Source organism: Ostrinia furnacalis, unplaced genomic scaffold (assembly GCF_004193835.3).
Source record: "Ostrinia furnacalis isolate ACB-3 unplaced genomic scaffold, ASM419383v2 OfSCF7056, whole genome shotgun sequence".
NCBI lineage: Eukaryota > Metazoa > Arthropoda > Insecta > Lepidoptera > Crambidae > Ostrinia > Ostrinia furnacalis.
The window spans coordinates 403148-547326 of record NW_021137295.1 but is presented as its reverse complement, the minus strand read 5'-3'; the positions used below and the strand labels follow the sequence as shown (position 1 = coordinate 547326).

At 37.5% G+C, this 144179-nt stretch overlaps 9 protein-coding genes across 15 annotated transcripts in view; 6 read left to right on the top strand and 3 right to left on the bottom strand.

The window, feature by feature from the left end:
- Positions 1-490, top strand: part of Archease (protein archease) — a 935-nt gene extending 445 nt beyond the window's left edge. The window contains exon 3 of the mRNA XM_028318976.1: positions 11-490. Within this exon, the coding sequence (XP_028174777.1) occupies positions 11-401 (391 nt within the window). The 3' untranslated portion in view covers positions 402-490. The remainder of the gene's footprint in view (positions 1-10) is intronic.
- Positions 491-3090: 2600 nt separating this feature from the next.
- On the top strand, positions 3091-25986 carry E2f1 (E2F transcription factor 1). Of its 5 annotated transcripts, none has more exons than XM_028319009.1 (11): positions 3091-3522; positions 3881-4086; positions 9992-10155; positions 10574-10785; positions 11347-11560; positions 11721-11769; positions 13001-13106; positions 13824-13935; positions 15406-15566; positions 19808-19918; positions 25444-25986. In XM_028319009.1, the coding sequence occupies exons 2-11, from the start codon at positions 3883-3885 to the stop codon at positions 25557-25559; spliced, it is 1449 nt and encodes a 482-aa protein (XP_028174810.1). In that variant the 5' UTR covers positions 3091-3522; positions 3881-3882; the 3' UTR covers positions 25560-25986. The 5 variants fall into 5 exon arrangements, with proteins under 5 accessions (XP_028174810.1, XP_028174811.1, XP_028174812.1 ...); XM_028319011.1 differs by having other exon boundaries at positions 3096-3522; positions 10589-10785; XM_028319010.1 differs by lacking the exon at positions 11721-11769 and having other exon boundaries at positions 3093-3522; positions 11347-11609.
- Positions 25987-35395: 9409 nt separating this feature from the next.
- Jhbp16 (Juvenile hormone binding protein 16) lies at positions 35396-43468 on the bottom strand. The gene is made up of 6 exons (XM_028319015.1): positions 43212-43468; positions 39156-39248; positions 38783-38930; positions 38325-38403; positions 36245-36425; positions 35396-35817 (listed from the first exon to the last, which is right to left on the bottom strand). Exons 1-6 carry the CDS (start codon positions 43300-43302, stop codon positions 35666-35668), a joined length of 744 nt encoding a protein of 247 aa, XP_028174816.1. The 5' UTR covers positions 43303-43468; the 3' UTR covers positions 35396-35665.
- A 1755-nt stretch (positions 43469-45223) lies between these two features.
- brP-1649 (juvenile hormone binding protein brP-1649) lies at positions 45224-62537 on the bottom strand. Of its 3 annotated transcripts, none has more exons than XM_028318983.1 (6): positions 62299-62537; positions 51090-51208; positions 50632-50753; positions 49018-49151; positions 46269-46418; positions 45224-45612 (listed from the first exon to the last, which is right to left on the bottom strand). In XM_028318983.1, the coding sequence occupies exons 1-6, from the start codon at positions 62357-62359 to the stop codon at positions 45461-45463; spliced, it is 738 nt and encodes a 245-aa protein (XP_028174784.1). In that variant the 5' UTR covers positions 62360-62537; the 3' UTR covers positions 45224-45460. The 3 variants fall into 3 exon arrangements, with proteins under 3 accessions (XP_028174784.1, XP_028174783.1, XP_028174782.1); XM_028318982.1 differs by lacking the exon at positions 62299-62537 and adding an exon at positions 57917-58599; XM_028318981.1 differs by lacking the exons at positions 45224-45612; positions 46269-46418; positions 49018-49151; positions 50632-50753; positions 51090-51208 and adding exons at positions 59088-59276; positions 60037-61243; positions 61529-61782 and having other exon boundaries at positions 62299-62455.
- Positions 62538-69521: 6984 nt separating this feature from the next.
- On the top strand, positions 69522-75715 carry LOC114363303 (circadian clock-controlled protein). The gene is made up of 6 exons (XM_028318986.1): positions 69522-69752; positions 71858-72000; positions 73027-73121; positions 73795-73928; positions 74687-74836; positions 75433-75715. The coding sequence occupies exons 1-6, from the start codon at positions 69683-69685 to the stop codon at positions 75585-75587; spliced, it is 747 nt and encodes a 248-aa protein (XP_028174787.1). The 5' UTR covers positions 69522-69682; the 3' UTR covers positions 75588-75715.
- Positions 75716-85243: 9528 nt separating this feature from the next.
- On the top strand, positions 85244-102659 carry LOC114363304 (protein takeout). Its single transcript, XM_028318987.1, has 5 exons — positions 85244-85409; positions 91332-91423; positions 97978-98126; positions 99547-99680; positions 101485-102659. The coding sequence occupies exons 1-5, from the start codon at positions 85355-85357 to the stop codon at positions 101781-101783; spliced, it is 729 nt and encodes a 242-aa protein (XP_028174788.1). The 5' UTR covers positions 85244-85354; the 3' UTR covers positions 101784-102659.
- Positions 102660-107246: 4587 nt separating this feature from the next.
- LOC114363317 (uncharacterized) lies at positions 107247-124296 on the top strand. The gene is made up of 15 exons (XM_028319007.1): positions 107247-107387; positions 110502-110742; positions 111688-111827; positions 112515-112658; positions 114726-114875; positions 116702-116948; positions 117251-117384; positions 118358-118486; positions 118903-119039; positions 119323-119341; positions 121182-121271; positions 122079-122226; positions 122627-122760; positions 123355-123507; positions 124094-124296. The coding sequence occupies exons 1-15, from the start codon at positions 107327-107329 to the stop codon at positions 124243-124245; spliced, it is 2079 nt and encodes a 692-aa protein (XP_028174808.1). The 5' UTR covers positions 107247-107326; the 3' UTR covers positions 124246-124296.
- Positions 116140-119405, top strand: LOC114363301 (uncharacterized). The gene is made up of 5 exons (XM_028318985.1): positions 116140-116283; positions 116702-116948; positions 117251-117384; positions 118346-118486; positions 118903-119405. Exons 1-5 carry the CDS (start codon positions 116190-116192, stop codon positions 119052-119054), a joined length of 768 nt encoding a protein of 255 aa, XP_028174786.1. The 5' UTR covers positions 116140-116189; the 3' UTR covers positions 119055-119405.
- A 1360-nt stretch (positions 124297-125656) lies between the features above and the next one.
- LOC114363300 (protein takeout) lies at positions 125657-143892 on the bottom strand. Its single transcript, XM_028318984.1, has 5 exons — positions 143541-143892; positions 129489-129729; positions 128168-128301; positions 127482-127631; positions 125657-126649 (listed from the first exon to the last, which is right to left on the bottom strand). Exons 1-5 carry the CDS (start codon positions 143638-143640, stop codon positions 126498-126500), a joined length of 777 nt encoding a protein of 258 aa, XP_028174785.1. The 5' UTR covers positions 143641-143892; the 3' UTR covers positions 125657-126497.
- Positions 143893-144179: the final 287 nt, after the last annotated feature.

Here is a 144179-nt window from a genome sequence, read left to right as displayed (position 1 = left end):
TAATTTTCAGGTTACATGCTTGGGGTGACAGTTTAAAAGAAGCCTTCGAACAATGCGGAATGGCAATGTTTGGCTACATGACTGAACTCAACTATGTGCAGATAAAGGAGGTGCACTCAATCGAGGCCACAGCTGATGACATGATGGGCCTTTTATACCACTTCCTGGATGAATTACTATTCCTGTTTTCTGTCGAACCTTTCTTGATATGTAAAAAGCTAGTAATAACAGAATTCAACACAGAAGAGTTCAGAATAGTTTGTAAATGCTATGGAGAAGAATTCCAGATTGGTAGACATCCTCAAGGCACCGAAGTCAAGGCAATTACATATTCAGCGATGCAAATCATTGATGAGCCCAAAGATAACAAGTTTGAAGTGTTTGTTATAATTGATATTTGAATTATGTACTAAGTACACACATTGTTTTCTATGCATTCAATTAATAATCAATTATTGTTAAGAAATAAATTATTTTTATATTCTGCTTACTAACTGCAGTTTCAATAATAATTATCAGTCTCAAAAAAGTCTAAATCCTTTCTTATATTTTAATAACATAGAATACAAGTACTAGTGCACCTAAACCTAACATGCACATTTTAATTTTGATATATTGCATAGTTTGCATCCATTGTATAATAAATAACCAATTATTCTTTTTTAAGCATTAAAAGATAGTGAATCGGTATATTTCTTTCTTTACACAATATCCCAGAATAAAATTACAGTCAGTTTTGGTCTGGACAAAAATATCAATTTTCTAACAACTTGTATGAAGATGTGACCTCTCATTTGATGACTGGCCATGACCATAATAATGTCAAACTCCCCGCCAAAAGTAGTTTGATTTGGGAAACTAGTAGACCAAGCCACCAAGGCCCTTAGCTTAGCCTATTATGTAAGACAGCCTAATCAACTTTATAACATTGACATTCGCTGCGAATAAACTAAGATGCTGCATTGAATTTCTTTTTTTACCATTAATTTGTATGTTTGTCCCATAGTTTGTTCGTAGACTAAAGCTTTCGGTAGTGGCATCGGTAGCTGGTAACGCATTTTTAAATGGCTTAGACATAGTTGGAAGATGGTTTATGTTTCACATCAATTTGAGTAAATAAACATCAATTATAAAAATCAATACATAAAGTGCGCGCTGGATCTTTCATTCACGCATAGACAAGACAATTTTGTCTATGCGTGAATGAAGGAACAAAAGGAGTTCCGTTGTCTATGATTTTTGGAACATCCTGTTCGCGCTTTCATTCACATCCGGTTCCTGATGCTAGCACGAAAATCGATATTTACAAGCAATTAAAATAAAAAAAAATCTAATTTCGTGAGTGATTCTACAAGGATTTTATAACATAATGACAAACATTTTATTTTAATTCAAACAAGTTTAAATACTTTTAGATATTAGCTACCCCTACCTACTAGCTACCCCTCGGAGATATTGCGAGTAACTATTAATTATTAGATTAGATAAGACTTGTAGAAATCAAGACTCGGTAACCTTCTTGCTTTACTTATTTATAAACGAAAGGTAAGGCTATTATGTCCTGCATGCGCGTATTAGCGAGGGGGCCGGGAGGGCTGTGCCCTCCCCAGAATGGTCTGGTGCACCTGAAAGTTGGTCTTCGAAGATTTAACATAACTAACTCTGGGGGACCAATCTTCGGCCATGGCAAGTCAAGCCCCTCTGGAAAATTACCCTAGATATACCTACCAATAATGATGTCATGTCTACTGATCACTGCAGCTAGGGCAAAAGGAAAATTCTGACCCCAACGTTTTAAAAGTATAGGGTCGTATTCTTTACGAACTAACTACATATACCTACTCAACTAATAAATTTAATCTAGACGCATAACTTTAGAGCGTTCGTCGCCTTGTGGAATAATACATTTTATAATTTTATAGTGTCGTTTCAATAACAGTAGGTACCTACTACATTTAAATACCTTAGTAATACCTCTCTTGCCTTACCTAATCTTGTGTCAGTCTCATTAAAATATCCATCTTTAAAACACCATGTCCTAACCATATCCTAGCTTACTTATTGCCTGTCTTAAATCCAAGTAGGTACGAGGAGGAGTCTAAGCTGTTTAGTACTACCTACCTATTTATAGGTCCTGTCCGAGGTTGGTACTTTGTTAGTTTATATTCTCCAGAAAAATACATAAAACGTTCGTCATAACAACATAAGAAAGAACGTTTGCTTCTAATACGAGTTGAAGAACCGCAGCTCACCATGGCGATGGCGTCGGCGATCGCAGAACACAAATTTTCCTTAGTTGATGGTTTCAGTGTAGCCGGGGAGCAAGCTTGGTGCATTGAAAAAACTCATGTTTAGTAGTGAATTGGAGCTAGCTGATGATTATCCATTGCTGTTTCCGATTATGATTGGATTAAATAGTAAATAGTACGATGCGGTAAAGATATTTTAATATGAACTTTGACTAAGTACGTTGAAGACTCTGTACGTTGATAATGAAGAATTCGTACCTGCCTTTCCTGGATAATTTAATGAGATTATGCTCTTAAAAAATAAATAGTCCCCATAATTCTAACCATGGAATAACCGATAAATTATGGTCCTTCGAATATTTGGAAATACATAAGTACCTACTTAGGTAGGCTACCTTGACTGATCTTGATTGAGACCTCGTCATAGAGGAATAGCACGCTTCCTACTTAGCATGGATTCTATTTTTAAATTAAGTAGGTACCTACATCGGAGTAAATAAAATAACTTTCTATGCCTACATACACTAAAAAATAAATAAAATAGGCAGTTTACTGGTGGTAGGACGTTAGGTAAGTAAATGCAACTTAGATGTATTATATTCGAAATTATTATGATTAAAAAACAATACCAGGAAGCCCAGCCTTTCCTTAATTAATAATTAATTGAGCACTTAATTAATTAAAGTACATAAAAATGTATAGAATTTGAAAAGAATGCGCGCTATTACTTTTATCTAAGCCGCTTGAAAAAGCAATGACGCCAAGAGGTTCTTATGCCCAAACCCAAACCGGTCGGCCAACGAAAATTCAAAAATTCGTTATATTTTTTATGGCTTCTTGAACGAGGGGCGGATTTGGATAGCGGCAGGCGGCAGGCGTCCGCTAGGGGTTGAACGCTGGGCCGCCGCTTCGCGCTTGCGCACGTAGTTCGCGCCACAGCTACGTCGCTTGCAAGCCAGATGTTCTGAAAAGCTTCCTGTCGCCGTTCCAATGCTCTGCATTTTATCTAATTAGTTATTGTAAAATGTGCACTAGGACAGTCTTATTATTTTCTTTAACTAGTGAAACATTTAGTGAATAAATTAACATGTGTATTGTATAAACTGTGTGTTGTAACTAAAATTTATCGAGCGTCTCAATGTCCACGAGTTCATTCGGGACCAACAAAGCGGCGGACATTTTATTTTGAGTACTCGATAATGTAGCGTTTGCGTCGAAAACATTAATGTCGTTTTATGGTTATAAATTCGCATATCGTTCGCTTACACCTTTCGTAAGTATTATATTCCTGTAACATTTATTTTATGCAGAATTTTTGTGTGTAAAAGATAGCTTGTGAAGCGGTTATGTCGTCGAGTTACCGCTAGATTGTGGATATTTTTGGGGAAAATGTCGTTGAAAAAGTGACGTAAGCATAGCTGGACAGCTGCAGGTTACGTTAGGGACCTTTATAATTGCATAAAGTTTATAATACGTGTTATCGACCCACACTGTTACGAAGGCTTTCCAACAGCGATTTCCGCGCGCACGGCGCCCCTAACCTCTTCACTAATTAAATTGTGATTCTAATGGTCACTGCTGTTCAAAAGGAATTGATTTTACTATTTCATGTTATTCGTATTGGTTATCAGCGATGCCGAGGGGGGTGAAGCGAGGGCCGGCGGAGGGCGAGGCAGAGGTGGTGGTGCGTGCTGGGGCGTCTCCATCGCATACCACGCTACTGGATGACAGCCCCAGTCAGCCTATCAGCTATCACCTGCTCGACCACGGCTATGGCGCCACTCCACAGCATCAGATCAGGCGTGAGGCGCCTTCCGCACCGCCGAAGACATCAGAGGTAAGTTTACATCACTATCTTAACAATTTTCCCTCGAGTAGAAGAGAATTTTAACAGCTGTCATCGAAGCACGTCAAATACAGTTCACATGAAGGGCTTCAGACTACCTGTATTTGTCTGTGATTTCTGGAAGCAACACACTAATAAAATTCATTGGAAACAAGTTTCCAAGATTAAAAACATTGACGGGGAGAGTATGGGTATGTTAAACTTTTAATACAGCTTCATCCGAGATGTATTTGCAATCCCTTTAAAATATTTTTAATGTAGAGTTTAGCTACTTAATAAATAAAAAAGTTTGTTTAAATTGGGAAACAGATTGGTGGAATCAATCATCTTTTAAAACAGTTTTAGTATGTTCCCGTTCTAATGGTTGTGATCATCATCTTACATGTGATAAATCAATGCTCAATGCTGTAAATAAATGCATTAATTATCATTTTACTTGATTTTGCTGTAGGTAGGTACCTACTAGGCCTTTTCTGTCTTATTATACTATTTTAAAATAAAATTTACTCGGATAAACCTGTAATAGTTATCACAATGCATTTTCCTGATGCAGAAAAAAGGGTGATTTTGAAAATATAACTATCCATGTAAAATATTGTCTTTACAATTACAACATAACATGAAATGTTCCATAAATGAGATGAGCTAACTATTCCTAAAAGTAACAAATGATGAGCAGGAACTAGCAAGTCACCATCTAATATAAATTCCAACTAAAAAATAACTAAAAGCAGACTTGAGATATGGGATAGCTTAGCTGGTTTTAAAATTCATAAACTGGTTAGTCAGTTACCATATAAGGGCACCTATTTACAACATAATGGTTTTCACAAACCTTCCTTTATGAAATTTTGCCATGAATCCTATTAGGCAGGTTATGATTCAGTAATGTAATAATTATGTGTTTTGTAACCTGTATTTTATGGGAAAAAAATCAGGCTAAAAATTCATAGGGTTTGTTAGGGTCAATAACCTTTGCAGAAGTCATTGAACTTAACATTATTAAATGATGTCATGATTCCTCACATAATTTGGAGGATCAACATGTATTTTTTTATAGAACTTGTTACAATTTTGCAGATAAGTGTGTGTATGCCTGATAAAGATAAAATTAATTGTTAAATTCATTAATGAAAATGGGTTTTTTGATAGATAAGTAATATTCTTGCTGTGGTACTGAAAAGTATACAAAAGATTATTTTCTTTCATTTATCAGTGGCATAAACGAGTTCGTTATAACGTTGCAATGGGGTCTCTAAGTGCGTAGCAGAAGCCGCGTGTTCGGCACACGCCCCTCCGTTTTCGCGAAGGGTGGTGCGTGAGTGTTGGGGTCCCTTCTCCGAAATGTGCTAAAATCGATAAAATTCTGATTTCGCTGCCACGGCGTGACCATAGATGGCGTGCAAACTATAATCTTTCTGTTCTGTGTTCTCATTCAATATTATGAAATATCCAATAATATTGATTATTTCACTGAATATTTTCCTTGCTAATGCTATGTATAAATAATCGTAGGTACGGCCGTGAACTCGATATGATTTACTCTTGTGATAATTGAATACTGAATTAATATTATTGTATTTCAATTTATCTAATTGAGACTAGCATTGCCTTCAGTTCCGCTCGCCTTAATTCCAGTTCTTGATCAAATTCGCGGGTGTATTAATTCAGCTTTTATTTTCGAATGGTTATTCGCATTTTATTTGTAATCAAATGATTAGGAATCTGACCGCAAATCAATGCACTTCATGACAATAATCGTCCACAAAGAATAAAACATCTCTCCCTTACTTTATTTAAACTATAGTTTTTAATAAGATAGCTCTTTTTATTTGATTGTCATGCTACAAGCTAGCTACATACAGGAGCGATAATGTAATCTGATTTTTCCTTATGCACTAAACATTGTAGCATTTTATTGAATCGTGACATTGTTGTAGTTAGGTCTTAAATACAGGTAGATTCGTGATTTGGTGGCAGTTTTAGTCATCAATATGATGATGATCATGATTCTGCCGGATGGTCGTAAGAAAAGTAAAAAATGGTATCACAGTCGTGTCTATTAAAACATCACCTGTTTTACTTGCCGACTAGATTTTGGTCTACTCCGGTTTTCGTGGAATGTAGGTTTTCTGGAACACATGCAGGAATTTACAAGTGTTCTTGCTAGCATAAAATAACCGACAAGCAACCACATATCTACATGTGCTTGTAGTTTGTCGAGTGGCGTTCACCCGGCTGCGGGTGGCGACATGTGGCTGGCTTCCACACCGTGGGGTCACGTGGCCAGGTACATTTCCTGTCCACACACTTGCATTGCACATTTTTCTCCCATTGTCCTACAGCTAAAGACGGTTAGCAAAACCCTAATAATACCCATTAAAAAGCCAAGACTCGTCCTAATCTACGGTTGATTTAATTTGCATCATGAATAGGATCGAAAAAATAACCCATTGTACCATTTACTCTTGTTATTCTATACCTACGATCCCTTCGATCACACGCAGGGCCAGATTGATTATGTTAATGTCGCCTTGCAGTTTGTTGGCGTAAGGGATATCTGCGATGTTTTATCAACTTGTGTGTCAAATTTAAAGGAACATCTGCTCTGTTTTACTCAACGCCCGGGGTTACACATGCGCACAAAGACGCGCGGGTCCCACAACCCGGCAAATTAACAATAGTGAGGTAGTTCACTATTAATAATAATAACAGAATTTGAGATAAGAAATTGCCATTCTTTTGCCAAAGGTCCCTTCCGAGAGTGCGGCTGCTTTTGTGTTGATTCTAATTTATGTCATGTATTGTTGGTACCGGGTACCCTCCCCACACACTTCCTTTGGGGGGCTTTGCCCCGCGTTGGATGTCGAAATTGAATTTGTTGCATCGGCTTATTGAAAATGCCTCGTGCATCTCTCTCTCGTGCTCCAGATCGATTTTAAAATATAGTTTTCTGGTCCAGTGTTTTTATTGTTTTTCCATGTTATTGTCGGAGTGTTTGTGGTGCCATGGGTTAACAAATTTTGTGATTTCACCGCGGGTGCAGCAGAGGAGCCATGACTTTCCTTGTGTTGAGAGTGAGTGGTTAATTTTATCGCACACCACAGTGGGTACATTGCAGCTGATAGAACTATTTTAAAAACACCTCCTCGTGTGTTATTTTTGTCATTTACGTGGAAACAGGTGATAAGCTAATGTCATGTTGTTCCTATATTTTTTAGAAGCTCATTCATTTCGTATGAGAGAAAATAGGCGCATAATTAATTAAATTGCGTCACTAAAGTGGACTATCAAATGCGTTAATTGGGTACCTATCTACTAGTCACATTATATTCTGTGATAAATTATCTGAAATATTTTGTGTTGTGCTATCCGCCCTATGCTGATAGTTAAGTGATCCATTATTGATAGATAGTGTAGGTAATACCTATTTTTAATTATTGTTACATCACGTAAAATTACACCGTCATCTGTTCTCGTAGATTCCAGTTTTGGTCAAAAGTCCAAGATCTATAAGAAGGAATGATTGTTATGTTTGAATCAGGGTTTTTTTGTACATAAGGATGCCAAGGCATCCGTTTATGTCGGTCCAACCCCGAACAGGTAAACAACCCTATCAATTTCGTTTCATAGAATTTCATTCTGTGGCTACCTGGTCCAGATATTTCGGCCTGTCGATTCAAATAGCCTTTTGTTTTTATCATCACGTATTTGATTATTATAGCACTCCATCCGATTGTCTTGTCTTTCACATTAGTTCTAAATTAATGAATACATTAATTAATTTATAACGTTGGGAAATGTAGACGTTAATAATATATTTATAATTGGTAGTTTAATTGAGCAGACATTACGAAAGCACCATGACGTTCGTGTGTACACTTATTTATGATTCATTCAAATGGTGATGGCTACATAATATCCATTACCACGCATAACCGAACACAGGGATAATTTTACAGGGTTTGCCACATAAGCCCTTTATCTTATTTTTTTAATTCAATTATAAAATCTAATAAGTATCCAACTTCATGCTTTGACGATCGTATAAACCATATGCCCTCAAACTTTTGGTGCCGTGAACATGAACTACCGTGCCTTTCGGTTTGGGATTAAATTAATTACATTGCCGATACTGCAGGTCATGTTCCTAATTAAAAGAGGCGAGATAATTTAATGTTAACGTATTCATGGACTCCACAAATATTTTTCGCGTTAATATTGAGTAAGATCCTTGTAAGATCGATATAGACCACTTTGAGAATCACCCGGTTCTTAGCCAAGGCATATCGGTTGTTAAGGATTTAACTTTAATTGGCAATTTATCAGATAGTAATTAAGAAGGTGAGCAATAACTCAGGTTAATATTTAACATAGATTTCTCTTGCTCTTGACTACCTAATGGCACCGAAGGGACCAGTGGAGCGGGAAATGGCGGTCATCACGTAGAAATGTGTGCGCTAGCTTTGTCGCTGTGTTCACAGTTGATCGTCTTTGTTTGCGTGTGTGATAATTTTTTTAAATGTGTTTTTATGGGACAGTGAATGCGCTCGTTCGTCGTAAAATCAATGTTAGGAGTAAACACAAAACTACGCAGTTAACTTAAAACGTAATATGGTGTGACTGGAACTGCAATATGAAATAGAACAATCAAAATCAGGAAAGTTTGAGACGTCGCTATATTTTTTTGTAGTTTTCTGATACATGCGTAAAACGTTATTGTAAAAGCCAAGCCGACAGGCCACGCCTATTTCCTGTTCTATCTGACATTAATAGGAATGATACGAAGTTCTCTCCAAATATGTAGCTGGTTTTGGGTTACAGTTGGTTTTTCTTTACATTTGTATCCAAGATCTAAGAAATTTATCGGAAACTAAAAAGACTTCGAATTCTGAGCGCTTTTGTGACTTAACCGAAAGGTTTATTTGACTTCTATTGAATATAAAGCATCATTATGCTGACTGTTGCCGTCCTCGCCGCTGTAATCCTTAGTTACAGAGACAGTATTACAAAATCCACTTTGTGGTTTGTACCGCAGCTAAAAGGTTTTGACTGGTTTAATGCGTCGATATACATGCTATAATGACATGTAGTCTTAAGCTGACAGGTTTATTTCATCAATTTGTAATCAAAACTTTAAGTAATATTTTGAACTGACCTGGGCTTAGGTTTCTTGAACCAGACACAAAGCCAATTAGGAATTCTCTCTCCCCAAAAATTAACGATTCAAAATCAAAATCAAAATTTTCTTTATTTGTTTAGACTAATTAAATTAGTTCTTGCAAATCGTCAAATGCTCTTAAGGAGCCTATATGTCTCATTCTTTTTTTGCCCTACCAGCGCTTCGAGACAAACATTTGGCAAGTGCTGAGAAGAAGCGCCGCAACAAACTCAGTCACCACTGTCTGCCGGTTTAAAAATATAAAAAAGTAGGAAGTTACAATACATACAGAAGCAAGTTACTTATACTTTTAAGCAGAGTGCTGTAGCTCGTTCGTGGAGGTACCAGGGCGGTTTAATATCATCTTACTGTAAAACAGTTACCCCTTATTGATAAAAGTTACACCCTAGTTGAACTCTGGCTTAAATTGTCATTTAGTATGGAAATGTCATACCCTAGGTGTAATTTTTTATTAATAAGGGGGTTATTAAGATATAGCCTGTGCCTAACTTATAGGTATTCTACTATAGGCATCCTAAATTCAGAAAATATCTATGTGGCAAACATTGCGTCGGGTTGTTATTTAAATCCCCAACGACTTACTTAGCAGTAGCCCTTTTGGCACAGTTTTATCTTTTTTCATGTACTTGTTTGTGCCAAATATCATTAATGAGACGTATGGCGCGATTGTGTAATTAAATTTAATGTTTTATAGGTATTTTTTGGTTTGTCCAGGCGGTGAAAAGAAGACTGAACCTGAGCGAGAGTAGTTCAGGCAGCCAGGGCCACGTGGTGCCCATGAAGGCGGACTTCAAGACGCCCAAACAGAAACGCGTCAAAGTGCTCACCCCCTACAGCCGACCGTCCAGTTCTATGAAAAAGTACACCGAACGTTCCAGGTACATTTCTTGAAAACAAGGTAATTTTTTAAGCCATTGTCTTCTTGAGTTGTTTGAAACGAAAAAGTTATTGTTTGATCCCCTGTCTGGTTATGTCTGGCCGAAGTATGTTTGGAGCCGAAAGTCGTTGATAACTGGTTGGGTTGTAAATACAGACTTGCAGACTACGGGAATAGTACGGGCTGAGTGTCGCTTTCACTGCAAACCTTTGTGCGTCGCCTGCTTATCTTTGTTGCCCTATTTATTCATAAGTGGCACTGATACGAGTTACCGAAAAAGACCAACCGTTACTTTTTTACATTTGACGTCTACTTGAGAAATCGATCGGTAGCCGCATGACCTCATCTTGAGATACAGAATCAAACTTATTTGAACAAATACATATTGTTACGGACTTTGTCGTTTTATCTCAACTCAGAATTCCTTGTTCCAGGTTTGACACATCATTAGGTTTACTCACGAAAAAATTCGTCGCTCTTCTGAAGTCGTCACCCAACGGGGTTCTCGATTTGAACGTAGCGGCGGAACGCTTATCGGTCCAAAAACGTCGTATTTACGATATCACTAATGTTTTAGAGGGTATAGGTATATTAGAGAAGAGATCAAAAAACAACATACAATGGAAATATGGTGAGTGTCATTGATATTACGTTAATTATCTTTTATCTTTGATGATGTAATCATCTTTTATTTGATTTGTTTTTGTTTACAATTTATGTTTGTGGATGGTTTTTGTTTGAATTCTTGTCTAACGAACAACTCGACTCTGAGAACTGATAATGATGATGAAGTTTTATAGCAAACATAGTTAAGCTTACATACTTAAATCTAATGACTTTCCCCTGGGACAAACTTGGCCTTTATGGGTTCTTATTGGCGGTCAAACTGTGGATCCTACACAAGAGTGACTACAAAACGTGATGGCCGGCGCCACAGATTTGGTATAGTGGCTCCAAGTTAGTCTTTTAAATAGTCTTGGCCAGATATTGGACATAAACGCAACAATGTGTCCAACACTTTATTGTACCAATTGTTTGTTGTACATGAAAAAAAGCAAGAGGAGTGAAGAGGTTAGTTATTGGGGTCAATGTGTGGCCGCATACCTTGGCCATTAAATTCGTAGCTAAGTTTGTACCCAAGTCATTAGCCAATGTGTGGCGCCGGCATGAAGTATACGGGGTGTTGTATCAGGTGTGGGCGGCGGTTCCGCGGCGGGCGCGGGCGTGGAGGCCGACGAGTCGCGTGCGAGGCGACTCCGACGCGAGGTCCGCACGCTCGCCGCGCGGGAAGCGCGCGTCACGCGAGCGGTGCAGCTCGCCGAGACTGCGCTCAGCTGCCTTTCGGGCGAGCACGGAGCCCTAGCTTACATCACGTACGCGGATCTGCGCTCGATACGGGACTTCAGGAACCAAACCGTGATACCCATCAAGGCTCCCCCAGATACCAGGCTCAGTGTGAGTACAGTCTTGTTCGCACTAGTCGAGTAACTTAGACACTTATTCGAGTGTAGGCGAGTACGGAGCCTACATCACGTACACGGATCTGCGCTCAATACGGGATTTCAGGAACCAAACCGTGATACCCATCAAGGCCCCCCCAGATACCAGGCTCAGTGTGAGTAGTCTTGTTCGCACTAGTCGAGTAATTTAGTCCAGTTTACATTATTTACGCAGTCCTGCACTCAATACGGGCCTTCAGGAACCAAACCATGATACCCATCAAGGCCCCCCCAGATACCGGCTCAGTGTGAGTCGTCTTCTTCGCACTACTCGAGTGTAAGTGAGCACGGCGTGCTCGTCTACATAGCATACGTGGGCTGCGGTCTATACGGGACTTCAGGAACCAAACCGTGATACCCATCAAGGCTCCCCCAGATACCAGGCTCCCCCAGATACCAGGCTCAGTGTGAGTCTTCTTCCCACTAGTCGAGTGTAAGTGAGCACGGCGCGCTCGCCTACATAGCATACGCGTGACATACACTAAGCAGGCCTCCCACTCGGCGGACCAACGATCTGGTGAAGGTACAGGTTTCCCCAATCCGTGGAAGAGGTCTTTGTCCAGCATTGGACTGAATTCGCTTGAAATTAACGAACTTTGAGTAAGCCCATGACCACCGGTTGCGTTTCCCGGCCAGTCCCTATTTTGTGCGGGCTCACCTCAATTACTAATAAACTTCATGATTATCCGATATTAGCCAAATCGGGTTCTTCTGCCTGGGATTGCACTGGGAATATTATGAACTTGAAAGAATATCAAGAAAAAATACTTTCGATAAGAACATTGTGGCTTTTATTGGGATACTTTACGAAGTCTACTGTTTAGCGAAATGCGCTGACGGGACCAGAAACGTATGCGTTGGGTATTAACTGTTTTGGGATTTTATTTTTGTACATGAATACATTAAATAATTATCCGCATGGGCACTGGTTCGTTTTGGGTACTGACGCTATCGCTGTACGCATGCGCTCGCCACCACGCTACCTGTTTACACGTTCGGTTGTAATGATTCGTAGTTTGTTTTCAATCGGCGTAGATAAGTTTTGGTTTCTCACTTTCGAGTAATGAAAGATTGTCAAAGTGCTAAAATATGGTCAACACTGACTAAATATTTTTGAATTTGATTTAACAATTTAAAAATTGTTTGTGGGACTTTATTGGGAATAGAAACACTTGACCAAAGTACGTCCACTGCTGGCTAAGAACCCCCCCAGGGATTTCCATAACGATTGGTCTTGGCTTCTTCAGGTGCTTCCCGCGACCTTATAGTCGGCCCACCGAAGGGTCCGTCATAAATTCGCTATAAAAAATATAGCAGATTGATAACTGTATGTTTGTTTGTCCTCAGGTACCTCACCCAGATGAGAAAGGCTACATGATCCACCTGAAGTCGATGTCGGGTGAGATCGAAGTGTTCCTCTGCCCCAAGGAGCGGCCAGCGTCGCCTTCGCCTTGTGAGTGTGTTATCTTGATCCATTATTTTTTTTCTTGTGGCTTGGCCAAGTGTCTCAAGTGACTTGGTCCACGGTCCAAGTCGCTGCATGAATTTTTAAATATTCTTTCTGGGCCCACTCTAAGGTTCTAAGATCTTTTGTTCTAAGATATCATTAATCACAATAACGATAGTATTTAATGAATACATTCAGTGTTTTCCAATTCTTGTGCTAGATCTCTCATCTAACTTGGCCATTAGACTAAAGTGGGCCAATGCGATGATAATAATATTCATAACCCACTGCAATTAATAACTTTGAAACATGTTCAGAGCTGTTTTGAAACTTTAGCGTGCCAACTAAAATAGAGAAAACACGGGTCTCAAAGCGACATTTTTATATGAGTTACATAATGTAGTCACGGCTTGACGTTTCGGCTGCTATGTTGCAGCCGTGGTCACAAGCAGACTGCTTGTGCTTGTGTACATAATAATATGTAACTTATGTGAAAGACCCCTGTTTTATCTATTTTATGTTCTGAGCTGATTTTGCATGTTAATCAACATACTTAAACATTTTTGGTACTTGTAAAAGTACAATATTTTTCGATAATATAAAACGTCAAAATTTCACTTTGAGGGCGTAGTAGATAAAATAGGTCAGCAGATATCGTGTTAGTGCACGATAACATTGTGTAGTATTCGCGTAGGTAATTATAACTGTAAGTTTATATTTCAGCGTCCGGGCTGCTACCATCGGACCCCTTACTCGAGGACAATAAAGCGCTGCTGGCGCCTCTTATAGCGCATCTACAGTCGCTGCCTAACAACACAGTTACCGCTAGCTTTACGTAAGTACTTCTTATTTGTTTTTTTTTTCTGTACCTTTCCCTATTTTATTTGGAGTCGACTCTCTTCGTTCTAAGGCGCCAAGGCTGAGTAACACTGACATGATGAGATCTTTTTCCCAACAAGTCAGTGTTACATGTTACGGTGTGACTGGTTGGGAACAAGCTAATGTACTGTTTTTGATTTGGTTAAAATCTTTATACCCACCATTCCACTAATCCGCATTAGGCCCAATCCACTTCATTGATGGGGTGTGGCTTTATAGTGGGACATGGTCAGACTTTATCTATCTACCTTCTACTGATGAACATTCTAATATTTGCTTTTTAAAATTAGTTTCGTTTCGAGTTCCTATCATCATTCGTTCATTTAAGACGCAACTATATCTTGGCTTTACAAGAGCTGCACTGCAGCGACCGTTATGTCTTCCACAAAACCTCACCTGAATTTTGCGTTCGTTTACACATAAAGTTAGTCATTCATTTATTGGACTCATTCCGAAAGCACACAACCCAGTGTTAAATTAGGATCCAATGTATTACGTACCTATGTACGAGCACAGATGATCAGGCGCTCATGAATGACAACATCTACCGAAATAATGCTGCAGTTACTGAACGGCACTCATTAGCCACAATAGTGGCTTTTTCTCTTTCGGAGAGTTCTTCTGCTTTCCTGTCTAGTCATTCTCGCTAAGTTTCTACTGAAGCTGAGGGGGGAAGAAACGTATTATAAACTAAATGCTATTGGATATTGCCTATAACATTTCTCCTCTCATCTCGTTTCCGCCTTGGTGGAAAACGAGCTCTCATTAGAGAGGGAATTTTATCGTATTGATTGGGCTATCGCAGGGGTCGGCAACCTTTTGAGTCGGAAGAGCCAAAAATTACTATTTACAAAATTTCAAGTTTTTAAAGAGCCACAATTTTTTTTCTTGCCAACAATAAATTGCCTCTATACTTTCATAAAGTTTGTTTATAAAAAAAAGTAAACTATTTATTCATAAGAAAAATATCTATTTATTCATATATACGAGTAAGTAGTGTTTTTCACAACAAATAATCACATGATAATGAATAAGATAAAAAAGAAAACAAACATTTACTTACTTACAACACTTAACTTGTAGGAACTTCAACAATAAACAATTGAGCAAACTGCTGCGGTGAAAAGCGAGTATAAGTAGCTGAGAGATAGAAGTAATGCCTAAACCTCGTTAATCGTTTCAGAACATTTTTTTTTATAAAATAAATAATGTTTGCGAATGGAACTAAAGAGCCGCAGGTTGCCGACCCCTGGGCTATCGTATTTGCCCTCACCAGTTGGCACCACTGTAGAGGTCCTATCACTTGTCACTGATGCACAAAATCGATAGCCCTCATTGTATTTGTTTCTTCTTATTCGTTTCGCTCTTGGCAGAGCGGTCGTGGTCACATGTGAGGCGTTATTTATTGTTATATGTTTGTTTACAGGACACCAATAAAGCGCGAGCCGCCGGACGAGGAGGCCAGCGGGCCGTCGCGGCTGTCGACGCCGTGCGTCACCGACCCCACGCTGTCGCTGCTGCCGCGCACGCCTGCCCGCACGCCGCCGCCGCTGCACGCGCTGCACACGCCGCTCACCACGCCCGACAGTGAGTAACGCAATATAGCACCTGACCTACTTGACTTAAGGTCCTATTTCCTCTAGATGGGGCAGAGGGCGTCCACAACAGTTCGGTCTTGGGCTTCACGTTTGATCTCGCTCCAAGTCTTGCCGATTTTCTTCGCCTCGTCTGCTACAGAGTGTAGCCGATCCAATTCCACTTGCGGCGCTTGGTCTGCTGGTTGATCGGAATTTCGTGGCAGCGTTCCAATAGCTCGTCGCGCACGTCCGCGCGCACGCCGCTCACCACGCCCGACAGTGAGTAACGCAATATAGCACCTGACCTACTTGACTTAAGGTCCTATGTCCTCTAGATGGAGCAGAGGGCGTCCACAACAGTCCTCCATCGCGTTCGGTCTTGAGCTTCGCGTTTAATCTCTTTTGATTTTCTTCGCCTCGTCTGCTACAGTGCGCCGCCAAGTTCGCTTGGGTGACCACGTTTGCGTTTTCTTCGAAGATCTGCAGCTGGTGAGAGATAATCTTGGTGACCTTTCACGTTTCACACCCATAGAGCAGAACGGATTTAACGTTGGGCCCGAAAATTTTGATCTTGCTTTGGGCCTGTTTTCGTGACTGCCATACGGGGCGAAGTTGCGCGAAGGTAGCGTGGCCTTGGCAATGCGCCAAGTGTTGTCCTCTTCGGTACCTCCAGTCTGACACGACGCTCCCGAGTTAGGGAATAAATAAAGCGCGAGCCGCCGGACGAGGAGGCCAGCGGGCCGTCGCGGCTGTCGACGCCGTGCGTCACCGACCCCATGCTGTCGCTGCTGCCGCGCACGCCGGCGCGCACGCCGCCGCCGCTGCACACGCTGCATACGCCGCTCACCACGCCCGACAGTGAGTAACGTTACAATACAGGGTGGAATTTTGTAATGCCACCTGGAGGAAAAGTACTCTTAATACTCTAGATAGAAAATTTTACTGAAAGAAAACATTCCTTTATTTTTGAAAAGAAAGAGAACTGCATTCAAAGATTTCCGATATTTTTTCGAAAATTCTCTACCATACCATACAATTTCCTGTACATAATTAAAATAATTTAAGATTTCATGGTTTTCCTTTCATTTGATTTATCAAGTTTGTTAGAGAGATTTCATCCTGATACTTAACCCTAACGATCGATGCAATAAAAATACAGGGTGTAATTTTTAACAGATTTTAGTTGCTTCGAATCCTGGGTGTCTTAAGCAATTTTTTGGAAATCTTTGAATGCAGTTCTATTTCTTTTCAAAAATAAAGGAATGTTTTCTTTCAGTAAAATTTTCTATCTACAATATTGAGAGTACTTTCCCTCCAGGTGGCATTACAAAATTCCACCCTGTATATCACCTGACTTACTTGACTTAAGGTCCTATGTCTCCTAGATGGAGCAGAGGGCGTCCCCAACAGTCCTCCATCGCGTTCGGTCTTGAGCTTCGCGTTTGATCTCGCTCCAAGTCTTGCCGATTTTCTTCGCCTCGTCTGCTACAGTGCGCCGCCAAGTTTGCTTGGGTGACCACGTTTGCGTTTTCCTTGGAGTTTCCAATCCAGATGTGACCGGGAACCCTTCGGAGAGTGTGGCCGATCCAATTCCACTTGCGGCGCTTGATCTGCTGGTCGATCGGAATTTCGTGGCAGCGTTTCAATAGCTCGTCGTTGGAGATTTTTCTCGGGCCAGTATGTGCCGCGAATTCGGCGAAGGCAGCGGTTGACGAAGATCTGCAGCTGGTGCGAGATAATCTTGGTGTGCTTTCACGTTTCACACCCATAGAGCAGAACGGATTTAACGTTGGACCTGAAAATTTTGATCTTGACCCTTCGGGTCTGTTTACGTGACTGCCATACGGGGCGAAGGTAGCGTGGCCTTGGCAATGCGCCAAGCGTTGTCCTCTTCGGTACCTCCAGTCTGACACGACGCTCCCGAGTTAGGGAATAAATAAAGCGCGAGCCGCCGTGCGTCACCGACCCCACGCTGTCGCTGTTGCCGCGCACGCCCGCGCGCACGCCGCCGCCGCTGCACGCGCTGCACACGCCGCTCACCACGCCCGACAGTGAGTAACGCAATATAGCACCTGACTTACTTGACTTAAGGTCCTATGTCCTCTAGATGGGGCAGAGGGCGTCCACAACAGTTCGGTCTTGAGCTTCGCGTTTGATCTCGCTCCAAGTCTTGCCGATTTTCTTCGCCTCGTCAGCTACAGAGTGTGGCCGATCCAATTCCACTTGCGGCGCTTGGTCTGCTGGTTGATCGGAATTTCGTGGCAGCGTTCAATAGCTCGTCGCGCACGTCCGCGCGCACGCCGCTCACCACGCCCGACATGAGTAACGCAATATAGCACCCGACCTACTTGACTTAAGGTCCTATGTTCTCTAGATGGGGCAGAAGGCGTCCACAACAGTTCGGTCTTGGGCTTCGCGTTTGATCTCGCTCCAAGTCTTGCCAATCTTCTTCGCCTCGTCTGCTACAGTGCGCCGCCAAGTTTGCTTGGGTGACCACATTTGCGTTTTTCCTTGGGGTTTCCAATCCAGATGTGGCCGATTCAATTCCACTTGCGGCGCTTGATCTGCTGGTCGATCGGGATTTCGTGGCAGCGTTTCAGTAGCTCGTCGTTGGAGATTTTTCTCGGGCCAGTATATGCCGAGAATTCGGCGAATGCAGCGGTTGACGGAGACCTGCAGCTGGTGCGCGATAATCTTGGTGTGCTTCCACGTTTCACACCCATAGAGCAGAACGGATTTAACGTTGGACCTGAAAATTTTGATCTTGACCCTTCGGGTCTGTTTACGTGACTGCCATACGGGGCGAAGGTAGCGTGGCCTTGGCAATGCGCCAAGCGTTGTCCTCTTCGGTACCTCCAGTCTGACACGACGCTCCCGAGGTAGGGAGTAAATAAAGCGCGAGCCGCCGTGCGTCACCGACCCCACGCTGTCGCTGCTGCCGCCGCTGCACACGCCGCTCACCACGCCCGACAGTGAGTAACGTTGCAATATAGCACCTGACCTACTTGACTTAAGGTCCTATGTCCCCTAGATGGAGTAGAGGGCGTCCACAACAGTCCTCCATCGCGTTCGGTCTTGAGCTGCGCGTTTGATGTCTTTTGATTTTCTTCGCCTCGTCTGCTACAGCGCGCCGCCAAGTTCGCTTGAGTGACCAGGTTTGCGTTTTCTTTGGGGGTTCCAATCCAGAGTTTGCTTGGGGATGTGACCGGGATCCCTTCGGAGAGTGTGGCCGATCCAATTCCACTTGCGGCGCTTGATCTGCTGGTCGATCGGAATTTCGTGGCAGCGTTCCAATAGCTCTTCGCGCACGCCGGCGCGCACGCCGCCGCCACTGCACGCGCTGCATACGCCGCTCACCACGCCCGACAGTGAGTAACGCGATATAGCACCTGACCTACTTGACTTAAGGTCCTAAGTGTGTTCACGCGCACCGTTAGCGAAGAACAGGGGAGGTACTTCTCCCCTGAAGCCAGTCGTCGCTTGCTCCAACAGAACGAGCCACGGTCTGGGGCGGAGCCGCGAAAGAATGTCTAGGCCGTCTAGCTCGGACAATAACTCGCAGTTCCGTCCCAAAGACTTTGGGAGGACACCGTCAGGTTTTAGTGAGCAGGCCCTGTCCATCTGGCAGGGAGAGCCTCACATAACCTACTGGTTCCCCCGGGCCAGTGGGTATGCAATTTCATGCATTTCCTGACGAAAAAAAAATGTCCTATGTCCCCTAGATGGGGCAGAGGGTCGACGTCACAAGATTTTTTTTAACCACAACAAGGAAGCTCTTGGCCTGTATCTCACCTGATGGTAAGTAAGTAAGAAGTAAATACGAATTCGAAACAACACGACGCTATAGCGCGGCTGTGAAACGCAACGCTCCGGAGCTTACCCACTAAAACCCGACAATGCCACCGGAGCCCAATGAAACGGAGCCGCGCGTTATTGTTCTAACTTGACGCGGCTCCGCCTCATTCTATAGTCTCGAGAGCGGGTTACGGTCTGCTCTATGCCGCTGCTTTGTCAGCTCTTCTGATCGAAGAACTACCGAGACCGGCATTCCATGTCCTCAACCCAGAGATGTGGTGCAAAACTGCACCATACTATGACGTGTTCGTTACCATATTTCTGTTTCTGTGAATACACTACAATAACTCAACATCTACAGCCAGAAGTGAAACTATTTTTACCCGACTGCGCCAGAAAGAGGGCTATGTTTTTTGCGATTGTATTGTAGCTTATTCTTTATTTTGTTGCCAACAGACGGCACGGCGAGAGGTCGGCTGCGGAACGCGTTGATAGCGGACAGCGACGACTTCGCGCCCATCATGGGCGGCGGCCGCTTCCAACTGCAGACCGAAGATCAGGAATCAGGTACTAGACCACACTACTTTGTTATCATTAGGGTTTGACGCAGACCGTCTCATTCGAATTTCGTCACGAATTCAAAAACGGTCATTTGGATTCGAATGCGAATGGGACCATTTTTGAATTTACGGAGACGGTCTACGTCAAAACTATCAATATTAATTTATCACAGGGGTTATTTATAGACAAAGTCGAGCTTTTTTAGCATTAGCGATTAGAGAGACATAATATACTACACGTCACCAAAATAATTTCAACTTTCCATTCAACTTAACACTTAAGCCTCTCAGTGGAGCAGATAAGCTTCTGATATGCACCAATCGCTGATCGCCAATGCCAAAATCAGCACAGTTGTTATTTCCTATTGCCATTTCACTAATTAGATATTTATAAAAATAATATCTAAGCTGTAGAAACGGAACTTTTGCGCCAAGTAAAATGTACATATTTGGTTACAAACATGAGTCATCACGTTAACTCCAGTCGTGCGCGGGCGCCTTCCGTTCCGTCCATGTTGCGGTTCATTTAATAATTTTGCCACCATATTAAAATTAAACGTATGTGTACAAGTAAGGCCCAGAACAGACGGTGAAACGCAACTGCAACTGCTAGTTACTTTTGAGTTGCATCTAAGTTTCTGCCATAGCGTCCGTTGAGAGACCACACATGACGCGACCAGTTTGAAACTTTCAGTTTCATTCATTAGAATTATCCCAAAGTTGCAGTTTCGTTGCAGTTGCGTTTCACCGTCTGTTCTGGGCCTAACGTATTGATATTGTGTCAATTGTTTGTTGTGATCACANTTTTTGCGATTCTATTGTAGCTTATTCTTTATTTTGTTGCCAACAGACGGCACGGCGAGAGGTCGGCTGCGGAACGCGTTGATAGCGGACAGCGACGACTTCGCGCCCATCATGGGCGGCGGCCGCTTCCAACTGCAGACCGAAGATCAGGAATCAGGTACTAAACCACACTACTTTGTTATGACTAGGTTTGACGTAGACCGTCTCATTCGAATTTCGTCACGAATTCGAAAATCGCCTCATTCGCATTCGGATTCGAATTCGTGACGAAATGCGAATAGGACGGTCTGTGTTAAACCCATCAATACAACTTGTCACAGGGGCTCTTGCTTTTTTTTAGCATTGGCGATTAGAGATATTGCATCGACAACGTGCCCAAAATAGTCAAATTAAGCCTCATAAGAGCAGATTCTTTCGATACTTCAGAAGCTTCCGATAAGCACCAATTCGCTGATCACCAATGCAAAGCAGCACAGTTGTTATTTCATATTGCCATTTTCAAATTAGATATTTATAAAAATAATATCTAAGCTGTAGAAACGGAACTTTTGCGCCAGGCAAGTAATATGTATTTGGTTACAAACATGAGTCATCACGTTAACTCCAGTCATGCGCGGGCGCCTTCCGTTCCGTTCATGTTGCGGTTCATTTAATAATTTTGCCACCATTTAAAATTAAATGTGTACAAGTAAGGCCCAGAACAGACGGTGAAACGCAACTGCAACGAAACTGCAACTGCTAGTTACTTTTGAGTTGCATCTAAGTTTCTGCCATAGCGTCCGTTGAGAGACCACACATGACGCGACCAGTTTCATTCATCAGAATCATCACAAAGTTGCAGTTTCGTTGCAGTTGCGTTTCACCGTCCGTTCTGGGCCTAACGTATTGATAAGTGTCAAATGTTGAAAAATGAAGTGATATTTTTTATTTTTGGATTATCATGTCAGAATTATGCAAGTTGGTATTGGAAGAGGAAGATGGAGGATTGCGCGTTTCGTAGCTAGCACTCAGCCTGTGACTTGTGTTGGAATCACATCACAGTCAGAGTTCTAGCTGCGCGACGCGACGGGATCGGCGACAGAAGATTCAGCAAGTCTTGACATTTTGTATATTGTGTACATTATTCTAATTTCTATTATACGAGGCGCGTTCTGAAGATATAGCGTAGAATGTGCACATTTGACTGTTGAAAACATGGATTGAACGAAATCAATCTCGCATTATTTTGATAGTTCTATCTAATGTAAAACAACAGCCAAATTCATGAAATGTGTTTGACTTGAAGTATGAAAACATTGAAAATTGTTTTAAATAGGTATTTCAGAACACGTCGCGTATCAATTGAATTTATTCGCATGCTTTTGTCTGTCACTATCACTTAGCACCGTCATCTCATTTTCATGAAATAGCTTTATGACTGACTACCACTAACATGTCTGTGATTTTCAGTGTGTCTGTAAGGGTGGACGCACACCGAGAGTTGTAACGCGAATACTTGGCATATTTATTTTCCAAATTACATAGTTACCAAATTAGCAACTTTTATTAGGATGCGTCCCAACACTCGGTGTGCGTTTGTTCTCACAAGTGTCTAACGGGATAAATGTTACGCCCATCATTCACATCTGGTGATATTTTAATATTGCACAAAACTTCCCTTGTACATAAATTCTTATAATTAATATATCATGAAATATAAGTTATGTCAAATGTCTAATTTCATGAGGGTTATGGACACATAAGTTGAAAAACAAGTTTAACGCACACTCATAAGTGCCTTTTTTCTGTGATGCGGATTTCGACACGCGTGCGGATCTGCGAGTATTATCGCATCTATCAGATCGCAGCGGTCATCCGCGATGCACGTAAGTGACATTATAGGGACGGCATGCCAAGGGATTTTTAGGTGACGAATAATCATGTAACTTGTAGTTTTAACGCTACTGTTGAAATTGCAATGTAGGCTGCCGCTTCGGTATTCCTAAGCATACCGTGGCTTGTCAAACCCATTAACATCAATTTCAACCGTAGCGTCGAAACTGTAAGGTAAATTATTATTCGTCACCTAAAAATCCCTTGCCGTTCCGTCCCGCTATTGTGCGCAGTCCCTTAAGCCTGCGTTTCCACCAGAAATGTGCCACCAGCGAGGGATTTGATTGTAATCCCTCGCTACCCATCGCACATCTGGTGGAGACGCAGCCTAATAAAACCAACCTTAAGAGTAGGCGCACACCGTTGATTTTTAGTTGGCCGATAGTTGTGCCCGATTTTAATTTGTACGAAGAATCGGCCAAATCGAATCGGCGTAGTGTGCGCACTCCCATACTGATCAACTGCCCGACTAAGCTATCGGCCGACGAAAAATCAACGGTGTGCCTACTCTAAGTCCTTGACCTCACGGTGCACTTTCATCAACTCGTGGGCGGCGGCGGCGGATCACTGGTGTGGGCGGGCGGGCGCCGCGAGCTGGGCCCCGTGCGGCTCCAGTGCCTCGTGTAGCACCATGGGATTCAGCTCACGGCGGCCGCCATTAACAGCAAACCATCTACTAATACACGTAACGGCGCGGCTCTCATCTCTAACTCGCGTGCAACTAACTGTCAGTGTCAGTGCTGTATCCATCAGACTAATTGTAGCGTAAGATTTGAGGGGTTGCCGACTTATTTGTGCATGGGAGAAGTTATTACATAGGCTGAGTAGCACCATCTTACTTTAACTTTGACAAACGTCAAAAATCTGTCAAACTCCATACAAAAAGCTCCGGCTATTGTTACTCTTACGGTTAAAATATGGTGGTGCAACTCAGCCTTACGATTTCTTTCATCATTTATTTTGTAAGAGATTCGTTTTAGTACAGTCAGCGTCAAATTGTTCGTGACATCCAGAGACCAAAAAATTGATAATACAACCTTATTCCTACTGTAACAAAGACGTGTTGCGAACTTTTTGACTACTTTTACTATTTGACGCTGACTGCACATCACGTGCATTTCACAGATAAGTTGGCAATTCTGTAACACCCTGTTATTGTCCCCCATCGCGGCAGTTTTGATGTGTGAATAAGAATTGTGACCTTTCCTGTAAATATTTACATTTTCTATTAAAATTAAGTCACCACAAGGGAAGTAACATAGCTTTGAGTGTCGTTTTATTAATTCAGTGTATCTTAAAAAATGATATGCTTGAGAAGATTTTCTCCTTACGTCAGACTACGTAAAACGTGAAGTACTAACGAATCCCACTAAAACATAACTGTAAATAATGGGTCAAGGCAGCTACCAAACACGGGGGTATTTGGGTTCGCCTGTTAAAGAATTTTATTGTTATCCTAAAGTGTTGGATGTTTTTCCCGTTTTTGCCAGGATGTACTAATTTTTACGAACTTTTGGATGCCCAGTTTGAATACCTAAGTCACTTGAGTAGTTTTTACAGCTGTTTCAAAAAAAAAAAATCCTATTTATCCTGGCAGAAGCGAATTTACATAATACCTCATCATATCTAAATTTTCGCTAGTAGCACACCTTCGCCCTGTAAAACAGCGCAACCCTTTCAAAATACGTACGTATACGTATGTGTTATTTCTCCTCGTTGCTAATTACGTGAATGCGAAAACCATGATGTGGGTGTTAATTCCTTTCCCAGTCATGGTTTCACTTGGAGCTGTGCTACCGCGCGGCGTAACTGTATCAAAATCTTGTGATGTTCTACAATGTAAACAGTAATGTTCCAGTTATTCAGTGTATATGTACTACATTTTTGGCCATTGTTTCTATGACCAGAGATTTTAATTATACTTTTAGATAAAATTACAGAGTAAAGTGTTAAGTCGTCTGTACCTGCGACAGTTATTTACAGAATAGCATCTATTATAATCACCTAAGATGTCACAGTATTTAGCTTGATGGGCTGTCTTCTGTCAATAAACTGAAGAAGTCTCGTTTAGAAGGCTGTCTAAAAACACTCAGTATATGACCGACCTTTTGAATATCTGACTTCATTAATAAACCCTTGTACGTTTTATATGATGTATTTTATGACTTGAACTAAATTTGTTGTGATATATTGTGACGTCTTTTGCCTTCGCTTTGCCTGTAAAAACTCGCATACTCAAAAGTCTCGCATTATCTGTTTGTATAGTAAAATTTCAGTGTTGTACAGATTTGGCTAGTATTTGTCGGTGGGGGACGTCATTCTCATTATTGTAAGTGGAATTAGGCACTGACAGCTAATACAGGAGTGACAGTTGACTGCGCGTGAGCAGACATATTGATGACACTTGTGTTGATTTTCATTTCGCTGCTGTCAGTGTGTAANGTGTGTAGTAACACAAGTGAAAGTTGTTATTGTAATTTTTAAGTGAATTAAATGTTATAGGACTCCCAAACTATGTGAGAACTGTCTGTTGCTATAGTATTAATTTCAAGGGCTTGTTATGCCAAGATAGTGTTGTAAAAATACGATATTTGACTGTCGATCGTATCGATTAGTATCTAACCAATCTAACCATCCATTGTTATTAGTTCTATCGATAGTATGATTTGATACTATCAGTAGACAATAAATTTTAGTTATGCCCAATGAATATAGCTTTAGCCTGAGTTGCACCACCTCATTTTAACCGGTATTTTTTGTACGGAGACAGACTTGACGTTTGTCAAAGTTAAGCTAAGATGGTGCAACCCAGCCTTAGACACTCGAGTGATTTTGACGGTGACTGTCGCTTTCCAGAAGCGCTGGAGCTTGAGCCGTTCCTCGCGCTGGAGCCGCCAATGTCGGCCACCGACTACGGCTTCTGCCTCGACCACGACGAGGGCCTGTCGGAGCTGTTCGACTTCCAGTTCTAGGCCACGCCCACCCCACGACGGTGCGACTGTTTTGTTACTCTGCCGCCGGAATACTGACAGACTCGTTACAATCGATATCGATAAAAAATCAAGAACATCTCTATCAGTTCCAAACTGTTAGTGGACCTTATTGGGTTAGGTTTTATGAAGTTGCACATAACGAAGCCCTGACAATATTCCGGCGGCGACTCGTTGTTGTCGGCTGTTGAAAGAGTTCCTTCACCCAAACTACCGATGAAACATTTGAAATAATTGTTAAACGTTTACGTTACAATGTTGAACGCTGACTTATCTCGTTGAAAATTCAAGAGTGAAGTTTTTGATACTGGTTGATGGTTGAAGCAATTTATCAACCGCGCAAGCCGTTGGCGGCCTTAAATTTTTATGTTGTGCCTGGCATGTCCCTTGTCCACGATATCGATAAAAAATTTAGAACATCTCTATCAGTTCCAAACTGTTAGTGGACCTTATTGGGTTAGGTTTTATGAAGTTGCACATAAAGAAGCCCTGACAATATTCCGGCGGCGACTCGTTGTTGTCGGCTGTTGAAAGAGTTCCTTCACCCAAACTACCGATTAAACATTTGAAATAATTGTTAAACGTTTACGTTACAATGTTGAACGCTGACTTATCTCGTTGAAAATTCAAGAGTGAAGTTTTTGATACTGGTTGATGGTTGAAGCAATTTATCAACCGCGCAAGCCGTTGGCGGCCTGAAATTTTATGTTGTGCCTGGCATGTCCACAAGATTTGTGATTTGTACCCATTAATATTAGTAACCGATTAACCTCTTTGTTTAGTGTGAGTATTCGTCCGTGAGTCTCTAGGATGCTGTCCGAATCCTCTGTTAGCCTAGGTGCGCACGGGTGACTGTCACCGTGACAGTATGTGTTTCTTTTTCTCTTCATAAAGGTGGAAAAGGGACAGCTATACTGTCACGGCGACAAAAATCACCCGTGCGTGTCTAGCCTAAGTTTCAATAGACCCTTTATGTCAGTAATAGTAAGTTTCATTAGTGGGTGAATATGGTCGAGCCTACTCCTTAACGCCATTTTAGTGTTTTCTATTCCACAAATCTAACTTTGACGGCTCCTAGTGCACAGTAATACAAATAGGGTACTTTGCATGACGGAATTGTGACCACATCAAAGATAATCGTCTCTTTCACAGTGAGGTAGGAATTTGTGGTGATGGTTCATAGAAGTTACATTACTTACTTTTACCTATTGACGTCCGTTACACAGATTTGGTGGGTCAATAGCATTGACAGATTCTACTTACTGATAAAAAATAATCAATAGTAAGATAGTAGAAAAGTAGAATTTGTCAAATGTTGACCAAATTATAATGAATTTTTACCCATTGACTTACTATCTCTGCAATCAAATCAAAAGCAATATTTATTTCACTGATTTGTACTTACTGTAAAAATATTTAAAAACTGAGGTTGAAAGCAAGGATAACGACGTTTTTTGTAATGTAATTGATTGTACATATTTTGAATATTGCGGTCATTACAAAGTGTAAAATGTACCTTATTGAAACTATTGATGTCGTATTTTCAGTATTGGCATTGAGGGCACATGCTAAAACTTGGTTGGCCTCAAATAGTTAAGTTTAAAAAATAACATTGGTATTCTGTTTTGTTCAGGCACAAACTAAAAAGTATGCGGTACTAAGTATATTTATTTATTATTGACACTGACGATTTATTTCAAGTTTCACGTTCTCCGATCGTAGCTAAAGTGATAAGTTTTAAAAGTTGATTTCGCCTGCACATAAACTTCCCAGCATAGGTTGTAATAAGTTCCTCGTGTTATGTAATTATCACGGGGTATTCACGTTTTATGTCACGTAGTCACGTGTCACGTGACGACACTTATTTATATTTCATGACTGAGAATCGAAAGCAAGTGAAAATACTGATGTACAGGTTACAGTTTCAGTCTTCCTTGGTTGATAGTAGAATAAATTGAGGCCCGTGATAATAGTAGAGTGATATGAAGCGTGAATTCTCTGTGACACTGTTGAGATGAAGTTGTGAAGTGTTGTGGTGGCGCATAGTGGTAGTTGTATGGACGATGGTGGGAGCGGCGCCCCCGTTGTACATAGTCTCGCTCAAATCGTGGGGGGCGCCGCGTCTGTACATATTAACACATAATGAACGGTGATATCTTAGCGGCCTTCGATTTTACTTGTAAAGCTAGCTCTAGTGTACCGTTGTCATACATTCGTGCCGTTTTGAGGGCTATCGTTTGCGATTATAACGTTCTGTTTGTCACACTTGTTTGCCAAATATTTAGTCGATACCTGAATTTGACATATTTAAGTTTCATTACGGGATCGTTTAGTTGAACAATGTAAATAGCTCCGGGCCGAACGGGGTCGCGGCGAACGCCCGTATATTTTATTTCGGTATGATTTGATCGCGTAAGTACAAAATGGCAGGGAACCGACTACATTGCAGTGTCTCCAGATCATACAAATGACGTCCATTTAAACTCGTATGTACAAAATATGCGTACGGGAGAATTTCGTGCTTCATATAAGAGCGAAAAAATGTCGCTTGGCGAGCCAATATTTTGTAGTTATTCCCGTTTTACTTAGTAGGTACGATATACAATAAATAATCGATTCATCTGGATTCACTGCCATATTGTATAATAAGTACATCCGTCGACGTTCGCGCTTCTCCGTTCCGCCGCATCGTATAGTGTACAGCACAAACGTCATTGTAAAAACCTATAAATAAGTGCATATCAGATAATTTTAAATGTTAGTGTTAATTTGGAGGGTTCGGGAGCGGCTATGAGGGCGGGCGTTCTATGGAATCTAACTGCACTCGTTTTGTATCGTACCTGTACCTATCCGATCCCGAGCGTGGTCTACTGTGTATTTAGATTTAGGAACAAAGTTACTAATTCCGGGGATTTTATGAGGGAAGTTTTTTATATGTTGCCTTAACTGAAAATATTTTTTGTAGCTAAGTGTAATACAGCTTCCATAGAACAACCCTTGTTTGCAATAAATCCTTAATGTAGATAACATAATTTTATTTTCAAATTGAGATGTTAAAAGTATTGGAAGATTCTGCAAGCAGAGTGATACACGCACAGACTAAATTGCAAAGCATTGTAAAATATACAGTAGGAAATACTTTGTTGAATTGTGTTGCTCGTGAACGTAAGGACGCTACGTTATCGCGAAACTTTCCGCCAGACCTCCCAATATAATGTGCGTTCCCTTCGAGAGGCCACTGTGGAAAACGAAGGTTTCGTATACATAAAGATTTAGCAGGACCTCTAAAACAAATGTAGCCAGAATGATAAATTTGTAGGTGTTGTAAGTTGGACGCTACAACCTGCCGAATGTGGCCCCTCAGATGAACTATGTCAAATACGNAATATCAGATTATATCTTGCAATTAAAAATGTTTGCATATATTAAGGTATAATTGAGAAAAAAAATCAAAAACAAAAATCACTAAAATCATTTTTCCTAATTGACTGAATGCGTTTACGAAGCACTTAATACGCTTATTACGTGTAGTTTTAAGAGCTCTATGAAGTATTATAACAATTCCGAATTAAATGTTTTAGTTAACGAGTGAGAATATTTTTGCATAATTTTGAAGTAAAAAAATAGGTAACTTTGAATTTTTATACCGCGAAAACTACACTCGCGTGCAAAAGTATGGAATCACTTACATGAAGTTGTTTCCACGCGATCTTGTGTAGGNCGAAAGATGTAACGCGAATACTTGGCATATTTATTTTTCAAATTACATAGTTGCCAAATTAGCAACTTTTATGAGGATGCGTCCCAACACTCGGTGTGTGTTCGCTCTGACAAGTGTCTAACGGGATAAATGTTACGCCCATCATTCACATCTGGTGATATTTTAATATTGCACAAAACTTCCCTTGTACATAAATTCTTATAATTAATATATCATGAAATATAAGTTATATCAAATGTCTAATTTCATGAGGGTTATGGACACATACGTTGAAAAACAAGTTTAACGCACAGTCATAAGTGCCTTTTTTTCTGTGATGCGGATTTCGACACGCGTGAGGATCTGCGAGTATTATCGCATAGCATCGCACGTAAGTGACATTATCGGGACGGCATATCAAGGGAGTTTTAGGTGACGAATAATGATGTGACTTGAAGTTTTAACGCTACTAGTGAAATTGGAATGTAGGCTGCCGCTTCGGTATTCCTAAGCATACCGTGGCTTGTCAAACCGTATTTCAACCATAGCTCGACGCTAAGGTAAATTATTATTCGTCACCTAAAAATCCCTTGCCGTTCCGTCCATATAATGTGCGCAGTCTCTTAAGCCTGCGTTTCCACCAGAAATGTGCCACCAGCGAGGGTTTTGATTGTAATCCCTCGCTACCCATCGCACATCTGGTGGAGACGCAGCCTAATCAAATCAACCTTAAGAGTAGGCGCACACCATTGATTTTTAGTCGGCCGATAGTTGTGCCCGATTTTAATTTGTATGAAGAATCGGCCAAATCGAGTCGGCGTAGTGTGCGCACTCCCATACTGATCAACTGCCCGACTAAACTATCGGCCGACGAAAAATCAACGGTGTGCGCCTACTCTAAGTCCTTGACCTCACGGTGCACTTTCATCAACTCGTGGGCGGCGGCGGCGGATCACTGGTGTGGGCGGGCGGGCGCCGCGAGCTGGGCCCCGTGCGGCTCCAGTGCCTCGTGTAGCACCATGGGATTCAGCTCACGGCGGCCGCCATTAACAGCAAACCATCTACTAATACACGGCGCGGCTCTCATCTCTAACTCGCGTGCAACTAACTGTCAGTGTCAGTGCTGTATCCATCAGACTAATTGTAGCGTAAGATTTGAGGGATTGCCGACTTATCTGTGCATGGGAGAAGTTATTACTTAAGATTTCTTTCATCATTTATTTTATAAGATTCTTTTTAGTACAGTCAGCGTCAAATTGTTCGTGACACCCAGAGACCGTACAAACAAATACGACTGTAACAAATACGTGTTGCGAACTTTTTGGATACTTTTACTATTTGACGCTGACTGGACATCACGTGCATTTCACAGATAAGTTGGCAATTCTGTAACACCCTGTTATTGTCCCCCATCGCAGTTTTGAAGTGTGAATAAGAATTGTGACCTTTCCTGTAAATATTTACATTTTCTATTAAAATTAAGTCGCCACAACGGAAGTAACAGCTTTGAGTGTCGTTTTATTAATTCAGTCTACCTTAAAAATGATATGCTTGAGAAGATTTTTTCCTTTACGTCAGACTAAGTAATATTGACGTGAAGTACTAACGAATCCCACTAAAACATAACTGTAAATAATGGGTCAAGGCAGCTACCAAACACGGGGGTATTTGGGTTCGCCTGTTAAAGAATTTTATTGTTATCCTAAAGTGTTGGATGTTTGTCCCGTTTCTGCCAGGATGTACTATTCTTTTACGAATTTTTGGATGCCCAGTTTGAATACCTAAGTCACTTGAGTTTGAGTAGTTTTTACAGCTGTTTCCCGAACAATTCCTATTTATCCTGGCAGAAGCGAATTAACATAATACCTCATATCTAAATTTGATATACTTTCGGCTAGTAGCACACCATCGCCCCGTAAAACAGCGCAACCCTTCAATATATGTACGTTTAAGTGGTATAAGGCGAAATATCGCCTCGTTGCTAACTATATGAATGCCAAAACCATGATGTGGGTGATAATTCGTTTCCCAGTCATGGTTTCACTTGGAGCTGTGCTACCGGCGTAATTGTATCAAAATCTTGTGATGGTCTATAATGTAAACAGTATGTTTCAGTTATTCAGTGTATTCTACATTTTTGGCCATTGTTTCTGTTGTTTCTATGACCAGAGATTTTAAATACAGACGATGGCACATTATTTAATATTTTTGTGTAAAAGTACAGAGTAAAGTGTTAATTCGTCTATACCTGCGACAGTTATTTACAAAATAGCATCTATTACAATCACCTATGATGTCACAGTATTTAGCTTGATGGGCTGTCGTCTGTAAATAAACTGAAGAAGTCTCGTTTAGAAGGCTGTCTAAAACACTCAGTATATGACCGACCTTTTGAATATCTGACTTCATTAATAAACCCTTGTACGTTTTATATGATGTATACTCAACATCAAATAAACCGCACCTTCCGCGACGCGAACTTTAAAGATTTTCTTCTGACACAATCATGGTACCCCAACAATATTGGTGTTATTTGAAAGCCCAATAAATATCCTTAAAGAAAAATACATTTCATTTCTAAATAAATGATTAATATTTACCATAAATGGGACTTGAAAATAGACCTCACTTTGGGCTCACCTCTGGTATCAATTGGACCAATTTTTATGGTTATAAAACCAAGTAAAGATCTCACGTGTCCTCTTTAACAGATGGATAGCGATTAATCCCAACTTATCAGTTTTATAGTCATAAAAAATGGCTATAGCGTAACTACCTATTTTGTGAAGAAGTGACTCTGGATCCTTGTAAAGACACATTTTTGGGGTAAAAACCTTTCCTTTAATGAAATGAACTTTAGAACTAGGCTTTCAAATGGTACCAATGTTGGTGGGAAGTGGAGATGCATACGTTTGATAACTGCTTGTCGCGGGAGGTGCGATTTATTTGATGCCGAGTGTATTTTATGACTTGAACTAAATTTGTTGTGATATATTGTGACGTCTTTTGCCTTCGCTTTGCCTGTACAAATTCTCGCATACTAAAAAGTCGTGCATTATTTGTTTGTATAGTAAAACTTCAGTGTTGTACAGATTTGGCTAGTATTTGTCGGTGGGGGACGTCATTCTCATTAATGTAAGGCACTGACAGCTAATACAGGAGTGCCAGTTGACTGCGCGTGAGCAGACATATTGATGACACTTGTGTTGATTTTCATTTCGCTGCTTTCAGTGTGTAGNTTCCTAAAAAAATCGACAATGTGGTTAACATACACAAAATCATTACGGAGAATTTAAGAAGCAAGATATTTCTTTAAATACTTTATATAGCAATAATATATGAATACAATTTTAAACTGCAAATTTTGTACATAAAAATGCTGTAAACTATTTTTATTAAACAATGAGTTGGGCGAGATATTTCTCATGGAATTGTTTTTTGGCGTGTGTTCCGAGGGCTCACTTTACAAGAGCTTTTATTCTGTACTAGTAAAATATATAAACCCTGTACTCTCAGGGTAGCATTGTGACTACTTCTGCTAAAATTAGAACCTTACCAAAGAAACTTAGTCTTAAGTTCCAATTTGTAGCATTAAAGTAAAATTTGTGCACTGAAGAACTGAGGGCCCATCGTCTGATTGGATTTTCTTTATTTGCAGTAACTATCCAGAGCTCTTATTTTCGTATGTAGCCCTACGATTTACCTCCTAAATATCACCATTCATCAAAATCATCTTATTTGGTCAGATTCAGTAATTTCGTATTTGACATAGTTCATCTGAGGGGCCACATTCGGCAGGTTGTAGCGTCCAACTTACAACACCTACAAATTTATCATTCTGGCTACATTTGTTTTAGAGGTCCTGCTAAATCTTTATGTATACGAAACCTTCGTTTTCCACAGTGGCCTCTCGAAGGGAACGCACATCCAATATAGTATTAATTTATCTTTATTTATTTAAACCTACTGCATTTTATTTAGGTTGGTCCTGTGAGATCGTGCTCCTCCGGGGAACATGTTATGCACAGTGCATGTTTTAGCTGATACTATTGAATGAAATTAAATCTGTAAATGAATTTATGGACGCATTTTTGTTTCGATGTCGTTAACGATTAAGTTTTATTCTTGAGTTTGATAGTATTTTATATTTTTTTCGTTTTAGTTCTACAGAAGCTTGAGCTGTTTTGTGGAATGTTTGGAGCAAAACTGTGCAGGTTTTTGTGGTGGTTTATTTGTCAAAAACAATTTAGATACCTGATGATGACAGATGCTAAGAGTGCGGGCACTGTTGTGCGCGCGCGGCTCTGGTCGCGCCCGCGGCGTGGGACGCCTCGCGGTGTGGCGACGTTTTGTTTAGTTGTATACAAAATTGTTTGTGACACAAATTCTGGGGCCAAACGTACGAGAAAAGGAAGTACAAATTAACAAGAGTTTTCTCGTAATTTAGTTTAAGGTTTTACGCTACTTCCATTGTTGACATCGATCGATACTTTGTTTGTAACATGGTAAAGATTTTGTAACTCCTGATAATGAGACTGTAAAATGTACCCCTACATTGGCACACTGTATATGATTTTCTTTTAATGTATTATTGTCTTTGTGAACGATTTGTCGTAAATCATAGCTGGTTCTGATCCATCTACTAGGTGAAGTAATAAAACAGGGGTATGCTTATCACTATTTTTACATTTTTAAACATAATCTGGAAATGGACAATCAAAATTTGTGAAATGTACAAAAATACACTAATATAGTTTGGAACATTGTACACAGAAATAGATATCATAAAAGTTTGTCATGGAATTGTACATTTGGACGTGGCATATACTGTAATAATAATACATAGGGTGTTAAAATTTGATTTGTTATCATAGCATTTTTGCAGAAATTCAATATGCAATAAAACATGCTGATGACTGGTTAGTTATAACATTTGAAAAAACTATTGTTTACTGTCAATTATCGTTTGATAAAGGTAACCGCACATTTACATTTTTGTCTGAGCTTCGTCGCATTGGCTGGGTAATTGCCGTATTAAATGATATCAAATGTGCATGTGCTGTTGAAACGCCTATACTATATCAAACCAACGCCTATGTAATATTGTTTGGCAAAAAATACCTACTTCCTAAGCGGACTTTAAAAATTTTAATGATTGTTGTAATGTTTTTGTAAACTCTGTAACTGATGTAGTGTGTTTGTATTGGCGAGACCCTCATGTTACGCTTGCATAAGTCATACCAGCCAGTATTGTGTTCATGTCAGGTCGCTCTGATGTGAACGAAGCCCGCAAAACCTGCCATTAGCATAACTGTCATCAAGGAGTTTTGCATTCGCCTCCAATACGGTCCAGGTTTAACATTCTACTCGGACTAGTAATAATCAAATGTTACAACGATTGTAGTCCGTATAAAAGTTGTTGCGTCATTATGACGGTCCACAGGGTCCTAAAGTAGTATTCTGACAATATTTGTTGTTCCCCTCGTGTTGTTGTGTTGCCGTGCGATGACACGGATCTCACAGAATTACGCTTCGTACCAGATGGACTCTCGGTTTGACTAATCTATGTACTTATGTATATTTTGTTGTGTAGAGTACACGTTGCTTCTTGGCATAGACTTAAGAAAGCATTGTCAATGAATGGGTTGTATTCGAAGTTTTATATGTTACTAAACGGAACACAGTGCTATAAATGAAAAATAAGACTTTTTGATGGCATGTTTTTGTGTAATACTATTTCTGGGTTATAATATGAAAAATTGAAGGTGCAATGTTATAATATATGTATGTATTTATGGAGTGAGGCTCGAGGGACGCAGTTGTTGTTGCGAGTCTGTTGGCTTGGGTTCATTTGTGTTGGAAGACTGAGGTTGAATATTCCAGTTTCGACGAACGTGCGAGTTATTTGTTGATTGAATTTAAATATAAAGTCATATATATAGTTAGGTTATATTTTTTAATAAATATAATATTGAGATATGTAATATACATACGGTCTTTCTTTTTACCCCCTCCAATGCGAAGCGCTTGCCAAAGTCATTGACTAGAAGGTAATTATTTTATACAGATGTTTACTTACATAAACAAAGCTTATTCTAAATTAGGTACACAATACACATACAACATAACTGCAATCACAATTGTTTAAACCTATTACTGGCACGATTTTGCTATGGCTTTATCATCATACAAGCTGAAGGATTTTCCTTTCTGTTTTCCTTTGTTGGTCCTATTATACACTTTCACTAAGAAATGAAAAGCCTGGTACCGACATACTTAGTGCAGCTTCTTACGTAGGTAATGCGTAAAAATTAAACTCTAGAAAACTGTCTAAGTTTATCGAGGCTATTGCAGATGTATCACAGTCTATAATTGTTCTTTAGTTCACTCAATCTTTGATGAACTGGTCCAAGGGGAAGTTCTTGAAGGAGTGCGACCAGATGTCCGTGAAGGCGGTGCTGACGAGGTCGTTGATGAGCGGCCGGATCACCGCAAACCCTGGCTTCCACGTCGCGTTGATCACTCGGTCCAGCATTCGCTCTGGAAATCATAATAGTGTAAAGGTGGATTTATATTTGTCTGATGTGCAGTGTCGTGACGCATCAGAAACGTATCGGTTTTTTATTTTTAGTTTACGACGTCAGAAGCTATCACGATACGGCACAACAGTTACACTAGTATAAACTACCTTACGAAATCTAGGAAACCGATTCTGTTCTGATGCGTCAAGGTAACACATCAGACAAATATAAATTCCGCAATAGGCTTTTTGGTTCTAATCTAGGAATCTAGAACCTGGAACTTTAGTAGTGACATTATTGAAACACCTACATTCAATTTAAAAAAATTGAGTTCCCGTGGATCTTGCATTCAAAAGTATATTGGGCCATTATCAGTGGAGTAACAGACGCGGATCCAGCACTCAAAAAGGTTGTGATCACATTTAGTTAGGAGCTACTTAACATACCCAAAATGCCGTTGCCCCTCAACAAGTTGCCGACGTGTATCTCCATATCGCCAATGTGGTCGACCTCCACGTGCACGTCGACTCCTGCGCCGCTGCGCTTGATTCGCGTCGTCTGGGAGTAGTCGCGCAATGTCAGGTTCCATCGTCCGGTCCGTATCACGCCGAGGCCGAAAGCGTCGCCCTGAGGTATAAAGAAGGAACATTAGGAAAAAGATGCTCAGTCCGAACACTTCCAAACGCTAGGGTTGCCATTCTCTAAAATTTGGCAACCAGGACAAGACGCGTGAAAACCCCGGATTTTAGAGCCCAGAAGAATCTCAACAGATTTTATAAAAACTTATAGTTGCACCGCTCGGCATTGGCCTAAGACTAAAAATTTTAAACCCGGACTACAAAAGTCCGGAAACCCAGCCCAAAATTTTATGAAACCCTGGCCGGACGCACCCCAGACGCCCTAACTAGGACAAAGCTGGGGAAACCCGGACGGATGGCAACCCTACCAAACGCTTACATGGGTTGTCTTCTATCAAGACGTAACGTATAGTTCCAAAATACTGGACTGTCCTGTCGATGACATTGACAGTGGGGCGCCACCGTCAATACCGGATCGCTGGTTCAGATTTTTGCCATGTTGGAAACCATATAGTTGAACGATGGTAGCGCCCCCCTGTCATTGAGTTTGGCGGGACAGTTCAGCGTGGGTCATCTATAGCACAGTGTGTTATGGGTCTGTATAATCGGACATTCTCATTGATTTGATGAAACGTATAGAGCTCAGTTATATACCTAAACATGATAGTAAAACTCCCGTTTGAAAATTCCACGTAGTTTTCGCGGTATAAAAATTCAAAGTTACCTATTTTTTTACTTCAAAATTATGCAAAAATATTCTCACTCGTTAACTAATAACATTTAATTCAGAATTGTTATAATACTTCATAGAGCTCTTAAAACTACACGTAATAAGCGTATTAAGTGCTTCGTGAACGCATTCAGTTAATTAGGAAAAATTATTTTAGTGATTTTCGTTTTTATTTTTTTTCTCAATTATACCTTAATATATGCAAACATTTTNCAGCCCGCTGGCTGAGCCTTTCTTGCAATAGTGCAACGATTTGTGCTGCTTCTGAAGGTGTAGAATCCCAGGTAAAGTGTCAAAAGAAGCGGAGATGTGTATGAATCAACGTATGAAAGCAAAAATCTAAAAACGCGTGCTTTTATAGGGGGTAAATAGGCCGCAACTCGCGACGTATCAAACAGTTCATACATGTCTTTTTCGTTACTTCTTCACATCAGCCGGGATATCTTTTTAAATACTGGTGTGATTTAAATGAATTTGGTATCAATTTAAAGATAAAAGTTTAATCTTTAAAATGGTGCCACTTTTTTTGTTACTAACAAATTCGTTAGTACACAAGTTCGCGTGGAAACAGCTTCATGTAAGTGATTCCATAGTTTTGCTCGCGAGTGTACTTGGAATTTTCAAACGGGAGTTTTACTATCATGTTTGTATAACTGAGCTCTATACGGTTCATCAAATAAATGAGAATGTCAGATTATACAGTCTCATAACATACTGTGCGTAGGTTTAAGCCGTTTAAGTAGGACATAGTAATTTCTGATTGTGAAACAGCATCTTCATAACAAGAAATTTTCAGCAGAGTTAAGGATTTTTGAATACTTTCTGTTAAGACAAGTTCCTGAAAAGCCTGTCCGGGTGTCCGGGCATTTATTTTGAGTGAGCATGTTGAGATACCCTTATCCTATTCTTTTGTAGGTACAGCCTAATATTTTGTTGAATACTTAACACCTGTTACAACTACATTACATTCATTTCGTGAGCTTGCAGTAGACACACAATAAAATGGCGACATCTCCAAGACACACTGGTACCTAAGTTACACTACATTTACCTATGCAGTTATGCCACAGTGTTTAACTTAATATGTCATCATCTACGAGTATACTTACATTTAAGGGATCTTTAATTTGTTATTGTTTCGAACGTTAACGAGCAGTGATAGAAAGTGTGTCACAGGCACCAGCACTGATATGACATGGAAAGTCCCTTGGTACTTACTTTGAATTCGTAGTCACCATTTAACCATTTTTCAGGGAAATATTGTGAGTAAATAATGCGCTCGTTATCCCAGTCAGTCCTGTAACAATAAGACATAGATTTAAAACGTCTTTTATTTAGTAACTCGTATTATTAAGTTTTGGTCAATCAAATCTGATAAATCTATAAATCCTCCCTTGGTAAAAGTTGTTGTTTTACTATTAGTACCTATCTAAGTATGCATCTGTGAAGGCTGACTGAAGGACTGATTCGTGTAATGGTAGTTACTTTCACACTGGAACTTATTTCTCCACGCAGTTTCAATGGTTTAAAGTTCGAATGTTGTCGAAACCATAGTACCTACCTTCAAAGTAGATCTCTGGTACTTAAGTATTTTCATTAAGTTAGTTGTATTGCGAGTGTTCTGATCGGGGATCTTACTAATCCGGGCTATTGTAGTAGGTATTGTTGAGTCTTACTTGTATTTGGTGACGGTAGAAGTGATCCAGCCTTTCTCGTACACGTCGCGAAGGGTGAGCGTGAACCCCATTCCAGAGATGGTTCTGGTCTGCTTCACCTCCCGCGCGAAATGGGGGTCGAAAGGCGCTACGCCCATTTCAGGGATGCCTGAAGTGTAAATTGCAAATAATACCTAATGGAGGTTTGTATGGCGACGAAAACATAGTTCGCTTTCTTGAAATTTCTATTTACTTCATTGTAAGAATGAAATTTAAGCCTCATAAAGATAAGTGAATGAGATGAGGCCCTCCCTCATATTTAATAACACTAAAGAAGCAAGATTTCATTTTGTTTTTCCACTTCAATTTGCATTTCATTTGATTTGCAACTCACCTACTTTGAAGTACGGTCGAAGTTTGTTGAAGGCTCTTTTCATGCAGACATCGAATTCTGGGGTTTTCTTCTTGCATGCCGAAAATATTCTTTCTGAAAGTAATAACACAAAATAATTAAAAACGCGGTTCTCATATGCATTTTCTTGCAAAATGAATTTTAGAGAAGTCCTGTTCCAGCTGAAGTTTAAACTCAAGAAATTAACCCCATCAACTTTTACCAAAATCAGAGTAAAGGAAAATGTTTGGTTTGTAATTTCAATAACAGATACCTACGAATCAGCATTCGACTCGTCTTTAGAGGTATTCCGTAATCTATGCCTATTGTAAGTTCAATTGACCTTAAAAACAAAGCCAGTGCCCTTGCGTTCTAAGTTCTACCACGTACGTAATGCATCCCAAATACATACAGGGTGTCCCAAAAAGTAGTGTCAAGCCGAAGCCCAGAGGTAGAGTATCGCTAGGGCTACCCGAATCACCGCGACTTTTTGATTGTTTTCGAGATAAGATTTACAACATTTACAACATACAGGATTTTTAACTATTTTAGTTTACATTCGTTCGTGTTGTGGATGTAAATAGTGAATCAGCTAGGCCTAATATTCATCTAACAATAATAAAAAATCAGGCATGCACCTTATCGTTTCAGCTTGATACTACTTTTTGGGACACTCTGTATAAGACGCAAGACCTTTGTATTGCGTTGTCCTTGTAAGAGCAGCTTGTAACTTTGCAACAAAACTGTATACTCGCTGCATTTAACTATACATGAGTGCTTAGTACTTTGTTGTTACAGTGTGGGGTGGGGTTGCAACCCAATCTGAAATCTATGGTGTAATGGACGTAAGAGTGCATGTATGGGTGCATGATCATGCGCTTTTACATGTTTTCAACATCTTAAGTTGCTCTTACTAAGTAAATGTACTGATTTTGTTTGAAAACAGTCTAACTTTGAAGTTTATTTTATTGTAGGTTTATAAATACGTTAATGTTGGTAGAATGTCGAACTAACTTATTTTGAGCCGTTTTTCAAACTCGCCAAATCTATTAATAGTTTTAATAAAATCTTTATCCGGTTTCTAAGATCTCCATTCTAGAGGTTATATTTGGGTAATACATTTGCGGTTTTGCACGTCTAATTATAGCACTGTCATAATATGCATCATTGGGCTTACCTAATATTTAATACCTACCAGTTTATTTTTATTCCTAGACTAGCGGTGTGCCCCGGCTTCGCACGGTTGCAATGGAATTTCCCGGCTTTTATCTTCTACAGGGTGTTAGGTAAATGGGTAGGTATATGAGCCGACACTAGCTTATGTTAACATGGGCATATAAATGGTATGGTGAAGTCAGAAAATTGATATCTTCCTAGTTGTACCACAGAATAATAATAAGTAGTTGTACCTTGTGTGTTCCTTTTCTTTCTGTTCTTATCTTTGGTTCACTTTATTGCATAAGTGTATTTATTATTATTATTATTATCTTCATTTAAATTATTTTAATTTTCATATAAATCGAATTTTATAAAATTTATTTTGTATGAAAATTAAAAAAATATAAAATGATGATATCAAATTTCTGACTTCAAAAATGTACCATTTATATGCCCATGTTAACATGGGCTAGTGTCGGCTCATATACCCATTTACCAAACACCTTGTATAATATGCATGTGTTTTTTCAAAATCCGTTGTGTAGTTCTAAAGATATAAGCATACTTATGGGACAGACAGCGGAAAGCAACTTTGTTTTATATTTACTATGTAGTGAAGATAAGTGAAAATGGCAAAGGTGCGTGCGTTTGATTTCCGATGTAAAAATATATTTTTTTTTAAATATAATTTGTGTTGAGATAACGATCGATGATTCTAAGAATACGAGTAGCTTAAGACTGTGTTATGTAGCAATAAATTTACATTATGTTGCTCTACATAATGACTGTTTCAATTTATATAATGTTATTTAATTTATTAATTTACACTGTCAACGTGCTATTTGTTGTGCAATTTGTTATGTTTTTATAAAAGGTTGCTCGTGAAATCGTGATCGTAAACATTTATTCATAAAATTTTATGAAAAATCAAGTTACACTTGTGGTTTTGATAATAATGTGTCATTTGTTTACTTGTAGATAGATCCTTGAATTGTTTGCCTTAAGTTGGTAGGGTAATACCTACTTATTTAATTTTTTTTCTTCTATAGTGTGGGACGTGGGTATTACCAACCGACGTGAAAAACTGCTCTGATATTTAAATTGTATCTAATGCTTTCAAGTTATCTTATTATTAACAGGCAGAAGATTAGGCTGGGTGTTATATCTTAAATAAGCAAAGGTATCCGTAGTTATAAAGTTCAAAAACTTTGCAGAATACCGTAGGAAGATGTAGGTTCTTTATAGGAAGATAAAAAGATAAGTTCTATAGAGATAAAGCCTAGCTAGGCTTTTAAGTTTTTGCCATTAAAGTAAGCTGACTTAAATGGCAAAAAATTGTGTGTGAATTAAGTATTGAATGTATAAAACAGCCGTAAGGCTGTTTTTTTTTTTCGATGAATTTATTTTACGATTTCTGACACATCATTGACCTTTGTGTTAGCAATTCGCGCCGGTGGGTGATGGCTCGCCTCTTATCTTGGCTTACTCAATGCGTCCGCTGTTTTTGCGCAAACGCACATTTTGGAGGCCTTATGTTTGTTAAAAAGCAACATCACCACACGGCGTGTTTCGCGAAAGCTCTTACAGTGTGAAATAAAAATCAAAAGTACCTACATACTTACTACGTAATGTAGAGCTTCACTGGCTGAATTGCACCATCTTACTTTAACAAACGTCAAAAATCTATCAAACTCTATACAAATAACACCGGTTATCGTTAAAGTTACGGTCAAACTATGTAGGCGCAACTCAGCCTAAGTTTTTACAAAGCACAAAGCTTAAGTTACCTGCCGAAGCAAGATTTTGAGCTTTTCGAGAGTTTGCGACTTCCAAAATCCATAACTAAGTTAAATGAGTTTATCAAATTGAAAACTTCAATACCCTCCATAAAATCTAACTCTAAAGATGAGAAAAATAATGTGACCTTATCTAAGTTTATTAAAAAAAGCTTCAAAAAGCCGTCAAGTTAACTTTAAAGATGGAAATAACACCTGAAACATTACTCCCGCATTCACAAACGATACTTGCTTAGGTGAAGCAGCAAATCGAACGCACAGCGTTGAATAGAGCTCTGTGATTGGTTCGCGTGTCACCCTATGCGTCCACTCGCACTGTGAGACCTCATAGTATTGTTTGTGAATACGGGCGTAAGTGTAGACCTGTCTGAAAAAAAAACTCGGCAGTACAGTCAGCGTCAAATAGTTTGTTACATTATAACAAAGACGTGTTGCGCACTTTTTGGCTACTTTGGGTGTCACAAAGTATACGATGCTGACAGTACATGGCTGCAAAACATTGATTTAACAATAGAACAACGTGTGTATTTTGACTTGACGTCGAGGAAAGAGATGGAATTGCATAAGAACGTATTATTTTGGCCAAGTTGATTCTTGGTAAAAGATTTCTTAACATGTTGGTAATATCATATGCAACATCGAGGTAACGGGGTCGCGTATTTTTGGTTCTCAGTAATTGATATAATTAACTAATTTATTCTACGAGTAGGTAGGCAGTTGTAGATTATAAGCTGTTCAATTTTATATCAACACCTTGGTACCTAATATTAAAGATACTTAATTATAGACTTCATAATATAATCTTGAAAATAGAGGGCGAGAGACATTATTTTTGTTTCATTCAAAAAGCTTTCCTACATGTAAGCAACCGATGCAGCGATGGTTTTAATAGAACAAAAATATCTAATACTGCTCTACATCACACTGAATACTGACTTAAGTTCATCTAAAATGTAGGTACACAAATATCGATTTAATTTAAATTGTAGGTACGTACCTAGGTAGTGGCAAGTTCGTGCTTAACTGTGCAGAATAAATTATTTAATAACTTAAAGCTAGCTTTATTAATACTTCCTAGATGCAGTTAAATGAGCTAGTAACTCACCAATAGCAGCGGCTTCGTTTTCCGTCCACGAAGTTTGTAAACCACACAGAAGTAACACACTCACACTGAACGCGTATTTTTTTAGATGCATACTTATTTATTCCTTTGACTGTTTCCAATTTTGGTGTCTTTAAAAAAGATAGAGCGTTCCAAGTTTGAAACTTTTAAGTTTAAATTTAAATTTTCGAGGTCCAGTAGGTCGGTTCGGAGTCAGACAAACGCGTCGGTCAAGCGCGCTATGCGAAGGTCTGCGAAAGCCTTCCCCTCCCAAGATGGTTGCAACAGAACACTTAAGTGCGAAATGATAATGGTATCTCGACATTCGCTACAGGACTTGTGCTGACCATAGATGATTTGCGTCAGATGCAAAAACTAGTAATGTGCTTTACCTTCTTGACAAAACAATTTTGGAGTTATTCGTGCTTGATCACTTTAAAATGTGTGGGTGTGTTTGTTAATATTAGACTTGCTGTGCTAATATTAGACATTTATATACATAAACCCGTGATTTTGATAGGCCTTAAAAGACGAGTGTCTTAGGCGAGCGCTTAATAAATAGTACCTTTGATGAAACTAAGAGGCTCGTTTAAGGGATATAATCACGATTTCTGTAAATTAAGCTCAGTCAAGCCGACGCTTGGTTTGACGCATAAAGGTTTAACGTCGATATACCAATGGAACGTTGATCATTTTATGTTTTAAATTGGGACCGAAAATATTGTAATATTTCTTTAGTATGCATTTTTTGAATACGAAAGATTGAGATTGATTGATTGAGAGTATAATATAGTTCAAGGCACAAAACACTCGAGAAAATTCTAGAAGACATTTTCTGGGTAAACTTGCTCTAAGACCACTTCTGCCTGCGCCTTCGAATGATATCTACTACTCGTAACTGTGAGCAAAAGCAAACCCATTCAATATAAACATACAGACATTTATCAAATATCAACACTTTGCTTTGTTTACAAATTATTATTTGCAATTAAACATTTGTCTATGGATTTTATAGTTCTTCCGCCTTTATAAGGCCTTGTGATGCAACCTTAGTTTTGATGTACACATGTAGTAATGCGTTGATGGTTGCCCATCGATTTGTAGTCGCCGTTATATAAACAAAGTATCGCAACGTTGCAGTTGTGCAATGGGCTGCATCTCGACTCGGGGAATCAGGCTAAGAGTATTATGGCTGGTGAAATTGTCATTGTTCTTAGTTGTAACGTTGAGATAATTAGTTCCTTGTAAATTTTAATTTAGAATTATTTGAAATCTCTATCCTTCATAGAAATCCCAACCTACCATTTTATGCCATCTGTGCCAGAACCTAGCCCTTCCAAATTGTTACTGGTATTGTAAGCATCCAAGGAGCATCTTACTATTAAGGTCATAGCAGACTTACGAGTATCAACTCCGAAAGGGATCAACACCGTAGTTTTTTACGAGTTTTCATCGCCTTTAACGCGCGTGTGCGCGTTGCAATATGGAGTTTCATACAAAGAATACTGACCGCCTCGAGTTGATACGGTTACGATCCCTTTCCAGGTTGATAAGTGTGCAACCTACGGCCTTTACACTTACCTACGTCCCCATAAAGTCATTAAGACATGACTTCTTCTAAGCAGTCGTTTCAGGCTGTCGTCTTAAGGCTTTGAGGGATTTGTTACGCGAAGACTTGACCAAATTGCTTTAATATCCATTCTATATCAAGCTAGAAAATACCACGTCCTAAAAATAACAATAAAACGTACTCGTATGTAGAAATTTTTATTTATTACATATTTTCTAGTGTCTTACCATTACAAAATTTTAACCTAGTTAGTGTACGTAGGTACATTGCCTTACCCTGGTCATGAAAGAACCAAGTCGGTCAATGTTCTGTCAATCTTAAAACTAAGTTTGTCTAAATAAATAACTTAATTGCTACTTAATTTACTTTTGGAAGTAAAAAAATAAGACATACTTGCTCGTAAGTACTCGTACCTTAGTTATTACAGTTTAGTTACAACATTTAAATTAGATCTATCAGTAACTTTGCAACAGCTAGAAAATCAGATTTTAACATTACGTATTATGAAAAGATTGGTTTATTGCTCATCATTGATGTGTGATATGAACACTAATTGGCATCACGTCTGTAGTGCGTTGCATGCGACTAACGCGCGTTAGTAGCTATCCTAAAAAGTCGCCGTGGGCGAGTGCTCTAAGCCTTGAAGTTTGTTCTTTCTTAGACTACGCTTGTTGGAACAGTTCTAGTCGACTATCCAGTCGTCGTAGGGGATGTGGTCAAGAATCCGCTCGAGGAAGCGCGACATCTTGTCGGCGAGGTCCCGCTTGAGCTCCGGCTTCATCTCCTTGAGGAGTTCCTGCGCGTTCGTGTTGATGAACAGGTTTAGGGCTGCCTCTGTTAAAGTCAATCAAAATGTCTTTATTTGCATAGACTATTAATTATAGTGCTTACAAATCGTCAAATATTTAAATAAATAAAAAAGACTTATGATAAAAAATAAAAAATTTTGCTCTTAAGGAGCCTTTTATCATCATCATCGTCTCAGCCATAGAGTATTATATTATCTGTGGCCATAGGACGTCCACTGCTGAACGTAGGCCTCTCCCAATGCTTTCCATGTTGCCCGGTTGGTAGCGGCCTGCGTCCAGGGCCTTTACATGTCTCATAATCTTTTACCTCTACCATAATGCAATATAGATTTATTAGCCAGTAGTAACCAGTTGTCCCCTTTGGTATGAATCAGAGGGCTGAGTGTGAGTTTATATTAAACGCCCTCACTAGTGAGCGCGTAAAAAAAGTCATTAAATGGATGACGGATTGTACAAGCGCCCCAAGCGGAAACTTTCCAGAACTAAAATTTTCATATAATTTTAAAGTCACCAGTGAGCGCGTTTGATGTAAACTCACACCAAGCCCTCAGAAGTGAACGATATTGGGAAGATATGTCACCGGGGTGACAACTGGGAAGATGATTCATCAGTTATCATCCCTGTAGACAACCTTAGAGGGGACTGGGAATGGGAATATTCGGTGGATCCATCAATACTTACGCAGAACTGCGTTGCTGTTGTGCAAGTTCTCGACGCCCATCTGGATGTCTCTCACGCTGAAGTCCAGTTTCAGCTGCTGAAGCTTCAGGTACGTGCGGCCATCACGCGAGTACGGCGTACCACGGAAATACACTTTCGCCTTTACACCGTCTGGAATAGAGTATATTTACATAAATGATTGTGTACCTATACTCATGCAGAAAACAAGGAAAACAATCCGTGCTTTTAAGTAAAAATATATTATTGGCAGGTAGCTAATACTTCACAAGATAGGTGTGCGTAGTGTATATCTTTTCTTAAAGGTTAGCCTTTGTTTTTGTAACCTATCATCTGCTTTGCACTGGAAGGATGTGGAATCTTAACTTAGAACTCCAATGATCTTCTGATTAATTTCGTTGCGGGTCCAAAGTCAGTTTAACTTTCCCCCAGGACAAACTTGGCTTTCTTTTGGGTTTTATTGGCGGTCAAGCTGTAGATCCTGACTACACTGGAGTTGCAGTGGTGGGAAAGAGAGGTGGGTATAGTCCCGTTTTTGTGTTGGGTTTTTATTAAACGGTCGAGCTGTAGATCCTGGCTTAGGAGTCTAACGGCTATATTTCACCGGGACACCATGGCGGCGCAACCAGTCGCCGGCTACCAACAAAATGTATACAGCTCTATTAGTCCAGTCNTGATGGAAACATGTAAGACAAAAATAAAATTTCCAATATTACTGACCTTCTAGAGCAGATGCCGCGAAAACTATACAATTTATAGAAAAACTTGTCTATTTCACCTGTAGCAAATTGAATATGCTTTTTTTGGTTCAAAGTGGTCATGTCACTAGGACGCATAGTTTCCGAGGATTAAGCGAAAAACCGAAAAGTGGCACCTTTAAACCCCCCTCTCCCCGCCGGCTCAAGGGTTAAGGGCGGGGACTTTTGCTATGTTCACCTCCTAACTAGTCTAAATAAAGTCCTGAAGTCAGAAATTGTGTTCTACAGTTTTCCATCTATAATGCTTTATTGACTGGACTATATAGAGAGTTACTCATAGGGCATGCATTATTCGTTCGATATTGGTATCCGAATATTTCGAATACTAAAATTTATGGTATTCGAATACTTCGGATAAAACGATTTTTTCGAATACTGCTTTTTTCAATATAATGTAAATTAAAATAAACTCTTTTTTGTTTATAATCACTTTAATAAGGATAAATTTTTGCTTATTACAATCATCTAACTTTAAAAACTACTTGAAAAAAAAAATGAAAAAAAATACTTTCTTGTGTCTAGAAAATAGGAACGTAAGAAACTGAGAGCATCCTAACGTATCATAATCATTCATTGAACATCTCAAATGATTACTAAAGAACCTCATCATTATCATCTCAGCCATAGGACGTTCACTGCTGAACATAGGTCTCCCCCAATGCTTTCCATGTTACCCGGTTGGTAGCGGTCTGCGTCCAGCGCCTTCCTGACCTTTATGATGTTGTCGGTCCACCTTGTAGGTGGACGTCCCACGCTGCGTTTTCCGGTACGCGGCCTCCACTCCAGAATCTTACTGCCCCATCGGCCGTCAGTTCTGCGTACTATGTGCCCTGCCCATTGCCACTTCAGCTTGCTAATCCGTCGGGTTAATCAGTCAGTTAATATAAATCAGAAGACTGAGGAGTATAACTTGCCACTAAGCTTGGCGTTCGTGGACTATGAGAAGACCTTCGATTCGATCGAGACTTGGGCAGTGCTACAGTTTCTCCAGCGGTGCCGTATTGACTATCGGTATATCGAGGTGCTGAAGTGCTTGTACAAAAACGCCACCATGTCGGTCCGAGTAGGTACAGGACCAGAGCACGAGGGCGATTCCTCTGCAGCGAGGCGTTAGGCAGGGAGATGTTATATCTCCGAAACTGTTCATCATAAAAGATCCTGTTTTTTCAGCTAATAGGTTCTTTTATGGTGACACTCGTAGGAGGAATTATAAGTAGAAAATCATAATCTCGCTGTAGGTGAATGCTTTTTGGACCGCCTTGATCTCCACCCTAACAGACGTTTCCAAGTCATCGTTATCGCCCTTTGGTTGACTTGATACCTCAGCAGCACCTTGCAAAGATTTATTAATTAACTGTTCCTTAAACGTCTTCTGTGCTCTTTCATCTTCAAAGCGCTGTCTTTGTATTTCTCCCAAAGTAAAATTTAAAAAAAAACTCTCCTGACACATCTGCAGCGGTTCTGCATACTCAAAACAAGGGTGTCAATATCCTGTTGTGGGATACTGTCCCAAGTCCTGCTAAGATGCAAGAAAAGCTGGTTTTCATGCACCATATCTTCAGGGAAATTCCTAAGAGCTCTTCTCTGAAGCATATGCTTGGCATGCTCAATAGGATTTATGTCAGGGGATTGTGCGGGCCAGGTAAACGCACTCATAAACACGTTTTCTTCTTTTATTTTACATAATTAACTTTGCTTAAGTAGTTTGAGGTCAGATATTTTTACAAGTTTTTAATAGGAAAGGCGTATTCGTATTGTTCGAAAAAACCGAATAATCATATAGATGCTATTCGAATAATAAATTTGGCGAATATCCGAATAATATGGATATCCGGATATCCGAATTGCATGCCCTAGTTACTCACCTGCAGGTGTCCGTTTGGTTGCGCAAAGCTGTATACATTTTGTTGGTAGCGGCGACTGGTTGCCCCGCCATGGTGTCCCAGTGAAATATAGCCCTTAGGGGTGGGAACGAGAGGTGGGAATACACTTACCATATTCTCCCCAGTAGTCGCCACCGCCAGAGGCTCGCACGAGAAGCAAGACGCCGGAGGAGCGGTAGCGTGCGCGCGCGCTTATGTGCGGCCCGAACAATGTCAGCTGGAACTGGTGCGTTTCGAGGTCTGACCTGCAGTGCAATTAGCAAGAAAATATATATTTAATTTTTTGGTTCATCAGAACATACCTAGATAGAACCATTCGAATAAGTTCAAAATCAAGTCATTTCTATATGTTTAAAATAGTTTAAAATATAATATACAACATATATTTACTTTATTTATTATTATATTTAATGACTTTTTATTCTATTTGCAAAAAAAACTACGTAAGCTACTTGCTGTTTCTGTAAAAAGAAGTATATTTTGAGTTGTGCTACTTTTTATGCAGGTGCCTGATATAGATACATGAATATGAATAAAAATAAAGGTTAACAGCATCTCTCTCAGGAATAGACAGAAAAAATAGTTTATAATCCAGTTTATAGTATTTCAGGGTTATCTTAATTTCAAGGTCTGAGAGCCCTAGTAAGACGATACTACAATTTCTGTGTAAAAAGATACTAGCTAGTTAGTTTTTACCAAATATAGTGTAAAGTGTAGTAAGCCTCGTTCCACTTTGTTATAAATTGGACATCTCGGTCACATGGCTTGTTAAAATATTCAAATCAAATAACAGTAGTAAGGTAAATAGAGTTACGTTTTTATTTAAACGGAATAAATCGGACTTTACTAAAATATTTATTATTCGAGATGGGCAGTGATTGTAACAAAATACAATTGTATTATTTATAGGAGTTACCTACCTAAGCTCTACATTTTGCAACAAATACCTACCTGAATTTCACTGCCTTTATTTCATGATTTATACGTTAAGTAGTTTATATTTATTATTTATAATAATAAATTGTTATAAAATATAATTAAATGAGTAATATTTATACTCAGTGGTCCCATTTTTTAATTATTTACAGCACCTCAAAGGGTAAAGCATTTGCAATCCTTTGTATGAAATTCTGTTATTTATTTGAATGTTTTACGTTTTATTACTCATTGGTCATTAACATATGTCAATGCCATGACATGTGGTCATCATGCGATGTCCTTTGACCCTGCACACACGTGGGAACAAAGGACTCGTCAGCGGAACGTGTGCGGAATGCATTAGCGAAAAAACCTTTCTTTTGTGAGTTGGACACATCATAACTCCTTTGAAGTCATGTGATGACTTATGCATATTGAAATATTGTATGTTAATATTTCTTTAGCGTTTATGGTTAGGTAAGTATGTGTGTTTTGAGTCAGGATTTGACAGGCTGGCAGAAAATTATGTGTCTTTACTGAGGTATAAATGGGCTTAACTAAAATCACATCGTTTACGTTTTAAGAGGGGAAATTTCTTTGAGTTTTGAGAAACTTATTATATCTCACTAAAATCCCATTGTCATGTAAAATTGTAAAGACGAGACCGTTGTTTTTATAAAGATATATCACATATTAATAGAGTCAGGCTTTTAACTCTACAAGCCCTAACTATACAAAAACTCTACACCTCAGTCAAAATGTGTGGCAACCAAACCTTGATTGGACTTAACAAAAATCAAGTATTACCTGACATTTGTGATGGTCATATTAGAAGCACCAGTCGCATGGATGTCCTTGAACGTAGCGCGGTATCCATCAGGCCCTCCGCCTAGCGCGATTGACAGCTCATCGATTACTATTGGCTCTGACTGGAAACAATTAAAAAGTGGGGATAGTTAGATTTTTTTAAAGTTTCAGGATTAGATTAAAAGAATCGAGAAGAAAATAATTTTAAATTACTCCAAAGAAGGAGTCACGAGGAGAAAACCTCTATAAAAACAACTGGAAGACTCTTCGAAGTCTGAGACGGAGCCGTGGACGAATGTCCAAGGTAGGACAATACTCGTGGCTCCGTTTCATTGGGCTCCGCGGTGGACACTGTCGGGTTTTAGTAGTTATGTAGGAAAGTTGGAGAAACTTCCAAAAAAAATTGAGATAGCTCCATAATCATATCCAACTAACAAGATTGTTATGTGCTAACTTACCTCTTCGATGTCAAACTCCGGCGCACCTCCCTTCAAGTACTCCAGAAGAGAGTTGAAACTCTGCAGCAAGCATGCATCAACATTTGGGTCCCTTTTCGAACATCTGCCTCCAAATACACCTGCAATCAAAATTACGGGAATTTACATTTTGGGGCTTCCTAGTTCCTATGGCTGCTTTTTTTTGTATGGAGTTTTGACGGATTCTATTTTCGATTCGATCAAGAAGTAAGTATTCCATCCTACTCTTTTTTTCGATTCCTAACTTACAAATAAATATTATAAGGATAATGGTATTAAATATTATTAGTCAAGTATTACCAAAGTAAACCGCTGTAGGTATCTTAAGTTAAAATAAACCATCACACAAAAAATATTTAACTGATTGTTAAAGAGCGTGTTTGAAGGTGTCACTGAGAGCAAAGCAAACTGACTCAGCGATTTCCTAGAGTACATTAAATTGGCAAAGCAAATATTATATTAGTCAGCTGATTTGACGATAGCTAACATTGCTTTCTTCCCGTCTCATTGGTATGCGCCGGAGTCGGGCTAACGGTTACCGGTGACATTGACACTCGGCGAAAACAATGGCCGTCCACACGTCAAACAATAGAACCCTGCGTGGAATCATCTGTGATAAAACCTTTGTTTGTAGTGGGAATTATGCCCAATCGATTGGTGGACTTATTTTTTGACAATCAGCATGCATGCATGCATGGCTAATTTGGGAACCTGCAACAGTTCATGCGTCGCGGGTTGCATGAAATTGTGTACGTCAGACACAAATATCTGAATAAGTGATAAAACAACTATTTTTAAGTTATCGAAGTTTTCAAAAAACATTATTAGAACTTTCAAATCTATTCGTAACCGTTTAACAAGGTTTGGCAAGTTTTAAAAAGGCGACTCTACATTTATTTTTATGTTGAGATGCATCAAAGATGTTTGTTGAAATGTCCAGTTCATGAGATTGATTAGATAGACATAAATGAAGTCAGTTGTTGCCTACTTGCCATGAACTGTGCTGAGAGAGATAGTAGACCAGTGCACTCGACTAGGAGAAAGTGCCGTCTGGTAGGCGGTCAACACTTAACGCTGCTAAGGTGTTAGTTATTGGGCTCATATTGCTCTTACACCTATTGGCTATAGCTAACATATTTGTTATGTTTTGTTTCTCAGTATATTAAAAAGACATGTTTTTTTTACAAAATTGCATTCAATATTGTTCTTTGATAGGTATCGTATTTAAGTTCATTACTAATCATTTCCATTTTTTTTTATTTATTTCTATTTGTACTGTACTACAGTTTATTAATTTTGTCAAGAAATAGACAATAAATAAACTGTTCAAAACAATCGTCAATCACATTATAGTAAATATGACTTGTATAAATATTAGGTTCTTCGATGTTTATTGACATGAGATTTTTTAACCGACTTCAAGGAAAGGACCTCCTCCTTCTTGTTTGAGATTTTGTCTTTACGTCATTGACCAGTGTGTTTATTTATTTTGAAGCTTTTAAAAACCAATATCAAACAACATGACTCGCAAAATAATGACTGCGAATAAATAAAGAATATTTTTTATACTAAACCATAACATCGGTATTTCCAAGAGCTTATACGTAACCAACCGCAGTTAACGCGTAACAAATAAAAAACTTTCCTGATAAAATGTCGTGGAATGTTGTAGAGGCAGTTACCTCACATTTACCATAAAGGTATAAATAAAAAACCGCTAATAGCAGTATAATCCTGGGTTTAAGACGAGTAAAACGATAGTGAGCTGTGCATTAAACTAACCGTTAGGTGATTCCATTATTTTTGATTGGAATTTGATGAAAATATACAAAATACTAGACTAAGGGTGTTTTTTGTATAGAGTTTGAGAGATATTTGTCGTTTGTTAAAGTCAAAGTAAGATGGTGCAACCCAGCCTAAATAAAAATATCAGTTTTCGGATATTTTGATCGAATATTATCTGCATATCATAATAATTAGATGTTTATTATTGTGTCTGCTAATTTTGATCTTTAATCATAATGACCACATAGGTGGTTATTGGTTCAATTCTGCACTGACGGAAACTGAATATGAACGAATATGAAGGTGTTAAAAATCTCTACTTTAGTTAACAAGAAAAAGTTTAGTAAAAGTTCTGCAAACTTGCCTTTCCACTTTTTAATAAAACTTTATTTGTGTCTTGATAGTGAGAGCTCGAAATTGCTCTATGTGAGTCTCCCAGTGACTTGGCCCACTTTTAGCTTGGTCCACGGGCCAAGTCGCTGGATTGGATTTTAAATATTTTTTCTTTCAGCAATTGACCCACTCTAAGATTCTACTCCACTATAGTATTTAATTTATTAATAAAAAAACATTAAAGGCCAGTTACTGGAAAAAAAATATTTATTCAATCTAGCGACTTGGCCCGCGGGCCAGTGTAAAGTGGGGCAAGACTCCTTTATGTGTGTGTCTATTTTCGTCAATTACTGTTTTTAACCGACTTAAAAAAGGAGTATGTCATTTGCTGCTATGGTCGCATTATGTAAGGTGCACCTGTCGGTCGTCGACCCCACGGACCTTGTCCGAGAAACTCGATCTGGCTCGCAAAAAGCGTTTACGGTTAATATTGTGGTAGGTACAGTTAACATGCGAATTAAAACTTTAGGTTTATTTTTATCGTCGATGCGAAATGATATACAATCTAGAAGATTCCAGAATAGTTCTAGGATAAAAAGTAGCAGTGGCGGCGTAGCATGAGTTGGCACCCGGGGCGATCACCCCCGTCATCAGTCCTTAGGCACCCCCTGGTACCCCCCAGGATTTCGGGGTTACCTAACGATTCGAAGATTGAAAGAAATCGCACCCGGACATAGACCGCAGATTTGCTATGCAAGTGCGCCAGTGAGTACTAATCTGCGCGACTTTGTCACCCCCTGATGCTTGGCACCCGGGGCGGACCGATTGAAATACTAAAAAGTAGTCCAATGTTTCACACATGACCTCTTGAAATACCATTGTTTCTTATGGTCACAGTTCATATTATGTCTATTGAGAAATATTTTTAATGCAGAAATATAGGTAGGTACATACTATTATAATAAGTAACATTAAAAATAAGTTAAAAATTCAAATAATTAGTTTTAAATTCGACCTACATACAATCTGCAATTAGCTATGTTTTCAATGCAATAAATTAAAAAATACTGCGTGCAGTTAAATAATACATATAACTATAATAGTTTAAAGTGAATCATACGTTTAAGAAAATAACTAGATTATAAATAATCTTGACCTAAATTCTGTGAAAACAGTAGAATTATGTCATTGCGTGTTTGCTATCGTATACCTATCGATTTTAGTTAGTAGGGAAAATTCTAGGTTTACTAGTCTTTGCATATTGATTAGAACTGATTAGCAACTGTGGACAATAATTTATCCTCGGACTCGATATGGTCATGGTCAAATATCTATTATAATTAAGGCTTTTTTTTATAAGCATCAGTTGATCTACGTCTAGATTTTAAAGGATCTTCATCGTTCACATCATTCATGCACGAATGCAACATCAAACTAATTGTCTCTACATACAATACAAAGTGGCCTGTCTGTACTTTTCGATCTTTTAAAATACGCTATAGATTTTAATGCAATTGTCATATAAAGATAGAGTAGGTAATTCAAGAAGGAAAGTTTCGATGTGTGTTCTATTAAGAATTATTAGGTACTAGGTACATAATAAAAGTGACATTATTTCTTCTTATAGTCGGTGTAAATAGCAAATTAAAATTGTTCATGAACCGTTATTAAGATAATTCTGTTTTCACGTAAGAATAAAATTACACTACTAAAAGACATAAAGGTACTTTACCACATTTTTATTAAACTTTCTTGAAAAATGGAGGTACACTTAACTATTATAGTAAGGTTTTTTATCTAAAGATAACAATGACCTTATGTCGTCGTTAAATAGAACGAGGTAATCGAAAACAACCTGAATGGGTAATGGACTAAATTGTTACAGGAAAAACACTACTTATATTATTTTATGCAAGGCCCAGTTATTAGTTATTTTACTCCTTGAGGGAATAAACGGAATCACTACATTAAATCTCTAATAAAATTCAATTAAACGTAGTAACATTTTCATCATACTATTGAAAATTGAACACCGACGAAAATTCATAACTGCTGATTTTCTAAGCGCTGAAAAACGCCATCTCTAGGTACCCACTTACTCACTTAACTCGTCAATTTCAGGCCTAATTTGTTTATTCTAAATTCGTAAAATATACTGCTAATACTACGCTACGTACAAATATATTGCTTTAGTTTCTTCTGCTTCTTCTCACGTTCGTTTATTGTCCCGAAGCAGGGTTAAAGTAATACTGGGACTTATAAAAGCGCTTTTTAAAATTTTATTTTCAGAAAACAATCATAATATTTGTCTCTTTGAAAATAATTCCGTTCATTCGTCTGATGTAGAGACGAGAGGAGCACCATCATCATCGGTTACCCAACGCTTGTATTGCACATTTATGCTTTCTTCACGCTTCCGCACCGGCGACGCTTTATGTAACAAACTACATATTTACAGCGTGTATGTATTTTTATCTACGGATATCTGTAGATGAAAATACCTATTCATAGTCTGATTAAAACATAAGCCAAATATTGGCTTATTCCACTATTCCCCGTTGACGGGGATTAGTGAACTTTTTGTTCACTATTCATAGGTATGTTTACAAATAACGTAGTAGTAACGCACTAGTAAGTCTTGATCATTGTTTGATCACGTTTACCCAAATATTTTGGCTTATTCCACTATTCCCCGTTGACAATCCCCGTCAACGGGGATAAGGGAACTTTTTGTTCACTTTTCCTTGTTAACGCCAATTGAGTTTATAATGGGGAATAATTTTGCATGTAATTACAGATCAATACAATAATTGAGTTTTTATCCAATAATAAATAGAAGGTACCTTCTTACATTAGTATTTTATTTTAAACGTAATGGGGATTAATGAACTTTTTAATGAACTTTTTAGTTCATTATTCCCCAGTTCACTTATCCCCGTTGACGGGGATTGTCAACGGGGAATAGTGGAATAAGCCAAAATATTTGGGTAAACGTGATCAAACAATGATCAAGACTTACTAGTGCGTTACTACTACGTTATTTGTAAACATACCTATGAAATATCGCTCTGCTGCATATGGTGAAGGAGTCATTTTCATAAACAAGACTTAGGCCACAATTATTTTATGAACTTAATTTTCAGATTACAGATTCACATAGTTTTATTAGATACTGCCTTTTACTCGTTTGTAGTTAAGGCCTTTCAAAAATAATGTAAAGGACCAAACATTATTTTATTAACAAAAACGTGTGTTTTTTATCACTAACATAAGAAATTATGGGTTCCATACAAACTTTCATTCCATTTCGCCTCTTTAGACGATTTTTGTGAAAAATCTAGCAAGAAGACGTTACTGGATCACTTTTCGTGAAACTAATAAAATAGTGAAGGAGTAACTAAGGAAAACGTATTTAATCTCATGTACCTACACCATTTGAGTGAAGTATATTTTTTAAGAAATATAAACTTAAACCAACATAAAAGTTGTGGTTACAGAGGAAAGTGAAAATGCAAACTTTCAGATTGTTTTATCATAATATTTCTCAATGGTAAACAAGCTATAAGAAATTGAACTTAATTAGTAATATTACAAACACTTTCATTTCTCAGAAATAAAAATCCATAAAACTTTAACAGCATGCTTTAATTTGCTTTAAGCGAGTTGTTTATGTCATAATTATAGAATTAATTAGGTATTTTGGTTATCTAATTGTTTGTCCGTTTACTTTATTACAAATTACCAGATTTTAAATATGCAATATGTACTTGAAAATATTGTCGAAAATGCAAAATTCGTGGCATTTTTGTTAATGTTTCGAAAAATAACCATGATTTGCCAAAGAAAGATATTAAAAACAGTAAAATTGTTGTACTGGTTAGGTGAGTTTGGCTATCACAGGATTTGCCGGTGTCACATAGTTAACTGTTATTTTATAGTCCATAAAATAAAATTGCTAAAAAGTATTTATAAAGATCGTAATAACCATAAGCACTTACAAAACTAGTATTATGCTATTTGGGCCTTTAGATGTGCATGCGCAGGTGTACACACAGGACCTCAACAAGTTTAGCAGGTTTAGTTTTATTAGAGATGCACTATTTATATAGGATGGCAGAAAAAAAATCTTTAGTTCACTTGATACAAACATGTTTATTATATGATGATAATTGAGAAATAAATCTTCCTTATGGAATTTGTTTACCACCTTTCGACAGATAAATAAATGACAGACAGAAAGAGTTAAAACAAAATCTTTAAAAGTATTTTCAAAAACATACTTATAAAGTATGAAATTATAATATCCTACCTACTGCGATTTTAAGCATGAGAAGTTTGACAAAATAAGCTTGTAATGCATATTAAAATTAAAATTTAATAATTAAATAGAAGCAAATCTCCACATTTTTAATTAATTTGCTCTACATTAATTGAATTAGCAAAGATTATTCATATTTTACTTATTCATTTATAGTTTTCATGCTAATTTTAGAAAGGCTGGACCTCACAAAAATATAATATGAATGGTAGAATTCAAGCGATAGAGATTTACCAATTAGGTAGAATATTGTGTACAATTTTTTAACGTAATCTTTTAATGCAAATATAAATAAATATACATATTCCCACTGACCCAGTAAAAAGTCACCGGCAGACAAGTGCGTCGACTTTCTTTTAAGTTGGTCACTTACTTGTGTTGGAGCTGCTCGACGCTATCACAGCGGCAAAAATTACAAAAACCACTTGGAATTTCTCCATTGTTTTGACTAAAAACTATTTGGTGTTTCGCGCGTTTTTTCCTTAACTTTTTAAACTTTTTCTTTTTTACCGCACAGGCGACTGCCGCGTGCGGCCAGTACCAGGGCAATGGAGCTTCACAACCTCGATGGAAGAGTTTTAGCCCTCTCCTTTCAATTAGACGTTATGACCGCAAAACGTTGTTAAGGTTGTATTTATCGAGGATGAAGATAGGTACATTTAGTTGAACTTTAGACGCATAAATTCAAATTCTTTGTTTATTACCTACATGTCACAATTTATTGATAGTTGAATAATTTATCTCTGTCGTTGGAAGTTGTGTATTGATGAAGTGTTATTTTTGTCTTCCTGTTAGTATGAAGCTTATTAACGCTTTGTCACATTGTTCTTATTGGTCTCCTGTCATTGTTACTTTAATGAAAGGATATAATCCTACTAATATTATAAATGCGAAAGTTTGTATGGTTTTTATGTTTTTTATGTTTGGTGTTATGTTTAATCGTATGGAAAAATTGTAATTTATCTACCTCCATCCTAAGATTCAGCCATTCATCTATCCTTATTATCTTTCACATTAATAAATAAATAAGGAAGGAATCTTCATACCAATAATGGTATGAATGGTATACCAATAAACGATATATTTTATCAGATTGGATTGGAGATGTTTAAAAAAACAACGACAGTGTGGTAGACATTGTTCTACCACACTGTCGTTGTTTTTTTAAACATCTCCAATCCAATCTGATAAAATATATCGTTTATATCGGGTTTTATTTCCGATATAATGAACTGATCGAAATACCGTTAGTACCGGTTTGGATGCAGTTCGATTTATAACAAGGCTTCTGGGTCACTCAATTAATTATTTTTTTTAAACAGCCGTAGAGTTCAACAAGAAAAATACGATACTATTTTGTTATCATTTACTTACTTTTCTTTATCTTAACTCGTATATGTATTAAAAAGTAATACTTAAGTAAAACATTGTAAACCGTATAATCTAGGTATTAAAGTTTGGTAAGTATGTGGTCTAATTTTTTTTTTAACATTGATTAACTAATTATAGAAGCGTGCGTATTATAGTAAAAATATAATTTATTAAAAATTTACATTTTAAAAACGATGCACACATTTTAAACTCTTAAGGTACGAGTACCTAATAAAGTTATTACTTATTTAAAAGTTACATAATATTATGATGAGCCTCTGATAACGATAGATGGATCCTTGGAACTTAGTTTTATACGTTAATTTATCACGAATCATATAATTTTAAGAATTTATGAATATACTAGCGGCCGCCCGCGACTTCGTACGCGTGGAACCCGTTTTACCCCCTTCATCTATCTTACGCGGTTTAGATTTTTTCATACTAATGTTTTTTCCTGCTAACTCCCGTTCCCGTTGGAATTTCGCAATATCCTGTTGTAACTAAGCTTTAAGTTTACTAAGGTACCTGCATGCCAAATTTCAAGCGTCTATCTTAAGTGGCTTAGATTTTTTCATACAAATGTTTTTTCCCGCTAACTCCCGTTCCCGTAGGAATTTTGCAATATCCTGTTATAACTAAGCTTTAAGTTTACTAAGGTACCTGCTTGCTAAATTTCAAGCGTCTAACTTAAGCGGTTTAGATTTTTCATACAAAAGGATTTTCCCTCTTGTTCCCGTTTCCGTGAGAATTTCGGGAATTCCTTGTTGTAACTAAGCTCTAAGTTTAATAAGGTACCTACATGCCAAATTTCAAGCGTCTAACTTAAGCGGTTTAGATTTTTTATACAAAAGGATTTTCCCGCTAATGCCCGTTCCCGTGGGAATTTTTAAGTATCCTATAACCTGCCCAGGAGTATAAAGAATAATTGTACCAAGTTTCGTTAAAATCCGTCAAGTAGTTTTTGTTTCTATAAGGAACATACAGACAGACAGACAGACAAAAATTTTACTGATTGCATTTTTGGCATCAGTATCGATCACTTATCACCCCCTGATAGTTATTTTGAAAATATATTTCATGTACAGAATTGACCTCTCTACAGATTTATTATAAGTATAGATTTTAATTGTTTAAAATTCGAGAACAAGATTACTTATATTGTAATTAGAATTTAAAAAAAAAATGCAGTAAGCTGCAAGGCCTTTGGATGTACTTGGTACATATCTAAAATATTGTTAATAGTTTAATTAAACTAACCTAAGATATTATTTTAGAAGTTAAAGAACTCGTCTTGATCATAAGGCTCATCGACAACTTCTGCGGTCTTGAGCGACGAGAGTTTGAACCCCTGTTGTTCCATTTGGTCCAGTTTGGGCAGCTCCTGCTTTATGGTCTCCTCCACGTTGATCTTGTTCAGCTCCTGCTGTATCTTCTCCTGCAGCGGCCCTTCCAACGCGTCCATGATCTGGTACCTCAACAAGTTAGGAAGAACATTCACAGCTAACTCAATAACGTAGTCCAATGTTCCCGCTCCGTCGCACCGAACCTGGATATTCCCAACTTCCAAATCCAAGTCCCGAAATACCGGAGTTTTTCTGGTATCAAGAGGCTGCGCTAGTACCAATCGCCCGCTTATGTACTCCACCGAAAAGGAAGCAGTGCCTGCCCTAGACATCAAGCCACTCACGGCAACTAGCTCCCACTGAGTTCGGCCTTCCAGTTTCTGGGTCCCAATTTCAAAGTCGGCAACAAGAGTGTTCTCCTCCATCTTAAGGGTGATGTTGCCGACGCGCTGGAAAGACGATATGCCGGTTACCCACGTGTGCGTGAGGTGAACAGTGAACACGCTCACTGTTGCGTTGTAGTCCTTAATTTTGTACGGGTCCATGCTCATCCCGCGCACTTTCTTCCTGGCGTCCGCGATGACCATGTCGAGGGGTGAAATTGAATTAGGGAACTGCATATCACCGGCCACTTCGTCCAATTTGGTGTTTATTTCGGCTCTGACCTTGGTGTAGGCTTCCTTCAGGATGTAAGGCTTTATGGTGTCAAAGACGAAAGTGCCGACGGAGTTGATCATTCCCTGGAACATGCTCCCGAAGAAGCCTAAGTTTTCGAAGTTGACGTTGATGGTGCTGAATCCGATGTCAATGTTGATGTGTTGTGCCCTCAGCTTGCCGTCTCGCTCCACGCCCAGATTGGCGCGCGCCTTGATTATGAGGCCCGTGACATCGACGGTGAAGGGTCCCTGTGCCCTGTTGAGCCACGTGGACATGGTGTAGTTCCCGCGAGCTTGTAGCTTGTCAATGGTCATGACCGCTTGAACCTGCAAGGATAAGTAAAGTCATGATGTCAGAAATGTATACTTATCTTACTTTACTTTAAGCTTTTAAGGTTTTCCTTATTAGGTAATGAAGGTTAATATAATGTTTGTCCATGATTTTTGATGACATCGATTTTCGTACTACATGAGAGCACATAGAATTTTAACTAGATACCTAAATGACATTTACGAAATCACGAATAGTCTGGCATATTTTAAGCTAACAGTGTGTCAAGTGTTTCTTTTCCTTACAACAATTCTTTAGTAATGTAAAACAAAGAAACATACCTCCATGGCTCCAATTTCAGCATTGATGTACTTTATTCTGAATTTGCTGATGCCATAAACCGCTGTGTTTTTGAAATTCAGTGTAGTGCCAAAGGTGAGAGTCTGCTTCATGTCTGGGACCCCGTACGGGTCAGGAATACTGGCCCCGGGGACCCCAATGGGGTCCGGTTGTTTAAAGTGTTCCAACACTTCAAGAATGTTGTCACTGAGCTTTTTTTCTCCGTCCGCAAGCCTTGTATTTTCCTCTGATACATCTAAAATGAGAGTATAAAACTTTCAATAATTGTATTGTACATTACAGATTCCATTTAAAGTGTTAATTTTGTTGACGACTTTGTTTAATGGTACCTATTTATGATTTTTAATCAACTCGTTTTTACGTGCGCTCTTCTGAAGAATAGTTAAATAATATAAATTTGATACATTTCTACTCTGGTTTTAACCACAATTTGATAATTATTTATTAAAAAGGCTCGGTTCTGACGGAATAAACGACTTCATTTTTAGGTCAGCAAATACACTTTAAAGGTTAAGCAGAGTACCTACTCGCATGCGTTCATAATTTACTTTAATTATTGCATCAAATCGACTAACATATTTCAGTATTTTGTACACGTTTTGTTGTTCTCAATAAAGTCAATCATAATTCGTAAACACGACGAGAGGGATGTGTGGACACGAAACACAGTTACGTTGTGTTTGTTCAACAGTATCAGCATATCCTCGTTTGATCAACGAGTCGGGCACTTCCTTACAGTCTTGGCACTCACCTTGATCTTGGCCGAAGCACAGGCAGCTCAGAAGCACCACACACACGCTTTGGATCAACATCCTTCCCCTTGCACACACTATCAGAGACTGATACCATTCCCGACCATATAGTAGGAACACTAGGGTCACAGTTTATCGGCTCGGAAACGTCACTTAACGCTAATTTGTTATCGTTCATTTATGACACACGCATATCTACATACTTAGAACATTTGATATTTGATACAAAGGAATGCGAAACGAATAATTAAGCTTTTGTAAACAAAGTAATTTGATAACGATTTGTTAATAATTTTGTTTCTTAACAATAGTTAATCCTAATCCAAAGTCATTTTAAAATAGATCTATTAATACAATATTGATCTTCGTCCGTTCCGTATTTGTTTTAGGGATAACCTTGGAAGCCTACGGTTAAAATGGTTGGCCTTGTTATTGACATTGGTGAAGAGTTTTACATATTTTTGAAAAACATTGAATGATAAATAAGTCATGTGAAACAGGAAGAATATTGTCAGTTTTATTTTCTGAACCTGTACTTTGAATTTATGAATAGGTAGGTAGTTGTACAAGAGATTGTGGTACTTAACTTCCACTCTTCACTCCACTTGGAGTGGAGACTATTATGTGTTGGAATTCGATAGGTGGAACCTTCTTGGTTCTATATTGGCTCACATAAAATTCTAAATCCTATTCTTTGTCTTACTACCGATTTGTGTTCATAATAATCTCTCTTCATAATTTTATTTTTCATACTTTTTTTATTCATACATTTTTATTACTACCATCGGAGCTCATAACAATTACTAATCATAATTTTTTTATCAATACTGTTACTACCAAGAACTATTTAAAATACATAATTTTTATTTTCAGATCTTTTTTCTTCATAACATTCATTGATCAATTGTTTTAATTAATAATGTTGTTACTAAGAACATACTTCANATGCAGCATGCATTGGTATCTCCTCGTCTCCGGCGCTGCGGGATGTGCAGCCCTTCCGCCCTTGCGTAACGAGGCTCAGGCACCCACGCTTGCTTCCGCAGCTTCGGCAGCAGCTCGTTACAGCGGGCGAGGGCTGCCCTCTCTCCGCGCCTCCGGCTTTTAAATTACACTCTAGGGGTAGGGCAGACAACACTACGTGGAGTCGGTTTTGCAGCGATTCGTTTCTGTCACGTTAGATTTCAAATTAATTTAATGTTAAAATACGATTTAATACGAATATAGACATCATGATTTTCAATAATATGGATAAATACACTTATGAGTAATAAATTTATGAAAACAAATATTAGGATACATCACATTTATGAATATTATAGTTATTTATTCGAATGATTATGAGTTTCGATCATTAGTATAGAAAAATATATGAAAACAAATATTAGTAAAAACTACTTAAGTGTATGATTAGTGATATTATGAATATCAATGATTATGTTTTTAAATATGTAGGTTTTAAATTTTTTATGAAGAATGATCATTATGGTATCAAATTGTATGAGAAATATTTTCGGATCTCCAATGATAGGAATTGAAAAGTTATGTAAGAAAATGCGCTATCAACCTTCTTGTGTGGTTGTCTATGTTGTTTATACTTTTTTATATCTTTTGTTATCTTTAGGACATCTAAAGGTAGCAAGGAAGCGCTTGACGCAGGCCGCTACCAATCATTGAGGGATGCCTATGTTCAGCCGTGGTCGTCCTATGGATGAAATGACGATGATGATCTTTTGTTTTCAAGTGTTTTTGATATCTATCAGGGTAGTTATGAGCAAATAAAGTTCCTTTGATCTTGACCAAAGCTTTGTTTTCCGCCCGCCCTAGCAGCTGCCGTTTACATGACGAGATTATGATGATGTGGATTGGTTATTGGTTATTGTCCTCATTATTAATAATTTTTGGTTAAAGTAGGTATTTTTAAATAGCGCCATACTGTGAGTGATCCAGGTACTACTTAATCTTAACGATCGCCTTCTTGTATAAGCATTAACAGTCTTAAACGATTGATTAGTAACATGTGTTACGGTAAGTTGCCAGTAGATGGAGCTGACTGTGCTAGAAGTCAAGTATAGCGACAGCACATTAAACTATACATTTTTCTTGGAAAAACGCACTTATATTGTACGTAATACAGTTGTATAAGATAACACAATGTTTAGTTTGATGTGGTATCGTCTGTACAAGAATTAGTGGCTTCTTCAATAGAGGTTGGAGTTGCGATTGTGTTTGATGTACAGCTTAGGAACAGAAACTTAAACGTTTATCATCTTTTAAATAACTTTTGTAAATTAATTAATTAATTTAAAAATAGGCACACAAACAGGTCACTGTCCTTTACACAGGCAGCCATAAAATTAAAACAATAATAAATAAAAAAATAAAATCTATTTACACATTAACCTACTCTTAACTATGTAATGCTTATTAGACATTACAAACATCCTATTACAATCGAGATTCTTGTAAGATAATTATAATAATGCGAATCGTGAATCCTATCACTATCGCTAGAACTGACTCCCATATTTATCAAGATTTGCAGCAATTATTTCTTTCCCAATCGTTAGTTGACTCTGTTTAAACAATTATGGATGGAGATACTAATGAGAAGTTTTTTCAGTGAGATTGTGACGACACCATAATCCGCCGTTGTTGGGCATTCTGTTAGAGTAGGTATGCATCCTTTACCTGTGATGCAAATTTCAGCATGCATGCGTTTTAAATCCGGGCTGCCCACATTGCATTATTTCATACGTTTTTCCTATTACCTACGCGGACTGGCCGCCGGCACACAATACGAAATCTTTGTCCTGCGTGCAACCAGCAGCGTGATTTTACACGCACGCGGACCAGATCCGCACGCGCACGCGCACGCAGGCGTGCCGAAATCCGTATCACAGAAAAAAATCACTTACTATACAGGATGGAAACGATAAGTGATCTCACTCGATTATTTCTAAACTATACAAGATATCGAAAAACTGGTTACTGATTCTGAAAGTGCTTCACAAGCTCTTTCAAACGGTACCAATAAATAGGTTACACAATAAACTGGAACTATCCGAAAATTCTAAGTTTCCAGCTTCCATACTAAATGTATGCCAACCACACAATATTAGAAGTGTAATTTATTTTTTGTTAAATAATAAACTTAAATAGTCGGTTAAATAAACTCGTAACTTGCAAGTCATTTAAAATTGTTTGTGGAAAACATTAGTTTTAGGCTTTACTTGCTTTAATATTATCAAGAGATGAGTGCCATGACTGTGTTAGTACTAAATGTATGGAAGATGAAAACATTGAATTTTTTAATAGATCCCATTTATTCTGTAAGCTATTGTTGGATAAAGCTAGTGAAGCACTTTTAGGATCAGTAACTAGTTCTGCGATATCTTGTGTAGTTTTTAATATTATGTAACTTTACCAAATGTATGGAAGCTGGAAACATGTATGGAAGCTGGAATTTTCGGATAGTTCCAGTTTATTCTGTAACCTATTTATTGATACCGTTTGAAAGAGCTCGTGAAGCACTTTCAGGATGAGTAACCAGTTTTTCGATATCTTGTATAGCTTAGAAATAATCGAGTGAGATCACTTACTGTTTCCACCCTGTTTGACTTGACAGATGTCATCCACAGCTTAAATAAATAAATTCCCAAAAGATTCATTCGGATTTAATCTCATGGCACTTCCGCAGAAGATTCTTCCAATCTTCAAGAACGACTGGGTTGTTCCTGGCTAGAATATAATGAACACACAAGAGACACGATGAGAGAACGACAGACGAAAACTTATTTTTATCGCCCTGAACATCTTTGGTGAACAGCCCTCAAAGTACAAAAGTGGAAGTAGGTATGTTAATGATTTCATTTAATTAGTAACATAGTTTTCTGTGGTTAACTACATTGAAACTCATTAAGACCGTAATTGCTTGAGACCATCTTCGCAGGATTAATAGCAATTTACAGGAATTCATTTATAAATTCTTTCGCATGAAGTTACACTAAATACAAACATAACATTAGGTACGTTAATTATATTTTTGATATTGAACCTATTCAAACTTATCTTGAATTCATATCACACTTTTTATAATCTATGACGCTGCACAGAGCGCGAAATCTACATATCTGCGCGCCATTTTTTTACAATTTTTTTCTTACAGGTTGCTACTACTTGATTTTAATTAATATTAAATTCACAAATTCTTTCAAAAGAGCCTCGTGGCCTCCAATCCCCATTGTCGTATGTAAATATGAAATGTTGGCAGATTGAGCAATAGTCTGGGAAATAATTACCGATCCTACCGAGGACTCTGATAAAAGCATTCTGTCACAGGCACTGGTTGACCATGCCAGGAAAGGCCTGATGTTATCGCTCACAGTATTATCCTTCTAAATATAATAGATTTGCAAAGTCACCGAGAGCCGTATTCTTAAACGCTATTAATATCATAACTTAATTATAAATTAATAATGTAGGTTATAATTTATCACCGAATTTAATTATTATTTTCAACCGAAAGAAGTCCAAACATCTGTCCATCGAGTGAACTTGGCTTTTATGCCTATTTTTGTATAGTAGATTCATATTACTTTTCTAGAACTTAAACATACCTACATAATCAGGTTATTGGTATGTTATTAAATTTAGACAGGTCATGATGATAAATATAATTTAAATTGACCACATGTTGCTAAAATATTTGGCTATTTTATTACAATAGTCATTAAGCTAATGTCATTAAATATTAAAGACCCCTTGGTGTAAATTACTAGCTTGATTTATTATTATTGTACCTTAGTTTTTCTCGGCCTGAGTGGGACGAGTGAACTTTTTGTAAGCCTAAGTAAATAAAAATCTTTTAGTGGAGTATTGTTTTAAACTTTCATGGTCACTAACATAATATATTATTTACGGGATTTCTTTTAGTGGAGGTCTAAAATTGCAATCCTGCAGCACTAGAGTTAGAAAAGAAGATGTGTTTTTTGCACAACACCATCTCAAAGAGCAAATAATTCATTATTTCATTTCGTAATTTTCTCCATTTACTTAGCTTCAATGTGGATATTATCTTATTAGTTATTCTATTCTATTATAACTCCTCTCCTTAACCGGGCCTTATCCCCGAACCCATACTGAAAAAAAATTTTGGTTACTTTTGCACAAAAAAAGTAACTCGCGAACTGAGAACCAGGTTTAGCTCACTACAAAATAGTTTGACTAATTAATTTATACACTTTTTGTTGATCATAACCAAAGTTAGTAGTAACCTTCAGTTCGCAAGTCTATTTTTTATGTAAGCAGTAGGTACTTCTACAAATATTATTTTACAGTGCGGTCAGTTCTATATTCAGCTATTTAAACTTTAGGTAAAAATTCCGTCACATAACAGCAAATATGTATACCTTTTAATATACTTAACTCAATGTGGTTAAATGCGCACAGATCATTAGGATTCTTATGTGGTTGTAAGGTCCGTAGCAGGGATGTTATGGATATGAAGTTTCGGTTATGGATACGGTTACGGACATTAGAATAATATTATACCGGTTTCGGTTACGGTTACGGATATGAAATAATTTCGGATTTCGGTTACAGATATTAGAATTTTAAAAATGTAAAATTCATAGGTATAACTAGATGCTGGGCGATCCATATAGCCACTTTATGTACTATGACAGCACCTATGATATTGATAATGGTAGAACGCGGGGATATCAGATTGTGCCAGGGAATGCCAGACAAGTAAAAACTCCGCCTTTATCCGAAACTATCCGAAACTTTTCAATCGGTGTCGGTTACGGATACGGATAATTTTTTATTTCGGATATCCTTAAGTACCATCCCTGGTCAGTAGGTACATCAAGGTAAACTCTGTGGTATCTTATGTTATTGCAATAAGAGCGATATTATAACAGAAGTGTATTATAGTCTGATGTGTGTTGTACATACAAAACATAATATTAGTAACCACTTTGTTTATTATTTTTGTTTAGATCCGCGTTTGTTAGGATGACGCACGAAGGTACTGCTATGGTTGAATAACTAGTTTTTACCAGTGCAACAAAGGGTAATTTTAACTGTGAACTCATATGACAGAATAGGTACATTAGTTATAAATAAATAAAACAACAAAGTCCCCCGCTGTGCTAAGCTTTTAACTCTACACGCCCTTGTAAAGACAAGCTCGCCTATCCCATGCCCTTATGAGCATGTTAAGATAAATTAGCGCAGTAGCTCACTCAATTTCTTTTTTTCTTTTCGTGTAGTGTTATTTCGTGTAGTGGTGAAGGTCGCGGGAGGTACCTGGATGCAAGCGGCGCAGGACCGGTCTTTGTGGAAATCCTTGGGGGAGGCCTTTGTCCAGCAGTGGACGTCTTTCGGCTGAAACGAACGAACGAACGAACGTAGTGTTGTTATTGTTTATAAATTGTGCTTACTGCGATCAATAAAGTCCATTCTATTCTATCCTACAATCCTAACATCACAAACTCTACACCTTAGAAGTTAGAAGCTTGGCTCTACATGAGATTTGAAAACTTTTTCACAATGCAAGCTATATGGTCTTACCAACATTTTAATTGAAAATATTTTTGGTGAAATACTCCTTTTCTGATACGATTACAAGTGGCATATCAGAATCTAATATTTTTATATTTAAAAGAAATATATTTCATTTTATTTTTCAATCTTAGCAAACGGCCTCCTATTTAATTAAATGTCAAGTGATTGAGATGATTTTTTCAAAATTCTTTGTCTTCTTATCGTGTCGACAACAAACCCAACAAATCGTTGCCAGCATTAATTAAATCTTCCAGCTGGCAGTTGTTTGGGCACGCAGGGCATGACATGTGCTTCATCAACTGGGGAACAAAACCATAACTGCACTCCAGGTTTAAGCCATCCAAAACTTGAAGAAGGTGCGAAGTAATGTACTCTGCTAGTACTAGCACTTATTCTGTGCTATAGGTCAAAGACTTTGGTATAAAGAAACATAAATAATAAACTAGCTAACGTTAGCTTAATTTACAACGATGACTAATGATGACGGCATAAAGTTAAATAATGTGTATCTTATGCAAATTGTATTACTTGCGATTTTACAACAAGCTGATTTTCCTTACATCAATGCTGACTTGCAAAAACGACTAACTTTATTTTAATTGTTCTTGTCTGACCTTAGATGTGTTGGTTATTATGATTTCTTTTGTCCACTTTTCGCTAGATGTGATCAACGCTGCCTTGATTTGATATCATTACCTACATGACGTTATCATCGGCGTATATATGAGTATTGGAGTGCAAAAACAGATTAGTGGTGGTCTGGACAGTAAACAAGACACATTGCACAATAGTCCATTGAATTAGTTCGCGAATATGTTAAACAAAATTGGTGTTTTGTTTTTGCTTTGTTGTTTCAGTGGGTGTCTGCCTAAGAAACAGTTACGTAAGTGTTTTTTTGTTAATATTTATGAGAACTTTAATTTCGGGACAGTTAAAAATCCGGTATAATTGTATAATTGCACCTAAATTAATATGTCATTAAGTTCGCCTAATGCACCAATTTTATATGGCATTAGCTTTCCGCCGACTTCGTCCGGGGTTTTCTCGGAAATTATTCGAATTTTTCTCGCCGTAAAAACGTAAAGTTTTTCTTTCACAATGCGATTGCGGTTACTTTTGAAGAAACAACAAGAGTGCTTTATTTTTATTGTTTGAGTAGGTACGTCCTTACGTCCCGCCTAGTCGTGGAAATAATAATATGTATTTTTATTAGCCAGATTATAATTTTTCAAATTATTTCTAGAAGCCTCTAAAATACGACTCAATGTCAAAGTCTAGGCTATGTTTTTTGCCATATTGGATACATTTTGCATAATTTAAATAGATATTACAAACTAGACTAGCTGACCTTTCTGTTTCTATAATAGCCTAGGAAATAGTAGGCGTACGTTTTGTTTGTGTACAAACTAATAATATTCAAAGTTAGTTCTCAGGCCGAACGCTAGGAAAACATTGAGTCTTCCAGTGACTTGGCCCACATTTAGCTTGGTCCACGGGCCAAGTCAATGGTTTGTATTTTTAAATAGTTTTTCTTCCAGTGACTGGGCCCACCTCTAAGATTATAGAGTAGATTTGACTGACTGACTGACTGACATAGTGATCTCGCACAGCCCAAGTTGTGGCCCAAGCCACTGGACGGATCGGGCTGAAATTTGGCATGCAGCGTTTACTACTCGTAATATCTTAGCTCGTAATACTTATTCTGAGATTAAGTATACCTACAAAGAGGGTAAATCAGATTTGTAAGTTTGCTTATGAATGCAGGTATAATTGCAGATTAAATACACGACTAATATACTCTAATTAAAATCTAAGTATTTAGCGAAAACATTACACTTACTAAGTGTATAAATCATCATTAATGTATCTGGTAGCTAATTAACAAATAATTAAATGGCGTCAATTAATGGGTTGTATTGTTAGTATTGTAAGTTGTAACCTCAAAAGTAATTAGTCACACGTCAAACAAAAATAATTAAAACCATAATGGCAATGTTTTTAAAACGTGCCTAGTTCTTAAAAATGTTACAACCACATTTTTCCACCTCTATATTCTACGTCCAATTAGTTGCACAGTTAGCACGAATATAGATGAACTTTTGAAATCAGTAGAGCACGTGTTTGTCAAAATATTGTCTAGCTGTGCCCGCGACTTCCTCATCGCGTAGAAATAGTTTGAATAATATTTCCCGTTTTTGCAACATTTTTCTTTAATGCTCTGCCCCTATTGACTTTAAGGTGATGTTATACTCGTACATAGCCTAAAGCCTTCCTCGATTAATCGAACCAGTAGTTCCTGAGATGAGCGCGTTCAAGCAAACTAAAGAAACAAACTCATCAGCTTTATAATATTAGTAGTTATAGTTATTTATAAGACGTTAAACATTCAATATACCTAAATTGTTTAATTCTTTATTCTGACATCGTCATGTGAAGGTGCCTTTGAACGTGTTAAATCAAGTTTATTTTATTTCGATATAGCCAGTCTTTTTGTGCGGACTAACTAATTATACATAGTACCTGTATTATCCCCAGGTTATGTAATTAGTCATTATGGTTTGAGGATGGGTAATGCTAGCGAATGACTTAATCATTGTTTAAGACTGAAATCTGCGGCCTATTATTAGATACGTAATAGCAGACTTATGATACTCGCATCTACCTTACCTTCTAAAGAACCGAGGCTTCTATTTATCTAGCATTCCCTTATACTCGTGTATCTTCATTATTGGTAGAGAATAAATAAATAAACAAAAGACAAATTAAAATCAATTAAACAAAATTTTAAACGTCCTAATAAGAACCTAAAATACAAACAATAGAGTAGCATATCTCGTGGTTATACTGAAAAACCGTAATAATACCTATGAAGTTTTCATTTTCAGGTGGATTTTATAATTTTATTTGATGGAAAACAAATCATTCATGGTTTACTTTATACATACATATGATATTGTGTTATTGAAAGTATACGTCATTTAATTTCAGCAAGCTACATCCAAATATGCAAGAGGGACCAGAACACCATCAATGACTGCGCGCGCCGGTCGATAGAGGCGTTGCGGCCGCGGCTCATCGAAGGCCTACCAGAACTGGATGTGCCGGCCATCGAGCCTTTCTACATCCCAGAGGTTAGTCCCTCAGAGAAGTGTGTTAGGGTCCTAATGAATATTGATGGAAGAAAGAAAACAAATTTTCTAAGATACCTACGCACTAATCATGCGTCGACAGTGTCCCAAGGCGAGTGTGCGAGCCGAGCGCTGCCGATGATGATGCTGTGGGTCCCTCAGTGACGTTAGTCATCGTTCGCCGCCTGCACATCTCCTCCCGCGCGTTGTTGGTTTCCACAACACACTTTAACACTTAGTGATAACCTTTTTTATATCCATAACGGGGAAGCTTTTGGCCTGCATCTTCTGAAAGTGATGATCAGGCCGAACTTGATACCGAATTTCATCCGGAATCCTCAACCACAGAGGAACTGGCTGTCTTATCTGCATCTGCCAGTACACAATGATGTTTTTAACATTGTTAAGGCGAAAGACTTACGTAAGATGGTGCTAGCAAGCAGTGGCGGCGTAGCATAGGTTGGCACCCGGGGCGGCACCCCCCCCCCGTCATAATATAAATTATAGCCTAAGGCACCCCAGAATGGCACCCCCCCTGTCATGACATCACGACCGTCCTTGCCATGCAGATGCGTCAGTGAGTACTAATCTGCGCGACTTTGTCACCCCCTGATGCTTGGCACCCGGGGCGGACCGCCCCCACCGCCCCCCCCTTACGCCGCTACTGCTAGCAAGCCAGGCAGACTTAGAACAAGCCCTTACTCAATAATTATTATCTTTATTGCTCCTATAAAAGGTACTGTAGTACATAAGTACATGTTACAGTGTGTTACAATACATATGGACCCTGTTGGGCGCTGCAAATTAAAGTATAGGTATAAGAGAGGAGGATATTCTTAAGTCAAAGAATATAATAATGAGGGATTTAATTCTGTAGTCAATCGAGTAAGTATAAAATATTGTAAAATGAAGTTGATCTGCTGCATCATTGCTAATAGGCCTAATACAGGCGTTTAGTTCTAGAAATGTGTATAATAATATTTATGATGTTCGTTTGTACGTTAACCACATAATATTTTATAATTTCAGATAGTAATTGTAAGCGGTGAGCAGATATCACTACGGGCGATTGGCAAGGATGTGAGGGTCACGGGAGCTGGAAACTTCACGATCAAAAGTTTGTCGTAAGTGTACATTGTCTACTTACTGATCATTAAACAACCTGTAGAGTGTAGACCTTTAGAACTTGTCTTATGGACATCATTGAGCGCAATACGAACTATTTTTTTTTTCGAAATACATAAATAAGTACCCACATTAGTCGAAATAATCACTGAAGGTTTCGCGGCTTCGTAAGAAGCAGTCGGATATCGGATAGAGATTATTTTTCCCCGGGGATACTTAGTCAGACGAATAAATTTTAAGAAATTATCAAGTGATCAGAAAGACTGGAACCTACCCCAGGCCGTTACAAAAAAATTGCGTTTCACGTGACCTCTATTCGTTAGTTTTTTTTTTTAGACAAGACAGGTATTTGACCGCAATCGCATCTGGTGTTAAGTGAGATGCTGTCTAGGATGGTACATTATCTGCCCTGTAAGAGCCTATTCACTCTCGCCTTGAAAACGCCCGGATTATAGTGTTCAGGAAATACAGCATCAGGCAGCGAATTCCAGTCTCTAGCTGTTCGCATTATAAACGAGTCGTCGAAACGTTTAGTGCGAATTTAATAACTTAACTTAGAATTTATGGTGTTTGAACAAGTTTTGTGACAAACATATAAATATCAGCAGTACCTAGGTATCTTTAGTTAACAAATATCCCATGTCAAATGATCCCATTATACTCGCATTTCAGAGTGGATTTGGATACACTGACGTTCAGAGCTCGCGTGCGGTTCCCTAAGCTGCATCTCGAGGGTCGGTACAGCGTCGACACCCAGATCCTCATCGTGCCTATTAAAGGGAAGGGCACACTCAAATCTGATGCCGGTAAGTGATCCTTGGGTCCTTGCCAGGTCCAAAAACACAAAAGTCAGACTCGATGCCTAATTTGGCCGGACATTTTACCCTAATTCATTTTTTATACCTAATCATAGCATTTTAAAAGCCCTAATTATGTCCTGTGAGCCGAAAAAATTTCATAATAAAAAAAAGATGCATGGCTCTATACCTACTTAGTATGTGCTCAAGTTTCTAGGCGTGGCAGCCATATAAAAGCATAACAAGCTTGCATGTGCATTTCAGCTTTTTGCAATCAATTTTGTCTTATACGTGTAACTCTACATTTATAAAATTTTGTGTTTTATTAAATGGTGTTAAAGGACTGCCTCCCCATTCCGTCTGATGAGATTAGGTAAATTAGAGAGGGTCATGCCCTGCAGGGATGACCAAACGACCTGATAATGATAGTAGCACTGTACAAAGCTATTCCCACCCCTACAACCGCTGCAACTCCTGTGTAGGGATCTCAGATCAAAGCCACGATAGCCGAACGGCGAGGGGGTCGGACTGGCCCGACTCGTGATTCGCAGAACGTGGGTTCGAAACCCCGCCGCTCGATTATTGTGGTGAACCCACTCGTAACACAAGCAATCTTAAAAAGCTTCCACGAGGAGTTAACTGGATTATTAGTTATTTGTATTTACAAATTGCGAATACTCTTTAAAATTCTACAGCTTGACCGCCAATAAAAACCCAACTAATGAAAAAGACCAAGGAGATAATTAAATACAATCTTTATTCTCCAGTGAAATGTGACGCGGAGCTGGTGCTCCGAGCGCGGACCTTCGAGCGAGACGGCGTGGAGTACATAGGGTTCACCAGGCTCGACACTGACGTCAGCATCAAGGACTACTATATACGGCTGGAAGGACTCTTCAATGGAGACCCTGTGCTTGGTAACTAACTAAAATTGTGACTATTTTCATGCCTATAAGGGGGTCAACTACCGAAGCGAGTAAATTGACATTCTTTTTCACTGCCAAAACGCGACTCTCCTCTCCTATACATTTTGTATGGAAAACCCCCAAGGGAAAAGCATAATATCACGTCCGCGGTATAAACTTACATTTTATTGATAAAAGCTACAAAAATCTAATTACAACGGATTGGATTCAGTCTAAATGCATACCTTAATTATTTAGTGTTAAATAAATAAACCAGCTATTTATTTGTAGATACGTCTAACGCAATCTCAAACGCCTTATTTCTACTTAATGGCATCAAGCTCATGCGTGTACATTCTGAATGACTTGTGCGTTAGGCAAACTACGAATCCCTACCATTTATAAAATTATCAAATAAGTTCTTGGTGGAGGAGACCACGGACCAGAAGACGTGGTGTAGGCAGTATATCATCTATCTGGATGGAAAGTCCTGGATGCGGACAGTAGCACCGATCGTTGTAGAAATCCTTGAGGAAGGCTTTTTTGTCCAGCAGTCAAGTGTCTTGGTTAAAATGGACTAAAACTGACATCATATTTTGTATTTTTAGGAGAAGCCACGAATGCTGCTATCAACGAAAACCGAGGGGAGTTCCTCCGGGCAGTGAAACCTTACCTGGAGAGCACCGTGTCCAAACTGTTCCTTGATATTGCCAACAAAGTTGCTAAGGACATCCCATACGACGAAGTTCTGCCTAAACCCTAGAATGTCAACATTCTGATTCATATCAAAGGCGGACTAAAACGGCAGGTAGAGAGGACCACGAACCGTAATTGTTGACAAAAAACTAACGGCGCAGGTACACTATGCACCTCAGCATTACGACTAGATACTTGTCGAAGATAACCCTAAGCCAAGTCGCGTGTTTTCACTCTTGGACAACTTGGCAAGTTACTCAGTAGCTGGTAGCGCGGAGTTCGCCAAGTTGACTTGGGCGCATTTTCCGACAGTGGGGTGGGGATGAAGAAATTTGCCGAGTTCTTATCAATAATTATGTGTTCACATTGATGCGGCTTGGCCAGTTTCCCGCATAGTGTACCCGCACCATAACATTCATATCGTTTAGTCACTAAACGATAACGATAAAAATGCGCACCCAAAAAAATACATTGTATCAGTTTCACTAAAGTTTAGTGAAACTGATAGAATGTATTTTTTTTGGGTGCGCATTTTGCGTATATGCGGTATACGCCCGCACTGTGAAATACATTTTTTATTCCGAATAGCTGTCTATCTAGTAGTGTAATAAGAAGTATTTGAAGAATGCTTTGACCAGAGTTCAAATAAGTAAAATAGATAAGCTCAATACGCAGTACCTGATTCATGTAATTTGATACTTCAGAGAGAGTAGGTAGGTATTCTATAGCCTGAACAAAGTGTGTAATCCATTTGTTTGTGTGATAATATAAATACTATTATTTTATCAAACATGATAAAAATATTTGTATAAAGATTTGTAAATATTCCAAAAACGATTTTTTATTATACAGGACCTAACTAAGATCACAGTAGATAAATCAAAGATAATATTAGAATTTAATTCGAACAAAACGGGACAAACTAAAAAAACGCCTAATCTCCTCTATGAAAAGTCATAGTCACCAAAATTTTCATCATTATGCAAGTTAAACGAAAAAATTGTAAAGGTCCTTGATTGATATTGTTTCTTTCGATTCAAGGGTCTTGCAATATATTATAAAGTGCTGTTATTACTTCTGTTAAGTGCGTATCTTACTTACCTTCTAATGCAGTTAACGCCCGTATTCACAAACGATGCTAGCTTAAGTGAAGCAGCAAATCGAACGCACAGCGTTGAATAGAGCTCCATGATTAGTTCGTGTGTGACCCTGTGCGTCTACGAGCACTATGATACCTCATAGTAATGTTTGTGAATACGGGCGTAAGTTTATTTTCCCAACTTTGAGCACCGAATAGTGGCCATGACCGCACATTCCTATGATAGACGTGCATTACAAACGTTAAGATCCAATCTGTTGAATGATTATATTATAATAACGGTGTCTAGTCGATAAGCGGTATTGGATAGCGGTATGTGCATTTTGTTACGTTACGACATCAAGGTGTGCTACAGTAAGTTGAATTTGTTAATTACGATGAAGGGACGAAGCTTTGTTTCTTCCAAAATGGTGCCTTAATATGTAACTCTACATGTCATTCTCATATTTTTTTACTTTAGTCCTAGGATGCGCGCCGCGATAAGCGGTTATCACGCCATTTTATCGATTTTGTGAATATCAATATCACGGCGCGCATCCTAGCCCTGGTGGTAAGCTAAATATGCTTGTGTTACGAGTGGGTTTACCACGAAAAATCGATAGAATTCGCGTTCCTCGGATTACGAGTCGACCAGTTCTTCATCGCCGTTACTCTATTCTCAATAATGTCAAGTTTCATTAAAATTCGTTCGTACTTTTTGCGTGAAAGAGTAACAAACATCCATTCATTTTCCAGTCTATTAGTAAGTTATGGGTTATTTTACAAATGGGCATATGACTGACTCGCCTCATCAATGGCGGATTGTGAACTTTTCTTTCACAAATCCCTACTCATTTTCTAGCACTGATTTTATTTTGTGCGTTTGGTATGTATTGGAAATAATAAATATAGCACCCAAGACAATAACAAAGTATTTGTTTTGCCTTAAGAAGGCCGGCTATGCTAAACATGCGGCAATAATCTAACTGCTGGTTAAGGACATTCGAATCAAGGAGGCAGTCTTGACTTCTTTAAAATTACTTGTTGTTTACTGACTGCGAATAATATGTAGTTTTCTAAGCTGAGGTTTTACTTTAATCCGATGAGAATATTGTGTTCTAAACACCTTCTTCAAACTTCAGCACTCAAGTACTTGTCTCGCTGGTGCTATGCCTCAGATTTGTATGCACCAAGTCATAATACTTCCATACCTCAGGCATGATAGGCGCTAGAGCTCATAGAGAAAATAGCCGAACTGTGAAGGTGTTTGCTACCTCGAGATCCATTCGAGATGTAGGGCAGATATTACTCATCCTAGACTGCATCTCACTTAACATCAGGTGCGATTGCGGTCAAATACCTGCCTTGTCTTGCATAAAAAAAGATCGGACCGAGGAACGCTGCTGGTTCGAACTCCGCCGCGCCACCGCTGGAGTCTTGTGGTAAACCCACACGTGCTAATATTCTTTTTAAACAAAATAAAAGTATTATGTCTTTTATTGAACAATATTGAACAACTTGATTGACTCGGGCTATCAATAAAATATTAAACCTATAATATTTTATTTGCATGTTTATGGAAAATATGATCTGGCAAATACTGGCAATTGTTTCATGTTGTAAATATTTTCATCGTCATTTCAGTCATAGGACGTCCACTGCTGGCTGAACATAGGCCTCCCCCAATGATTTCCTTAATAACCGGTTAGCGGCCTGCATTCAGCGCCTTCCTGCTATGTTTATGAGGTCGTCGGTCCATCTTGTGGGTGTACATTTTCACAGAACCTAATTTCCGTTTCAAAGCAAAATATTCGATCACACTAATTCACTACAAACGAAGTCATAACTTTACGTTCTCTTGAACGTTCTTGATTCACCTCGCGTGTGCATAAATGTCCACTTACACGGCACTTGACTTTGAATCTAATGTTTTCGCACAATTATTCGTGATGCAATTATGTGACGCCGATTATGCAATTAATAGCCCCATTACTTTACTCGTTGTTGCTACAGCTACCTAACAATTTGTAGCAATTAAAAAAATACTGTATAGCACGTGTATTTGTATACGTTAACGTATAAGCTTTTAAGAGGTATATACTGCAATATAACTTAACGATTATTTGAACAATGTTCAGGAAGGCGCTGGATCCAGACCGCTACCAACTGGCCAATTGGAGGGAGGAGGCCTATGTGCAGCAGTGGACGTCCTGTGGCTGAAATGATGATGAACAAATCGCGAAGGGTGTTAGAAATGAACTAACTAAACAAATCCTAGATAATAAACCCCTTCACATATGCGATTATTGTTTGATATTTCCGACCTGAAAGTAAAATTATAAGGTCACTTTTAAGCCTCAGTGGTATTGGTAAGGTATTTTGAGTTAGTTCCCGCAATGCAACGAGTTAATTGGATAAATTGTTAATCAGTTCCTACATCGGTATCCTATCAAGGTCCATTGGGACAGCGTCGGAAGGGCCACTGCAATACTTGCAACACTAATAGGGTTACCATGGTACCAAATTTGCGCATTAGGTAAGTACCTACTTATTATTTTGTGGTTAGACGCATTTCGACCCATTATTCTGGCCTAACAATATCCATTTACTGGGCAGATATGTACCACCCTGGTACCACACTACACTGCATCTCGCTTAATCAAAAACTGACAACCCAAGTGTGCTTGGTGCGAGTTTACCAAACCCCATCGCTAGAGACTGCGAAAAAAATTACATTATAAATTTTGATAGATTGTACGTACATAGTACAGCGTCTTCCTAGCGGATATATTCAATAGTTAAGTAAAAATTTCATAGATTTTTCGACGCACTCTCTAGCGACGACTTTCAATGCAAATTCGCACAGTGTGTATAAAAAAAGGTTCATGAACTTTTTAATTGATTCCTCTAAGATTTGCGAAAACCACGTCCACTTTAGTTTAATGACTTCGGAGCGGAATACAAAATGTAATTTTCAACGAAACCTTCAAACTGAAAATTAACTCTTAGATCATTTAAAATACGATCGATTTTCCATTGATCCATATAAATTTTCCTCGCACGTGACTTTTCCTCGATTGGTGGTCGAGTAAAAGTAGTTTTGAACCTAATTTGATAATATTAGGATTTAAATTGAAAAAGCAGGGCTGTGCACGTGACTGCATTCGGTTGTAATGGTAGTAAGCGTTGTGTAGGAACTGGATACTTACGTAGACGTTAGGAAAATGCGCACTTATAATAGAACAAATATTTATTTGGTTTTGGGCAGCAACAACACTATTCAACAGTTAGTCACAAAATATGTTTATTTTGCTCGCGGTCGAAGGTCGCGGGAAGTACCTGGATGCGGGCAGCGCAGGACCTTTATGGAAATCCTTGGGGGAGGCCTTTGTCCAGCAGTGGACGTTATTTGGATGAAATGAGAGATGTAAGTATATTCAAGTCGCACATAAAGTATTGAAAAAACTGTAATTCGATGAAGCACATGATGTCGTGCCTGAGTGCCCAAACAACAACACGCAGGAAGATTTAATGAATGCTGCTGACAACGCCACTTGTAGCGGAGTTTTGGGCTGACACTGTAAGGTTTGTTGTCGACACGACAAGAAGAAGAAGACGAATTCAATTTCAATAATATCTGAAACCGTCAAATAAAACTTAGCGATCAGTGCTAGGGGGCAGCGGTATTGCACAAGTTTTCCATCTTCGCATTTAGATCTTATTTCTGTGTTGCCAATAATCCGCGTGGATCGCCTTGACCGCGCTTGCCACACCGCCGCTCGCCACGTCCGTAGGAAACTGACGAATTATGATACACTATGTAACTTGCGCCCGCGCTTCGACGGGGATATCCTCGCTGAGTTCCTATTTCAAAAATGGGAAACGGAACCGCCGCGCGTCCGTTACGTCGCTAGCTACGATGTGTAGAGTTTACATTGAATCGATTGCTTTGCTGATTCGTGTAGATAATTCTTATAACGATGTTGAAAGTTAAAAAAAATGTATTGAACAAATAAAGGAAGCATTATGGAAAGTATGAAAAGTAGATTTGCAGGTTAAAGAAAAGTTAAAACTTTTACCGAATGTTTAATATTTGTACTTATAACAAAATACAAGATTTTATACACAAATATTTCACTTAATTTTAACATTGACTTTACTGGAGTTTTTTTTTAATCATTACCATTATTTTAAGGTAGACTAAAATACTAATTTTTTAGAAAATTTTGGAATCCACTGGCGACATTAGCTCAATGGACTACAGATTCGAGGGTCGGCAGTACAATTTCCGTTGACTATTTTGGTGAACCAACAACTAACACAAGCAAATAAAATAACTTAGCTAGAGTGGTTACTGGGAATATTGTAATCTGTGTGCTTTAAATTAAAATACAGTGGTTTATTATTGAAACTGGGAGAGCCCACAAAAATCAGTAACTACTTATGTAGAACAAGGAAGGTATTTGACCGCAATTGCACGATGTTAAGTGAGATGCATTCTAGGATTGATATCTGCCCTGTAAGTGCTTATTCACTCTCGCCTTGAAAAGGTCCGGATTATAGTGTTCGGGAAAGAGAGCAGCTGTATGTAGATTCCAACACTGTTACAATGGTTTTGAAACGTATGCTAATCGAATTGCAAGTAATGATTCCGCTTAGGTCATTGTATGCGTAATACCGAATCATGCTATGGCAGAAAATTACAGTGTTCAGCTACGAATACGTCGGGTATCTCAATCTGACGTTTCCTCTAAGGAAATGTATGTGTAAATTCACACTCCATGTAACTTGTGTTATGATGAATAGTCGATAGCACATATGACTATTTCTTTTTATTTTGTTTTGTTTTTAGGGATTCTGTTCCGACTATTCAGTGGTGTTTTTCAGTGGTTACTGCACTTTTTATCTTTTGTAGTCGGTATAATTTTTTATTTATTTATTTATTTATTTTATTGGGCTATCAACATGAGATACAGTATTATACACAATTAAAAAAATTAAGCCAAAGGTCTCTAGCTAACTGCTTTAACTTTTTTAAAGAATTTGGTTGGTTTGTGCTTAAGTACTGACCTCTATACACTGCAAATCCTTACGAATAAGAAAAAATATTTGACACAAAATATACAAACTTAAAAAAGTAGTAGATCGGGGTTCATTTGTGGACATCCAGTGGCTGAAATGATGATGATGATGAATCCTTTCGTGTCAAAAAGGCGCCCGCTCGACAGTATTAAATTCGAGACAGACAAATGTCTTGATACTGATTTTCAGCGGGTGCCCACAGCCATAGAACATTCGATTAGATTTATCTGATGTCGCTTACCACTGAGTCTGGCGTATGTCCTACTTTAAATGGCAATTACACTATCGGAAACTTCGCAACGGTCACGTGCGGCGCGGAAGACTAGGTCCAGGAAGGGAGGCAGTTTCCCTCTGCAATCGGAGGAAGCATTTAGCGGTGTATTCTGGTGGCCTCCCAAATTACGGAGCTATTCTAATCGCGCGATAGTCTATAAATATCGAGCGCTGGTATCATGCGCGTATTATGATCTAGTGCCTACCCCAGGATGTTGGGTTACCGATTCGAAGATGGTTCATCCTCTCAATAATAGACACTAATATCACTAGTGTCGAAATAGCCGACTCGAACGCGGTTTCGAACCCCCGCGCCTCTGGAATATTACTTGTAACTTTCCACGTTGGGTTAACGGGTTATCATTAAAAAAAGATTGTACTTAGCATTTTAACACTCATAATAGATGATTCTATCTATTGCATCCAATATACTGGTAATTTACAACATATAATTTCACATGAATTGATCGTCTAGGAATCGAACGTGTGATCCGCTGCAGGGCAATTCACGGCACCGCACTATGGAGCGAAATTGCGATTTATGGACATAGCGATTTTTTTCACAATTTCTATTTGAAAAAAGTACCTATCGATAGGTTACGTTATTCTGATGAATAAATGTTGCACAAGTTTTTCTCTAAAACCAATAGTTTGACTGGAAAAAAATATTCTCCATTTTCGTTGTATGGAATGAAACATAAAGTGGTCGATTTCGACTAAGCCTTGACAGATCTTGCTTTGAAACTACTTGAGCCTTGTTCTATGGCTTGTTGACTGTAATCCTACGCTATCAGCGCGCATCCAAAGTTGCCCGTTCACAAGTTATGAGGTTCTGAAAAATTAAAAAAAAGTAAGTAAAAGTGACTTTTTTTTGGAATATCTTTAAAGATTTAACAAAAATATAAAGATTTTATACGTTAATAATGTAAATTAACCTTAAATTACTGCTAAAAACACATTTTAATAAACTTAAAAGGAATTAAATCAGCGATTTTTTTTTCACAATTTCTGTTTAAAAAAAATACCTATCGATAGGGTATGTTATTCTGATGAATAAATATTATGAACGTTTTTCTCTAAAACCAATAGTTTGGCTGGAAAAAAATATTTTCCATTTTCGTTGTATGGAATGAAACATAAAGTGGTCGATTTCGACTAAGCCTTGACAGATTTTGCTTTGAAACTACTTGAGCCTTGTTCTATGGCTTGTTGACTATAATCCTACACTAACAGCGCGCGCACAAAGTTGCCCGTTCAGAAGTTATGAGGTTCCGAAAAATGAAAATTAAAGTAAGTAAAATTGACTTTTCTTTAGATAAGACGACAAGAGAAAGGTTAATTACATTACTAAAGTATATAATTTTCATGTTTTAGTTGAATCTTTAAAGATTTATACCCAAAAAAAAGATACTTTTACTTACTTTAATTTTTATTTTTCTGAACCTCATAACTTCTGAACGGGCAACTTTGGGCGCGCGCTGTTAGTCTAGGATTATAGTCAACAAGCCATAGAACAAGGCTCAAGTAGTTTCAAAGCAAAATCTGTCAAGGCTTAGTCGAAATCGACCACTTTATGTTTCATTCCATACAACGAAAATGGAAAATATTTTTTTCCAGCCAAACTATTGGTTTTAGAGAAAAACGTCCATAATATTTATTCATCAGAATAACATACCCTATCGATAGGTATTTTTTTTAAACAGAAATTGTGAAAAAAAAATCGCTGATTTAATTCCTTTTAAGTTTATTAAAATGTGTTTTTAGGTTCCATTTTCGTTGTATGGAATGAAACATAAAGTGGTCGATTTCGACTAAGCCTTGACAGATCTTGCTTTGAAACTACTTGAGCCTTGTTCTATGGCTTGTTGACTGTAATCCTACGCTATCAGCGCGCATCCAAAGTTGCCCGTTCACAAGTTATGAGGTTCTGAAAAATTTAAAAAAAGTAAGTAAAAGTGACTTTTTTTTGGAACATCTTTAAAGATTTAACAAAAATATAAAGATTTTATACGTTAATAAAGTAAATTAACCTTAAATAACAATAAGAAAAGTGTCTGGTTCTCGAAAACCTGAAAGTTTATTACTATGATTGATCGGAAAAAATAAGTATATTTTATATGAAACAAAACGTAGGCATGTATACAATACATGTTATCCGTCATTATAGAGTCGTTTCCTGCGTTTCTTTCGTTATATTTTTTACATCCAAAGAAATAAATTACCTCGACCACAAACATCACGTTTAATATTAATGTCAAATGAAATACAGAGAACGTTATGAGCAAAATATATTTAGTTCATTTCCGTGCAAATGTTCAATTATAAGAAACAATTAAATGAAAGTTTATAATTTCACATTTTACATTCCGGGTAGGGTTGAAAAAGTACGGATTATAAAGGTAATTATATTGATAGAAGAATGTATAATAATCCAATTACCTACTCCTAAAAAATGTTACACTACGGCACAGCTCGTTGATATTTTTATAGCGCTCTAAGAACGTCATATTACATATTGAATTAGGATATTATTTTGGTTTACTCTAACGCAGAAAACGCATTTTGTTGGGAAACCATGGTTGAGGACAATCCTTGTAACATTTTGGGGTATTTATTTTTCAGTGAGATTTAACATGAAAGTGATATTCAATTAGTAGTCTTTTTTTCTAAGAATAAAAGATGCTCTTTACAATATTGATTGGAAAAAATAATGTAGAGACAGGAAAATTCATTGTTTATAATGGGAGCAATGCCAATTTAAGGACTAATTGTTATTATTACATCTGAAAATTTATTGTTTTACGTAATAATGATGTCAAGGCTGTTCATTAACTGAAGTAATTACAAACTTAAGAGGGTAAACAGATGTTATTAAGGGCACAGATATTAAATATTGTCTTTTAGTTCTTAGATGTAGTTATGATTTTTTCAAGCGAAGTAGAGTCTTTTTACCACTCACGTGATTTCTAAGTAATGTAGTACGTAAAAGTAGTTTTTTTCAGTTGCATCCTGCCTGAAGCAGTTATTTTTCATTGAAGGCTTTATGTAATGTTCAAACCAAAAATAAGTTTATCTAATAAATAATTGGTAGAATAAAAATAAATTGTAAAAATATGGTTACAGCTGATCACAGAGTAATAAAAACAAATCAACCAATTACTATTACTGCTACAGCACTTTGTTCTTTCCATCGAGCGGACATGAGGCAAGGGTCGATGATCAGTTGATTGATCGTATCAATTAATTGTACTTAAGCGTATGTATAATGAGCAATTATTGTTTTATATTGGGATAGGGCCCGTGCGTCCTTACTCCTTGCGCGCGCGTCGACTGGCCAGTACCGCGCCGTCGTCCGCGCCGGCCGGCCGTCTCGACCGTTCTCAAACTTGTGACCGTCCAAAATGTTGACAACCACCGTCCTACTGCTCACGCTGCAGTACGTTGCAGCCGACATACGTAAGTGCTTTTTATATAGATTGAACACCCGATTCTGTAGCATCGAGTTGGATAATTGACTAGAAGTATGCCGCGGTTGCTTAATAGAGTAGCGTATGCGTTGAAATTGTTTTGGTAAGAGTTAACTGCATTTAAAATTGGTATACATAATAATAAAAAGCCTTGGAAAAAGAAAGTTTTTTAAATATAAAAATTAGGTATCAATTTCATAAACATAATGATAATCAAATGCCTAACCTTAGTCTAATGATTAGGTTAAGTTGCACCTTTACATGAGATGCAGTTGCACGCCTAGGAACAACTTTTCACTTATCCTTGAAATATGAACTAAAGTTGAGATTGCTAAATGTTCCTACGAGTAGTAGCACTTAACTCTAGCATAGAAAAATAGTCTCTATGTTTATTGAAGCAAGAAATCATTAAAATGATTAACGTCTACGACAAATGAATTCAATTCCAATAAACATTTTCTAATCAATTCCTGAAATTAAAGTAAGTAATGCGTGAATTTAATTGCTTCATAATCAACTATCCTAGTATTGATCACGCAAAGCATTATTACTCATTCATAATATTATTCGTTTAGATTAGTTTTTATATGTAAACTGGCTGTTCCCGCGACTTCGTAGTTCGTATGCGTGAAAATAGTTTGAATACCTAATATTTCCCGTTTCTGCAACAATTTTCTATACTGCCCCTATTGACTGTAGGATGATGTTGTATAGCCTGAAGTCTTCCTCGATAAATGGGATAAACATTTCAGGTTTATAATATTAGTAATAGATAATGATGAAGTTTAAAAACAAGGCCTGGGTTTTTAAGTGTTGATGTAATGAACCTTTATAAATAATATGGTACATTTTATATTTGATTTACGATATCCCATTTCTGACATTAACGGTTCAATTCAGTTAATTATAAGCAGTATTAAAAGTCTCGACTCGTTAAAGATAATAAGGGAAACTCGGAAATTGATATTCCGTTTACGTATGATATTAGTTTGCCGGCACGAAAATAAATTCTTATGATTAAACTTGTAGCAATAACAAAAATTAATACAAACTGTTCGTGTAGCATGGTAGGGCCCAAAAGATAAGGAGACATGTAAAGTGCCTCATAAGGGCTACCTTATCTTTTTTATTATTTACTATATTTTGACGTTCACATTTAGACCACAAGTGCCACTTGTGGTCTAAATGAATACATATTTTTGATTTTGATCGGATCGAGTCCGAAACGAGTGTCAAGGGCCGCATGCAACCAATCTTGATGAAAAAGAGTTTTGCTGTAAAAGTTTATACCAAAAAGTCGAACCCAAATCACCGTGACTTTTGATAGTTTTCGAGTTGTGATTTTTTTTACAACATACAAGATTTTAGTTTACATTCGTGTTATGGATGTAAATACTTATGAATCAGCTAGGCCTAGTATTCATCTAATTATAATAAAAAAATCAGGCATGTAACTTGACTATTCGCGACACAGAGACCAAAAAAGTGCCTAAGCACAGAAATTTAATAAAATCATAACTCGAAAACTATCAAAAATCGCGGAACATACATGGGGGGATTTGGATAGCATTGGATAGGTAATGCTCTACCTCTGGGCTTCGGCTTGACACTACTTATTGGGTATAAAATACAAACATATTTAACCTTTTATAGTACTGTAAGCCCTTGAAAGAGACGCTAACAAAATGTCCCGTAGCATTTGGTAGGATATCCATCCCGTAGCATATCCATTTATTCGGGACGTGAAAAAGGGCTTTTTAAAAGTTATTATGCATAACAAAAGGCTCCTGCACATAAAAGACATACATGCTCTTGTATTACAGTCAAATTGTATAAAAAGTAATGCACGCACTTACGCTGCCTGTGTGCCCGACGCGTTAGGTAGATTTGAATAAGACAAATAATCAAACTAATTGAAGGGCACGACGAGTGGATGTATCCCTGCTATGACCTATCTGCTTTCACTGCTTCTTTTATCTATGTAAATGCAACGCTTAAATTGGAACTTCAGTAGTAAAACTTGGGTGTTGATTTTTACGTGCGTCGTTGATGTCTTTTGTACTAAAAAAAAAAAAAAAACATATTTCTTCTTATTTTATTTTCGGATGTTATCCTTTGGTTCTGTTTATGAAATATTTGATTTTATTATAAATAGTTGTACTTACTAAGTAGGTTTTTTTAAGTAGATTTTATTATAAATAGTTGTACTTACTAAGTAGTTACAGCTCGTATATTTCTCTACACATAGGTACATGGCTCAAAGTGACATTTAGTACGGAAATTACATTTTAAACTTGTGTTCGTCTTCTTCTTCTTTAATGATGGCAATCAAACTCTGGGGTTTATTTGTGCCAATTTCAAGTGGAAAACTGATATAACTCGTTCACTAGAACGTAGACTGTTTTGGTTCTATTGTTTTTTTGGTTTCGTGAAAAAAATCCCGTAAGTTTTCATATTAAGTCAAGGACCTGCAAGAAAAATATACACACAGCAAGTATCATATTAAAAAGTTAGTATGCGAAACCACTGCAAACTAAATGACCTCAACATAACTTTGTTGTGCAAATATGATTTATTTACAAACGCTTGAGACTTATTTAAAGCGTTTGGAGTTTAAACAACCTTGAAGTATTTCGAAATTAATTTACCTTAATTGGTATTAAAATCTAAAGGTATTGAAAAGTAAGCCTCACTTAATTATAACCTATGCAAGGTTTTAACCCAGATATAAAATGATGCCCAATTTATATTTTGAATTAGATTATGGAGTCAGTACTTATAAATTTGTAATTAAAAAATAATTAAAATCGCCTTGTGATGTTAGACTTGATGTTAGAACGTTAAAGCCGGACGAATTTTCACTAACCAAGGCTCTAGATATTAGACATTGAAAAGCGGTATTAATGATAGAATAGAACTACACTCGCGAACAAAAGTATTAAATCACCCCATTCTTTTCGAGTGCTCTTTAGAATTAAATGACTATGAAGATTCAATTCAAATTGATACCAGTTTAAAGGTTTAACTTGATACCATCACTACATATGTAGTATAAAACAAAGTCGATTTCCGCTGTCTGTCCCTATGTATGCTTAGATCTTTAGAACTACGCAACGGATTTTGATGCAGTTTTTTTAAATAGATAAAGTGACTTAAGAGGAAGGTTTATGGGTATAAAACATGTATATTATAGAAGAGTAAAGCCGGGAATTTCCATTGCAACCGTGCGCAGCCGGGGTGGGCCGCTAATAGATAATAATTGAGTTCTTCAGATAAAATACAAGAGGGTGATTCCATACTTTTGCTCGTAAATAGGTATAGCCTGTATGTGTCAAAACGCATGTTGCGTTGGGAAGCGATTGCAGAACGATTGCGATACTTGTGACGAGTCTCTCTCTGCTTAGGGTTGCCAGAGCAAATAGCTCTACTTATCGGTGGGAAATTCAAGTTTTTTTCCAGATTTTGGGACTTTGGTCGGGAGAAGCAATAAAAGTACCTATTCATGTATATCAAAAACCACAAAATTAAATTATAATTAATAAAAATCGAACGGCCTAAGATAAAGATGCAACTGTTAAGTAAACAAAAAAAAATAACAAAATTAAACATTATTGTTATATGCCAAGTGCTGAAATCACTAAAATGAAGTTGTTTTTCGGGAAAATTCCGTTAAATCACGACCATCTGGCAACCCTAGCCGCTATGGGCTCGGCGTTTGCGCATGGAAAAGTTTTGTACGTTAACCCTGTGGTGTATTTATAGAGGTATTTTTTATAAGGTACATAACGTGTTAGAGGGCTGTGGGAATGTTGACATTATGAGGTATTTCGACATGTGTCCTTTAAGATTAGTACGAGTATGATATCAATTAATCCATTGGTGATGTAGTTTTTTTGCGCTGTTTTCTCAGAATCAGTAATTAACATTATCCGAGGAAGTGGTACAGTTTTTATCTCATTCACAATTCAATTAGTTCTCGATCTAGCTATTGCTTGCTCTTTAATTTAATTAGATCTATTCTTATGGTATTTACTGTTTTTTATGCTTTATAAGGAGAATAATATCTAACTATGCAGTGATACTCGTAGGCAGCGCGCACACAACGCGTCTCGAGACGTATAAAAACGCTTTTTAAAAGCCTATTAGAAGGAATTAAATGTTTTTTTTTGTATCGTAGTGAATGCACGGCAGTTTCCAAAAAGAAAACGTTTATCAGTTCGTTCTGTATATGAATTATATGATGCATGTAACGTTCAGTGACATAACTCGTGCGCAGCGACCAGTCTGACGCGAAAGCTGGATTATCCAGCGTCATCACTATCACTCGATGCACTTTTGATTAAGAAAAGAATGCACATTTTAAAATAACATTTTAAGAGAGCCTGGTTATATAAAAACTTGTTTTTAGTAAGTTATCGCCAAACACACCGTCACAGTTACAGGTTTCTCTTTAAAACTACATTATGTGATGATTATGATGGGATAGAACAGAAAAATTGTGCCGTCCGTTAAAGTCATAAAAGAAATTTAAGTTTAAAGCTATTTTGATTTCTATAAAACTTATATTTTTAAAGTTATTTTTAATCAAAACAAATGTAAATCTATTCATGCGATTTCCTGGTGAGATTTTTAAAATAGAGCATATCTTTTTTTGGAAATATTTATTTTTCAAAGTAATAATATTATATAAGTATCTATAATATAATAATTATGTAATATTATATTTTCACTAGCTTTTGCCCGCGGATTCACCCGCGTGAAATTTAGTTTGTCACAGATCGTCATAAATTATAGCCTATATGTTATTCTGGGCTATAAACAATTAAACTGTACAGTTTCATCAAAATCCGTTCTGTAGTTTTTGCGTGAAAGAGTAACAAACATTCAGACATCTAGACATCCAGACATCCACAGAAACTTTCACATTTATAATATTAGTAGGATATATCCGTTGCGTGGAATTCAGTGTACATGTTTATGAGCAAACAATAATGTTTTGTTTGTTCGTTTTTTCAAAAAAGTTTGTAAGCGTTAAAGCTAGCCAAATCAGGGTTAATTATGCTGATGTTGATGCCCCAAAATCTTCAAAGTCAAAGTCAAACGGCAACGCACTGCGCAGAACGCGGCGTGCGTTACGCAAGGCACCCCTCACTCGTGCATTCAGCACTTACATGCGTACTATGTTACCACACTCAAGTGTGTAAAACTCAAGTTTTACCTCGATCCTTATATTTTTACGTTTCGCAAATGACGCATTAAATGCGATCAATATTAAAGACTTGGTATTATCGATAACTTTCTCGATTATTTAACAGTAATCGGAAGAGGTAATGAGTGAGACAATTTTGTAGCTATTGACTCTACATGCATCATCATCATAAGAGCCTACTGCTGGACTATGAGCCTCCTCAACTATATTGGAGGGTTTTGCCATAATCCTCACGCTTGGAAGGCGGGTTGGAGATCGCAGTTTAAAAAAATGATTGTAGGTTAAGAAACATCAATCTACATGCATGTTGAAAACGAAATCAAGTCCTTTAATGTAATTGTATTCGACATGCCTTCTAAGCTGGGTACATAATATACCTACACAGTGACATAAAGGGTTCTATCACACCAAGCCCTTTGACAAGATGTCAAATGTCGACGACTCATGTTGGCGGGTCGGCGAGTTTTTTGTGTAGACGGCATTTACACTAGGTGGGTCTTACGGAATTGAACCCAGCGCTTCGAAGTCAAATGACTCCAACAATCTTATATCTAACCAATACCAATATACTGATAACGTAAAATATAACTCACGTGTAGTTTTCGTGCTTATCCAAGCCAACTGAAGTGTGTTAGGAATCTTACGTTTTAAATCTTGTAACTACGTGATGAATTAATTACTAACTCGTTTTTTTTGTTACAGCTTCATACATAAAGGTCTGTCCACGAAATGATCCTAACGTGGACAAGTGCATCATGAACTCAGTGGAGGAGCTTCGTCCGAAAATGATTAAGGTAACTATAAATATTATACAGGGTATTGTGCGGCATGCTTACAAATTGAAATTATTATACTTAAATCAAATAAAACCAAATCCTATCAAATCAGTTTATAGTAATAATATGACCAAGAAACAATAGGTACCATATAGTTGGACAATTTCGTCATTGAGTCATATGAACAAGCGTAAGATAAGTATTATGCATTTAATTTCACTGTATTATCATATACATTAAACTTTTAGAATGACGTTGAGATGATCCAAATGAAACTACTTAGCTATCAATATTTATCACTTATAATAACTATCTATGACATGTATTAACTTATCATTAAAAGTCACAATCAGTTAACAAAGTGAATAAAGAATTTTAGTTAAATTGTTATTACCTATTTGTTAAATTGGTAACAGTATGTTAGTTTCTTAAATAATGGAAGAGTCATCAACAATCTTCTTCATCGTCAGTGCTTTTGGTCGTCTCTGTGTCACAATCGTCCGCCATTTCAACAGGTTCACCTTCTAAAACGGGTTGTAATATTTCTTCGGCTTCAGCAATTAATTCCTCTAATTCCTTTTTATTTTCCGCATCTGTGTTCGCATCGTCACAATTTTCATCATTATCTGTAGGTGTTTCTATTACAGTGCTGTCAGTGGGTGTGTCTTCCACTGTACGTTCTACATCAAACAAATCACCTGTCTCTGATGCTGAACCAGCTGTAGCTGTGGCAGTACCATTGTCAGTTTGTGCATCAGCTTCCGATGCACTCATAGACAGTGTGTGTGAAGTATCTGTATGCGTTTTAGTTACACTTGATGAGATTGATTGAGCTGAGGTTTTATCTCCAGTTGCTTCACTATCGGCTGAGGTATCTGATTTACCTTGAGACGAATGTCCTCCAGCCTTTGCTGTTGTACTAGCGTTGTCTCCATCTGCTTGAGCCTTTGCAGCAGATGTACTTAAAGTACTCGTATCTGTATTTGTTACAGTTGTATCTGCTAAAGTGAATGTGGAAGCGTGGGCTTTCGCGTTTTCTCCAGATGCCATACCACTCGCATACGAGCCGGTTTCACTTTTCCCAGCAGTGCCTGATGTGTCAGCCGATGCAGTTGCTCCATCATTGTCCGCACTTGCACCTGATTCCGATACGGTTATTGCTTTTCTATCTGTGACCGTGGTATTGACATTTGATAGAGTCACTGAAGCGGCTTCGGAAGTTGCGTTACTACCGCTAGCTTGGCTGCTCGCTGTTGATTCACTTGATCCGGTGTCAGTGCAGTTATCAGGATCTACATCTTGATCCGAAGACGCAAAGGTGAAAGTTACAACTGTGCCGTTACCTGATGCAGCCTTGGCCGCTGATATACTTAGCGAATTGGTTTCCTCAGTTTCCGTCGTGGAATTACTTGCACTGAGTGCTGTTGCCTCTGCAGAAGCATTCGAACCGTTTGCTTTGGAATTTGCTTTGGAAGCAGTCATGCTTTCAGCGTCAGTCTTGATTAATTTTGTGTCTAAAAATGTTATCGTTCCTACTTGGGCGTTAGCACCATCTCCACTGGCTGCACTGTTAGCCATTGAGGTACTAGTAGACTCAGTTGGAACTGAGTCGTCATAAGAATCTTCTTTAGATGAGTCTGGAGTCTCCTCGGCATTTGTTTCGTTTATTTGAGATGGCACAATTTTTATTTTATGTATACCAGTATTATCTACAGATATACCGATTTCCGAGATGATGTGGTGTGGGCCTGTGAGTGGAATTTTTATGCTGGTTGTTTTTGGGACAAATCGTCTGTTTGGAGCTGCGGTATAAACGGCGCCTCTGCGCTGCCTGTTGCCGCGCATGCAGTTTGTGCATTCACTTGACACACTTCCATGGGAACTGGCAGCTTCATTAGTTGCATATGGCGTAGCACTTGCTATACCTGCAGCTCGCTTAACCAACACTCGCGTTTGAGAGTATTGAAACTGAAATAAAAAATAATTGACGTTGAATTTAACCAATTGTAATTAAATTAACTGCAATTGCGAGCTCCGAGACTGAATTGTAATTAAATTAACTACAATTGCGAGAACTACTACGACAATATAATAATGATTTATACTAACTATGTAAACCCTGGTCTTCCCAAAATAAATAAATAAAATAAACAAATTATCTGTGATGGGCTAACTGGCAGAGAATGCCTTATGATAGTTAGTTCCCCTTATGTGCCAATTTATGGGGCATTGAAGAATAAATATGAGTATGTATGGATGCTTACCACACTTAGTATATTTATGCATTTCTAAAAGTCATCTGACCCAAATTTATAGACCAAAATATACGACATGATTATTGTAATAATAAAAAGAAAAACAATATCACTCCTTACTTATTCTGCCTACAGTGTAAGACTAACACCCGTATTCACAAACGATGCTTCCTTAAGTGAAGCAGCAAATCGAACGCACAGCGTTGAATAGAACTCTGTGATTGGTCTGTGTGTCACTCTGTGCGTCCACGCGCACTGTGATACCTCATATTAATGTTTGTGAATACGTGCGTAAGATTTGACACAGAAATATATTGTTCTTACCTGCAATGCGCACACGCAGATAACAAGTAGCGCTCTACACCACCCCATTTTTCTTCAACTAAATTCCTTGTCAATCCTCCATGGGTCTTATATACATTTTTCTTTACTGATAGGATGCTTTACAGATTCGTCATACATTTGAGTATTTGTTTACTGCTATCGTAGACCCTTAGAGGCACGTAGTTGTTATTAATTTAAGTGCTAACGCCTACCATATTGATAAGTGGCAGGTGTTTACTCGCATTTCAAGAACTAACATTTCATTGGAAAACCAACAACAAGGCTAGTTTCCTACAAAAATATTTTAGTCCGTCAATTATATTATCAAAAAAATATTGGACACGTACTTTTTATTTGTCAATCAAACTAGTAAGTGTGACGTCACTAAGTGCTTCACTTTTAAGCACTCCTTGACGTCACGGGACTCTTCGTTTGAACTTTGGCGTGATTTATCTTTTTAAATTTTCATTAGTTTGAAAAAGTGAAAAATAAGTGTCGAGTATTTTTTGATAAGTTTACTCAGGAAACATCCCTCTAAATCTTATTTATGTTATTAAAGTTTTATGACTGACTTAGTTATTTTGAAATGTTAGTATAAACAAACAACTTATTAATTCAATAAATGGACTTATCCCACCACACTTTCAACTGCTTTATAGCCAGGATCTACAGCTTGGCCTCCAATGAAACCCAACCAGTGAAGGTTGAGTAGTCCAGGGGGACAGCTAATTGTCTTGAAACTCGCAACTAATTTAATCGGAAGAATACAGAAGAATATACGTGTGTCAGCACATAACTGTAAGATTGATAAATGTGTAAAACAATTTATTTATTTTATTAATTGATTTTTGTAATCCAATAGTGTATATTACTTACGCTTAACCTCGAGTAGTAAATTAGCTACGAGTAAAACGTGTTAATATTTACATTGTCTAACTTAGTAAAGACATAAAATAAATAGAGTTATTAATCTTCCTGTACCTATAGTTCAGTACCTATGAAAATGTATAGAATCGAATTGATAATTGAGTCGATTTGAATTTCCGACCTTGGACACAGGCAATTTCTAATTCTCTATAAGTTATTACGGAATTTAATGTAGCAATACTTTGTTGCACAAAAATAATGAAGTTATTTACGTTTTAAAATTTTATCAATAGGCCCATTCAGCAATTTAAGTGTTGTACAATTTCATTCATGGTTTTAATGCGACGTGTGTTGTTGTATTGCAAAATTTAATTGAGCAATTTTTTGTATGGCAATTGATTTATAATGCCATTATTCTCTATTATCACCATAATAATGGTCTGGGAAAATTGAGTAGGGGTGACAAAAATAATGATATTTTCTATAGTTATTGAAAATGCTAATATCGAGTAGGTACCTACTTATTCTATCGTATTAAACTTATGTCGTTTTTCAATCGATAACACTTTAAACACTCGTTTGAATAACTGTTCTTGTGTCTGGGAAGTCTTGGAATATTTTTTTTTGTTTTTTTTATTTAATTTATTGGACACTTAACCCTTAATTAGTCGCATGGGGTCAAAGCATTTTCGGATTCAAAAATGAAGCACTTGGCGCGGCCCGATTTTCTCCGCGCCCCCAGTAGCTTCATAAAACACGTCTTAGTTTGTATTTTGATAGCGACTAATTCACGGGAGTGGAAGGATGCGTCGCTGCGCTCTTGAGTGGTGACCCCATGCGAGTAATTACGTAACTTTTTTGGAAGAGGTAAGTTTTTTGTTTTATGTATTTATTTTGTGTATTATGAATAATATTTGTGTTATTGTATATTCAGTTAATAAATGTTTGTTATAAATGTGTTTTTACAGCTCTAAACAATAAAAATATTGATAAATTCAGTTTTACTACTACTTTGTCTTTTTTTTTTCAGAGTTAGTAGAGATAGGAAAAAATAGCAAATTGTGCAATGGTTGGAAGATGTTTCTGATGAAGAAGAAGTTGGAGGGTCGAGTTCTGAGCCAGAGTTAGATGAAATAACAAAAAGTGATCATGATAGCGCTAATGAGATCGAGCAATCCTCCGCACAATCAAGTGAATCGAAAATGCAAGAAATGTACAAGTTTTGTGTGCAATGATCACTCTGAAATATACTGTCAACAGTGCAACAAGAATGATTCCGAGAGTTCCTAAAAAATACTAATATTACCTATGATCTCAGTATACCTAAGTACAAATTGTTAATTATTGACAATTATTTTAATTTAGCTTGTTTTTGTATAATTAGTGAGAAATTCATGTTATTACCTATAGACATTAAATAATAAATAAAGCATTTTTATAATAATATAGTTCATTTACTTATAAAATTTCAGTATGTATTAAAAACTACTCATACAATTTGGGGTCATCTGTGACCCCATGCGAGCAGTTATGTAAGTTTCTTTATGCGCGTAATTAAGGGTTAAACTGAATGAATGGTCCTGGAAATTCTAAAAGAGTTGCTACAAGTAACTAAAAATAAGTTTAACAAACTTGCATTTTTACAAAAATGCACCAGACACAAATCCGATGTAACCTTATTAGTTAGGTCGAAAAATAACTATAGAAGAAACAGATTTATGCAAACGCAGCCGGAGGGAAAAGCTAGTATTCTATGTACACAATAATCAAATGCAAGGATTGTACACGAAACTCGACCTTCGGCCAGCAGTTACAGGAGTGTTTTGGAGATATTTGCTCTGCTGCTGATTTGAAAGTGTGTCAATGTCACAGTGTCGAAATATATGACATGTATGTAAAAATGTCATCAAATTAATGTTTTTATTAAATTCTTGCTACTTTATTATGTCGTTTAAATTATGGTTGGTGATGTATGGTTTGTATAGGAATCAAAGTGTTTCATGTGTATTGGAGAAGATCACAGCCTTGGTGAAAAATATAATGTCATTGATTCACGTGAACGTGACATTGACACTGCCAAAACTTGAAACTAACCCTAATAAATAATAGAGATCGGTATTAGGTAGTTCACTGAACTCATAAATGTAAATACATTTAAAAATAAACATAAAAAATAACGCGGTTATAATTGTCAATTTAATCATAACATAATTCTTATGCTCATTGATTATATTAATATTGGTTTTTAAACTTTGGTGAGTAAATAATGCCTTGACTTGTTATCATATGAAATTCCGTGAGATTTTAATCAAAAAAAGTATGAGTAGGTACAGCGACAAACTTGTTAACCTGCGTAAAAAGTCTAATATTTAGACTAGTTAAATTCTCCATTTTTTTAAATGTATTCCAGTAATAAATGTAGGTATGTTCGTTCGTTGATTTAGAATAATTAACATCTCATAGTATGAAGTTTCTTAAAAGATTTCTCGTAGAATGATGATGGTTTTGCAATCTGATTTATCAAATAAAACCTTATATCCCAACATTTCCCAAACATAATAAATAGATTTTACTAACACTACTTAAAGATTGCAGTTCAGAAGTTTGCAGATGCTGAACGAACGCGAAGGTTGTTTAAATGTTAACTATCTAACGCCACAGTATCTAAATGCTAATCCTTAAACCATAAAACTGGTTACTAGTGAGCATATGTGAACTATGTGATTTCTGAACCTAATGCTTTAGGAATTTTTTGACGAAGTCAATTTAATAGTAACAACTAAGTACATCGTTTACTTATTGTACTGTATGTAATTGTTTAATAGTGATTCCGAAGCAAAATATAATTTGTCCGCAAAAAATATCGAGGTAGATTACTGTTTCTTTATGATTTATTAAACAGTTGGTTCAATTTGAACACAAGCACCATCACAACAGTACGTTCAAGAATCGTTTGATAAATTAATAAAAACGTTAAGCAGTGGTAGGATTAATATTGGGACGTGTAAAAGTGCTTTTTAAAAGCCTATTTGCAGAAATAAATGAGTTTTATGAGTTTTTTTTGTTATAAAAATCCAGATCTCAAAATTTTTATGCCTTATTAACGTCAACCTTAATGCCTTCCAGGGTATCCCGGAGCTGGATGTGCCAGGGCTGGAGCCGCTTAGCCTGGGTCAGATCGCGCTGGCGCGTGGGCCTCAAGGCGCCAAGCTGACGGCTGTGGTCAACGACGTCAAAGTTCGGGGACCTAGCAACTTCATCATTGAGGAACTAAAGTAAGTTTGTTCGTTCGTTTCAGCCAAATGACGTCCACTGCTGGACAAAGGCCTCCCCCTAGGATTTCCATAATGACCGGTACTGCGCTGCCCGCATCCAGGCTCTGCGACCTTCACCAGATCGTCGGTCCACCTAGTGGGAGGCCTGCCCACGCTACGTCTTCCGGCCCGCGGTCGCGGTGCACTCGAGAACTTTTCTGCCCCAACGGCCATCGTCTCTACGAGCTATGTGCCCCGCCCACTGCCACTTGATTTTAGCAATTCTGCGAGCTAAAGCTAAAGTAAGTAAGCCTTTGCTTTTTCCCAGGGTCTCATGGAGCTGGATATGATCATATCGCATTCTAAGGTTTACCTTATCTGTTATTTATCTTCCGAATTTTTCATCTGATTGAATTACAACCCGATCGAGCTAATTGAGCAGTTGGAATGCGACTGTCCCTCGTACTTACCCGCGTTCGCCCCTTTCCGTACCAGAGCGGCGATGTGACGTCACGGCTGCCTGGTGCGCAGTTAACATGACCGGGTTGTAGTAGTTGTTTCCAGGATAGTCAACTCTTTACCGAGATTACTTAATCTTCATTAATAGTGTTTCAATGGCGGCCAAACTGTAAAGAATTTCTTCATCCAAAATAATGATGAGCTTATAAACCGCAATCATTCAGGATAGTAGGAAGCACAATATAGAAAACAAAGGAATTACTATGAGTATAGTTCATGCATGAATCTACACATCATGCTTTATAATCTAAAACTTTGCTAATGCTTTTATTCAAAGAGATGTAAATACTACTTTAATAGCACCTGTATTATCCATGTTTGCCACACGCAGCCTTCATGAACACGTTGCCATGAATCCAGATGAGGATGCTGCCCGAATGTTAAGTAAAATCTACGTGGGTGGATTGACAAGACCTATTTTAATGGATCATTGTGGAATCATAGACGACACTAAGGCTGAGTCCGCACTACGGTTTTTTCCCGCAAGCGGTAAACCGCCGAATCGCGAGACCGCTCGAAACGTATACGCGGGAAAAAGCCGCAGTGCGGAGGCTTGCATTAATTTTACTTGGTTATAAAATAAAGCGGTTAAAAACCGCGGCGGTTTAGCCGCAGTGCGGACTCAGCCTAAGTCGACAGCACATCAGACTCTACATTTTTGTTGAAAAATAGGCTCTATTACAAAGAGATAGGACTCCACAGTTTTGAGCTCGATGAGCTATTATCGTCCCTACTATAACTAAGAAGTTAAGTCACGTTCGTAAACAACGTGATGATACTGTACCTACCAGTCATTGATCTAGTCCAAAGAATTTATTTATCAAAGTAAAAAATAAATAGTAACCCTAACTACGAGTAGCTACGATCACTGTTCGCATTTTTGCAGAAAAACTTCCTCAGAATATTTTTTTGTAATTTTCAGGTCTGACCTGGATAAAAACCGATTTGATTTCAAATTGCTACTGCCCAAACTGGACTTCACCGGGAAATACAAGATGGATATCCAGGTGCTGCTCTTACGGCTTCAGGGCAGAGGGAACATCACTGGCACCTTCAGTTAGTATACTTAATAATACTTATTCTAAAAAATTACCGGTAAATTTATGACTAGATGGACAGACGATCTGGTGAAGGTCGCGGGAGGTGCCTGGATGCGGATGGCGAGGGACCGGTCTTTGTGGAAATCCTTGGGGGAGAGGCCTTTGTCCAGCAGTGGACTGCATTTGGCTGAAAAGAAGAAGAAAGCTATATTTCTTTATTTTTTTGGATTTATTGAAACCGTTTAGATAGATGTTGAAATAAAAGCATATCCCCGAAGTTCAGTGTTAAGAGAGCGTCCCTCGACGGAAGGTTCAATTCCAAGTGGGACACAAATATGAAAAGTACAATTATTACTTATGTCTTCGTTTGGTGAGATTTAATTGACTTGAATGTCCGATAAATATACCTATGATTCCCTGCTTAAAATACCTCCATGGGGGTTTACTTATTTAGACACTAAGGTTGTGACCTTATAGCTCACTATGGAAGAAGATAAATACATAATGTTATGTTAACGTTGTGTATCGTAGACGTAATTTTATTCTTATTTGAATACGCGCCAGCTCAATTATATTTAAAACTATACATTGATGAATCCAATGGCGTAAACCAGAACAAACACGTGAAATGTAGAGTCAAGTGATTTACCGCAAACCAATGCATTCCGCGTTGCGCATGACTCACATAGGGCTACCAAAAATACATAAACATACAAAGATCCAGTCTTGATGTTGGGCTCTACAAGCCATTTCATATTATATCTTATAATGGGTGTAAATATTTATCACTTTATAGTGAAAACACTAAATTGTGCCTTCTCTCTCTTTTTTGTGTATCTCTTGTTTTCTTATTTTACGTGGTGAACATTATAATGTACAAGACTGTTCAACGCGCGTTCCACTTTTTTGTAATAAGGCCATAATCTTGTATTTAACTATCACGAAGCTAAATACCACGTAATCTTCTACCCGGAAAACGTATCGTGAAAGTGCCGAATGTATAATTTCAGGAATTCTGCTGTATTTTTTAACACCCCGTTCCCAAATCAGTTCAAAGTTAAGGGTCTACAACTTACCTTACAACTTACGTTAACTTTTAGAAGCTGCAGGAGATATTTGGGACTATTCCCACCTCTCGTTTCCACCGCAAGTTCTTCATAGCCAGGATTTACGGTATAACCGCCATTTAGAACCCAATCAATAAAGGCTAATTTTGTCCCGGGGGAAAGTTAAATATTTCGAGAAATGGCAAGAATAATACGTTTAGCAGCCCTAGTTTCGGTAGATGGCTTCATATTGACGACATCGCGGTCAACACATCGGTACTGGGCCGCCGCTTATGTAAGCGAGGAATATTGCTCATTAATATGGCTTGTTGCTGCAAGAGGACAAAAAGAGGGAGGGAAAAGGGGAGAATGTACCTATAATAGTCGTAGATGTAAAGTAATCTCCAAGTGATGATTCTCACTAGCACATAATGGAAAAAATATGTTGTGCAATTATATTTATTAAATGTTTACCTAATAAGGTACTCAACTTTCGTGAATACAAACACATTTAAAATAGGCGCAGGTAGGTTACAGGCAGGCAGAAAATATAGGCAACCGCATATCAAACCATAAAGGTTTTACCATAGAGATTTAACTCCATGAGCCGAGTCTATATTTTCTAAGAAATACCGGTCATATTATGTTATAATAAATAGACCTGAATACTTGGCACGATATTTTTTGCAGAGACGTCAAATATACAGTCAAATTAATACGATTAACTTAATTAATTAAAGAATATAACTACATATTTACTTTGTCAAATTCCAGAGGACTACGCGTGTAACGTCACCATGAGAGGGCACAAGGAAATGAGAGGAGAAGAAGAATATCTCCAGTTCGACCCCTTCAGGGTCAAGCTGCGTGTTGGTCAATCCTCAATCTGGCTCACCAACCTCTTCGACGGCGATCCAGTGCTCGGGCCTGCCACCAACCGAGTAATCAACGAAAATTCCAACGTCTTCCTACAAGAAATAAGTCCGGTCCTAGAACGCAGCCTTGGGGAGCTCTTCACAGAAATGGCAAACAAAATAACATCCAAGTTTACATACAAAGAACTGTTCCCGTGATCGAAGGCATTCTAGTTTATAACATCTCTTGTGATTTTGATGCTAATTATAAGATAGTACACGTTAGGTCTTTAGATCAACCGAAATGTGATAGTATTTTTTACACGGGATTGTCATTCTTGAAGGAGTTAAGACTTAATTGTATGAATTATGATAGTTTAGTTCGTAAGTTTTTATACTTTTTTATGCGTAAAAAGTTAATTATTAATAATAATGTCTTCAGCTTTAGAGTCTCTTATTATTATAAGTATAAATTACAAATCACTTTACCTTACTCTTTTTTTTAATAATTTTAAAGTCTAAAAATTTGAGTGCAACACTTTTGCATATTTAACTACTTTATTTCTGATGTTTCATATATTTTATGAGATATTGGCAAAGTAAATAATGTGTTACATAGCAAATAGTAGAAGGGGTAATAGGACAACATGATACTTTTCTATTTTACGCTTAGGTAAATTCTAACACCGTGTATTTTCTTTGGAAATTTCCATCTTTTAGGATCCAGAATAGCTTTTCCAATCAAGTAGAAATAATAAAAGTTTAGTAGAAATATAAATTGAGTAAAAAGTATCAAAATTGTAAATGATTATTAAATCACAAATTATTAAAATTGTGATCTGTAAAAATGCTCATTTTAATTTACGTTTTGTTAGAATTTAGCTGATCTGGATTTACAATTATTTTATACTTTTTTTAATACCAAATAATATGACTTACTTGAATTACTTCATTGGATTGAATCTTGATTTTCAATACTCTAAGGTTTGTAAATACTATTTTAGTAGATGCTTTAAATTCACAGAAACCAGCTGACCGAGATTCATAATTTTCATTTGTTAAAACAAACATTACAAATAGTGAAATTAAATGTGACTGAAACATAAGTGTAAATTTTGAGGGTCTATGGGTTTAGAGCCTATGTAATTTAAGGTGTCGTGTAAGATAAAAAGACAATTAAATTTTTTCTACAAATATTTTGTTTTATTTTTATATGTAAATAATATAATATAAGTATGATAGTATAAGATGAGAGAACTCATAAAATGAAGTTCCGTGGGGGATACATTTGTTCAGTGGGCATATTTTGGCTAAAACAATGGAACGAGATGATGAGTTAGAGTAGGCGCACACCGTTGATTTTTCGTCGGCCGATAGTTTAGTCGGGCAGTTGATCAGTATGGGCGTGATTTTAAATTGTATGAAGAATCGGCCAAATCGAATCGGCGTAGTGTGCGCACTCCCATACATGCCCATACTGATCAGCTGCCCGACTAAAATATCGGCCGACAAATCAACGGTGTGCGCCTACTCTTACATAAAGTTTGTAAAAACAAACGTCAAAATTTGAGCGTTCCAAAATCGAAAACGAAGATACTTCCACAGAATAATAATAAGTACTACATTCCTACTACGTATATTAAATGGGCAAAATCTCGTACAGAAGAAATGATGCCGCAATGTTATTAATATTATGAATATCTTATATAACGTGTAGCATAAAATATATATGTCAATCAACCCTCTGGGGTTTATTTGTGCCAATGTAATGTGGAAAATTGATCTTATTTACATTCTTGTTATAATAGCATCGCCATCTATTAGAATTTAGTAGAACTGTAATAGTGATTTCCCTGTAAGGTCAATTGCGCCATTGAGAATCACTTATTTGTTGTTTAGAGTGTAGTTTTCAGCTTTGCCTCTAGATGGTGTTATTATAATATCGATTCTTATAATAAAACCTTGGATGCACTTAAAAGAAAGACGATTGTTAGAAGTATTTTTATTTAAGTTACTTACTATTTACTACAAATAAATAAATAAATAAATAATTTCTTACTTTATAAAACTCATATTTTAAGACGTTGCAAAACTTATAATTTCAGGGCTATAATTTTCGTAGCGCGCCGTAGCTTAGTCCTACGGGACGAGGATGCTACGAGACGATGCTACGATTTTTCCTACGAATTGCTACACGCTTATTGCCGATGTATGGAAGTTAATAAATGGAATAAAATAATAATATAATTAGAATTCAATAGGCGGTACAATAATTATTTAATCATACAATACAGATTTGTGTTTTTATCATAGAATCATGCCCATAATGTAGACCAACGAAGGGTATGCTCTAAGACCTACTTTTGTTTATTACAGTGCGAATGGTATAATTTTTTGTAATTTTTGATTTGATCAAGGTTTCATACAAACCTCTCATTCACTAGAAACATTACATTCAAGTACACATTTCAAAACCGCTCATTAGAGATAACTATTCTGAAACATGCATTGTGTTGCAAAAAGGATAATCGTAGTAAATCATTGTGATACTTATTAAAAACACAACTAAAACTCGACATAATTTTTAAAGCAGAATAATACTTACCTGAAAATAATTGCACTTAAATTCTCACATTTTTACGGTGATAGTTCGAGCCCTGTCATCTATTGAATTTCGTTTCATCCATGAGGACGCGCCCCAACAATTTTTGGTAGAGGGAAGCGCGGGGTTCGGGTAATTTGTTCCGAGCAATCTGAGCGTCATTATTGTAGTGTGCGTTTACTGTGCACTCATGGATAACTTAGCGTGTACCGATAACACTCAAACAGCAGAAGAATGGTGGGGCGCGTCTTCGTGGATAAAACGATCTACGAGTATAAGTCCAAGCATATATTTAGCACAGCTGGAGGGGTTAAAGGGAATACCTATATATAATTGTGTTCCACGATAATATTCTTGAAAATAATGTAGAAGACTCTACAGTGAATTACTTCATTACAGTCTCCCTAAGAGCGTCCGAAACGCAGCTTGCTTACGTCACAATTAGTTCGGTTTGTTTACTATGAGATAACTGCGTTTGCGCAACTCGCCGCAGAGTATTTTTATGCAACGGGTCAGGAAACTGCAGCGGTCGCGTTACTTATTTTATAATCAGTGCTCTAAGCACGAAAGACTCTCGTAATATTGTTCGTAATAAAATTACGATACTATAAAGAAAACGATGTTTGTTCGTGCTTCGGGCACAGCGCTCGGCGCTCAATGGACTAGTTTGCAGCGGTCCGAGTTAAGATGTAATTTATCACTTATAGTTAGTAACTAGCAAATGCCAGCGGCTTCGTACGCGTGAAAATTGTTATACCTATTACGGACCCGGGAAAAGCCGGGATAAAAACTAGCCTATGTTTGTCTCCTTGACAAATGATACTCGTACCTATGACACTTACGCTTTCCTCACAAATCACTCAATCTTTTGTGTGAACAAAATGAAAATTCGTTCATTTTTTGAGCAAACAGACAGACAGAGGCACCGGAGAAATTGGTTTTTATGTTAAGCTATTGACTGTTAATATCAGTGAACGAACAGTTTTAACACAGCCTTTTTAATTCATTTTCGTAAAGATCACGGTATTATTTAAAATCTATCGATTGTACACATTTAGTATCTTTGATGAGCATGTCTTGGTATCGCTATTATTAGTAGCTACCTACCAATATTGAAAACTGTAGAATAAAAAAATATTACAACATGATTTTTCTTGGGATTTACGGATGTTTGAGGCAAAAAAAACATGATATTTCATTGGAAAAAATATTATTACCAAGATATTTTAAATTTTCCATGCTTCCCGCATGAAACAGCGATCGTTTCATATGAAAATACAATAATCTATTATAACATTTATTTTTAACAAAGAGACATGCACTTGTAGAGAGTGAACAAGGGTTTTTAAGTTATTCATATTATGAGTCAAAATGACAATAGCAATGTTAAAGTTCACTATATATTTTACATATACAAGACCTTGAAGTTTGGAAGGTAGATGACTAACTAATATCACTGAAACAATTGAATTGTGCGGTTATTAATTGCACATGTGACAACAATTAACAATGATATGTAGGTAAAAATTACAATTGTGGGAGTGTCTAGTTGTGCACATTATTGCAGTGCAGTTTAGGTTAGTGTCCGTGACTTCCACTCGGCATGGGGCCCACTGAAAACCAGCGTCGTGGCCTTCCCCACCGTGGGCCACGGCATATGCTGAGTGGAGTCCCATTGTGATGGGCATCGCTGTTGCTACAGGATATAGCACTGCTCAGTTCACTTTTTATTTCCTTGTAATGCACAGCACATAATGCTATTTCTGTCTTTTTTTCTGTATACGTTATGTATATCTTCGTATAGCAAAGGATGTAAATCCACCAATGCAGTTAGGTAATGTTTTAAAAACAACATACAAGGCCAGATGGAAGGATTAATATCAATGTTAAGGTACACTAGAAGGTTTTTTTCATCTGAATATGTTCCACATAATAAGCGAAGGTTAGCAACGGAATAATGTGTAATAAAATTTTGCTCATAACGTTTGGTTTTGTTTCCTTATTTTACTTCCTTATCGTTATGAGATCTGATTGTTATTCAATTGTAAAGATAACAGTGAAAGTTCCTCTTGTGAGCAATTTGAGTTTTTTAGGGTCCTGAAACTAAAAGGAGAATCAAATATCAAGGAAGAGTCATTACTCGAGATCTACTTATTTGGCATGTTTTATAGAAGACGAACAAGAAATAAGACTGTTCTTAAAACTTAATTAGATGAACCACTTTTTATCATGGGTTTAAGACAGAAATTATGTCATACATCCCATAGCTGTGATACCCTTGCCCTATGCCACATATTTTGGTATAAGTGCAAGACTGTAACAGTATCATTAGTAGGTTTATAGTTTCACAGTGACAGTTTTTCAAGTGCTCTATAACTTATAAGTAATTATTATGTATAATCTAGATGCATTTAAACAACTGCATATTTCAGTTTTCCAACCCCTATCTGGCAAATCCCCATTGGGGAGTGTAGGCCAAGTCTTCCATTGCCTCTGGCATTATTTATTTATTTATTTATTTATATTAGGAAGACCAGGGTTAACGGTTAGAGAGGGTAGTGCTCCTGTAGTGGATACTAAATGACCTGATGATGATTAAGATATTATCTAGTGTAAACAGGTAAAAAAACCTACAAATATTTTTCTTAGAGAGAGTCGTGTTCCTGTGTTGAAGACTAAGGCTGAGTTGCACCACCTAACTTTAACCGCAACTTCAACGATTATCGGTGTTTTTTGTATGGAGTTTGACAGATTTTTGACGTTTGTCAGAGTTAAAGTAAGATGGTGCAACCTAACATAAATTACCAGAGTTGGAATTGTGTAAAACAATCGTAATCATTTGACAGTAACGTACGATAAATTCAGATTTAAACATAGCGTTTGACAGAATAATCGTACGTTATGAACTGTCAAATGATTACGATTGCTTTACACAATTCCACCTCAGATGATGATAATATTTCAGACTAAATATGTCTAGTGTAAATATAATCAAATATTTTTCCTCATCTCTCAAAAAAGCACCATATAATCTCCGTGTCAAACTGCATCCTGCTTGCTCAACGCGTGCGCCCGTTCCCTCCATACAAAAGTCGTGAATTTCGGCGCCGGCGCACACTCTACGCCGGTCGCTCGGTACGCGGTAAACTGTTGTGATAAAATGATAACGAAAGTGATTTTCGTTTGTGTCTGTGTTGTGGGTGCTTTGGGAAAAGTCACACGTAAGTTTTTAATTATTAAGGTCCAATCTTTCAATCGTCTGATACCTTTTGACTGAAGAAAAAAATTTTCATTGGACATAATTTTCTATGCTTTATCAATATTCCAAAATTCTTCTGCAGATAAAAGTTATCAGACGATTGAAAAAGCAGCTCTAAAACGATGTTAGTTAAGAGTAATCAAATACATAAACAAAGTGTCTAACGAGTGAATCAAATTTAAATTATGTCAATGCCTAACATTTATGATAGGAAACAAATCTCTATCATTTATAAATTATTTTAATTTCGATAATATTTGTAGATGAAAAAATAGCTTGTGAAAGACGATAGATAGGGTGCAATCATTAGGTCACTGACTCTTTGGTCACGTGTTTTTTCTACTATGTATGTGAAGACGAAAATAATGTACTAAGCTATGAATACCTTGTAATCTGTAGAGTTATGTAATGTGATATGTTTTGGCTAAGGCTTTTTAATTATTCTTTTTTTAAAGATTGATAATTACCAAGGCCTAAATCTCAGATACTAAATAATCTAATCAACCATAGTACACGCTTAGTTTGGGGCTAGCGGCGCAGTGTTAAATGTCCAAGGATACTTATTTATTTAATTTTTATTTAATATCCGCATGATATTGGTCAAAGCAAAAACGGATTCGAACCGGTGACCGTTCGGACAAGCGCGACTCGCTAGCATCAAGCAATCGATCCATTCGTCACCTGCTGCGTCACCAATCGTCCACTGCTGGACAAAGGCTTCCCCCAAGGATTTCCAATATAACCGGTCCTACTCTAGGTATAACTCGATCGCAATCTATTTACTATACTATAAAGCCTTATTATAATATGTTCTGTAATTAAATATAATACTATAATATATTTACAAATATATAGGTACATTACTCGTGCTCATCAGGCTGTCTGGTTTTGTTTGCGATTCGAACTCCAAAGTCAAAATTAACAACTTCGAATCCCGATTGTGCAAGTCCAATTTAACCACTAAGGCCCAGTTTTTTGATTCATAGTTAAAATAAATAATTGTTAAATTTTGCTAATAATGGTTAAATATTAACAAAATGTAAACTAATGGTTAGAAAGTCAAGCTAACCATTGTTCGAAAATCATTTTTTTCTGATATTTAACCACTTGTCATTTGACATCTGTCAAATTTGAGTATTGGTTATTTTAACTACGAATCAAAAAACTGGGCCTAAGCCACGGAGGCGTTATGCATTATGTATTCAATACCAAGATTATATTCATTAAACCACCGCTTACTTTCTTAAAGAACCATTGACCCAACGCAGTCTAAATTTAAGTGCCAAGGCTGTTTCCTTTCAAAACCTAGCTGGTCCTAATTCGGTAGAGAATATTTGACCTAATCGCTGATCAGGTGATCAGGCTCAAGGCATTCAATGTAATTCGTTATGTCAATTTGGTAAGACTTGTGTAATAAGCGCATAATTTTAATTGCCATGAAATTTGTTTAGCTACTGACGGACCCGAAAGCTCGTTATTGTAAATAAATAATAATTAAATATCCTTGGACATTTTATACTGCGCCTCTAGTCCCAAACTAGGCAAAGCTTGTACTGACAACTGATATAAACATACCTTACGAGTATTTACCTACATATTTTTTTTGAATTTTCCTCTTCTTGGGTTTTGCATCGAGCTTTGACTTAACAAAACATTTAGGGATTGTTTTAATGACCTATGATGGTAGAAAGATATAAATACAGTATCAACTACAATGTTTAGGTAATTGCAATTTTGATCCGGTAGCCAAAACAATGACATTATTATGGTTATTTTCGAGAGGTAAAAGAACCTAGTTACACAAAAATAAGTTTAAGTTTCAAGATCAACCTGTTTCAAGATTTAAATAATTAACTGGAATATACTGTGCTAACTGGGCTGCCTTGTAATGTAATGCCATTGTAACAGTGGAGTCAGAGATTTTCATTAAAAGTAAATGCTTGCATATTCTTTTGTTTTCCTCACATTTTCAAACTAATACCTAGTCATGGCGGAAAGAAAGAAGGGACTTTTCTTTTATACATGGAAACTACTACAATCTAAAATTAACTGATAATTAAATAATAAATAAAAAGGAATAATATTTATTAAAACATTTGAAATAAACACTTCTTCGATTATTTTGACTTGCCGGATTGGACAAAATCCCCTCGCCGTAAGACTGATTTTAAATTAAGTTAAAATTTACTTACCTACTTATATACTCGTATATACTTAATACGTATAAATAAGCCTTAATAAGCCTTAAGCCTACAAGGTGGACCGACGACATCGTAAAGGTAGCAGGGAAGCGCTGGACGCAGGCCGCTACCAATCGATCAACATGGAAAGCATTGGGGGAGGCCTATGTTCAGCAGTGGACGTCCTATGGCTGAAATGATGATGTTGATGATGATGAAGCCTTAAGACCACAAATCTATTAATTAGGCAACCTTTCCATGCGTGACATTTGAACACATGTAATTTCCAACTTGTACTGTGTGGAAGTATATTACGCATGTCAGTAGACATAGCATTACCGCAGAGGAAATGCATCTGGCTCAAGGCATTTCCGTCCTTATTGCCAAGTAAGGATTTGGACACTTACGATCTCTGACACTATTTAAAGTAACGGAAATATAGATAGTGATATCGAGAAACAGTTTTTTTATAAACGAATATTTATTGCACAAGAAGAATAAGCTCCTTAGAATAAAAACTCATTCTAAAATGACTCCCAATGTCTGATCCGAACTTGGGCATATTGTACTGTACGAGTAATTGACAGAATTTAATATGAAACCAATCATACACTAAATACGGTCGATTTGATTAAGTAAGTCGTAAACCCTCCTCTCAATTCAAGTTACTCTCCTGCTTTCTGCTTACATTACCGAAACCGTGAATTTCAAGAATTAGTAACCAGTTTATTTATTTATATAATTCACTGTGGACTTACAGTTTTACTAATTAGTTAATGAGTTAATAATTAGTTAACCAATACCGCAATATATTTCAGAAGCGAGCAACTACGAGTACTGCTAGATGCAGTACAGCAGTGCAGCTCGCTTTAATGAAAATCATTTACATGTTACAGCGGACTACTTCCCTCAATGCAAAAGAAGCGACCCACAGATCGAGAAATGCGTCCTGGACGCGATAGAAGCCATCAAGCCTCGCCTGAAGACTGGGATCCCAGAGGTGAACGTCCCAGCCCTGGACCCCTTCACAGTGCCCACTCTTAGGCTGGACAAGACAGCCCCCAATCTTAGATTGAAGGCCACGGTGAAACACGCTAAGGCTTTCGGAGGAACTAACTTTGTCATCGAAAAGCTAAGGTAAGATTGTGAATGCTCATTATACAGGATGTGTCATAAATAACGGGATTAAAATTATTCCCGTTAAATAAATAAATTATTCCCGTTATTCAGGCTAAATGATTGTGTTAGGAGTGGGTTAAACCACAATAGTTCAGCTCAGGGATGGATTCCTCAGATCTCGAATTGGGAATCCGACACCGACATAGGCGATTATCACCATAATTATGTGCTGCAGTTTTCAATTTAAATCTGAAAAAACCTTATCTCTCATCATCATTGTTGTTATTGAAATAATTATGTAATTATATGAATTCGTATCTCTGTTATTATTATTTAAATTGTAATATTTATTAGATATTGTATTAGAAGTGGTAATTAATATCATGTTGGGTTTCATCGGGTTCATGTTACTGGACTATGTTTATTAACTAAGAACCTTTGTGTACCAACATGGAGCAATAAAGAATTTCTCTCATCCGGCCAGCGCGTGGGGAGTGTAAGCCCAGTCCTCCATTTATCTCTGGAAAAATTAGAATTATTCTTGTTCTTTCAGTAGATCCTAAATGAACATTAAGAGTAGGCGCTCACCGTTGATTTTTAGTTGGCCGACTGTTGTGCCCGATTTTAATTTGTATGAGGAATCGGCCAAATCGAATCGACGTAGTGTGCGCACTCCCATACATGCCCATACTGATCAACTGCCCGACTAAACTATCGGCCGACGAAAAATCAACGGTGTGCGCCTACTCTAACAGAACCCAGATCGACAAGATTTTTTTTTGCGACAATATTTTAGAATATTTTGATTAATGGGAAATGTGAACCTAGTTACATTCTACAAATGTGAACCTAGTTACATTCTACCTTACTCTAGGAACTCTTGGAGTGAGTTGGGCTGTTAACCTTAGAACCGTTTTAGCAATTTGATATAATTCTGACCACATTCTATTTATCTTCTTCCAGGTTGAACCTGAACAACAAGTACGCAGCAGAAATCAAGATTGTGCTGCCTAAGTTGGCAGTGATTGCTGACTACGACGTGCGAGGGTCCCGCCTGCTGACACTTGACATCAGCGGGAAAGGAAAACTGAGAGGAAACTTCAGTAAGTTACTTGTACTTACGCATATTTTTTCTAGCTCTAGCAGTCCTGAGGTTATTGCAGTAGGTATAATATGAACGACTATGGATTCTGGCTAGGGGTATGCAGAACCCCGGTTCTGGATGCCCCTGGACCCGTCCAGTTCTTCGATTTTTGATTTCCGGTACTGAGTTCAAAAAGAACCGGAATTCCCGGGACTATGTCCGTCTAGTACCGGTGCTGTCTGATCATCTCAGAACCGGGACCCGAGATTTTTGGAAATGGGAAATCCCGGGAGCGTGCCTTTACCTTATCATAAGACAAGCGTTAAAAAAAGGCAGTAACCCAGCCAAAGCGGGTAAAACTCAAGGTCAATGTTGCAAACAAATTGGTAACGATTTCAGATACATAAAGAATTTCCTAATCTCAAGGCCTCCTGAAAGTTTTACACGATAAGTCAGAATAGTTTTGATTGTTGTTATAATATTGTACGCGCCCAATCGGCAGGTTATAGCGGTTGTATGTAAACATTTAAGATCTGTGTTCTTGTATTACCTTTAACTTATACAATAAATGATTGTTTGTTATTTACCTGTATTAATAGAGCCATAATAATTATGCTAAGTTTGGTTTTAGGGCAGTTTTGTAATGATGAGCTTTTAATTGAGTTTTACGGAAAGATTTTAAACTATCATGTTTCTATTCTTTCAGCTGGCATTACCGTCGTGGCCAAGGGGATCGGTAAGCCGGTCGAGAAAGACGGAGTAGAGTACCTTCAGGCAGAGAAGGTGGTCACCAGGGTGAAGATCAACCATGGTCAGGTGGCATTCGATGACACGGAACGGCCTGTCGCTGGTAAGTAATCTTTTTAATCCACATCGAGGGCTTCCTCGTTGTGGTTGCGCCTGATAGAAAGTGATGATTAGACCGAAGGTGGAAGCGAGCTTACAATCCTCAACCACAGATGATTTACACATTACAATCTTATTCTCACTATAATTTACGCCTTGGTCTACTCGCGTAATCGTACGCATTTCGTCAAGAATCTACAGACCATAGACAAACCAACAAATTATGCGCGGTAATTTGATAACTCATTCGAAAAAGACATTAATATGGTGATTTGCTTTGTTTAAGATTACCTTTATTATAATAGCTAATATTCTGTGGCAATGTGTTGCATCTTTTTGTTGCTATATTTGTTCTTTCCCCTGGTAGAAGTATGAAGGATATGGAGCACGGCTGAAAAAAAAAACTTTTTTTTTCTTTGTACTTGAACTAATCAAATTATTGTTTGGTTATATGGTTTTGTTTTACCAATGTCGAAAAACAACGGAATTTTCCCATAATTATTTACTCGTATGTTATTAGTGTACGAACGACGGCACGTCATGTAAATACAAATGACACATTAGGTGCAATTTTGTAACGAAAATGTAGATAGTCTGTGCTGGTAACTATACATAGCCTGCAGCGACCGTATGTAACAAATTTTGATAATTTATTCTATTATTTGGAACGCGTCATTCTGACGTAATTTAAGGTGGCCAGAATTACTGTTGAGTTGTTATGATCAAGAATTAAGCAGTGATTACAGGGCGTTACAAAATTGATTGTTATCAAATCTGTACTCTCGACCAAGACCGAAATACTGCAATAGGTGTTACGCGTTACAAAAAAAACTATGACACGTTCACGGTTGCTAAGGCTTGGCGTTAGAACTGAGGTTTTGAATTGAGTTATTAAACTTAGTAGGAATTAACTTAGGTACTTAATTTCATCACAACTAGTACTATCATTATTTGTCTTGATCGCTTCCATAGGTAGTGATTCTCAATACGGAAAGGTTTGATAGAACCATTATTTTGAAAGATGAATTAATGTTTTTTTAATTTTTTTATTTCCATTTTATTGTGCTGATTTATTGTTTCTTTTTTTATGTGCCAAATAAATTATTCTTTCTTTCTTTCTTTATAAATTAGTTTTCCCCGTGAATTGAGAATTTCCATATTTAGTAAATCCAGAAACTGTTTAGACAAAGAATTAGTTTTTTAATGAAATATTTATGGCTAAATTAATTTTGGTACGAATATATTGACACGTGTAGTTTTATATTTTATGTTGTCTTCCAAGACAATAATATTTCTCATGATATTTTATTCACGTAGGTAATCAAATTTTTATATGGTATTGTTTGCTGCTACTTCATGGTAAATAAACCATTTGAAATCACATTACATTTGAATGTGCTTGTGTTATTATGATAGTAAAATACATACCAATGAGTCCTACTAACAAACTATAAATAATAGCATTTCAACCGTTTGTTTTTCACGATTGTATCATTGATTTCTTAATCTTTGGATTCCGGTCTAGTTAGTTAGTATAATAAATATATTCTGTCAATTAGATAATACTGTGGATTTATAAAATACTATCAAATCTTTCCACTTTATAATATCCGTGTAGATTTAAACGTAGCGAACAAATCATGAAATTGAATTCATCGCGAATGAATAAATTATAACCATTTAATAAAATAAATTTTTTCGTAAATAATTAAAATAGGTAATTTAAGATTTCATGTTTTTCCTTTTATTTGATTTGTCACGTTTGTTGAGAGATATCATCCTTATACCTACTTAACCCTAACAATCGGTGCAATAAAAATACAGGTTGTAGTTTTTAACAGATTTTAGTCGGTCGATTCCCGGGTGTGTGGCAAGCTTGGAAATCTTTGAACGCAGTTCTATTTCTTTTCAAAAATAAAGAAATGCGTTTTTTTTGAGTAAAATTTTCTATCTACAGTATTTAGAAATTCCAACCTGTATAACATAGATGATTCTATCATCAAGCAAACTGCCTTGCTTCTACATTGAGATGATTTAACACAAATTAATTTTTATTTTATTTTATTTACAGCCGCCTCAGCAGCCACCTTCTTCAACGCGAGTCCAGGAGTAGTGCTGGACATCCTCAACCCTCTAATCGAGGAGACCAGCGCGGCGGTCATCAAGGCGTTTGTCAACAAGATACTTGGAGCTATACCTATTAATGAAGTATTGGTTGACTAAATTAGACCTTATAAGTATTGGTATAGACTTCAAAATAATAAATAATATAACAATAAATATAATTATAGTTTTAAAGGCATTCATCTACTTGTGTTAATTAATATGAAAAGTGACTGTATTATTGAAACAAAATAAAATCTATTCGTATTTTGAACTCAGAAAAGTATGTTTAAAAATATACCTATCTTTGGTTTTCGCGGATGAAAAATCCGCCAGATGGCAATACGTAGACGCGAGGTCCAAATGCTGCATGATTGGTTATTTTTGACATGACATTGACAGATATGTTAAAGTCCACCAATCATGCAGCATTTGGACCTCCCGTCTACGTATTGCCATCTGGCAGATTTTTCAATCGCGAAAACCCTCATTGGAGCAAATTGGTAAGTTATCCAATACTTAACCAAAAAGAAAAATAACAATCTGACCAATAGGAATAATAGGAAATATCAATGTATTTTAACTATGTATTATTCATATAGTGTTTGTATAATTTTGTATTAAGACACAAATACTACTGTAGTGTTTAGAAATTTTCTATTTTTATACTTTTTTATTGTTTAAATAACAATTAGGTATGGTTGAATGATTAATTCATTAATTTGAAAACTCGTCAATATTATTGTGATTGTAATTTTATGTTTTTCCTTACCTTTGTTTTGTTTGGTAACCAAAGATATAATTATTTATGTACCTGTCTTCACTAATATTTGTACATATTAATCTAAGGTGTGTAGAATAAAGGTATTTTTAATTAAATCGAGTTTAATTTCTAAAATTTTTCCAACAATGTTTCATAACAGATAAATAAGATAAGATACGAGTAAGATCAAAATGTGCGCCGCTGTTTTAAAAACTTTAAAAACAATATTGGCTAAAAATGAAATGACAAGTGATTCCTAAAATTATCCTCGTCATCATCTTCAGCCACAGGACAGGACGTCCACTGCTGAACATAAAGTAGGCCTTCCCCAACGATTTCCACATCGCCCGGGCGCGCCCGGTTGGTAGCGGCCTGCATCCAGCGCCTTCAACACACCTTTATTCCTATAATGCCTTTGAATATCTCCTTCACCGAACAATTTACAAAACAAATACTGGCAGTAAATAATCTTGGAAGAACATTTTCCGCACATTAAATGAAAAACACCTAAGAATGCGTTTAAAACACTTTATGGCTGCACCAAAGGCTGATCCGAGGATAACCTATCCACATATGGCATTCAGCACATACTAGTTGAACCCTTTTATAAAGGCATAATGTTTTATTTTACATTTATAACTCGTTCGGAGTGAAATAGAGTAAGTCAAAATGTGGACGCCGATTAAAATTGTATTTGTTGGGATTTGTGTGAGTGAAGTGTATGGGAGAAGAGTTGATAATGCAACGCGCGGGGAGAATGTTGGTAAGTAAAATTTTTAATTTGATTAAATTGAAAAACTACTTAGTTTGAAGATTCCAATAAACACGGCTTGTCCATCAAGTTGCCTTGATAAAATTGTAATTTAACATTAGTGTGCACTTGCGCCGTCATATAATTCGTATTTCTACACGTGAGTTTACAATATCATCATATTAATGAATATTTATAAACAAAATTAAATATTAAAAATCCATTTAGTAGCTTTGTGTGAAAGAGACTCCTCACAGACTTTCACATTTATTTAGTGAAATGAATAAGATAGAATCAAAATTAAAATCAGAATCAATTGTTTGCTTTAAATGTGGTACCAAATACATTATCATAAGACTGTTTGCAAGAAGTAGAATTATATTGTAAGGAAGTAGGATTCTTGTACTCATAATGTTCTCATCATCCAAAGGGAAACCAACACCATGCCACTACAGTGATCCGAATGTAGCCGAGTGCATCCAACGCATGGCGGAGCAAGCGCGCCATCTGCTGGCGCAAGGGGTTCCAAGCCTGAACATCCAGGCTCTGGAACCGCTGAAGGTCCCCAGCATCAGGCTACGGCAGCACAACATGCCGAAGAACAAGTTCAAATATGACGCGTGGCTGTCCGATATCATGCTGAGGGGACTGACGAATTACACCTTCAATAATTTGGAGTAAGTTACGAGAACTTCCACTTGGTATTTCATCATTTTATAAGCTTCCGTCATTATGTCCTTGTACATAGTAAGGGTCCGCAAGATACAGTGATATTAGTGCAATTATTGTTTGTTACTGTGCTTCAGTATAATCTTTCATTACATTAAACGTCTTGTGTCTTAGTTTCGCTTTCATAACGTTATGTGCTGTACCTACCCTGCTGTACTTAAACAAATTTTTACTTGTCTCAAGATTACTATTAATGTTAAATTGGACTTAAAACTAGTAATTCTACTGCAATTAATGAATTATATTTTAGCGTATACCCCGAAGACCTCAGAGTAACCGCAAACATAAGTCTTCCGAGATTGGAGATGACAGGCGACTACGTGGTGCTGGGCGAATTCCAGATGCTTCCAGTGGAGTCCACTGGAAAACTCTCAGCCAATTTCAGTAAGTAAACTTGGACAAATTTTCCATAAGGATTCATGTTTTAATTGACGTAAATGCACAAATTACGTAAGCTCTAGCTTTATACTTCGGTAGATGCATATTAAAAACAAAATCGGTCCCAGAATTCTTCCCTGAGGAACACCTGATTAGACGCAAACGTGACATCAATTTTAACATGTTACTCACTACTGATACTACATATTATACACACAAGTGTAAGTAATACAATCCAGTTTACTAGTGAGTAAGTAGGGGGAAAGTAATAATGTCAAAGGCACTTGAGCTAGGTTTAGGAAAATTCCATTAAGCTAAAGAATTTTCGTCCACTTCAAACGCATAAACTGGGATGAAAAAGGCTAAATCAATGAATCTTATAAGAGTAAAAACTCTACAGCTTGGTCAATCTGTACATAGTAAATCACATAATAATGTATGCGTACGCATTTGTAATTGCTAAGGCAACTGAGGACACACACAATGTTATGTTACCTACCTATCTAATTGATGTAAAATATAGCTTTAGAATGCAAGTAGCATGGTACGGAAGTTGTTGGATTGCGAGAACGCGTATTTTAAATAGTATGCATGATAATAATGGCTTTAATATTACATGACCGTATGATCAGGCTCAGGGTCGTTGTACAAGTAGGTCACTGCATTATTCATGTCCATGAACCTAATGAAGATAGCTTAGTAACTGAAGCTCTTAAAAACTTGTATTACTTATACAGGATTACTGAATGATGTCAGGGATCTCCCGTATATTCTCAGATGTCATCGTTTCAGCCAATGGCAGTCTACTGATGGAAATGAGCTTTTTTTTATTTAGCCACTGCAGGCTACTTATTTCAGGTCATCGGTTCATCGTTCTTTATCAATCTTAAAATAGACGATTTTTAATCCCTTTTTTAGAGGTTTTAGTTGCTCGAGTGCTCTTTACAAATCATCTTCTGTTTTATAGCAACATGTACAGCTGCTTTAGAAGCTTTGGGTGCTCGGGTCCACAAGCGGATGGTCATCAGGGATGCTACGGTACACCTGCGCTGCTTGGGCGATCTGAAGGCCAGCCTTGATGATGCGCATTCTACGACAGACAAAATGGGTATGTGATCTTCTTTTTTATTAATTTTACGCACAAGCTAAATACTGCAGGACATTATGTAGTTGTAATAGACGTATTCTTACTGTTGACTGTTCGTTATTCACAATATGAATACCACCTACTATGCCCTAAGGAGATCAATAAGTCAACTTTAATGTGCAAAGCTAATGCTCGTACCTACCTCACCAACTGAAGTGATATACAACTTAACATTAATTGTATCCCAATTCCAAATTCTTCGAAATATAAAACTGCGAAACAAATATATTTTGGAAAATGAACGTTACATTCTTCATTCATCTGTGAATAATTGTTAGGTTTTAGTAGAGATAGGTGACAGATATTTAAAGAGGAACTCCTAGATTGGATTAGGAATAAGAAAAGTACCTAGTATATAACATTTATATCTATTCCAGAGATGATAACAGACCACATAGCTGCTATGCACTCAGAGGATATCATCAAGGAGATCCAGCCAGCCGTGGAGACCTCTCTGGCGATGGTGCTGGAAGACGTGGCCAACAAGTTCCTCAAGCACATACCCTCGGAAATGGTCTTCCCGAACTAAGGATATTTTAAACGCATTTAAATCATTAGCATCATAATTTAGCCACAGGACGTCCACTGCTGAACCTAGTGCATTTAAATACAAAAACCGATTACTTATACAGGCTGCTTCTTTGATAGGTGCTTAACCAAAAGGATTGATTCTACTACTAATATTATTTGTTTTTGACGAAGTGTATAAAAGTTGTTAATGAGTATTGAGTATAGAATATAATCAACATAATATGTAGCTATTAAATGTAATTGTAAACATTATTACTAATTTTCAGTCCAATGTGGAAGAAAGTGGTAACTACTTTATTTATTGTTATTAAATGTTGAACATTCTTGTATAAAATAATGTAACTTATTGGTGTTATGTAATTTTAATATTTATTTATTTAATAATAAACGGTTGAAGTGATTTTTAATATATGTTTTATTGTGTCATAGATGGTAAAACATAAGGTTCCCTCCGAAATTTAAAAATTAGATACAAAGTAATGGACCGTGTAGGTTTTATAGACTCAAAACTATTTTACAGCCATAAATGGCTGCTATTTAACATAAAAATCTATTACCTAATTATTCTCAAATCACGTTACATAACGTAACCGTAGGCCTGTGACCAGACTGGGTTACAAGAGTTACAAAACTACCACACAAACCGATTGCTACACGAGTTGGAACTTTCCATTCAACACTATTGAGCTCAAAATGCAACGTGTACATGATTTACTGGGTCAACAAACTGCAGTTAGGTGTAAAAGTAATGCGCATGATTGCATTGTCATTATATTAGTGCGTACAGTTTGGTAACGCATTTTAAGTGATTTAGTCCACAAAGTGGCTCTTATTAGCAAAGTATTAAAGTTAAAGTTTATGATTATAAACAGTAGGACATAAGCGCTACGAAAAGATCAATCTTGCTGATAATATCTTCCAGCTCATGCCAGTTTTCTTCTGGAGATCTTTGATCCATTAATTTTCATAGTAGATAATGTTTTTAATTTAATTTGAAACCTATAAGATGAACTATAACTACACACTACCTTTTCTCAGTTATTAATAAACCAGATTAATTTAATTGAATACTACTAAAAAAAATTTTTTTTCTCCACAGACTACTACGTCCAATGAATTTAAACTCAGATTCCGTAATTCTATCATCATCATGAGTTTTCGCAATTACCTAATATTGCCTAATGATTTATCCAAAGATCTATGATAACGAAGATTGAATTAAATACTATCATCACGTCCAAAAAGATATTTAATGAGTAAAAATGTCTAGTAGAATAGTATTCATAGTAAACAAGTGTAAGCAAGATGTGGAGGTTTATTTGGTTTTTGGGCACGATCTCCGTCGCTTACGGCGGGCTGGAGAAGGGTTTAATAAACTGTAAGTATTAAATACTTGAACTAATAAGGATTTATTATTTAAGGACTAGCGTTTTACCCCCTTAGGGATTAAATTTTGCAAAATCCCGTCTTAGTGAGCACCTACGCTCTAAAAGGAACTCCCATCCTGAGACTCCTAGCACTTGTAGCACCTTGTAGTTTCTGAGATTTCGTGGTGAGTGAATGAGTCAGTCAGTGGCTTTTATAGATATAGATTTACTTTTTATAACTACGCTAGGAACATTGATTTTTTTTATAAATCCAGTTTTGCTCTGTAACCTATTTATTGATACCGTTTGATAGAGCTCGTGAAGCATTTTCAGGATCAGTAAACAGCTTTTCTAAATCTTGTATAGATTAGAAATAATCGAGTGAGATAGTGATCTCACGATTAGTGTATCATTTTCAACCTCTATATTTGTGGACTTGTTGAAGTCTTATTTTTCGTCTACCATTCATAATAAGGATTCCATTCAGTTCAAGTTTTTATTCAGTAATAAATATAGACATGTTTCTAACTACAAATGTATGTATCGTGCGTGGATCGAACCCGCGACCTCTTGCTTAGTAGCCGAGCCTTGAAACATTGCGCCAAAATGCATGATGGGTGTTTTTTAGTTTACTGTGAACATATACTATGACTTTGTATAATTCTTGACTTGATTAGTTCCTAGCAATTCTACATAGCTATGTGGCATTGTGTTTTATTACTATTTATGTTGTTCTAATTGCGTCTCTATTTCCATAGTCGGAGGGTTCATATGCCCGCGGGAGGAGAAAGCCTTGGGGCGCTGCCTACGCGATGCCCTGAATACCTACATTCCAAGATTGTCTACAGGTAAACTATTCAGATATTGCATTCGTGGTAATCTTGAGCAATTAATGACAGCTTATGTCATTTCAAGGTGCCATTTATGAATTTTTAAGTTACACAAAGAACGGGACTGTTCACTGTACCCTATTGTTCCCACCGCCTGCGACTCCTATGTAGTCTGGATCTACAGCTTGAAGTTACACACATAACAGTGGCCTAATGATAGAATCGCAACTTAGCCATTTGTCATTTGACGTTTTATCACCTGAACCAAACTTCAAAATAGGTAATACCGATTACCGCGGAGGCAACGATTGAATACGCATAGAAACGAAATTGAAACAAAATCGGGCGATTAACACGTGAATACGAAAAGTGACTCCAGCAATTAAATCGCTTGCATGTCGTTGAAGTTTTGTTACTTGAAGAAGGCTACAGGTAGGGTTGCCTAGGGCTACCGGCCTACCGGCATGTACCGGCCTAGATAGGCTGCTTACTTTCTGGGGTGATCTGGGGTGGTTGGAATTGGAAACACAAATCACACACAATGGCCCAATCAAGAGGCTTTTTTTTATGTGATAGGAGGCAAACGAGCAGACTAAGTGTGTTTTTCGATTGCCATGCAAAACTAACTAGGAGGTAGGAGTTTGTTGCGGCGCTTCTTCTCAGCACTTGCCAAATGTTTGTCTCGAAGCGCTGGTAGGGCAAAAAAGAATAAGACATGTATAGGCTCCTTAAGAGCATAATTCATTGTAAGTACTAATTTAATTAGTCTACACAAGTAAAGATAATTTTGATTTTGATTTGATTTTGATTTTGAACTAACTCTAGGGGTGCCAGAGTACGGTGTGCCGCCGTGCGAGCCGCTCATGGTGCCAGCGTTGTCGGTGCAGCAGTCCGCCGGGCCTATCTCCGTCACGTCCTCGTACAGTGACGTCACCGTGCGGGGCCCTTCGAAGATGAGGGTCAAGGATGTCCAGTGAGTAAAAGAATAATATACCTACGTCTCCTACGTACAAACAATAGACGAAAAAGTAAGGAAGATATTAATAATAGTATACTTATGTATCTAAATCAATTTTCTGGATATTTAGACATAATATAGACATTTTTTAATTATGAAAATTTTATTTATTTGCTTCTTTTTTAACCGCTTTCAAAGACAAGAAGTTAGATTGCATAGTGGATAAAGATGTAGTAATAGGGTAGAACCTATTCAAAGAAAATTTAATGCACTTGAAACATTTAAAATCTATAAACCAGGCACAATAAAACATATTTTCATTGATTTTCAACTGTATCTTTACAGCATAAATTTTAAATTGATGTGGCTCCATTTAACCACTGCCTAGTTAAGGGTGAAACCTTTCTTGTTCCAGGGTAGACTCAAAGAAGCATAGAGTGGTGGCTAAGATATTCATCCCAGAATTGAGGATGAAGGGAAACTACAAGCTTTCAGGGAAACTCCTGATGCTGCCTATTGAGGGCGAGGGAAAATTCTCCGCCAAATACGGTTAGTATTATTTATCGTTACTTTTACGTTTATCTATGGATGTCTAAAGACTATTAGGCCTTTAGGCCTAGGATGCGCGCCGCGATAAGCGGTTATCATGCCATTTTATCGATTTTACCCATACATTTTGATGTCGATAAGATTGTATCACTGCGTATATATTCTAGCCCGGCTGGTTTCCACTAAAGCGAAGAGGATATTTCCACATCTCTCTGCCGAATCTTAACTAAGGTTGGGAAGTCTGATTGGCTATTTAAAATACACCTCCCCTTTACCAAGGGCCAGAAGACGTAGTGTGGGCAAGCCTCTCACTAGGTGTATCGATGATCTGGTGAAGGTCACGGGAAATACCTGGATGTGGGCAGCGCAGGACTGGTCACTGTGGAATTCCTTGGGGAAGGCCTTTGGGGCCTTTCAACTAATTGATATGGTTATACGCCTGCATTCACAAACGATGCTTGCTTAAGCAGCAAATCGAATGCACAGCGTTGAATAGAGCTCTGTGATTGGTTTGTGTGTCACCCTGTGCGTCCACGCGCACTGTGATACCTCATAATAATGTGTGTGCTATCTGTAACATCTATCCTTTTCCAGGTGACATCGACGCTCTAGTGACGATAGTGTTGGGTCGCAAGCACCAGCCCAACCACTTCGACACTCTCACTTGCGAGGACTTGGACGTCAAGTTCCACATGGGATATGCGTCTATGGAGCTGGAAAATTTGTTCGGAGGGGACAATGAATTAGGTAATTCAAATAATGTCTCTTTTTGATAACACAAGTACGGGTTGGTGAGACTAAAGGTGCTTTGGTTTTGAATATTTTTCAATATTACTGAATTAGGGTTTTTAATTCTACCTGCTCGTGTAGAAGAAATGAAGATCAAATAAGCTTCATAATTAGAAAAATTTAAAGCCTTAAATTCACTGGGAGGCTAATGGAGTGAGATGACGTGGAAATTACGTTTAAAACAACCAAAGAGCGCACCTTTAGCGTCATTTATAATGTTTCTAGCCAATTAAAAGTTGAATCCAAATACAGGGTAATGTTTGTACCTAACGTACCATCGGCAACAGTGTTAACTATCCATAGCCTGTCATGTCGTCTCGTTCTATCGCAAAGAATCACCATTTGATGAGAGCGAGAGCAAAAACGGAAATGAATAGTTAACAGTGTGGCCGTGTGTACAGTAGATTAAGTTTAAAGTAAGTGAATTTGAGGCTTTAAATACACCTAACGACAAAATCAGGAACACTGGTTGATTGTCATTATTATCACCAGTCAATATTTTATAATACGTATGTTTCAATATTCAAACGTCTTTCTTTACCAGGCAACTCAATGAACAAATTCCTGAACGAGAACTGGCAGAAACTGGCTGGGGAACTGCAGGCGCCAATGGAGGAGGCTCTTCACGACTTCCTGAGGCCCCTGGCTGATCATGCCTTCGCCACCCTCAACGCTGATGATATACTGTCCTCGTGAAAGTAGGAGATATAAGTTATTTATTTATTTAATAAATTATTTAAGTTTTTAAAGCGACATTTTCAATTGGCTGATGATAAGCTGTCCTCGTGAATGAAGGAGATGTAGATACGTTATTTATTTAATAAATTTGAATTTTTAGTGAGTTTGAGTTTTTCAATTGACACCATGTATTAATTACGTACGTGAATCCCATTGCTTTGTATGGGTATGCAAACTGAATTATTAATTTCAAAGCTACTAAAAGCACAATATAAGTATGCTAAAAGTCTATAATATTAACAGTTGATTGAAAAAATATGTGTATTGTAATAATGTAAAGCTTAATGAAAAGGGACGTGGATAAGCGACCTGGAAAGGGCTTAAGTACTGAATTAAAGATTTGTATTTTGTTCTTTTAGAAAAAAAGTGTAACTGGTAACTGGTATAAAAATTTACAAACACCTTTATAAAGGTGATTTTTATGGATGGGTATAAACTTGTGCTATAAACTTTCTTAAACAAAATATATTTAAATAAAAAACAAAAGTAATTATCACTTGTATTGTAATATAAAGCAGGTATTTATTATTTCAATCACAGTAAAAAAAAAACTGTTGATAAAACAAAAAAAATAAAATCATCACATTCACACACAACTTACAACTAGTCTGTTTACATTTCAAATTAATTTATTAAAAATAGAATGCAATTAAAAAACTAAATTTGGTAACTTACTTAAATAAATAAAGCTTAATTACATGCCTTCAGGCAAAAGCATCATTCCTTACAATGAAGAACTAAGGTTTGTTATAAATGTAATTTTAAAATGCTTCAGCTGATTTAAAACTAGCTTGAACTAACGTTTGTATTTCACTAGAATTTTAAAACGTAACATCACACGGTGGGTTCTAGTAAATTCATTTTTAATTTTAACTTGTAATATAAAAATATACTAGAACTCGCTTAAACAAAACTGACCAAATTCTAGCTCAAAGCATCATCGAGTTTGACTTATTACTATGATTGTTTTCACTGGACTTCGCTTGTCTGTCACTTAGTTAGGTATCCATGTAAAAGTAAAGGGCGCTACACATAAGCGGGTCAGGACACGCAGTTTTGCAGTTGTTGAACGCAAAGCTTTTGTATGGACCTTATTCATATGATATCTATGATTTTGTGCCGGTTAAAGATAACACGCCTATAAGAATAAGAATAAGAAAAACTTTATTTGACACAAAAAGAAAAAAATAAAAAACAGAACAAAGGGACTTAAAACTATACACGCATATTTTTGTGCCAAAAAGGCGCCCGCTCAGCATTAATCGAGCCACGCGTGCTTGTACGCGTGCCACGACGCTGGTTTTCAGCGGGTGCCTCTCCAACCAACATAATAAATTAAAAAAAAAACATTAAACAATGTGTAGCCTATGTGTAGCCTCCTTTATGTTACCTGCAAGTTTTTGTGACAAAGAATTCTCGTATAATTATGTAGTTAAGTAGGTGTTAGTTACTACTCGCATTCGTATTTTCTTGTGATGTGATCACATGAGAATTTTCTTAAAGTAATAATACAAATATGTATGTCATTAATATCCCCATCGTGGGAATCAAAATAAGGCTAAATTGTCTGAATCCAGCAAAGAAAGTAGCTGAACAATTTTAAATCTTACTTGCGAAAGAAAAACTGTATCACGCTACTTTGCTGGCTGTAAGTACTTGACTAAAAGTACGTCATCAGTCGAACCAGATTTGAAGAGATACGTAGAAATCCCCATTGTATATGGAACGATCCGTCGTTACGATTAATCTAAAAGGATATTGGAAGATCGATAGCTCAAAATTTACACATACGACCCTGACCAAACTATAGGCCGACTAAAAGTCTGTCTGCGGGGCTACGGACTTTTAGTCGGCCTATAGTTTGGTCAGCTTCCAATTTATATGAGGAATCGACCGATACCAAATCGATGTAATGCGCGCACTTTATTTATTACAGCCCGATCAAACTATTGGCCGAAAAAAAGTCTGCATTCTGCGGGTGTCTTCAATGGAACGACAAGATCTTGCTGTCACAGACAAAGACCTAAATCTATAGATTCAAACTTACGTGAGTTTTGGAAGTCATCTTAGATCAAGTTAACGATCTTAAAAGGATTCATTATATCTGTCCGTTTCGACTCGTTTTGAAAGGAATGATCGTAAAGATGGATCTTTCCGTATATTATAGGGTCCTTTTCGATCTGTCTCAAACAATAGGGCTCCTTAACGTTCTAAGGCTTCAGCCAGACATCGATTGGGATCTTGGTGAAGGCCGCGTTGACGAAGGCCTGGAAGTGCTTGGCGATGGCCACGGACGCGGCTGGCCTCATCTCGTCGATGATTTCTGCTGCGTTGTTGTTCAGGAACTGGTTCATGGCCTCACCTGTTTAGAGACATTCATCACTTACCCCCTTGTTATTAAAAACATAACAGAAGTACACATTTCTGCCGATTCTCTATAGCTTTCTGTTGGTTATAATTAATTAAAAATGCATCGTATACAAGTAGGGGGAGACCGAGGAGAGTTTAACAGGGGAGAGTTGGGACATTTTCGATTTTTGGAAGTAACTAGCAGCGAGTTCGCAATAGCGCGTATTTGTTAGCACGAGACTTGAACTAAACGCGCGCTGTTACGAGCTCGCTAGTAATAAGTTCCAAAAAATCGACAATGCCACAACTCTCCTTTGTTACTACAACTCACCTCGGTCTCCCCTGCACAAGTCCTGGTTCAGACACGCGCGATAACAGCTTGGTTTCTGGGCAGTTCTTGGACATTTGCATCAAACTATAACCGCACGGTTACCGCCTCAGTAACTCGCCAGTGAGAACCGCATAGTTATTGCACGTGTCTGAACCAGACCTAATTGAGTCATTTAGATCAATTAAATCCACGTTTAGTTTATTATAACTGAGTTTCTTTTACCATTTCTTCTCAGCACCAGCCAATGCTGTCCCGAAGTGGTGGTAGGGCCAGCTATATTTGGAACGTGTATGTATAAGCGCCCAGCCCGGCTAGGATGCGCGCCATGATAAAAATGTATCGATGATTTTAGAAGACAAATGTATGGGCTTATCGCGTAAAGTCGATAAAACGGCAAGTAAAGGCGGCGCGCATCCTAGGCCTACTGGAAACGTCCTAAATATTTACCTACTGTTTAAAAGCTTTGAAATATAATAACTGATTTACATAAACATACCTTTGCTTCGTTACTCACCAATAACACTTCCGTGGTTGACGGTATCCCGGACCTTGAACCTGGAGCTTCTCAGCTTGAAGTCGACCAGCAGTCGGTCCGCCATCATGTACTTGACGTTCTCCCTTTCAACCTCCTTGCCGAAGATCTTGGCGATGGCTGCCACGTCCACTGCAATCGTAAATATTAAACCTTTAGCATTACAAATGAACTTCAAGCTTAGCACTCAGGAATCTTATGCTATTGTAGGTTCCCTACGATAATATCTCGTAAGTCAAATGACCGTCTTTATTTCAACGAAAACTATTGATCAATTGCTCCATTGATCGATACTAATCGATACCTTATTAGTGCGAAATTTTAATTCTCCGATGTAACGTTTCACCGAAAATCATCTGACCGTTGCTTATTTCGTTATTTATTATAGAATTCATTTATTCGTTCATTTAGTTTCATCGATAAATCAAGTAAAACGTACTTTTAAGTTGTAATTAGTTCTACAATGTAAAAGTACAGTACCTACTTATCATCTTAGATGATTAGCACAAATATGCGAACATCAAGCCTCCCTGGCAACCATGAGGAGTGTAGGCTACGTTCTATTGTCTTTGACAAATTATAGAGAGTGTGATGCTGTTTAGGATCCTGGTGATTATGATAAAAGTGATGATGATGATTAAGATTATGCTATAGATGATGGTACTAACTGAACGCAGCCCAGAAATCTCCCTGCGAGCGTACAGGGAACAGCAGAACTTGTCCAGACACCTCGTAGCGGCCCGTGATTTCGATCCTCGGGAGCACCAGGCCCATGTCGATGCGCAGCTTCTTCAGGTCGGACCTGGAATTAACAAACACATTGTTGTAAGTTAGAGAATATTAATTTTGGGTTCTATCCTAAAGCATGATACATGCCGAGTAGGTGCCATTTTGGTTCAAAAATTAATTCATGCACACTGTCTGTGTATTGTGACTATACAATTTTGAAATAGCTGGTAGGGCCCAAAAGATAAGGAAACATGTAAAGTACGCCATAAGGGCTACCTTTTTTTATCTACTGTATTTTGACGTTCATAAGTACCACTAGTGCAGTGGTCTAAATTGAATAAAATGTTTTTGACTTTGATTCTAATTTTTTGATTTTGAATAAATTCTTTTTCTTGCTTTATTCTTCATTCATTGTCAGGGTTCCGTTTTCGTGATTCTTAAAGTTTCGCGATGCCTTTTGGTCTGCAATTTGGGATGCGATATGCGATACCGACAGCGTGGTAAAACTCCTCTACACACAAGTATGGCTGTGTTTTTCTTACTTTAATGGTAGCTATGATTGCATAGATCTTCCAAGAATAGAGATAATTTGTGAAAACCGTTTTAATATTAAGATATATCGACTTTCAACTCGCAACCTTCACGTGCCATAGGCAGACATATTAGGACTCCAGACGGTACTTTTGCAATGTTTGTCGCTGAACAATCGTGTTGTAAGTCCCCAAGCTATTAGCCAACTCGGACCATAATAATTTGAGGCTGTAATTTTAAACGTGTGGGTCACAGCCCACTGAGAATCGCTAAGGCTTGTAAAAGATATTGACACTATTAAAAAAGCAAAAATGTTAAATCCTGGACTTCTTAAAAATTCATTGCTATTCAAGTAAAAAGACTTACGTTAAAGTATTTACTTTTAGATACTCTATCTTAAAATTACGCATCATAAATTGCGAAGCAAAATTGTTTTGTGGCGTTCAACCACCCGTTTCATTAGTGCAGAATCATAAAAATATGAAACTTTCCAAACATGAAAATATTTATAATATTTTATGCATCTGTGATATTGATTACTGTAAATATATTATAGTACATTCTACGCAGCAATCTATTGCATTTCGCTGTTTAATTTGATACTTTAACAGGTTATATTTTTTCCTGTTGTCAATGATTTAACCCGCCAGCGAAATACACCACACCAGTCTAGCCATGGCCTCACTTCTTTTGTAAAGTTTCTCAAATGAGTCACAGTTCTGTACTTACCTAACTTTAGTAATAGTGTAATTACTGGGTCCCACCACAGTAATATTACTAAAGGCAGCCGTGACCCGCACGGGGCCCGCATTATTTTCCATCACCAGCCGGTCGATCAGCAGCGGTTCCACCGGCGGCACCCCGATGTCTGGGAGACCCCTGGCCAGATACGGCCGCAGGTGGTTAAAGGAACCCTTGATGCACGTGTCCAGTTGAGGGTCACTCTGCCGGCAGGGTAAGATGTATTCCGCTGGAAAAGACAAATTAGTAATGTTATTTATTATTCTTTTTTATGCATAACAAGGCAGGTATTAACCTGCTGTTAAATGAGATGCAGTATAGGATGGTACTCGTACATATTATCTTTTACGATTAGCTATACCTAATGAATGACTTAGAGTACGCGAAACTTATTAAAAGCACATCAACCTTGAATAACACTTAGGAAGGATAATATTGAAAGTCAATATCCTGTTAAGAATAGCAAACAATTTGAAAATAATATAGAACTGACAAAATACATCCGAGAACACCAGTTCAAACTGCATTTTTTTTAGTAGAGAACAAGAGAGAGCTAACCAAAAGGACCAAAAACAATGAATTAGGTGTACATTTTGATGTTTAAAGACCTTTTTAAAGTGACAGCAGTAAGTAACAAATATCGAAAAGGGAAACGTAAGTGAAAAACTCAACATTAGCTGCAAACGGGCAATATACTCGTACTAAGATATTCAAATATTTGATTTTCCATTACGAAACGTTGATTATGCATATCGCATAACTGGCATCAAATTAGTTAACCTGCGGTAGAGCCAATTCTCAAGGACGTTCGCCGCAACCACAACAAACGCGGCGAGCGGCGCGGTGTTATGTAACTAGTGTAGCTCGGTCACTGGTGGCAAGGTGATGTCGCAAAGAGCGATGACCGCTACTTTCGAATACCGGCTGGAATCGAATAGAATCACGTACGAAAAGAATAAAAGCATTTAAACATCGAACTCTATTTTCCTCTTAGCAGTTTTAAAATTAGAACATATTTGAAGAATGTAAATTGTAAAGTAGACTTTTCAATTTCATTTCGTCCCTGATAAATGAATGACAAGCACAAGACTGAATGAAGACCGCGTTCCGCAGAAAGAGGGATGGAATCTCTCGATGCGGAGACGCTTGATTGGATTCCCAAAGCACACACACATATCTTTTTAAGACTACTACTATTCTTTCCACTTTGTTCAGGACATTGCTGGCTTGAGATACAATGTCTGTAAAGAAATATGGAAAATGTCTTTCTGAGATTTCATTAGGCATCAGTTCGACTAAGCAATAATGTCAGACATCTATGACAGCTTATTTAAAGTCTGACCGTTGCCCTGAGTGACCTTTTTTCTACCATTTCTAAGAGAACACAATATCCAATGCTGGAAGATACGAGAAGGTTCTTTGAAGAATTACGAAAGCTGTCTCTTCTTTGGAGTCAATGGAGATAGAGACAGCTTTCGTAATAAACCATAAAGTTACCCAGCTAAATGACCCAGAAAATTAGGAGGACCCAGAAGAAACAAAATATTTTAATTGTAAAATAAAAAGCACAGTAAAAAAAACTCAAAAACCTCATTTATTTATGCAATTAGGCTTTTAAAAAGCACTTTTACACGTCCCAGTATTAACCCTACCACTGCTTCATGACAATAAATGGGCCAGTGCTGAGAAGAAGCAGCGCAAGAAACTCAGTCACTATCAGTACAGTTTTCGTGTCTCCTGAAAATTTAATTTTTCTTATGGTTTGGCACCCCTAAATTCTTCAAATAACTTACTAGTTAGTGCCCAATAGTGGGCTATTGAAGATGACAATGGCATCTCCACAGACCTGTCACATCCATCATGAGTGTTGAACTTGAACGCGTTGTGATCGGGTGTTGCACAAGGTCAGGTTATATAAGAGTTGCTAAACCGCCGAAATACGACCTACTGGCTTACTTTAGGCGCGTATTACTCATGTTTACAGTTTAACAACATTTTGTGAACTTGTGATTGTGAATTATGTTGTACTAGCTTTCCGCCCGCGGCTTCGCGCGCGTGGACTTTTGTCTGTCACAGAAAACCTTTATCGCGCGCGTCCCTGTTTCAAAAACCGGGATAAAAACTATCCTATTTCCTTTCCCGGGACTCAAACTATCTCTATGCGAAACATAAAAATCGGTTCAGTAGTTTAGGCGTGAAAGCAAGACAGACAGACAAACAGAGTTACTTTCGTATTTATAATATTAGTATAGAGTATAGATATTATAGTATAGAAGTATAGATTGTAGTAATTATTTTATTGTGATATTTTACATAAAATTTCAAATTCTATTTCTGCATCGGCATGTAGGCTTATGGTTATACTCTTAATACCTACACGTTCCACATATGGCTTGCCCTAAATACTTTGGGACAATATCGGCGGGTGCTGTGAAGAAGTGGCAGAAGGAACTCAGTCCCCTTTGTCAGCCTCTTCTTTATTACAGGAAATAGTGAAGGTGGATAGAAGGTGGCGTAGGGTAGACCTCTTCAAGGCGAGAGTGAATAAGCACTTACAGGGCAGATATGTACCATCCTAGACTGCATCCCACTTAACATCAGGTGCGATTGTGGTCAAATACCTGCCTTGTTATGCATAAAAAAAAGACCGAATTGGAGTATTTTCAGAGACCAATTATTACTTTTGGATCGTTCCAAAGTTAGTCTATCAGGTCATTTAGTCTCTACTACAGGAACACGTCTCTCTCTTATTTTACCAGAGGCAAATGGAGGACTTTGTTTTCCCTTCTCACGCTGGCCAGAGGATTGGGAAGGTCTAATGATTGCATATTTCTTCCTTAGTCGCCTCTTACGACATTTATACGAGACGGGAAGAATGGTTATTCTGTTAAAACCCAGTTAAGTTGAGAGTTACAACTGTACCCTAATTCTGTGGTAACATAGTGTCGCTATACAATATAACAGACAGTAGTCATCTAATAATGATGACAGAATAAGAAAATTTCCAGCTATTAATGAAATGAAGCAAGTTTTGCCTAAATTGCAACATGATCAGAAAATTCATCCACGGCTTAAATAAAACCAAATAGGTAGGTATTTATTGCGCGTTTAATGTTGTACAGACGACGGCAGATGGTGTCTTAATTCAGTTATAAAAAGTGTGAATTGTCAACTAAAAATGTAAAATGTGATGAGCTGTAACTATATAGGTAGATATATCGAAACACGTGGAAAGCTATCTACTTCACACACTACACGTGACAAAGTTATTTTTTTCTGGTCACTATCAACATAGTATCGTATCAACCAAGTCACGTTTTCAATGTCAAATTAATACGCATAACTTTTCATGTACAGAAGTAAAATTATACATTTACTGCGGCATCTTAGGCTAGTTATAATATACTTTTCTGTTCGGTTTGGTTGGTGGTAGGGCTTGTTCTAAGTCCGCTTGGCTAGCTACCACCATCTTACCTAAAGTCTGTCAACATAACACCAATGTTATGTTCCGGTAGTTAGAGGTAAGATAGCCAGTTCTTCTGTGGTTGAGGATTACGGGTGAAGCTCACTTCCACCTTCAATCTGATCATCACTTTCCATCAGGTGAATGCAGGCCAAGAGCTTTCTCGTAAAAACTGACACCGTTGGACTATTGTCCTCTTACGATATCTGCACTAGGGAGGGCTCTAACAGGACCGTAATTTTTTATTCAAGAATTGTAAAATATTTGCAACCATTTGGTAATTGTATGAAGGTAGAAGGAATAATATCGTTGATCAGAATCGGATTACAACAGTTACGTGATGTTCATTACACACCGCTTCATTCACGGTGCTAAATAGATCGTGGAAGATTCTAAAGGAATCTCAGGTTTGTGTTACAGTAATTAATTAGTTATTATAATGGTGAATTATTAGCATGTAATAACTATGATTCTGGTATTTATAGCTCAATAAAAAACCTGACTTAGGTATCATATTATTTTTTGTTGATTTGGCGAGATAGCTAAAGTTAAGTAAAACCGTAATAAGACTTGCTTAACACTAAAAATAAGCCTGGGTTGCACCATCTTACTTTACATTTTACATTAGACGTTTGACGTTTGTTAGGCCCGGTTTCCACCAAGAGGAGATGTGCGTGCGGCGAAGTGGCAGGCTATGTGTGAGCTGTGCGTAGCTGTCAGCTGTCAGTCAATTGCTATCTATGAAATACCGCACCGCTCTGTAAAGCACCGCGCCTTGCCGTCATCGCTGTCAAATTCTATAGAAAAACGTGTTTACCCGACACTCCTCCGCTCTTCTCCGCTCGACACATTTCCACTGAAACGGAACGGAGTGTTGATGTGGAAATAATGAAATCTGATCGGTCATTCAAAACACTTCTCTACTCCGCTCCGCCTTGGTGGAAAACGGACCTTAAAGTTAAAGTAAAATGGTGCAACCCAGCCAAAGTGAACTAGGTGAACTAACCCACCATGCGTGCGTATCTTGATAATGTCAGAATAATTTACAAATATTTTGTATCAGTAAACAGTGGGCTCCTCATGCCTGTGTGCCACTTTCTAGCTTGCGAAATGATATTTCGAGACAGAACACTGTGGTAAATTCCAGCAAAAGATCTTTCGCAAATGTTTGTCTCGAACTCATTACTGAGCTAATGGGTGGCCTGGCTCTATCAAATATAAATGCCATGCCACTGTGCAACGGAATCCTTACTAATATTATAAATGCAAAAGTAACTCTGTCTGTCTGTCTGTCTCGCTTTCACGCCTAAACCACTAAACCGATTTTGATGAAATTTGGCATAGATATAGTTTGAGTCCCGGGAAAGGACATATAATAGTTTTCATCCCGGTTTTTGAAACAGGGACGCGCGCGATAACGTTTTTCTGTGACAGATAAAATTTCACGCAGGCGAATCCGCGGCCGGAAAGCTAGTGTTACTATAAATTGAAGTAACTACTCGTAGAATCCATGATGAGACTTAATTAACGTCAGTTGGACGTTTTTGTACAACATTGATTGATTGCCAAGTAATAAAGTTTGCATCAAATGCTAGGACAAATTGATGCGTTGCACATGCACAGCACTAGCATTTTTAGCATTCCTGTTAAAAATAAATAAAACATGTTTTTTTTTCAACGGGTATTTGACACGTAACTGTGTAAAAATTGCATGTATTTCTCCTTTAGCACTGTATTAGTTTGAAGAGCTAATTTTAAGAGCATTGGAATAGGAGATTTTGGCAAATATTTGTTAAATTAGTTTGCTAACATAAAGTGCATTAAAACAGGACCTCTGTAGACAAATATTGAATTCATAGAAATCCCCCAAAGTTGTAGAATACTTAGAATACGCTAGCACAAAATAAAATCTAGTCAGACCTAAGTATTATTTAGTCAAACTTAAGACAATTTCTTATAACTACACATAGCGACGAACACGTAAATAGATTCGCTTGGATAATTTACCAAACAATAAAATACGTAATTCGCAAAGAATTCTAACATAATTAGCATAATGCAAAACCATAGTCCACAACGGGCTATGATGTTTAACATCAAACAAATTGAGCTTAAGTACGTACAGTGAACATCACATTAGACTACACGTTTTTGTAGTAAAGTCGTCCCTATTGCAACGGTCATACGATCCTACAAAGTTTAGCTCGAGGTGCTTTAGTCTGTCATCACATCACAAGTACTAGTATGTTCTGACGAGTATTATATTATTTTAAAATGTTGTTGTAATATCCAGATGATAATATAATCGTAGCAATTGTGGTTACACAAAGTACAAGAATTGCGATCAAGACCGTTTTGTGGTGGAAAATCTATGAGCCTCAACATAGGGCAATAACCTTGCAATAGGGGTAAATTGAGATTAGAGAAATTCCCATAGAGAATATCTAAAAACATTTAATCTGAATAAGACTGAACTTGCTTACAAAAAAACATGTATTTTCACTAACTATAAATTATTACGTAATGTATCTTCAAGCAATAAATCGAAAAATATGTTAAAGCTGTAATAAAAATGTTGTTACTACATTATCTAACTTGTATACGGAAATTCTATTGCTTTACGAATGTTTGAACAAAATAATAATTAAACGCACGTTTTCTGCAAACGTAAACGTCTTTAAGATTAAGTTGAATCACCTTGGAGATCGCAGAAGATGTAATTGTATTCTATTCACGAAGTATTATGTTGACGAACAGTTCAAAGACGTAACAAATTGGAAATATTTTTCCTACCATAGACAAAACTAAACATGTACGGAACAAAGTTTATATGACAATCTTTGAAAGAAAGAAGCAAAGAAAAAGCTAATTAGTTACGCTTTGTAAGAAGCAAGTTAACCGATTTTTCAAAGCATACAAGCAATCGTTGTTTAGTTGAAAGAAAGAAAGAAAGAAAAAACATTTATTTGGTACCAAAAAATAAAACAATAATTACAATCAACTTAAAAAGCACAATACATTGTACCAAAGTGTTGTTGTTTTCTATCTTCTATCTATCTAACATTTAGCTGAGTGATACCTGAAGTATCGCCTGATACTACATAGATTGCAAACTACAAGGGGTCTAACAGAGTAGGCGTTTTGCTCGTTCTTCTTGGAGCTAATCTTCAGGTAAGCCACTAGTTGCTGTCAAAGTATACTAACCCACTCACGTGTTATGAATTTCCTGTCTATCTATAACTAATTAAAATGCAGTACCCGCGAAGATAACTCACAAAGCATCAGTTCTGTCTCAAGGCGAAATTAAGGGCGCCGATCGTGAGGTCACTACGAACGCATTTCGCAAGCGGTGACGCAATGTGTCAAGGCTGTTGCCCGACGGACCACTGGCCGGGTCTTTTTTTAGCAGGTGGTAGCCAAGGAATAAAGACAAAGTGCTTTCTGCAATTAAATATGCGTTGATAACGCAACAGCGAGCTATAGCTCAAAATTATTGTCATTTGTTTTTTTTAGCAGTTGGTAGCCAAGGAATACAGACTTAAAGTGTTTTCTGCAATTAAATGGTGTTGACAACGCAAGAGCGAGCTAAATGGAAGCTTTTCTACTGTTTAGTAAAGAAAAAGTCGCTTGTAAGTTGCGAATATAATCCTATACTTTTTTAAGTTCACGGTTCACGGTTTTCCCTATCAGTTAAAATGCATCTGGCTCTATAGAGGTAACCTTATTGTTGCTAAAAGATAACGTATTATTCGAGAGGCAATTTTTTACCGATTTGACATTTGAATCCCCAGACTAAACTTGTGTAAAGATAACTTAAATTAATCTTCTTTGCTTTTGAAGCTGTAAGCGTGTAATTAACTTGTTCAATTATATCAATTCATCAACAAGTGATATCGTAATTGCTCAGATATGTACATTGCCATGTTTTAAAAACCAGAAGTCGAGCCGACGATGTCAAGGCTGCGACGGCGCGATCGCGTATTGTGATCACATCTTTGGTAAAATCTGCATAATATTTTACTGTCTATTTATGAATGCTGAAAGCATTTCTGTTAAAGGTAATAAGACTGTCTAGTGCAGGGGTGGCGAACCTTAATCAATCAATATGCCATTTTTTCTGCAAAACAAAATTAAGATTAAGAAGCCATACGTGCCGTCACAAAATACGTAATACTATGTAAATTATATCAATTGAACAACTCTAAACACTTACTACTAACACTTTACTTAAACTAACTTTGCGACCAAAATGTTGCGTCGCGTGCCATTGGTTCGTCATCCCTGCTCCAGTGGGCCAGACACTATGAGTATGGTGTTTGGAATAAAGATCTAGAATGTCATTGATGAAGGAACGACAGTAACGTCATTATCTAAACTAATATTACCCAATAAATCCAATAAAGTCCAGAAGAGACTGACTTGACCAAATAGTACCGGAAGATATTTTACGTGAACCAAATGCTTAAAAATTGTAACATCACATAAAAGATAGTTAAGAAGAATAGTGAATACTTAAGATGCCTATCAGATGATAATATATTTTTCCGCTAACTCGTGATAAAGCAAAGGATATAAGAATCGTGCAAGTCAACGAATCGCAGCATGCATACATATGGGACGATTTACACATAGATTACATCTTTTAATAGCCTTATGTATAATTGCATGGGTGCTGTTAACGACATCATATGCATTTAATAGAACTTTGGAACTGCCTACTCGTATTCAACTTTATATGACAGAACAATTAATATTTTTTAAAGTAACAAGAAAAGTTTACGACCGCAGTGTTTTGTATACTGATTGGTCAGTAACTTATGCTCTTGACTTACTTGACTTATGGTCCTATGTCCCCTAGATGGGGCAGAGGGCGTCCACAACAGTCATCCATCTCGTTCGGTCTTAAGCTTCTCGCTTGATCTCGCTCCAGGTTTTGCCGATCTTCTTCGCCTCGTCCGCTACAGTGCGCCGCCAAGTTTGCCTGGGTCGACCACGTTTGCGTTTTCCTTGGGGATTCCAATCCAGAGCCTTCTTAGGGATGTGATCGGGGTCCCTTCGGAGAGTGTGGCCAATCCAGTTCCACTTGCGGCGCTTGATCTGCTGGTCGATCGGAATTTCGTGGCAGCGTTCCAATAGCTCGACGTTGGAGATTTTCTCGGGCCAGTATATGCCGAGAATTCGGCGAAGGCAGCGGTTGATGAAGACCTGCAGCTGGTGCGAGATAACCTTGGTGACCTTCCACGTTTCACACCCATAGAGCAGAACGGATTTAACGTTGGACCCGAATATTTTGATCTTGACCCTTCGGGTCAATTTCCGTGACTGCCATATGGGGCGAAGTTATGCGAAGGTAGCTCTGGCCTTGGCAATGCGCGAAGTGATGTCCTCTTCGGTACCTCCAGTTTCTGACACGACGCTCCCGAGGTAGGTGAAATTGTGGACTCGTGCCACATCCTCTGCACCAATCCGTAATGGCGTGCAATTTCTCACACCAGATCGCATCTCTTGGGTCTTCCGGCAGTTAATTTTGAGCCCTGTGATACCCGCTTCTCGATGTAGGTCATCAAGTTTGGACTGCATATCGTGATGCGTGTGGCTCAGCAAACAGAGGTCATCGGCATAATCTAAGTCTTCTAAGACTCCGATTATACCCCACTCTATTCCACGCCGTTGGTCTTGATATGCGCGATTCATGACTCCATCCAAGACAACCAGAAAGAGAAGGGGCGAAAGCAGGCAGCCTTGCCGGACGCCCGCATGCACCTCGATGTCTTCGGAGATGAGGCCGTCGTGAGTCACCGTACAAGAATATTTCCTGTAGATGGCCTTCAGTAGGTCGATGATTTTCGGCGGGACACCAATGTCAGCGAGTCGCGACCATATACTTGCCCACTTCAGCGTATCAAAGGCTTTTTCAAAGTCTACAAAGGTTAGGTAGACTTCCCTTTGCCATTCTGATGCCTGCTCCAAAATGATACGCAAAGTATTGATCTGGTCGGTGCACGAGCGGTTCGGGCGGAAGCCAGCCTGTTCCCTCCGCAAAAGAGGTTCAACTTATGCTCAATCAATGAATATTTTTGATTTGATTTGAAGTCATTTCAAAACTAAATGTTTGCCTTATTGTTTTATGATACTTATAACATGGCTTCTAAAAAGCTCTTATGAGCTCTTCATCGTTTAAATTCGATGAAAATTTGTTTCGGAATATGCATATAAGAGTCCCGAGTGTTTTTGCTATTATATTCTGATTTAGCATTTTTTTATGATGCCACTTTTTAGCATTTAAAAAAATGATATAATTGATGTCAAATAAAATCATTGCAATTTATTCTATTAACAAGGAATCAACAGTTTGAACAGTCTGAACTCTGTTACTTGTTTGAATAGTGTAATTGGTACTACCGTTCTATTCATAAATAAATAAATAAATAGTACCTAATCCAAATAATCAAGGTAAGTCGGCAGCTGACTCAACGATTCGACGTGTCATGTGAATGTCCCAATACCTTCACATGCATCTCACGTATCCTGCCCATTTAAAATTATAGGACCAATTAAAATAGACATACAAGGCCGGGATTGTAAGTCTCTTCCGAATAAGTACAGTCAATGGCAGGTATTTGGAACAACACATTGAACCATTGTTAAACTCAAGGACACCTTAATCTGTCTATTGTACTATTTTTATGTGGTTGAAAATAAATAATAACAAGTTATAGGATATTGTTTTCTGTCAATTGCTCTCGCGAATACACAGACGACAGTTCTATGAAGCTAATATTTTGCATTTTGACCGACATAGCTCGCAGAATTGCTAAAACCAAGTGGCAGTGGGCGGGGCACATAGCTCGTAGAGACGATGGCCGTTGGGGCAGAAAAGTTCTCGAGTGGCGACCACGGGCTGGAAGACGTAGCGTGGGCAGGCCTCCTACTAGGTGGACCGACGATCTCGTAAAGGTCGCGGGAAGAGCCTGGATGCGGGCAGCGCAGGACCGTGCATTGTGGAAAACCTTGGAGGAGGCCTTTGTCCAGCAGTGGACGTCATTTGGCTGAAACGAACGAACGAACGAATATTTTGCAACGAAATAGTCTGGAGTACTGTTGACTGCACATCACCATCATCATCATATCAGTCACAGGACGTCCACTGCTGAACATAGGCCTCCTCAATGATATCCAGATTGGCCGGTTTTGGTAGCCTGCATCCAGTGCCTTCCCGCAATCTTTATAAGCAAATCAGGCTTTACATTTTTTTTTGCAAAATCACTACTTATTACGTATTGCTAAAATATGACCTCAAAGTATTAGCCCTTCAAGCTTCACGAATGAAAACAATCGCGACTGCTTAGGGATTGATAGGTTAATGCCCGTTTTCACCATCCATGCCTAATTTTTAAGTGATCGCTATGAAAACAAAATTCCTGTTATGTGTTACCATAGGGATCACTTAAAAATTAGGGATTGATGTAGAAAACGGACACAAGTTTCATATGTTGTTTTGAGTACACCTTGATATTATTGTGTATTACGTGTGTCACACTTCCTTGAGACTTTAAGAAACATATCTCATGAAACTGCAGACTAATGCAGTTGTGAAATGAATTCAAACTTCTAGCTCTACACCACGGTTACTGCAACCCTTAGTTTATACGGCTTGCATTGAGGCAATAGTTATATAACGGAGTTAATTACACCATGTTGTGTAAGAATGCTTGAGATAGAGAACAACCATTTAGAACGCATTTTAAAATTAGTTACTGTGTAAAACTGAATTTAGTGATTAGTCACTTGAGTTTTCATTAGTTAAAAAAATAAAATTCTAATTTAACTCTTCAAGTATCAGCGAATAGAAATAGAACATAATAGAAATCAATTGTTACCACGGTCTCATGCACAGATATGGATAGAACTGTGGTCTCATGCGACCAAGATAAGTACATTTCGGTGGATCAGTAATTTTGTTTAACTACTTATTATAGCTTACGTTAAATAATATTTAAATCTATAGTTATTTTTGTTTTTCATTTCTATTAAGTATTAACTATGTAGTATCTAAAGCAAGTAAACTACATATTAGCTACGTATAACTATAACAATAATAGGTTTAATACATATCAATAAAACTGAATAAAAGCTGGTTAAAAAACAATATTTCGTGTTCAAACAATAATTTCCATAACGTGAACCGATGGCACTCAGTCAATAATGGCAACCGTGAGCTTGCAAACAATATTCCTTTAAAACAACACTATACAAAAGCATGATGGTATTTAAACTGTTGGTTTTTGTGTCGTCAACGGAACTTAAAGCCTTCACCTAAATGAGATTTTTCTCGTTATGACAACGGAAAATTGACTGACCAATTATGGTCATCACAGGATGTTTGACCCAGTGGTGACAAAACAAGAGATTAAGGTGGGAATTCTCGCCTAATGACGTACTGTCATAATTTTAACTATATTGCGTATTGCCATGATTTTGCCCTTGTTCATAGAGCCTTGCATTTTTTGAGTATACAGGGTGCTTAGTGCGAGTCTACACCAAACGTCTTTACTAGCGACTGCGTAAAAAATTGCATTAAATGTAACAGATTATACAGGCAGCGTCTCTAGCGAATACTTTCAATAGCTAAAATCTTATATTTTTTTTACACACTCGACATGACAACGTTCAATGCAAACTCACACTAAGCACACTTTTCACAAAAAGTTTACCCATTTCTAATTATGTTAAATTCAAATTCAAAGCAAAACATTTCTTTTTCTTTGAATTATTAAATCGTTGAAATTGAATCAAAACTGACGTGAATTCTTAAATCTTTTTAGCGCTTACAAACTTTAAGACTTAAATTAAAATGAAGATCGAGAAAAATTCTCGCATCACAGTGTTAGTTGCCATATTCCTTGGAAACGGCTGGACCGATTCTTATGGAATTTTTGGGTATATTCAGTAGTAGCTTCCTAATAGGTCTGAGAATAGGACGTAAACTATGTTTCATACCCTTAGGTGATACCTAAGGATTAATCACGCGTAAGAAGTAGCGGGGACAGCTAGTTTTAATACAGTTTACAACTGTTTCATAACTGACCATTTGAAGTTTTAGATAGCACCAAAAACTAGGGCTTAAGAGGTCTAGTTCAATGCCATGTCTTGACAGTTTGAGCAACAGTGGAACTAAGTGGCATAAAAACCAGTATTTAACACAATTTTTTGGTGCGCTTTTTTAACGTCCAGATTTTTTTTATTGAACGCAAATACTTTTCGGATAGGTCAAATTCAAGTTTCTATGAATATATTGAGCCATTTTAGTACACCTAACGTCTAAAATATAGCGTGCCTCACCACCATTTCGGGACATAAATATTGACTAGTGGGTGATGAATTTGGTTGTAAAGATGTTTGTATTGTCTGTGCCAAAGATTAAAAGATAACAATTCTTTGTCTCTGCCATAACTTGCACCAGACATTGTTTTCGATTGCCAAAAATAATGACTACTTACTACTACTGTCCATTATTATGACAGAAAACAAATCGTAAACAGAAAGGTAAGTAACCTTTGTTTTTTCAGTGAGAAGTAAATAAGTACGAGTAAGTCTGTATGGGTAATATTGTTTTCTAACTTAATATTCAATCTCGTTGGCGTTGTTTAAATAATGTTTTAGTTAAAAATTAAAGAAGTAAGTTAAGACTCCATCTGAACAGATTGTATTGATTTTAATAATTAATGACAACAGACTACTAACTTAAATAGAGAAAATGGGAAAGTCTTGCTTATCCTATGACTTTGTATTATTGTATAGTAATAATTGGTAGTGGTAATTTTTCAGGTAACAGTGAACGCCTTAACTAGCCAATTAACCCTTAACCCCGTATTTAAGAAAATAAGGTTTAATTTCAATTAAAGAAATGACTTTTTCATATTTATGTCATGTCTGTTACTGATGGTGTGCTTGTTTCTTGTCACAAGAAAGCTAAGTATAGCGATGAGTCATTAGCCATAAAGTTAGCTTCATCCCAAATAACAAAAGAGTTAGTGAAATGCTACAATAGAAGTTATAGCTAAGGTCGAGCTTGCCCAACGCTTGCTCAACGGATTTCGACACAACAAATGTTAGATCGCCGGCCATTGGATGTTTCTCAACTACATCTCTTTTAAATAAAATAAGCACATGCACAATCAGGTGGGATAGCTTTAAATATGAATAACTTGACATTTGTGATATTATGACACGATATTACATGTAATTTTGTAATTTTTGTCTCTGTAATTTGCAAGAGTATAGGTCATTTGCACGGGTGTCATTTGTAAGTTAAAGTGCATGTAAGTTTTTAGCAGTCAATTGTGATAAATACTTACTGTTAAGTTTTATAACTGGTGTAGTGTGTAATAGATAGCGTCTTTAAACTAATGTCTTCAAAAACTTCAAGTCTTCAATCTCATAATCCTACATTTTAGGTCATTCTCTAGTTTAGTTTGAGAAAAGCTATATCATTTTAATCAAATAATTATTTTTCTTGTAAGAAATAATTTTCGAAGATTTTCATACTCTATTAATTAATACAATGCTTTACTTACGTATCGTAAGAGAGTTTTCACTTTCCGCGGCTTCTCCATTGTGGCAGATAACAGCTAAGCACAAGACGAGGAACGACGTTACGCATTTGCCAGCCATCATGGTTCCAAAATTGAAAAAAAAATCCAAAAAGAATTTTATCCAAAGAGGTCTAACTTTATTTCTTTTTTTTCTAATTAACAATCCATTCTTTGTTGCACAGAACGTAGGTCACTAATATAGAAGAAGAAAAAATTTTGAATTTGAAAATCGTTCGTATTTTAAATTAAGCCGCGTCCACAGCACCGTGGGCTCAGTGGGCAATAGCCGCGAGTTCGGTCGGCCGGACGAGCGCGTGTCTCATTTTGTTTGAAGTGAAAGCGACTGCCGATGAGTTTTATTCTCCTACAATTTTCGTCATCCCTTGACTCCCCACCTCTGGTCTATTTACTAACGCCACGTGGTTGGATGGGGCACCGTAGGACATAATTGTGTCCATCAGATTTCATGGCATTTGCGTTAATCTGGTGGTCATTTGTTATGTCATGTCGTGTAAGGCATGCAACTGCCGGAACATTGAGGACAAGTTGGCCAACGAAACGTCGTATCCCTGTGTTTTTGACATGGCTGAAATAATTGCTTGGGTACCCGATCATGCCTCC

Excerpts from the sequence above, each read along its gene's own strand:
- brP-1649 (XM_028318981.1), bottom strand. The coding sequence starts at position 62,359 with ATGTTGATCCAAAGCGTGTGTGTGGTGCTTCTGAGCTGCCTGTGCTTC. Across the intron at positions 61,783-62,298 it reads GTGCTTCGGCCAAGATCAAG|ATGTATCAGAGGAAAATACA; the intron begins GTGAGTGCCAAG and ends CTCTCATTTTAG. Across the intron at positions 61,244-61,528 it reads CTGAAATTGGAGCCATGGAG|GTTCAAGCGGTCATGACCAT; the intron begins GTATGTTTCTTT and ends TTATCCTTGCAG.
- LOC114363303 (XM_028318986.1), top strand. The coding sequence starts at position 69,683 with ATGTTAAACAAAATTGGTGTTTTGTTTTTGCTTTGTTGTTTCAGTGGG. Across the intron at positions 69,753-71,857 it reads TCTGCCTAAGAAACAGTTAC|CAAGCTACATCCAAATATGC; the intron begins GTAAGTGTTTTT and ends ATTTAATTTCAG. Across the intron at positions 73,929-74,686 it reads CACACTCAAATCTGATGCCG|TGAAATGTGACGCGGAGCTG; the intron begins GTAAGTGATCCT and ends TTTATTCTCCAG.
- LOC114363300 (XM_028318984.1), bottom strand. The coding sequence starts at position 143,640 with ATGATGGCTGGCAAATGCGTAACGTCGTTCCTCGTCTTGTGCTTAGCT. Across the intron at positions 128,302-129,488 it reads TACACTATTACTAAAGTTAG|GTCCGACCTGAAGAAGCTGC; the intron begins GTAAGTACAGAA and ends TGTTAATTCCAG. Across the intron at positions 127,632-128,167 it reads AGATTTCTGGGCTGCGTTCA|TGGACGTGGCAGCCATCGCC; the intron begins GTTAGTACCATC and ends TTACGATTGCAG.
- LOC114363317 (XM_028319007.1), top strand. The coding sequence starts at position 107,327 with ATGATAACGAAAGTGATTTTCGTTTGTGTCTGTGTTGTGGGTGCTTTG. Across the intron at positions 112,659-114,725 it reads CACGGAACGGCCTGTCGCTG|CCGCCTCAGCAGCCACCTTC; the intron begins GTAAGTAATCTT and ends TTTTATTTACAG. Across the intron at positions 114,876-116,701 it reads TAATGAAGTATTGGTTGACT|GGAAACCAACACCATGCCAC; the intron begins AAATTAGACCTT and ends CATCATCCAAAG.
- LOC114363304 (XM_028318987.1), top strand. The coding sequence starts at position 85,355 with ATGTTGACAACCACCGTCCTACTGCTCACGCTGCAGTACGTTGCAGCC. Across the intron at positions 98,127-99,546 it reads TTCATCATTGAGGAACTAAA|GTCTGACCTGGATAAAAACC; the intron begins GTAAGTTTGTTC and ends TGTAATTTTCAG. Across the intron at positions 99,681-101,484 it reads GAACATCACTGGCACCTTCA|AGGACTACGCGTGTAACGTC; the intron begins GTTAGTATACTT and ends GTCAAATTCCAG.
- E2f1 (XM_028319009.1), top strand. The coding sequence starts at position 3,883 with ATGCCGAGGGGGGTGAAGCGAGGGCCGGCGGAGGGCGAGGCAGAGGTG. Across the intron at positions 11,561-11,720 it reads CGCTCGATACGGGACTTCAG|GAACCAAACCGTGATACCCA; the intron begins GAACCAAACCGT and ends ACGGGATTTCAG. Across the intron at positions 13,936-15,405 it reads ACAGTTACCGCTAGCTTTAC|GACACCAATAAAGCGCGAGC; the intron begins GTAAGTACTTCT and ends GTTTGTTTACAG.
- Jhbp16 (XM_028319015.1), bottom strand. The coding sequence starts at position 43,302 with ATGCATCTAAAAAAATACGCGTTCAGTGTGAGTGTGTTACTTCTGTGT. Across the intron at positions 39,249-43,211 it reads AAACGAAGCCGCTGCTATTG|AAAGAATATTTTCGGCATGC; the intron begins GTGAGTTACTAG and ends TATTACTTTCAG. Across the intron at positions 35,818-36,244 it reads GAGGGGCAACGGCATTTTGG|AGCGAATGCTGGACCGAGTG; the intron begins GTATGTTAAGTA and ends TATGATTTCCAG.
- LOC114363301 (XM_028318985.1), top strand. The coding sequence starts at position 116,190 with ATGTGGACGCCGATTAAAATTGTATTTGTTGGGATTTGTGTGAGTGAA. Across the intron at positions 116,949-117,250 it reads TACACCTTCAATAATTTGGA|CGTATACCCCGAAGACCTCA; the intron begins GTAAGTTACGAG and ends ATTATATTTTAG. Across the intron at positions 118,487-118,902 it reads TTCTACGACAGACAAAATGG|AGATGATAACAGACCACATA; the intron begins GTATGTGATCTT and ends TATCTATTCCAG.